This window comes from Cyprinus carpio, chromosome B3, assembly GCF_018340385.1.
Source record: "Cyprinus carpio isolate SPL01 chromosome B3, ASM1834038v1, whole genome shotgun sequence".
Classification (NCBI taxonomy): domain Eukaryota; kingdom Metazoa; phylum Chordata; class Actinopteri; order Cypriniformes; family Cyprinidae; genus Cyprinus; species Cyprinus carpio.
This window is the reverse complement of record NC_056599.1, coordinates 10,650,527-10,794,705: the sequence shown is the minus strand read 5'-3', so window position 1 is coordinate 10,794,705 and position 144,179 is coordinate 10,650,527. Positions and strand designations below refer to the sequence as shown.

Here is a 144,179-nt window from a genome sequence, read left to right as displayed (position 1 = left end):
ACACAACACACACACACATATTTACACCCACCCTACCCCTGAACACTCGAAACACACACACAGTCTGTGGAGCACCAGAGCTCTGGTCCAGATGGCTCCTCCATGTGTCGACAGCGTTGGGAGCTACTGGGTTACAGAAGACATCTGTTACACCGATGAAGGCGGTGGTGGCGCTCCGAGCGCATGTGAGTGTGTGAGAGTGTGAACCACGCTACGCTCCAAAGGTGATTCACTACCTGAATGAGGCTCTGGCAACGCTGCAAGGTGACGGTGTCATTTATCATTAAATCTGGTGTCGCCCGGCGTACACCGGCAGCCGCTTCATTCATATGCCCCCATCGCTTTCTTTTGCCCTGGGCCGACACGGATATCATCCCGCCTATTATTCATTCTCCTGCACTCTCTTTCACCTTGTTAGACTGTGCCACTTTGTCTGTAAACATCTGTTTGTGACGGTTTTGTTGATGTTGAGAGGGTCAGACAGCGAACGGGGTTCCCACAAGCATGGGAAACCATGAAATATATGAAAAATGTGAGGTTTAGAAGAGTTAGGCAATTTGTGTTTCTGATTGTGAAATGACTAAAATTATTTCAAAAAAATTGTTGATTTAAAAAAGTAATGAAAGTTTACATTGTGAACATGACTTTTCAAAAATATTTAATTGGCAACTAATTGGTCTTTTTGATTGTAAAATGATAAAAAAAGGATTGATTAATGAAGGTTTCTAATTGAATTATCAAGCGTAGCATTAGATCTGGCAGGTCTTGTTACTCAGTCTGGCGTCAGCTGACTCTCAGCTGATCCACTTCTACCTACAGGGATGTGACATCTGTCACAGCACCCATATATAAGGCCCTTCAATATTATCGCCAGCTTTCGTGTTGCTCAATAGCTAATTACCCTCCTCCATCCCCAGCTCCTCCTCTCGTCAGTCTGGATTCGGCCTTATGATTCCCCATTGAATCAGACTCATTTCTAAAATGTTTACATTAATTTATTGAACATAAATGATATCCGCAATACATTTATTTTAGTTGTGTTATGTTTACCCTAAGGGGGTTATTGCTAGTCACCCTGCTCTTATCCATGCTAGGCTGCATGGATGCGCAGGAAGTTCTTGCCCAAAACAGAACCATACCACTAATCCAAACTGTATGCTAATTGTCAGTCATCTTTGACGATAGTGTTCCTGACAGAAATTTTTTTATTCATTTGGCAAGCAATTGGTATTTTTGAGTGTAAAATGACAAGTAATTTTTAAAAACCGATTGATTAAGAGACTAATGAAAGCATCCATAAATATATTTCTTCAAAATATTAATTGCAAAGGAAATGTTCTTTTTGAGTGTAAATGATTTTCTGAAAATTCATTGACCGGCGTAATCATACAAATGTCTGTTTTTAAATATAGCTTTTTTTGTTTTGTTTTATTTTGTTTGTATTTAATTGGCAAGTAATTGGTCTTTTATTGTAATTATTATTTTTTTTTTAAATCAATCACCAGAAAAGGTCACAATTTCCATAGTAAATCAACAATGATTTTTTTTAAATGCTTGAAACTACTTAATTGGCATCAATCAACTGAAAAAAATAAATAAAAATAAAATTATTAGACAAAGGGCTTGGGAACCCGTATGTATTATTACTGTAAGTTCCTGGCAGAAGTGATTTGTACTTGGATTTGTGACTTTCTGTGTGTGTCTGTAGTGGGACTTTCTGATGGTTGGATGGTAAATGTGTGTGTCTGTTCAAGAGAGTGTGTGTAGTGTGAGGAGGTGTTATATATGGCGTTTTTTGACAGGTCAAGGTTTGACTGGCGGCCAGCTTGTTAGCGTGGCGAGACTGGAAGGTCATGGGAGCGTTTGATTGGCTGCCAGTCTGCCTGAGCGTCAGGGCTGGCACAAGACACAGAGAAATAACACATAACCCATGATTTAACCACTCACACACACACACAAATAAATAGGCTGGTTTTTGTTATTGTTGATAGTGTCTGTTGGATGTATGTATGTGTGTTTTTAGCTGCAATTTTCAGCACCTCACAGAGATGCATATTTTTTTTTATATAGCCACAACTTCACTTATTTTTAATGATAAGAATATGAAATTATTATATTATAGACAACAGACAGTGTTGCTTTTACATTTGCCAATCCTTGCACTTTGAAGTACACTAAGAAATTTTGTACCACAATTTTATCTAAATTTGCAATTAATTAGTCAATATATATATATATATATATCTCAGACTTTTGAAAGTAACATTTTTGGCATTTAACTCTTTCAGGAAGGCAGATATTTGTTCAAACATGACATTAGCATAATTAGCAGATTTGTGGCTTCCTCTTTAACATCTTAAATTGTGTTTTTAAATCACCACTTAAGATAATTGCTTCCCCCAAAACCAGCCACAGGATTTGATGGTAAACTCCTTTTCCTTTCCTTCCCGAGTACTGACATGTTTGGCCGTGTTTCTGGGTCACTAGGTGAGCCCGGCGTATATTCAGCCCTCGCGTTTCTGCCAAACTCAGGACAGCTGAAGCTAGCAGCCCTGCAGCCTCAGTTTGACATTTATAGGATCAGGACGACACATTAATGTGGCGTTATATACGAGAAGACCAAACCATCACATACTTTCTCCTTTCATTTCCCTCATCATTCTCACATCACGCTTCCCGCCTGTCCTCCTGTTTGTTGGCATGAGCGCTCAGACCTGCCACTGGAACAGAAGCGCTTGTGTTTGACTTTTTTCCTCTGCGCTGAAAAGTCAAGTGAAAGCCTCTGATTTGGTTCCCCAGGTGAAGTTTACGAGTGTTTGTATGTCAGAGTCTGTACACAGCTAGCATTTACATTTATTTACTCATTTGCATTTGGTTTGTGAAGACGTGTCGTCCTGTTCGGTTGGCATTAGTAATGCGGTCGCTCGAGTATATTGAAATTTGGAGTCAATCTGAAAACACATTCACATAAACCAGACAAGTTAGTAAACTAAATGTGTTTACTCTATGATGTTCGGTTTTAGCAGACTTTATTTAGTTCGTTTTGGTCAAGTGTTTGAATAGAAGGTTTTTTTTTTTGGCTTGTGATCTGTAAACTGATCAACTTTGCTGACTAGTAGAAACTTGTTAGAGATGTAGTGCAGATAAACCCATCGTTTCAAACAAATGTAAGCAAAATCATCTGGAAATGAAGAGATTTTTGATTATTCTTGCTTTTGTATGGCTAAACATTTTTCTCACTGATGTTTAAATTGCAGATTGTTATCTCTTTTTCACCTCTAAACTATTTTGTTGTGGATATGATTTTTAATGCTTTTGGACTTTTTTTTTTTAATGGGTAGTGGAGGACCAGTAGGGTTTATATATATATATATATATATATATATCTATTATATAGGGTTATATATATATATATATATACTTATATATATATAGCTTTTTGTTATATATATATATAGCTAATGCCCTATGGTTGTAATAATACTTGTATTTGTAAATATTGTTTTTTACTAAGTAAGTGGGATGCACATAAAATGTTAACAATATTAAAATATAAAACATTTTATACTGCTGTGTATATATATATAGATATTGAGATTTTGGAAGAGAATCAAGGGAATTTAGCACTAAAATAAGACAACATTAATCAATTTATACACTACCTTTCAAAGGTTTGTGGTCAGTAAGATTTACGAATTAATTAAAAATCTATTCCAAATGCAGTTTATTTTATATATATATATATATATATATATTTATATATATATATATATATATATATATTCTATTTTGTTGCCATAAAAATATTAAGCAGCAAATCTGTTTTCAGCATTCATAATAACCAGAAATATTTCTTGAGCATCAAATCAGCATGTTACATTGATTTCTGAAGGATCATGTGACACTGAAGACCGGAGTAATGATGCTGAAAATTCAGCTTTGCATCACAGAAATAAATTGCATCTTAAAATTATTCAAATAGAAAAGTTATTTTATATAATAAAAAATATTTAACAATATTACTGTTTTTACTGTATCAAACAAATGCAGTCTTGGCGAGCATGAGAGACATTATGAACATTGAAAAATGCACTGACCCCAAACGTTTTGGAGGTAGTGTATGTGCTGATATATCACTAGTAGTTTTGTTTAGTTTTTTTCTTTAGTGTCCTTGAAAACGTCACTGTAAAAGCTGAGAGAAATAGTGGCAAAATCCTGACATTCATGCTTTGACACTGTACTCTTTCCTTGAGATTTGGTGATCTGAAAGTGACAGACAGACAGACTGACATGAGTTATTATGGGATCTGCTGTCGTGGCATCTATTTTCCCACTTACAGCTGCATAGAGACCCTTCCCGGCCCTGTCCTGACCCCTATCCCACTCTTTCCTGCACTCCACTGCTTCAAAGCAAAGCTCACACCCTGGACCTGTCAGCACTGCAAAATCACAGTTCTTAAGCAGTGTTTCACCTTGTTTTCCAGTATAATTATATTAACATCCTTGAAACAAGATTCATTTACTTGAGTCAAAATCTTATTTACATTTAGTGAAGTTTATGCTTAATATATTTTTAATGTTCTTAAGATAAAGCAATTTGACAGTGGGGTATAAAAATACAATCATTTTCCTTTTTATTTAAGTTTATTTTTTCTACCTCATTGGCAAATACTTTTTTTAATCTTGTTAAAGGTGTTTTTGATTTATTTATTTTTTTACTGGAAAATGGGACAAAATACTGATGAAGTTTTTTTTTTTTTTTTGCAGTGTGATTGGCTTCTCTATACTTCACAGCAAACAAAAATCCCTAGCAGTGTCTTATCTGTAGACTAAAAGATAATTTTTAGTGTTATTATCAGCAAATCTGTCGTATTTAGAAGCTGAGATGGATAGACCATTTTTTTAGATGAAGATCAAGAAGCAAAAACCCTGTTTGATTAAATCCACATCTCTGTTCTGCCATTTTGTTGATCCCATTTTTACCAGGACTCTCTTCGCCTGGTTCTCTTAAGAAGTCGGGGAAATTCGATTTCAGCGCTCTGTCCGGCCATACGAGGTCTGCACGCATGCCGTTCACCCATCACCCGCTGCCCATGCTGGCAGGTGTAAGACCAGGTGAGAGCTCAGAGCCCCCCCACCCCACCTCCCACATCCTTCCCCTTCCTGTTCTGCTCCCTCACGCCCCCTGGTGGGGTCGGATGTGGTGACGTTCGGGGAGAGGCGAGGTAGTGTTTACACCACGGTCGGGTCGGGTGAAGGCGTTCGCCATTCGACCCCCCCCACCCCTCACCCTCTTTCTCCTCTGTACTGAGGCTGATTTGTCTTTTTGTCTGTCTGTCTGTCAATGTGATTGGTTGGTGATTGGTCTCTCCATTTCCCGACTTCATTCTCCCTCCGCTAGAGGCGTCGTTTCACTGCCCTGATGCACGTGAGCTTGTAAGATGTTGTTTTAAATGCTGTGCAGCAGTGATCAAAGTACATATCCACTCTCCTTTGATGCAAGACTCACAGGATTAGAAAACTGTATTTTCCAAGATGTTCTGAAGTATTTTATCATCTATTATCAATTAAGATGGAAGAGAAGGAAAACATTATAAATGTGCCAAAATTAGACATCACAAATCTTGTAATCAAATCAGTGGCATTTGTAGATGGACTTTTTTTGTTGATGAATACACACCAATTTACCCATTATTCATTCTTTCTTTTCAGAGAGCTATTTAAAACTTACAAAACTATGATAACAAGCTCCACTGACAGATAAACAGATGGATCGATGGACGACAGACAGTAATGGATAGATAGATAGATAGATAGATAGATAGATAGATAGATAGATAGATAGATAGATAGATAGATAGACAGACAGACAGACAGACAGACAGACAGATGGATGGATGGTGGATGGGTGGATGGATGGATGGATGGATGACAGACAGTGCAAAATAGATAGATAGATAGATAGATAGATAGATAGACAGACAGACAGACAGACAGACAGACGGATGGATGGTGGATGGGTGGATGGATGGATGGATGGATGGATGGATGGATAGATAGATGATACTGGATGGATAGACAGACAGTGCAGAAATAGATACAGACAGATGGATGGATGGTGGATAGGTAGATGGATAGATAGATAGATAGATACAGGACAGTTGGATGGATGGATGGATAGATAGATGGATGGATGGATGGATGATAGATAGACAGACAGTGCAAGATAGATAGATAGATAGATAGATAGATAGATAGATAGATAGATAGATGGATGGATGGATGGATGGATGGCAGTGCAAGATAGATGGATAGATAGATAGATAGAGGGACAGGTGGATAGATTGATGGATGGACAGAATGATGGATGGATGACAGGTATAGATGGATAGACAGACAGATGGATAGAGGGACGGATGGATGGTTGGATGGATGGATGGACAGGGATAGATGGATAGACATACAGATAGATGAATGGATGGATGGTCAATGGATAGATGGATGGACAGACGGATGGATGGACGGACAGATGGATGGACAGAGGGATAGATGGATAGACATACAGATAGACAGTTGGATGGACAGATGGATGGATGGATAGATAGATAGACAAACAGATGGATTGACAGAGGGATAGATGGATAGACAGACAGATAGGCAGGTTCAGCTGTGTTTTTATGTTGTATGTTCAGATGAATTGCTGGTGATATTATGCGATGGCTCTTGTGTGGCCGTGTGTTGTGTGTAGTGGTTGTGTTTAGAGCTGTTGTTGCGGAGTCACTCCTGGTGGGAGGGGGTCTTTGGTGGTGGTAGTTTGCAGTGCCATTTGCCTCCTTCTTGAAGCCTTGGCTCCATCCCATTCCCTAATGGGATTAAAGGGTGGATGATGAAGCGCGAAAGAAACGGAGGAAGAGGAGGGAATAGCAGTCTGCATGGCAGGGAGGGTGAAAAGCAGGGCTTTGACTGGGAGCGCAGTGCCCACGTCTGGGTTACAGGGAGGCTCTGGAAGTTGGCAGACTGTCCCGTGCAGCTGGGGGCCCTTCTTGGCTGGAGGAGACAAGACCCCCTCACCCATCCACTCGCTGGTCGGGAGATGAGCGTAATGTTATTCTTCATTCAAATGAGAGCACGTCATGACTTAACAACTACTGCAGTTCGTTCACATTAGGGTTGTGCTGATACAAAAATATATCAACACTGCATTTTTATTCCTCATTGCACATACTTTAAATCCTCATATCAATGTTTTATTTGTTTATCTGTTCACCTTATCTTTCATTCAGTTTCCTACAGTTTAATAAACAAAGAAGCAGATTGTCTAAATTGCAAAATCTGGAACTAGTTTTCAAGTTGAAGCAAACAGTCTATCTTTCACATTTATAGTTGATTGGCATAGTCATCCATGTTAGAGTTTGGGGGCTCTGTTGGCAATTTGTAGTAAAAATTATGACATCATCCATGATGAAATATTATGATAACATAACGGGAATTAAGAGGCTTTTTCACTCTGAGAGCATGTTGGTGTCAGTCTGGACAATTTTGAGCTTCAGAAATTATAAGAGAGTGTGAGAATGAAAGAACACAGAAAGAGATTATATATATATATATATATAATAGACTATATACAGTATTTTATATGTTGTATATAATTATATAAATGTTGTGTATAATTTATGTATTTATTAAGTGTATATATTATTTATGAATAGTTTTCCAAATGGGGTTTTTGTAATACTTTATAAATTGAGGCACACATTTATTTATACATATTTAATATAAAGCTAACTATAATTAGTAAAAGCTTAACCAAAACCCTAACAAATAAAAGTTTAGCATTTTTGGATTTCAAAAATTGTATTATATAACGATTCATATATTTCTGAATCATTTTTACCTATGAGGATGTCCTGTAGGATCTGCGGAGGGAGGTTTGATTTAGCCCTGTTCTTGGAACAGCTTTGTCTCTAATCTTTGTAAACACACACACACACACACACACACACACACACACACACACACACAGTTTTCCTGAATTGATTTCCATCACTTCCATCTCATGTCATCCATTGTATCCTTGTGTGTCAGTCTCGCTTATTATTGATATACTACTAGTACTTATACTGACACAAAACATGTTATTGACTTCTCTCTCTCTATGTGTGTCTGTCTGTCAGCAGGAAGTCCCCGTGCCTCTGCTTCCTCCCTGCACTTCCCCTCACCCTCCATTATCCAGCAGTCCAGCCCGTACTTCACCCATCCCACCATCCGATACCACCACCACCCGGGACAGGACCCGCTCAAGGAGTTTGTGCAGTTCGTGTGTGCCGACGGATCGGGACAGGCTAGTGGTCAGGTAAGAGGAAGTGACCTCATACTGGAAGTGATGATCTGACACTGGGGTCAGTTGATTGCTGCTGAATATTTAACTTGATCTGCTGTATGTGTTGCAAAAATGCTTGATGCAGATATTCTCAGACTGGTTTATAGTCAATAATGGAAATGGCATCCTATCATACTACTCATACTAGTTTTGTAGTATGTATACTTGCATATTTTCTGTATGCATAGAATAATGCAGTATGCAACAGAGAACACTGCATGGAATACTATATCCCACAATGCAGTCCAATCGGAAGCTTTACAGTAGTATTCCATTTAGAATGCAGACATTCTACTGTATTAAACATTATCATTGCTTACTGCATACTGTTTTACTAATTTGGAAATATGGAGTATATACTTTGCAGTATGCAACTGTTTAAAGAGAAGAAATTGAAAAAAATGATTTATGTTGATGAAACAGAATTTAGCCAACATATTTCCCTCGGTCAAGCAAAAACTCTTGCCTTAAGCATGAAATTAATTGATATTTGTAAAACTAATGTTATCAAGCATTTAAAGAAAGCTTACCGTTGTGAAGACCAAGAAACCAAGATTGAAGTGGGAAATGAAAGCATCCAAAAACATGTTAAATAATGCACAAATGGTTTCTTTTAGGGCTTAAGTTGCTCTGTGGTCATTCTAATTAACTTTATATAAAATCATATATATATAAGTGAGGTTATGTCATATTTAGCGAACATTTACAGTACTAACATTCAATTCACTTTTATTGTTTTTATATTATTTATCTATAATTACTACAGACCCGAATCAAAATCCTAACCACTGGTAGGAAAAAAAAATCTGCATTTTTTTTTTTTTTTTTATTATTTTATTGTTGTTTTTTTTTTTTTTTTTTTTTTTTGTTGTTATAATATTATTATCTGTTTTATTTTTTTTTTTTGCATTTCTTAAAACCCGAAACAAGCTCTGTCTTTTCCGATACAAACAAATGTGTGCGTTCCTTGTCTTTGAGGCCGACTGATCGGTCACTGTTATGTATCTTGTGCTTGTCTAGCCGATCTTGAGTTAATCTCTCCTTCTCTGTCCACTTCCACGATAAAACCCATCTGCGCAACAGCTGACGACCTCTGAGCATTTCGGTGTAGCGCGCATCCCCTCCTCAGTTCTGCTTGTGCCATTTTTTTTAGCTTCGTGAACGTGGCTTGGTTTTTTTTTTTTTTTGCTCCCTGGTTTTGATTCAACGTCATTCCATGGACCAAAACTCACCTCACCATTAGTGCGTCCATTTCTTCTTCTTCACCTTCTGCCTAAAGTCCTTCATTTTATTTTTTTCCAGCTCTTCCACTGCTCCTGTCTGTGCCTGTGGTGAAGTCAACACACAAACATGCACACAAACAAATATGAACACCCCCTTCATAAACAAAAGCAAACAGACATTCATCCTTTTGGTTGTTTCCCTCTCAACACTCTCCACTACCAGCCACCCCCATTCCTTTTTTTTCCTCGGAGCTAGCCTGCGTTGTTTTTTCCATTTGCGGGGTGTCGGGCGTGTCCGTACTCCTCACCCTGTTTGTGTCGTCTGCAGCCGAACGGGAGCGGCCAGAGCAAAATGCCAGGCTCCTTCTTGCTGCCTCCACCCCCCCCTGTGGCGCGTCCAGTGCCCCTCCCAATGCCAGACTCTAAATCCAGCAGCACGCCCCCCGATGGCGGACTCACCTCACCCACATCTCCGTGTAAGTGACCCGACCCCCCATTTCACCAAACCCTATGAAGATCCCCAGTCGTCTAGCCACAGTTGGACCGCTTTTTGCCATTTAGTTTGTGTTCCTTAAGTTAACATGAAATGCCCATTATTCGTAATTTTCGCCCATTGGTGGGTCAGAACTGTTCCTTACTTTTTTTTTTTTTTTCGTTTTCGTTTTCGTTTTTTTAATTTTGTATCCTAGTTTTTAGGCAGCCGTTTTAGTGGTTTAATAGTTAACAGCAATCAAAATTTCACTAAAGTACGGAGCCCATAATGGTACATGGTGATGGGTGGGGTGGGGGGGGTGACATGGGAGGAAAAATTATTTTTCAGTGTTTTTACGTTGACTGGCGAAACTTTTTCGTTCCTCTGAAAAAATTGCATTTGCTCACAAAATGTTTTCATTCCCACGAGAAAGTTTGCTTTCACTTGGAAAATGTTTACATTCTCTCGCAAAACATTTTTGTTCCCCTGAGAAACATTTTGTTCTCTTGCAAAAAAAAAAAAAAAAAAATAAAATCAGGGGATCGCAATACTTTTGCAAGAGAACACAAAAGTTTCTTAAGTGAATGCAAAGTTTCTCGAAAGAATAATACTTTCACAAGTGAACAGAGAAACACAATACTTCTGTAAGAGAACACAACACTTTTTTTCAAGCTAATCCATATGTTTTACGAGTGAATGCAAAGTTTCTCGGGGAAATGCGATACTTTTGCAAGCTAATGCTTTACATTGCAAGTGAATGTAGAGTTTTTAGAAGGAACGCAATGCTTTTGAAATGGAACACAAAAGATTTGCAAGTGAACACAGCGTTTCGGGGAAACAGTACTTTTGAAAGTTAACGCAAATGTTTTGTGATTGAGCATAGTTTTTTTATGGAACGCAATACTTTTGCAAGAGAACATGAAAGTTTTATGAGCAAATTTAACATTTCTTGGGAGAATGCAAAAGTTTTGTAAGTGAACAGATTTTCTTGGGGGAAAACAATAATTTTGCGAGCAATTTCTTGGAGGAATGCAAGGGAATGCAGAGTTTCGTGGGGGAACAGTACATTATCGACCAAACGCAAAATTGCAATACTTTGCAAAGCGAATACAAAGTATTTTGGGAGAATGCAAACGTTTTGCAAGTGAATCAAAGTTTCTTCGGGGAATGCAATACAGGAAAATGCAAAGGTTTTGCAAATGCAGAATCCTTGAAAAAAAAATTTTTCCTCCCATCTCATATTTTTTTCCCATGACCCTTGGGGCCTTTGTATTCAAGGGTGCAAATTTAGGGCAGTTCAAGTGGACTCCAAAATACTTAAAAAAAATAAATAAATAAATACAATTATTTTAGTTGAAACAGTTTTCTAAATGCAGCTATTATTGTACAATTCGCTTGACCTCATTATTGTGTGGCAGCTCTGGCATGAAAATCACAACAAGATGGAAGAATCAGTATCTACCAAACTGAAAAGACCAGCTTTCACCCTCTTGAATTTATATTCTGGTCCAGGTTGGTTTGTGCTGGTCAAATTGCATTGCAGCCCTGATGTGAAAGGGCCTTAACACTCCCGAATGCAACATCCAGAAACCCATGCTTTGTAACTTTACGTTGGTTTCATTTGAGTTTGTTTTGGTTACATTCACATTGCTGGTTAGCTTTTGGCCTGTGGAAATATGATAGTTGAGCTCCAGTGCTGGTCTAAAGGTCAGTTCGTCCAGTACATGAACCAAATTTGGGCCGTTCAGAAAGGAGGTGGCGTATCCTTATGGATAATCAGACATACTGTAAAATATTCACTCACCACAGACGGGGCACTGGACGGAGCACTTGCATTTTTTTCCTCTTTTCTATCATGTTTCTTATTTTTGTTTTTCGTTCCTTTTCATTGTGTTTCCTTTCATTGTTTTTTATGTTGTTTGTGTGTGTCTTTTTATGTGTTTTATATGTTGCTGATTCTCCAGAACGCACTTAGCAAACCTGATACACAATTTAAAAGAGAGGGTTTTTTTTTTTACTTTATAGAGGTCATGTATTATGAGTTTACCATGGTTAATGGGGGTTGTTTTGGGTAAAGATAGAAAACAAATGGCCTGAAACCCCCTTACACACAAAAATACACATGGCCTCTTGTAACTCATTGTTTTGTATATAATGGCCATAACAACAACATGGAGCAAACAGTCAGTAAATAATTAATAACAACAAACAGATTTATTCTGCCAGATAATTTAGTTCTTTAATTTAACTGTAGGTGTTGTATGGTTTAAACCACAAAGGTTTATAGAAACTCCTTCCAGTAGTATAGAATTAAATTCTATGTTAGAATGTAGAATTCAGTTCTGCAATTACAGCCTATTATATATTAGTGTTTATATATTCTATATTTATAATCTAGAATTTAATTGTATATTAATATAGAATTCATTTGCATATTGCGATTCTATATTAATTTAGAATTTGTTTGCGATGTAGAATTCAGTTCTGCAATCACAGGAGTTCATATATTGGCATATAAATAAATTCTGTATTGTAAAATTCAATTCTGTGATCATAGGAGTTTCTATATTAGCGTTTATATATTTGTAATATAGAATTCTGTATTAAAATAGAATTTCTTTGCATTAATGTAGACCTTACATCTGCAATCACAGGTTTAAATGTTGCTGTTAATATTTTACATATTCTATATAATATAGAATTCAATTCTATATTAAGAAGTTATCTGCATTATTGTAGAATGTCATGAACAAAGCAGCTTTTCTTTGTTGCCTTTTTGAATGCTTGCTGATGAAAGCGCTAACAGCAAACTGTAGAACAAATACGGCTCTTTGTGTTTGATTTCTCCATGTTTTTACATACACACTGATTTATGTTAGATCTCTATATTTGATGAACAGTTACACCATGGAGTCCATCAAATAAATCTGAAACCAAACAAAAACTGCCCTAAATTTGATAATGATTTGAAGACTCAAACAGCTTTTTAATTTATTGATCTTCAACCGTGTGAACCAAGAACAATCAAACATAGTGTATCTTTAATGATAAATTACTTTACTTTTGTTCATTGTTTGCCAACAAGTCAATTCAGTACAGAAAAGTTTCAGTTTCCACTATATTTGATGAAATTCGAAATATATCTGAAGGTTCGCCTTCATCAAATAGATCACATTGACTAAAATTTCATAACTAAACGATTTTGCAAACATTGTACAGGGTGATTTAAAGATAAAATAAATTAAATGGTTTATATATATATAGTCTCTGTTCTTCTTTCTCTCCCTCAGCATACTCCACGCCAGGCTCCACAGCTCCCAACAGGTTTGTCAGCATCGGATCACGGGACAACAACTTTCTGAACATACCCCAGCAGACGCAGGTGATTCTTACTCTGTCATATTCAAAACAAACCTTTGAGTGTTTAAAATCATGCATCTAAACACATTACGCTGCTCCTCCCATTCTGTCTTTCATTGTTTCCCATGATGTTCTCTGTTCTGCGGTGTCGGGCCCATCTGGAGCGGGTCTGCGATAACTGGAGCTGATCGGCGTGGTGTAGTTGATTTGAGCATTGCGAATGTGCGGCCACCGCACCGCGCCTCCTCCATCAACCAGTACACTTTAGTCATTAATGTGTAAAGCACACCCGCCCCGGGCCAGCTCCTTGCTCCTCAACACATGGTGACCATCTGAAGCCACTAACTCACCCGCTCTCACCTCCTCCCTCTGCTGGTCGGCCTCACTGGATTTGATCATTTATTTTCATCTCATTCTGCATAACCATTCCTCATTTCTACCTTCTTTAACTAATTTCTCGACTCGCTATCACCCTCTGCTGGAGACTACTGTTTTTATTTTTCTTGTCTCCTGTTGTGACTCTTTGGCAGTGACTTCGCTTTGTCTAATTTCGCACATTTTCCAGTGTGTTGACCCTAAATTTTAGAAGGCAGAGGAAGAACTTTTTTTTTTAGTCCGCTTAGAGATAAACTACTTGAGTGTGCAAATTAGCATCGAGTTTTCATAAGTAAACGTTTTGCGAAGATTCGTTATTTGCAGCTACACTTATTTATTCATTTGTTTTTGTTTATTTTTAAAATGTGCATTGAAAAAATGCATTAGTCGTAATTCATTGTTATACAAGCATTGATAAAAGATAACTGGAAGTAAACAGTAAAAATGCATTAGTCGTAATTCATTGTTATACAATTGTTGTTAAATTGTAATTGGATGTAGTGAGTAAGTTGTTTGAGTAAATTGTTACTGTTGTTATAATTATTGCACAACAACAGTGAAATATTTATTTTATTAGTATTTTTTATTTGTTATTGTTAGGAAAATATGCACTGAGAAAATGCATTGATAACTGTAATCCAATATAATACAAACATTAATAAAAATAATAAAAAAAAATTATTTATAATCCAATGATTAAAATAACAAGAGGCAGTGAGAATAGAAAAATATTTGTTTAAGAAAATGTGCATTGAGTAAGTGCCTTATTCATTATAATTCAGTGTAATTTAATTTAAAGACATGTTTCATGAGGGTATCAGTAAACTGCACTTTAGCATTCATGTGTCTCCAAAAGACATTTGGACACTTCAGTTATACTTTAAAATGATATTACATTAGATAACAAAATATCAAAGCAAGTGACATGTATTTTGAAGGGGAAAAAATAATTTAAAAAAAAAAACATTACACAAAAATGACTATTAAGTTTTCAGTCATAAATCAACAGAACTAGAGCTGAAAATGAAGACAAAAGGTTTGTAACACTTGGTGTTTGTGAATTGTTAGTGGATTATTTATTTTATTCCAAAAAAAGGTGCAATGGGGTGGTGAACTAATAATTGTAAATCGCCAAAATGCTAGTTTTGTCAGAAGACACAAAGCAAAAATGACATTAGTGAAGAGAAAGATCCTGCAGTGTTTGAGACACACAGATTCAGGCTCTTCTAATGTAGTGACATTCAAACAGTTTTAAATGTCTTTTAGTGTTTGAACCCTGTATGTCCGTACGAGGAAGCGCTCTCAGCCCCGTGCCATTCCCAGTCAAAAACACGAGAAAAGAACTGCGGAAATGTGAGACAGGAATGGAGAAAAGAGAGGCAAAGTTGAAGCACGGCCCCTAAACTGAAAAGTCACGTCCCAACTGTCTGGTTGCCCACAGCAACGAGACATGATGTCACAGGCAGCTGAAGTTGAACTTGAGGGTGGGGGGGCAGAGCTGGTCACTGCCAAGGATTACGGGGGGAAGATGGGATTGCGAGAGGGAGGAGTACAGCTTACAGGGGAAGAGTTACTTGGCCCGAGTGGCTGGAGCCTGGGGCGGGTGGTGGTGCTTGCGTGACCTGCAAGAGTCAACCAGAACAAAAGTTACCCGCCGCCCCTCCTAACAGAGCCTCTCAGCCAAAGTGTTTCCAGGATTTGACTTCGAGAGAGTTTTGTAAAACCAATCAGGAGTAACAATCCCGCTCTCATTTGAATGAGGAGCCCAGCTCTCGCTATCGTCCCAGTCACATATCAAGCACTTTTTCGCTGCATTAGACAATACGAGGAGGGGTCAATAAATAAGCTAACAAGAGCATTTGTCTCACAAGGCGAGGTATGGGAGCGGATTGAATAAAAGCATTATATTTTTATATAAAATGTAAAGAAAATATATGAAATACATGTAAGGCTATTGTAAATGTTATTTTATATTTAAAATAATATATTTATATGATATAATTATCAATCAATCTATATATACAAACTATTAAGAATATGATGTAAAATATTAAGTAATTATGATTCTGATAATTGTGAATGTAGTTAATACATCCATATACATTATTATAAAGATATGTATACTGCACATATACAACATAATTTTTAAATATTTATAATATTGAATGTTATAAATGTATTATAGTTATTCTTTAATATATAAAATTACTCTAATTATAATTATAAATAATTATAAATTAAATTATATTTGTAATGTTATTGTTTTATATATTGTGTATAATTTATTTATATACAATTTTCAGTTTACAGTGTTATATAATATAAACCATTTTGACACAATATATATAAAAACTATAATATATGAATTTATTTTATGGATATTTTTATATATAAAATGTGATATTTATAAATGCACATATTATTAGAAATCATTAATATCGTTCACTAATTATTAAATCATTATTTTTTATAATATAATAGGAATATTAAAATAAATACTGTAAACACCCATAAAAATATAGAGCATCCTTCCTCTAAAATGTCAGCTAAGATTAATTGTGATATTGCTGTTGCTGTGTGGTTTATAGTGTTTTTATTGGCTATTTAACAGGTGGACTGCTGTACTGACAACCAGAATCTGTTTATAATAAACAATCGAATGTGTAGAGATGGATATCCAACTTATTTTGGTTGTTTTTACGTGTCGTCACAGCGGTTAAATGAGTTTCCTATTTAAAACTAGCAGTTTGACAAAGACGTGCAGTGTTTTATTGGGAAACACGCTTTAATTCCAGCATGACGTGAACGCACTATAAAGTTGGTGTAAATATTTCTCCGTTCTTTGGCGTTATCAGTGCGATATCTGAACTTTCCGAGCTGAGCTCCTGAGATGCATTAACAGAGCGTCTGCTGATGTTGATAAAGTCAGTGTGATGGTATGTGGAGATGCGTCATGACATTCCCAGAAGGGAGGTTTGCTGGTTTAGTTCAGTAAAGGCCCATATGGTAAGCAGGTCAGCTTCAGAGGCTCTGAGAGTCCAGCCTGACCTCTAGTGCTCACATCAGTAACAACAACATCTCTACATCCAGATCCAGCTTTCCATACTTTTGAATTCAAGCTTCAGGAATATTGATTAAAAATAAAATAACATCAAATAAAAGTAACATAAAAATAGTAAGCTTGTAATAGCAGTACATACTGAAACATGCACAGTTACTTTAAGATTATAAAGTTAAAATATAAAATAAATAAAAAAAAAACAATAACTTAAATTTACAGTGGTATTTATTACATTTATGAAAAAGTAAACAAATTATTAAATTATAAAAGCTTTGTGACAATAAATGTAATTTAGTTTAATAAACCTATTTATTTATAGTATATTAAATTATAAAAAATAACAAATGATTAAATTATAGGTCTGTGAGACAATAAAATAAATTTCACGCAATATATGTAATAGCTTAAATGTAGAAGTTAATTATATTTTATTAAATGTATACAAATGAACTTTTTAAGTTATAGCTTTATGTGAAAATACATTTCACTTAAATTAAAAAGTTTTTATGTTATTAAATGCATACAAATTATAAACACATTATTTAATTATAGGCTTCTATCAAAATACATTAAATTTAATAACTTAAAAATTATATTTTATTAAATGTATACAAATGAACAATTTTTAAGTTATAGCTTTATGTGAAAAATACATTTCACTTAAATTAAAAGGTTGTTTATTACTAAATGCGTACAAATTATAAACAATAATTGTAAATGTATCAAAATACATTTAATTAAATGCATTTAATAACTTTAAAATATTTAGATTTTATTAAATGTATTATAAAATATAAACAAAGTTTGTGACTTCTTGTTAATGAGTGATATTTTATAATTTTAGTTTAATCCTATATTCATTTTTAAATGTTTTTTATTATTATTATTATTAAATAATTATTAAACTAAGGCTTTTAAAATGCAATATTTTATAAAATCATACAGTGATAAGTAGCAGATGTAAAATGCCTATAATTAAAAAAAAAATTTAATCCTCAGAAAAAAAAAAATATTGGCCTTGATATTACTTATCAGATAGAAAATAAGTCAAATTCTTCCTGCACAGATAATTTTATAATAATCTAATGGTTTCACTGAGCTGATGTATTTTCCGTTTAAACACTAACATTGCCTTTATTCTGTTGTGTTTTACAGTCATGGTTCCTTTGACGAGGTCCTGCCTGCAACCTGTCAACACAATTTGGAAGTTTTATGACAAAAAAAAAAAAATCCTCTTTGAAAAAAACCCTTCCGACCCGAAACGCACCCTAAGAAACGTGAGCAGCATATGATTAGGAAACGTTCGACCCTGTATTTGCCAACAGTCAGACGCCCTTCAAGCCCACTCCTCCACCTCCGACAAAGACTTTCAGATCACAGCAGGAGGTGAGGGAGCAACACGCACCTACAGCACCTCGCAAGAACCGGCACCAAACCAACGGCAACATAGAGGAGCAAGAACCCGATGAACACAGACAGAAAATGTTACTAGGAACAAGGAAGTAGTGTACAATGGCTGGGATTATCAACAGTTTCAGTGGTGAGGATTTAAAAACGCAAGATTTTGACCAGTTAAACGTCAATTTTTTGTTTTTAAAAACACTTAAACATGCTGAGGTTCAGCATCCAGGCAACACTAAATAATGAGAGCCCCGGACGTTTTGCAATTTTAGCCAATAAGCATGCAGTGGAAACGTCTTTTTTCCCTTTTGCAGTCAATTACTAAACTAACTACGAGCAGCAGAAGTATTGCACTACAGTAATGCGAAGAACACTAGTTTGACGTGCACTATTGAAAATGGGATCAACGGCGGACGTTATTTGCACATTTTATTGCGGAGAAAAATTAATCTGGCACACTAAAACTACCCAGAGACCCGTTCTTATTTTCAAGCCTCAAATTGAATTTAATAAAACAAAAGTCCATTTCAGGTGCTTAGTGCCAACTAGAGAGCACCAGATTTTAGTTAGTACTGCTATAGGATGAATAAAGCCGACCAGCACACACTTAAGGTGTGGTCACATTCACCAAATTTGTCTTGATGTCCTGAACCTGATGAGAAATCTGCTTGAGGGAAATTTTTCATTCGCACATAAAAATTCCTGATCGCGTGGATTCTTATTAAAGGGAAAGTTCACCCAAAAATGAAATTTGTCAAATTTGTTACCCTCAAGTTGTTCCAAACCTGTTTGAATTTCTTTTTCTGTTGAACACAGGAGAAGATGTTTTGAAAAAGGTGATAACCAAACAGTTGATGGTAGCCATTGACTCCCATAGTATTGTTTTTTCACACTATGGAAGTCAATGGCTGCTGTCTTGGTGAATTATCTCTTTAAAATGACTAGATTTCACCTTTGAAGTTTGGCTGATCATTTTTACAGTCATGTGACTGAGCTCAACTTTAAAATCATTCGTTTGGGGTACATTATTTTTTTTTTACGAAAAGGTTGTCTATTGTCAATAGTGTAGTGATGCACAAAGCACTAAATTCGCATGTCAACACAACAAATTTGTTTGACAATCTTGAACCTGATTTGAAACCTGCTAAGTGATTTTTTTCAGTAATCCTATCCTATCAATCAAAATTACAAATTTTCCCTGCAAAATTTCGCTAAATGTGACCGCACCTTTGCAGCCATGTGACGAAATGTGACCGCACCTTTGTTTTTTTTTTTTTTTTTTTAATCCCATATCTAAATGTGACCGCACCTTTGCAGCCATGTGATGTATTTCTTGGTTTAAAAAATTTAAGCCATATGTCTGAAATTTGTTTTAAATAGTAAAACTTTTAATTAGAAGTATAAAACTTTTTTTATGTAATAAAATATTTTCTTTTTTTTTTTTTTTTTTTTACTAGCCCCAGCTAGTCATTTTGTTATTTATAATGGCTGTGAATTAATTTCATCATTGTAGCGAGGCATAATAAAAGTCCCTGATTCATTAGCACTAATAAAGACGGCCCTAGAGACACGCCCACTTCTGTTTTGTTTACGTACCTGTTTACACTCCCAGAAGTCCGTGTTCCAAGAACAAGTGACCTCGCTGCGGAGCAAAAGAATGTGTGACATATCATAGCCGTGCTCAGAGGGATGTGGGCCGCTTGGACCGCTTTTATTAGACGCCGCGTTTCAGCATTCACTTCAGTAGATTTACTCTAAAATTTGGTAATGTTTCATCATGGCTGTCTGCACATACACACACTCTCCTCCGCAGACTGACTACAAAGGGAAGTCTTTACAGTAGGGCGATCTTCATCCGCTGATAAAGTTTTGTTTTTTGACGCAGCTGTAATCGGTAACCTCACAAAATAACTGGACTGCCTGACCATGTATCTCACTGCAGGGAAGCATTGTTGCCGGATGGCGGCCGTGTCATCGCTTTGGTTGAAAACTAACACGAGAATCGTGATGGCAATGGTCTTTTCTTTTCTAATCAAAGGAAGTGCCTCTGTATTCCCATTATGCAATTTGTTAAACATGAATTCAGGTTATTTTCTTGCATATAAGCTATAGAGGAGCGTGAAATTTTTATGAGAAAAAAAAAAAAACAAGCGTCAGCTCACTAGTTACAAACATCTTTATATATACAGGATATATCCATATATATTTATATATACATTTTTTTTTCTTATTTGCCTAATAAGCTCAGTGGCAGTCTAGTTATTTTTTGAAGTATGACATGATCATAAATCAGATATCCGTTCAGAAGTACCAGTCCCGAAAACCCAGTTCTGCACTTAATAATTAGAGTAAAAAAAAAATCAGCTGGCGGAAATCAGATTTCTGCGGAAAATGTATCAATAGCGTAGTAAAAAAAAAAAAAAATGCACGGCTTTTGATTTCTTTTGTGTTTGGACAGGAAGTATTTGTTATTGCAAAATAAAATGTGTTGATTGAGCCATGTGCAATGCCTTGGGTAGAAGCTGTGTTTGTCTCATTGTTAGGGTGTACAGGAAAGCGGAGAGGTGAAAATCCTTCTATTATGTAAAGTCCACGCTGTCCGGGACTCTAAACTACAGGGCAGAGAGCGCGACAGAAAGAGAGAACACGGTCTTTGTAAGTTTTGGGAATTCGTTTTTGTAAGCTTTCCTTTTTTTCTGCTTTTTTTTTAATGTTTATTTGTAATAATTTGTTCTCAAAACTTAGGAGGGCTGAAGGAGCAGTTTTTTGCGACACGTCAGAATATATCACTAAATAAAACAGGTGCTTTTTATGGATCAAAGTTAGCTCGATCTCTATTATACATAAGACGACGAAAAATAAGTGTTAAGCAAATTTTAGAAGAAAAAAAAAGTTCATTACTCTTTCCTTTTTGTACTTAGTGAAGGGGGGGGGGTCATTGTGGTCAAGGTTGTGACAAAAGGCATTTTTCCTCCAACCTTTTCTCCGAAGCGATCAAAGAATGTCGACTGATGACGTCCTAAGAGGTTTTACGACTTTTAACTAGCTAAAATGCAGGATTTTTCCAGTATTTTTGACTTCATGCTATGCATTCCAGTTTTCTAGGACTTCCATGCTTTGGATCGCCCGAACCACCGTAGTCCTTAAACTTACCGTCTGAACTTCGCTGGCTTTTTTGTACATAGAAAATTTTGAATTCGTGTGAAAGGTATGACAAGATCTTCCCTGTTTATGGGAGAGGCTTTAACACAGCTCGAATAAACTAAAATGCTTGTTGTAAGCTAGAAATTTTGGAGTATGAAGAGAGATGGGAGGTGTGACATGAATTTGCTATCTTTTATACTTTTAAACTTGTGAATCTCATACAAACTTTCAAGACATTTTTTCTACAGAGCCCTGCACATGACACTAAGGACAACAGCATGTTTATCATAGCCATGGATTAAGAATTTGTTCCCACGTTTTATTAATTTATTCCCTCGCTTTAGTTGAATTGTGGTTACAAATTAAAGGGATACTCCACCCCAAAATGAAAATTTAGTCATTAATCACTTACCCTCATGTCGTTCCAAACCCGTAAAAGCTCAGTTCGTCTTTGGAACACAATTTAAAATATTTTGGATGAAAACCTGGAGGCCTGTGACTGTCCCATAGACTGCCAAATAAATAACATGGTCAAGGTCCATAAAAAGGTATGAAAAGTCGTCATCAGAATACTCCATCTGCCATCAGACGTGCAATCTGGGTTATATGAAGCGATGGGGAACACTTTTTGTAAGAGAAAGAAAAAAAAATAACGACTTTATTCAATAATTCCTTGTCTCCAATCACGTATGCTCTTCTGTATCAGTCTGCGCCACAAGGATGCGCTGTTTCTACGTTTATTTAGCTTTGATTTGAAAAAAAACACTGATCCTTGTGGTGCGGATGACACAGAAGAGCATACGGTGATGTGGAGAGACACAGACGAGACCATTAATTATTGAATAAAGTCGTTATTTTTGTTTTCTTCACTTACAGAAAGTGTTCCCATCCGCTTCATATAACCCAGATTGCACGTCTGATGGCAGATGGAGTATTCTGATGACGACTTTCATATCTTTTCTGGACCTTGACACTGTTATTTATTTGTCAGTCTATGGGACAGTCACAGGCCTCCCATGTTTTCATCCAAAATATCTTAAATTGTGTTCCGAAGACGAACAGAGCTTTTACGGGTTTGGAACGACATGGGGGTAAGTGATTAATGACAAAATTTTCATTTTGGGGTGGAGTATCCCTTTAAGAAATTCATTTCCTCGTTTTCATAATCAAGACATTACTACAGAGTGGCCACAATTTACAAACACAAGGAAGCAAACTAGTAAAACCGGGTCACGGTTTATGACAACGAGTAAGCTAATTTGCAAAACATGGCCACGATTTACAAAAACAAGGTAGCGAATTAGAACAATATGGCCAAAATTTACAAAAAGCAATGGAATAATTTTGTAAAAGAAGCCACAATTGACAAGAATGAGGGTGTAAATATGTGTTTACAATTTATGAAAATTATGAAACAAATAAGTACACTGTGACCATGATTTATGAAAACAACAGAGCAATTTATTACAACATGACTACAATTTACAAAAACGATGGAACAGATTAGTACAACATGGTTATGATTCATGATAAACAAGAAAACTTAAGTCATAGAAACAAATTCTTAATTCGTGGGGATATTTTTTTCTACATCATTTGTGGGGCTCTGTATATTTCATTCAGAAATCATGAGAAAAAAATGTATTGTAATGTCATTTATTTTTGACAACATATAAAAACACAAAATATAAAAAATTTTCTTTTGATTTTGGGGTGAAATGTGGTTATTTTCATAAAGAGATTCACCCAAACAACTCCCCAAACAAAGTCAGCGACCTATCAGAAAGAGAGAGTTGGAACTGAACCCCTCCCCCTGAATCCGCAGCGCCCTCTACTGGCCCCTGTGTAAATGACTCTAAATATTTGTTTTGTGATCTAGTGTTAGACTCAGAGCATCATAAAGGTTGTCCCTAAAAAGTGCCTTTTGTTCACAGACACCATCTTGTAATCCTGAGTGCCCATCTAAAAAAACAAAAAACAAAAAAACTAAAAAAAAAACTAAAAAAATATCCCCTCGTTCAAACTTCTGTATTTCTTCTTCCGCGACTTCTTCAAAGCAGTATATATAGTACTAAAGGAAATCGGTGTGACTTAGTTCCTCTTTTTATTGTTGAATAATTAAGAAAACTGTAAAAAATAGAAAAATGACAAAAAAAAAAAATAAAAATTTATTTATTTTTTTTCTTTCTTTTGTTTTATTTTTTTTTTTGTCTTTTGGATATTTTGGTAGTTTGTGTTTTCATTATAGTTTCGTAATTTTCGCTGTGCCCCTTTTCTCTGAACGGAGGGGTTTTAAAATGTAAAAAAAAAAAGTAAGAAAAAAAAATGTTGTCTGAGCAGAATGCAGTTAGCTCACATGTTATTCTTGTCTGTACGCTTCACGTTGTATTCATACCGATCTCTTCAGCTTCTCCATTGAACAGTTAATGTACGTGAACAAGTTACGCCGGTGAGCTCTGGTGGGCCATCCGACAGACGGGCGTTTCAGCTGGACGCGGTTTGCGAAAACAATATAGAGGCCGCCTGCTGAGGTAGAATAGGCGGGTTTTTGAGCTATTTATTTCTTTTTTTGTTACCAAATTCATTTGATTTGCTATGATCTGTTTGTATTGATATTGCATTGAGAATCTGTATTGATGATGCACCTTCGAATGGTTGTACGTGACCAGATATTTCATTTAAAAAAAAACAAAAAAAAGTTCCTGTCAAGATGAAGCACCTTAAAAACGGAGTGGTTTCAGCCCAGGGAAAGAGACAGTTTTAAAAGCGACCGCAAGCCCAGCGTTACGAGCCAAACTCATTGACCAAAATGCAAGCCACAAAAAACCTGAGTGAAACTAAAATTAACTTAAACTCACCAGCAAAAGCCGACGTCGTGGGCTTAATGACAACTTGCTTTCTCCCTCAAATAAAATATGCAATTGTTTCACTTTCCCGAGTCCGTGAAGCCGGCGTCTGCGTTGGCTTTGATTTATTAATAACTGTAATAAGTGAAAGCCATCGCGACAGACACGTGTTTGCCGCTCTCGTTGTCCCTCCCTGGTACTGACCGTCCATTTTCCTTCTTTCGTATTTACTTTTGTATTTTTTTTTGTTGAGCGGGACATTCGGATGCGTTTAGAGTAGCATGAACCCTCGGCGGCCCTGGTCTTGTTTGAACTCGTCGAGCGGCGCCCTTCTCAGTCCACACGCCTTCCAGAGCTCATGGTGAAATGCATGTGTTGATTACAATTTCTTTTCCATAATAAGAAAAACAAGGAAGAGCAGCACTTTTAACTGATTGAATAAAAGGATGTTCTTGATTGTAACGTTGAGTCTGTGTGGTTATTTTGATCTTCAGCTCCAATTTAGCCCTCAAGGTGACTTAAAATTATTTAAAACAAGTGCTAAAAAAAAATAGTTCACCTAAAAATTAAAATGCATTTCACCCTTAGGCCATCCAAGATGTAGATGAGTTGGTGTTGAGTTGAAATGATTTGGAGAAATTTAGCTTTACATAATGGATCCTTTGCAGTGAATGGGTGCCGTCAGTGGTGTGAATTATGAAGAATGGCACCCATTCACTGCAGAGCATCCACTGGGGAGCAAGTGATTTCTCTAAATCTGCTCTGATGATGAAGCAAACTCATCTACATCTTGGATGGCATGAGGGTGAATACGTTTTCAGCAAAAAAAATTTTTTGAACAAACTGTTCCTTTAAAATGAGCTAAAATGACAAAAAAACCCTAACATTTTTATTACAATTAAAAAGTGGTTGTGTACCATGTTTATATGATATGAAGTAAATATATGAACACAACAAACCATTTTTGTGTTACAGCAAGTATTTATTTGATGTACCGTTGTCACATTAAATTAACAGTCTATAAATAATTATTTACTGCACTTTTAATGCATTTTCCCTGAGTGAAGGGACTGGGTTTGGATGACAATCTGCTAAAATTGATTTTTTTTTTCTTTTTTAATTGATAAAGGCATTAAAGTACATTGTTCACAAAAGTTAGTTATATCGATCAGCACCGTGCATGTGTGTGATCACTGGTTATGTTCAGTAAAAATAGCACAAAAAACAGAAACAATTAGGAACTATTAAGACTTGTGCGTCAAAGCTAAATTAAAAGTCTATTTGAAAATATTCAAGGGCACCTTTTGTAAACATTTTCTCCAAAAGGTTCTTACATTTCTTTTTAAATATTTAGAATATAAAATAGAACAATTCAATCTATTTACACTGAATCATTTTAAAATGAGAACATATCATTTGCAGCCCAAAAACTGCATATAATCAGCATTTTGTGCTATTAAGGAAACTGAGCAGAAATCAACCCGCTGAGGGTGATCAGAGTTCATTTAACACATATGAACATCTCAAACTGACCCTCATATAATGTGATAAATGTTTTTATGATCGCATCCCTCCCAGTCGATGAGCTCTGAGCGATGAAACCACAGTGAAATCTCCCGCTCCGCTCCCTCCACTGAATCAGATGCATGGATGACATTTCTGAATGAATTTAACAGTGAGGAAAGTCATTTCACCCATGCGACTCATATACATGCCAAAGGTTTATTGCTTAATTTATATGCATTTTAAAACTGAGAATCTGATATTGTGTTTAACTCTGTGTGTGTGTGTGTGTGTGTGGCTGTGTTTGGAATAATAGTGGGCATTATATAGTGTGCAGTATGCAGTACACTACTATTGCACTCGGAATAATGCGTGTATGTAAATACCTGCTGATATGAACACTAAAATCTCCTCTAATAGTTCCCGGTGCAGCTTCAGCAGGGTCTGTGTCTCCCACCAGCATACGCGATGACCTCACTACATTATGCCCCTCCCACACCTGAAAACAAACCAAACCAAACCAAACCAAATGTGACGTGTGCAATGATCTTAATAATGTAGTATCTGATACTAGACATTTGAAACATGCAATACAGTAAAGAATATAAAGGTTGCATGTTTAAAAACATTATTTAGCATTTTTAATATTTGTATTTTAATAACTTTTGATTGTTAATTTATCACAGTGTAAACCAAAGGGAACTGCATTGTGAGTCAAATGCAGTAGGCTATCTACTCTTATGGATAATTTGCATACATAAGTATTGTAGTAGTATTGTATTCATAACATATGTCATAATGCTGAAGCGCAGCCATTTGATTGGTCCTCACCATGGCGACTATGGGGCCAGAGGTCATGTAGTAAAGCAGGCTGGAGTAGAAGGGTTTCCTCTGTAGCGAGACGTAATGCTGAGCTAAAAGCTTGTCAGAAGCCTGAAAAATTCACAGACGTGTGTATAAACAGGTCACGTACAGTCATGAGTGTTATCTGAGTGAATCACTCACCTGCAGCATCTTCAGACCCACCAATCGGAATCCTCGCTGCTCAAAGCGCTTGATGACCTCGCCAATCAGACGCCGCTGAACGCCGTCGGGCTTCACAGCTACCAAAGTCCGTTCTTTAATGCCAGAAAAATCTAAAGCAGGTCAGAAACAGATCAATGTATGCAAGTTTTCATACACTGAAAAATGATAAGTGATAAATTTGTTGAAAAGCAAACAGCGCCATCTACTGGCAAAGTGTGAAACAAAAAATATTAACATTAAAATTACCCACTTCTTTTGGAATTTTAGGTCATTTATGTAGAATATATATATAAAATTTAAATGTATATAAAATTTAAATATATATAAATTTTAAATTTGGATTAAGTCACATTTAAAATTATATCTTTGTGTTAAAAATTATAATATCAAAGCATTTAATTTTAAACTACTTTTTATAGAAATGATTTACTTCAAGTTCAATATTTAATTATCTAATGCAACGATAAACTATCATTTTAAAATCAGAACATCAGGATTTTGAATACTCTTTGTGGCCACTGTAATAATTGAATAACCACAGATTTACATGTTTTTAAAGCAGCGCTTGTTTTTAAGCTTAGTTTTGTACAATATGAAATGTATACAATAAATAGTAGAAAATACTAATTATATACATTGCAGAAAGAAACAGAAAACCAGTAAAGGTTTATGTAAACATTTTGTTTTCATAAAATTGCGGAGGAAAAAATAACATTTATAAAAAACAAAAAACAGAGATATATGTGTCAGTGTATATGCAAGACATCTGAATGCATATTTATTGTATGTGTAAGTGCATACATGTATCCAAGTATTAAAAATATGTGCAGTATGTATGTGAGCATATATCAAGATTTCCAATTTATGTATGTATTTATTTTCTTGTTTAAAGGAAGTGAGATTAATTGGATATCTTAAAAGCAGATCAATGGTGTGTCCCATGATCATCTCTTCTAATCATCTGAATTTAAAAGAAAAGTTTCTTCAATCATGACAGACACGCGGTCGCTTCCTTGAAGCATGATCAAATTAAAGTCGTTACACACTCATGTGCTCTGGATTTGACCTCCACACGCTGCCAATATGCATTCAGTATGGACCTTCAGACGGGCCAGTCACACACACTCTGAACAGGAGAGAGTTTGAGGTCCTAGAGTTACTAGTTAGGTGTCGAAAAAATTATAAAATAACTGGAAAGTACAAAAAAGCACTGTAGCTGTATAAGTGTCTGTATACAATGTTAATACCATGATACTTTTTATGTACTAACTGAACAGCATAAAAGGTGGCATTTCCATGGAATCACCGCAGAATTCTGGTCCATTTTGGTTTATCAGGCTTGAGATGGGAGTATTCTTCTGCTCATTTTGGTGAACATGTACGTGTCTTTCATTTGTGTTTTGGCTCATGCCACTGCAATTTTGACCCGTGCAACTAAATCTATGAAGAAAGGCAATCAGTTACACAAGCTCCTGTCTAACCCAATGCAGTCAGCACTCGCCCACGTGAACACAATTAACCAATCACTGATCACGCGAGAACGGAGCACAGCGAATGTGTACTTTATATGGCAAACATAAAAATATCCTCTACATTAAATTCTAAAAGGTCATATTTTTGTAATAGCTACAACAAATGTAATATAGTAATGGTACATATTTTTATATATACCATGTTCACCATATATTCATATATCTTGGTATTTCAACAGATACAATGATATTGCCATGAAATACCTTAATGCTAGATGTAACTTTTTTATTACATCAAATATAAAGCAATTGTACTAAATCCCATTCATTCATTCACCACATATACATGCGTCTCTAAAAGTAAGTGTAGTCCCTTATATGTTTTACTAGTTGTATAGTGTAGCATTACTATTGCAGCTAAACAAACTGTTTTAAGAATGTTTTAGTAACGTTATGAAAACGTTATTTCAGAATGCTCTCAAAGCGTTCACAACATCTATTTTTTTTTTCTTCTTGGTAATGTGAACATTAAAGGAATTTTATATCAATATATATTTTGCAAACATTACGGGAGTGTTACTTTTTAATGTTATCTAAACATTCTGAAAGAAGTAACATTTAAAAATAGTCAGACGAACGTCCAACTTAAACTTTTAAGACAAAAAAACATTCCATGAACAATGTAGGCTTAAATAATGTTTGTGTGCTAACATTGTGACAGCGATATTAAAGACCGGATTACTTTTAAGAAACGGTCTATTAGCGTAACTGAACGAATATTTATTTATAACTTTGAGAGAACCTTTTCAGAAAGTTGGCCAAAGATCTGAAAAAGTTCTGTGCTGCGATCCATACATTTCCCCGCTAACTAAAATGTGCTCCAAGAACGTTTTGCTAACGTTCCCATTAAGTCATGAAAATGTTGAGTGTATTCTGAACGTTTTAAACGTAGTTTATTATTATTATTGTTATTAAATCTCGGTTATATGAATGTAAGAGACAATATTACAGACAGTTTAATTTTGCATAGTTTTGCAAACATTGTGGGAATGTTACTTTCGAATGTTCTCTGAACCATGTGAAACTAACAAGTAACGTTACGTTAGTAGGCGAACACTAAAAACACGCTATTCGATTTCGAACGCCCAACGTTTCAGAAAACGTTCCATAAATGATAACGCTCTGAGAGCGATATAACAGAGCAGATAACACTGAACGCACGTTCTGTTAACGTTACTGGAAGAAAGTCTGTTAATATCTTTGAGGGAACCTTGCCAGAACGTTAGCCAAAATTCTAGCTGGGACGGGGTTTTCAAACGTCGAAGAACATGCATTATCGTGATACTTCTATTCATCCCTGACCCAAACCCTCTCCCTGAAGAGAACGCTTTGCATTAAGATCTGTTTCTTCACCAGTTATGTCCTGATCTGGGACAGAAACACAGAGAGAGATGGATGTGAGCAAACCTGTGTCACTGCTGAGGCTGCGCGCGAGTCCATGTCCCAAAACGCGCATGGGGCTCCATGTGGCCGCTCGCGCGACGTGGACGCAGAGAGCAAACCGCGCGGCCATCATTTTCATTTCCAGGCCAGATGCGTCCCAAACCTTCACCGAGTAGCACTTTCACTGCTCCAAAACTTATGAGCGGTCCGATGCTTGTAACCCCGGACCGTTACGCACGCAGGCGCGCGGTCATTCACCTGACAGGTCAAAGTCACGCGTCCAATACAGTAACGTTATGTCCAGATGAGGCATGCGTGCGCGCGCCTATCATGGGGGAAAAAACCCCGCAAATTACAGCGAGATTACCGGTCATCACGTGCACAAACACAACCTCTTAATTAACACCGTTTCCTGTTTGGAGAACCATGAAAGATACAAACAGAAAAGACCAGCTGAAGAAAACCGGAGCGTTTATGGAACTGAATTAACGCTTGATTGTTCTATAGATTAACTTTTTTTATTATGCATGAAAAAAAAAGTATATTCAGGTTTTGTCAGATTTTATCTGAACTTTTCAGCTATTTGCCCTAAAAGTGAAGTTAGGTCGAAGGACAAATACTTAAATCGATGGCTGGCAGAGAGACAAAACAATAAATGTTAATCTTTGCAGGAGAACAAACACAAACAGAACGGACTACTTTTGATCATTTCAAACAGGCGAGTCCTAACACATTAACTGCTACAGAAAACGCTGTATAACTTTGGCCCTGACCGCTGATAATGTGAGACAAACAACATAGAAGTGGTACCAGAATGAGTGAGATGGTATTATGAAGAGAATTAACATAAAATTAGGCCTACTTGAAATTCATCTTAGCTTCAAAACTTAAACGCACATCAGTGATGGACTGTAGATGTCCCTCATTTACCACTAGAGGTCCTGCTATACAACAGCCACAGTACAGCTGTCTAAAATGTGCTTTATTTGTCAATCAATAATCTAGCTGAACGAACTTAAACTATTTACATTTTTTGAGTGATAAGTTTTATGATATAGGTTGCAATTTAATCTATGTCAAGATTTGTTTTAGTGTAAATTCCAGAAACAAGAAAAGTGTCTAAAGGGACTGGCCTCAACTTGCCTCCACGAGACGCAGATGTAAACAGATGCCCAGTGACGTCACACTGGAATGACAAGGTGAATAGAAGGTTTGCCAGGAACAAGGATTAAGTGTGTGTTGTGACAAATCTGTTCTTTGCTTTGTCGTTGTGCATGAAGTAGACTGATGTGAAGAAAAAAAAAATTAAAGCAGTTTAACATAAGGCAGCAACATAAAAAGTAAAAAAAAAAAAAAAAGAAGGGGTATGAATACTTTTGTGGGTGCACATTTGTCCCATAAATCACTGTTCAGGAAAAAAATTGCACAAATACTGTAAATGCTGTGGATAAAGTACGGGATAGTCTTCTGTTTGTTTTCTCTCAATGTTTAAGCTGTGTGGGTAAACTTACAGACAGCTTTTTACAGAAAGAAGAGTCAGTGTTCCACTCAATACTGACGACTGCAGACAGTTCATGTAAACCCTCATGTTCAACATTTTTATTTGATTTGAGCAGGGCAAACTTAAATTAGTTCTATTAAATTAACTTTCAGGAATACTTAGAACTTAAGAGTTCATGAAACTGAAACAGTTTCAGAATTTTTTCTTATATATATATTTCTATTAAATTATATATATATTTTTTTTTTTTTCTTATATATATATAATTTTTATTAACTTTTTTCTTTTAAGACCAACATAAATTTAACAAAACTGGGTTGGGATTTGTGTTTCCCAGCATGTGTTGCCATGACACTCAAATGGTAAAGGTAAATGCTAAAATGGTGTTTTATGTTTTTTTTTTTTTGCCCCCCAAAGCTACTGTTCAATGGGACGTTTAATAGGGTTTAATGTTTTGCTATGCTAATTCAGATTAGATTCTGTTATAAGTTACCATCAAGGTGATGAATGGAGAACAGATATATGGTCAATATTGAGTTTACTTATTCAGCAATCAAAGCTTTTATATTACCAATTACCACTTTAGTGTTAATTGATTTAACCATGAAAATGAAAGATAATTTTAAGTGGAATGAGAAAGGTTTCAGGTTAAGAGCAGTCACAGATAATGAGAGAGAGAGAGAGAGAGAATGTCTGTTTGTTCCTCTTTTGATAACTTTTCAGTTGTGACAAGCAAGCCATTCTGCAATCTTGCATTTCAAAGCATCAATTGACTTTTCACGGCGGAGCAGCTTCAAAGGCTCCTCACATCACAACACTTCTCCCTCCTCGCACACATCTTCCTCCATGCTTCACCGTGGTAGAGATGCATTCATTATTGTATTTCTCATCAGATATTCAAAGACACCGCTCTGGAGCAGCACCATGCGATTCATGTTTTATCACGATTCATCACTCCACACTGTAAGATCGATGCCATTTGTCTGGACCACAGCCTGAAAAGACAAAAGAACTCTTAATGAGAATCGACACCTGAACTCTAGCCGTCTCACAAGATCTTCATTAAAGACAACACACCCAACTGAGAGAGACAAAAGTTTCACACCTCATGCGTGATGCTCCAGATCCACTCCCTTTCCTCACCCTCCCCTCATTTCCATCTGAACACAGGACACTACAGAGATCACCAAAACCACTTTGGTTAGAGCAGACAGCCATGAATATTGAAAACAGGACTACTCCCAGGTCTTTCACACAAAGCACCTCCTGTAGCCAGTGTAAAAGAAATACAGCCTCCCACAGAAATCAGAGTTATTCACTTGCAACCCCCAAAAGTGATATGCTAAAACCCCTGCAATAATAGTTTATCTGGGGCTAGATAAAAATACAATTAAAATATTAACATATTTCATAGTATTAGCATAACCACTGAATATGGTCTCGAGTGCATTTGCTTAATTCTTGCTAATTTCCTTACCGTGTGGGAAAACAAGACAACACACAAGTAACAAAATGAGAAACACAAAGAACGCATTTCATTATAAAACTTTATTGAAGGTCTGTTTGTCCTGGATCAGGATGGAATGATATGAAAAAGACGTGAGAGTCCATCCCCGTGGAAATAAGGAGAGGGCAATAAAACCAGACAATTTAAGAGAAAGAAAAATTCAGTGCTCTGCGTCGCACCCGTTCACTTTAAAACCACTGAGAACTCCAGCGATGCTTCACTCACTGAAACTGTCTTGAGACGAGTTCGTCTCATCTCAACACCACTGCATTTCAAACGCCATCTGTTCACATCAACAAAATAAGTGCGCTTTCAGTTCCACCAGTCCTTTTAAAAGAACAAGCAACGGCACGAGTCCCACGGACCGCAGCGCTCTGAACCGCATCAGCTGATTTGGGACGAGTTTCTCGACAGCAGCTTTGGCCTCTTATCATTGGCAAATGTGTAAAATCTAGCTGAAATAAACCTAAAAGAAGCTGAGGAACGCAGCCCTGCGGCTCTCAGAGCACACCGCCGCTGAGGTCTCAGGCCAGCCCCTGGCGAAAGGCGAGACATGACCACTGAAGCAGCGATCCTTGAGCAGGATGGGACGAGGTTTGGCTGAGCGGCAGGGGTGATGCGCTGCTATAATTTCAAGGTTCCCGCCGGAAGGCTTCCATTGCACAGTCTGTAGAAGCGCAGGTCGTTCACAATACGATGAATTCACTGAGTGAGAAGATGGTGGGTGGTGCTGGGGGGGGAGGAGGAGGAAGAAAGACGTGACTCGCATGTTAAAACACGGTTCTAGATTCCGTGAGTAGAATGTTGAAGGTCGGTTCACGCTGCGTGACTGAACACATGACATCATCCCAACTGAGTGAATGGGATTTATTTATCATATTTAAATCCACATTACAAAACATAAAACACACACCACACACACACACACACACAACACACACACACATACACGATTTTTTTATCACTATCTGTTTTTAATTTATTTTTGAATCCATTAAAACAAAAAATTATATATTTCCCCCCTTTTAATTTTTGTATTCAGAGTAATGGAGGTATCAAAAAAAAAAAAAAAAAGAATATGTTCCAGTTCTTCACATTTGTAAAAACAACACAGTTTTGTCATGTATTTAATGCTTCAGGTATCAGTCAGGTTCACTCACCCTCTCTGGCGTGAAGTTTCGGGCGAGCGTTGTGCGTTGGTGTGGGTCGAGGCCTTGGCAGCCATTCAGGAACTCTGGCAAGAAGGAAGAGTAGAATGCTGGGAAATCCACAGCCGCCATGTTGTAGAGCGCCAGCGTGATGTCGTCCTGGAGGAGGTCGTGGCTCTTGTGCAGAAGGACTTGCAGGAGAACATTTATGAAGTGGAACAGCATGGTGTTCCGGAACAGCTTCTGAAATTAACACATAATCACACATCAAAACATTAAAAACAAACAATCCATGTGAATTAAATAAACATTACACCTATTATAAAACAAAGAGAAATTAAATAATTAATATGTTTAATTTCTTATATTAAATATTAGTTACATTTTTACTTGTGTTAAATATAATTATAATTATATTATATATAATAAATGCTATTTATAATTTCTATTAAATTAAATAAAGTAACCTCTAAATAACTTATCTTTAATATATATTAAATATACATTCAATTTTATTTGTATTAAATTAGTATTAATTTTAAATTAATTTTATTTGTATTTGTTTTGTATATATTTAAAAAAAATAAAATTAAACATTGTTTTTTATTTTTTATTTTTTATATACCAGTATATTTTATATTTCAAATAAAAAATCTATATATTTTAATTTATATGAATAATATTTATATATTAAATGGAAGTTTACTTTAATTTGTTAAATATGGATTCAATTTTATTTATATTAAACAATTGATATTTTTATTCATGAAATGAATAATTAAAAAAATATTTTCAAATATAAATACAATTAAAATACTTAATACTATATAAAAATGTTTAATTTTAAAGTATGAAAGTATTTTTAATTTATATTTTGTATGTATTTTTAATTTATAATTATAATGATTAAAAAAAAATAATAATTTAGTTTTACCCTGTGGTAGAGATTGTGTTTGGTGTTTTGGTTGTTTTGGTATGTGGAGTTTTGTTTGAAGATGTGAATGTCCGGTTGCAGAAAAGACTGACCAAATGCCTGCAAATCAAATACATGGTGCTCAGACACAAAAACAGTCCAGCACCACACATACCAGCATTTCCAGAGCCGCAACTGAAGCTTGAATTGTATGAAACAACATTCTAGGAAACACTGAATAATATCCAGACTATAAAAGCCAAAAACATTGCATTGCGTTGTCTGTGCTGACTCCACACACACTGAAACGGTTGCTTGATGTGCTCCTTTGTAATGAACCAATCAATCTCTGAATCAGACTGAATCAGATCAGTATGGAAGGGATGTCACTGCTTGATGCTTCTAAAAGCAGACATGTTTTTAGGGCAGCTGATACCTGCATGGCAGTAATGAACTGCGCTTGGTTCTCCATCAGTTCTTCTGCTCCGCTTCTCTGAACGCTGCTCAACACTGAGCTCTTGAAGAAGAACCTCCAGTTCTGATGGAGAATCTGAAAGAGCAGCTCGAACATCTCGGCTTTCACATCTGGACAGGAACGCTGCAGAACACAGAGACCAAGATCAGCAAATTACAAAAACTTCCACCTTTTAGATCGCTATTTGAATTAAATCATTTTTATTCTTAAAATAACAATAACGTAACTTTCTTAGTGTTTGTATTTAATGTTTAACTGCCCAAAAACAATTAGCATGTGTCTTGTAGATAATAATTTAATAAATGTTTTGCATTCTGGTTTCTACCCAAAAAAGGGTTTTCATTTTTACAGAAAAAAAAGAAAAACAAAAAATTTCATTTATTGATTAAGTAATAAGTTGTTTGTTTTTTGTCAAGTTGTCCTGCCACATACTGAAAAACTGTCAATGGCTTAACATCACATTATATGTCATTTAAAAAATGACATATAAATTGCAAGTAAAAATTATAATTACTGTATAAAACCGTAATAACACATTCCCAGAAGTCCCGGTGAGACACATCGCACAGAATTATTTTGTGCACATTTTGTTTGTTTCTTATTTTTATTATCATCAGCTGTTATTAGCATGTTTGTTTATTTTTGTTACATAAAATTAGGCATTTAAATGTAATCTTTTTAGGACATATTATTGGGTAATATAGAGTGACGACTGATATTTATGCATTTTATGTATTTCATGGAAGTAGTCTGCTACAGTGTTATAAAACTGAATTGATTTACATTATAAGCTTTTAGATTTTCATCTTTTTGCCAATATACATATCAGCATATTTTGCTCGGTTTGAACCTCTAAATAAAATTTAGGTATTTTTTATTACTCAAATGTATGAGCTCCTTATTATCATTATATCAAACTTTAAGAGCTATAAAAGCTGGTGTATCAAATATAAATACAAAAAAAATATGACTTTTTTTTCTTTTTTTATGATTGTCAAGTTCAATAAACAATTCCATTTAAAAAAAAAAAAAAAAATTGGACAATTATTTCATATTTAAAACTTTATAAGGTTATGGTAAGCACCAAGATGCCCTCCAATAACCATAAACATATTCTAACAGTGAATTTCTGGCAACCACAGCTGCCTTTTTTTAAACACTAAATTCCTCTGCTACTGTGTTTTATGCTGGAAAATCAGTCTACAGCACTCCGAGGTTTAGGTGTTATTATTCACGTCTCATACCTCTGCCACTATTGGGTACACCTGATCCAAACAAAGGCTGAGGATGCTGGGTAACAGAGGTTTGAACGTCTGACCGGGTTCTTGAACCACCACCTGAAACAATAATACAAAGATAAAACTGTGAAGGACATGTTTAATAAACACAGAAACCCAAACGCAGAAGGGGCTCCATCAGGTTATTCCACTTACCTGCAGAATCTTGAGAAACTTCTCAACCGCTTTGGAGCCAGAGCTGCCCTCCTGTAAGATGCTCACCGCCAGCTGCTCTCTGAGGAACACGGTGAAGATTTAAACAAGTTAGATAAGCCTGACATCAACAAGCAGTTACGCATGATTGATTAGCACTCATAGACGTTCAGAAACAACTGCTTGTGGCTCTCAGTGTCAGCACAAGCTGTGAAGGTCACCTGGTGAACATGCTGAGGAAGGTCTGGATGATCTGCTCCGTGAAGGCCACGCCCATCTGCACACGCAGCGCTTGAAACAGCGTCAGAAAGAAGCTCAGCATCTCATCCGTCACATCTGAGAGAGAGACGACGTCAGAACAATCAAAATGATCAAATATGATTATGTCACTAGAAGGCAGTGAAGATGTTGGTGTTCAGTGGCTGTAAAAGTGCTGGTTCAGTGACCTGGCTGCTGGATGAAGAGGGGGAAGAGCGCGAGCGTGACCTGGACAGACTCCTGCAGGCTGTGGTAACAGATCTGACGCGACTTGGTGGCCTCTCCTGATATACTGTCCACCAGATCCTTCAACACACACAGAGTCTGCTGGATCACCGCTTTACCTGAGGGACAGAACAACTTCATTTATCATCATTTTTAAAAAATTATTTAAAGTATCAATTTAAAAATTATTTAAAGTATCAATTTAAAAATTATTTAAAATTCTCTCTCTCTCTCTCTAAGTTTAATATTTTATTTTAGCTATTTACATTATGAATTAATCACAATATTGAATTCAAATAAAAATATATTTCAAATAAATGCTCTACTTAAAAAAATAAATAAAGAGAGAAAATAACCAAGTACGCAAGTAAATAAATAAATGAGTGAGTGAGTGAATTTGGGGTTGGTAATATGAAGTAAAATTGTTTAATGTTTTTTTAAATCAGTCTCTTATGCTCACCAAGTCTGTATTTAATATAATGAAAAATATAGTTAAAACAGTAATATTGTAAAAATACTATAACAATTTAAAATAGCAGTTTTCTATTTTAATATATTTTAAATTGTAATTTATTCCTGTGATCAAAGCTGTATTTTCAGCAAAGATTGTTTTTTATTAAGTGTTGATTTTTAGTTATGATTTCTTTATTATTTGGTGTTTTGTTGTTCTGGAAAGATTTCTTATTTATTATTATTATAATCAATGTTGAAAACAGTTGTGCTGCTTCAAATGTTCCCGAAGAGTGTGATCATTTATATTTCAGCACTCTTCAATGGAAAGAAAGTTCAAAAGAACAGCATTTATTTGAAATAGAAATGATTTTCTGCCACTTAAAATTAATTTAACGCATACTTGCTGAATAAAAGTATTTCTTTCTTTAAAAAAAATATCTTCTGGAGCCCATACTATAACTACTTATCATCAGTTGCTCTTACTGTTGGGGTGATGGCTGGGTGGGCGGGGCAGGAGGCGGTACTGCTGCGTCAGACTGCTGAGAAGCCGCGTGTGATTGGCTGAGCGGCTCTGCCACTGCTGCTCCGCCTCCGGCAGGCTGGGCCACGGCAACAGCAGCATGTTTGACAGAGCTCGACACACGAGGACGTGAGCCTGGGACAAAAACAACAAACATTACATCACAAACAAATACAGACGGAGCCAAGTACAAACTGTGCCACGCTGTCCTGATTTCCAAAAACCCACCTCCTGAGGTAATCTGTGGTTATGATTCTCCGTGATCAGGTTGAAGATATTCTGCGCCGCCGGCAGCGACACCAGGAACACCGGCCGCACGGTGGTCGCCATGGAGACCAGGAGATGGCACGCAGATAAGAGCAATTTCTCTGGGACCTGCGGCACACAGAGATCAGGAAGATTAGGATTTTCCCCGGAGTCAAAGAATGAGGAAAAACGGGTTAAACAGAATAAACCTTGCAATCTAGTGAAACTGTAAACCGTAGCACACAGAGTAATGTTTTTAGTTTCAAGACAACCCACCAACTAAGGACATTAGTAGTAAAAACCTTAACATGAAGACTTAATTATGACAGTGTTTACTTTATGGTTTTTATATTGTAATATTTTCTCTCTCTTTTCTGTTTGAAAGAGGAGCTGGTAGTAGCAAAGCATATTCATTTCAAAATAAGAGTCCCTGTTTATTTTTAGGTTGTTAAAATGTAATATTCCTGCATAAAATGCATAAATTCTTTTCCTGGACTTTTTTCTGGTATTTTGGTGGAAAAAATACAGTAAAACAGTAATTTTGAGAAATTATTACAATTTAAAATAACTTTGTTTTAAGATGAGGATTTAAAATGACAAAAGCTTTATTTTCCACATCATTACTCCAGTCTTCAGTGTCACATGATCCTTCAGAAATCATTCTGATATGATGATTTGCTGCTCAAGAAACATTTCTTACTATTATCAGTGTAATAACAGTTGTAGTTGGAAACAGATTAATTTTTTGAAAAGAACAGCATTTTGAGTTAATATTGTATCCTGCTCATCTCTCCCAATAAGCAGCTGAAGATAGTAAAGCGTGGCCATTTCAAAATAAGAGTATTTTAGGCTTGTTTATAATTAGAAGTCCTGCATCATGCATAGAGAAACTCGAGTAATGGATGCACTATTTGTATTGACAAAATTTGTAAAAAAAAAACAAAAAAAAAACATTTTTATGTACAATAAAACTAAAGTTACATGTACAAAATACGATAGTATCATACAATTCAAATTTACAACACCTTTATAAACTGAATAAAAACAAAGTAAAAACACCAATGCACATTTATTATTTTGTAAAAGTAAAGTAAACAAATTAACTGTCGACATCTTGCTCCAACAAATGACAAGAATGCACCCAATGTTATAATTACGACTTCTCACCTCGTAAATACAAAATTCCCAGGAGTACAAGAGCGCACCGCACCTTCACACATTACATAGATTGATTTTACTAGTATTGGTACAATCATGTTTACTGTCTTCACTTTATCAGCAAAATCAAATACTGATTGACCTCTAATTCATATGCAACGATATATTTGTACCAATTACAATATGCATGTGTGTATATATATATACATATATATATATATATATATGTATATATATATATATATATATATATATTATATATATATAGTAAAAATTATATAATATATTGAACAAAACATGTTTTGAGTGTTTAAGCTTGCAGTTACAATGTCCTACTTTAAATGAGCCTTGAAGATCCTTCATAAAGACCAACTCACCTTGGCATTGATGAGAGGGGTCGTGGCTGCCATGCTTGACCGGATGAGGTCCACAAATTGCGTTTGATCTTGTTGCCGCTGCACCTCGCTGCAAAACTGAGCCAGCCAATGAGAATACGCCTGCAGAGCAGCCAATGACTGCGCATGACTGCAAAACACAGACGGTTATTAAGCAGGATTATAAAACAATCCACCTTTATGTTAACTGATGGCAAATAGCACAGAGTTTATGACTACTTACACGTCTATAAGGTCCGGTTTGAGAACTGAAGGAACAGCCATTTCTACATCGTACAGACTGATCTGAGAACCGTAACACGACACTTCCACCAATCTGAGTAAACAAACACTTATTTCAGTCAGCTAGTAACATTTGACCAAACAGCATTTACCTCTGTATTAGGGGAAGTCGTGGCCTAGTGGTTAGAGAGTTTGACACCTAACCCTAAGGTTGTGTGTTTGAGTCTTGGGCCGGCAAAACCACGACTGAGGTGCCCTTGAGCAAGGCACTGAACCCCCAACTGCTCCCCGGGCGCCGCAGCATAAATGGCTGCCCACTGCTCCGGGTGTGTGTTCACTGTGTGTGTGTTCACTGCTGTGTGTGTGCACTCTGGATGGGTTAAATGCAGAGCACGAATTCTGAGTAAGGGTCACCGTACTTGGCTGTATGTCACGTCACTTTCACTTTTTTAATAATTCAAGGTATTATTATTCTGTCATTAATAATTCCTAAATGTTTACCATGATGTTTATCTAAAAATGTAAAGTTGCACATTTTTTGACACCCTGTGTTGGCCAAAACAAGGAAATACTTTCAAATTGTGAAAGTAAAACTAAAACTTGTGTTTTTCTTTTATTAAAATGGGGATTTGAAAAGCATGTAAAGGAAACAATTTATTCTTGCCAAATTTAAACAGTACTGTTTAAGTTTTGATACAATGGAAACAAAGTAAAAAAAAAATAAATAAATAGGTGTCTTAAAGGAGCCATAAAAAGTCTTTCATAACAAACTATTACAAAAGTCTCAATACTCACTTTAAAGGGATTTAAATTTGGAAATAGCAAAACAGGAATCACAGTATGGCCTTAATGTGATTATTTAACTTCAAAGGCAATGATTTAATTAAATAAATGTGAACACTGAACATTCAAAGTCAAAACTGTTGCACTTTCTACAGTCTAGTAACTAGTCATAGTGATGCCTGCCTTAGAAAACTCCACTAATATTGTAATTTGAGGTATTAAATGGCATAAAACATGAACAAACACAGAGGACAATAAACATACACATAAGAAGGGAGGGAGTGTTGTTGTTAAGAGGAATTGGGAATCAGGAACTGACCTCTGCACAATGGCGAGAGCGTCGTTAAAGCGAGCGGAGAATACGTCCCCTGTGAAGAACTCGGCCAGACGTCCCACGGCCTGCAGAAGAGAGCTCAGGTCTCTGAGAGCGCAGTGCAGCTTTCTGCAGTCTGCCTCTGCTGTGATGTTCAGCCTGCGACCTGCTCTCACGCACACACACACAGAGAGAGAGAGAGAGAGAGAGAGAGAGAGAGGTGCGAAACCACTCAATAACAGCTGACAGCAGCTCACTAGCCACATGAGAACAGAAACGCCACTAATAACCATCAGAGCGAACATTACAAGACCAGATACTACAGATGTAACAATTCACTCAACTCACGATTCAATTCATGATTTTGATTTCACAATTCGATTCATGATTAATTTTTTTTTTTTTTACAAAATGAGATTTAAGACAAATTCTAAATTAAATGTATCCTTTTATCATTGCTTAGACAAAATACTGCATGCTTCTTTGTGAAATTGAAATATAACATTATAATAATATACTAATAGATCACTTTCATATTCTTGCTCTTTTGTTGGTTTTGACTGTTTTTATTTTCCTAATTTGTAAGTTGCTTTGGATAAAAGCATCTGCTAAATAACAAATTTAAATACATTGTAAATGTAAATAAGACTAAATTGAAATTTTAAAACAAATCAAATAACCCAAATAAAATAAATGTCGTCATATAAACAAAAGGCTTTGTCTGTGCTTTTTCCATTTAAAATGAGAGACAACCACTGCATTTTAATCATGATCCAAATTAAGATGCTGCGTACATGCAACATGAGCAGTTTTTAATCTAAATTAGATTGTATAATTTAAAATTAGAAGGAAAACAGAATGATTTGACTTCAGTTTTGTGAAACTTTACATAAAAAATATCTGCATGAAACAGAAACAGCAGACGAGCTGAACGAGACGCAGATTCACTCTCTGCCAGCAGGTGGCACTTAAAGCTTTCCTTGGTTTCTGCTGTAAACAAAGCAGCGCTGCACTTATGAACTTAAATATGCATTATACAGAGGCGAGATGAAAAGAAAAAATATCATTAATGGTCGACCGATATATCGCCATGGCCAATATTTGGCATTTTGAAAAATATCATTAATGGTGATAAGTTTTTCTGCTTGGCCGATGTGTTCGAGGAGGGACTTTTATTTTGATGGTGCATCTGACTTATTCTCACTCGTTCGCCATCGCCGTTAACAGTTCTGTCTATTATGGTTAGAAATCTGTTTAATAATCAGATAGAATGGTTAAACAAAGGAATTAATGTATACAAAAAGTATTATAACCATTGCTTTTATATTACTAGTAATAGGCAAACATTATAATACTTTCTCGTTTGCCGCCAGCATTAAGAAAATACGAATTTATATCATTTAAATAAATCTTTAAATGACTAATGAACATTTAATTTCACAAACTTAGTCGAATCCAGCTGTGAGATCTTGTGTGTATGTGTATCCAGCATGATCATGTGTTCTCTGTGTGACGGTCGGTCTGTGTGAATTGAATGCTTTAAACTTGAAACTTGTGATTTCAAATTATGCTGCGCTTTATGCATTTGCCCACTGTCACCATCATGTCATTTTCTCTTTTTTGTGTATTTTATGTGAGTTGTGTGCTTGGTTTTATTTGTTAGATATGTTTGATTATGAATGCAAACTTACTTGAATGATTAGTGAGTTATTGGTTACAGTGTTTACTTCCTTTTTAATTATATTTTTATTAATTATTATTTATTTGTGAAAAATACTTTGTCATCTAAAGTTTGTTTGTTTATTTTACACATGTATTTTTTAATCCATTGCCAAATGATTTAAAATTTCTTAAATATTAAAAATAAAAAAAAAAAAATTATATATTGGCTTTATATATAAGATATATATCTATATATCGGCTATATATATAATAAATAATAAAAAATAATATATATATATAATATAAAAAAAAACATCACCCCCCACCCCCAAAAAAAAAGTCGACCAAAAAAAATATCAAAAAACTTTTCTAAGATCATCTAACTTTTTTAAAGACTATTAAAAACATCAGTCGACTACTAAGTATCATCTAAACTTTTCTAAAGACATTATAGCATATCAACCGATTTAAATCGTCACATAGTTGAATCAATTTTCAACCGGCTCGCAGTTAAACATTACATCCCTACCAGATACCACTACAATACTACTCACTTAACCTGTATATTTAGACTGCTCAAGTGTTCAAGCAATCAGTAGAAGCTATATTACCATTCATACATTTGGAGTCAGTAAGTTAATTTTATTCTGCAATGATGTATTAAATTGATAAATTGATTAAATATTAAGCAGCACAGATGTTTTCAACACTGATAATAATAATAATAATAATAATAATAATAATATCATCTTTCTTGAGCAGCAAATCAACATATTAGAATGATCTCTGAAGGATCACGCGAAACTGAAGTCTGGAGTAATGACGCTGAAAATTCAGCTTTGATTACATAAAAAAAAAAAAATGTCACAATATATTTAAATAGAAAACAGTTATTTTAAATGGCAAATATATTTAAAAATATTAATGTTTGTTTTTACAATTTTTTTTTTAATAAGTGAAAAATCCATACTAACCCCAAGCTTTTAAACGGTAGTGTGGATTACAGTTCATGTAGAACGTCCTACTTCATATTTTATTTCATGTGTAGTTGTACAGCCTTAAATCAAACAAGCCTCCGTTCACATGGACTTATTGTTGAATCTCAGGTAAAAAAAAGTAACAAGTAAAATTCCCCATGTCAAAGTAAGTAAAATATTTATGTAATATTTTATAGGAAGTCAGACAGCAAAAAAATAAAAAAAAAATGTACTGCCTGATTAACATGGAAATAAAGTTGTCAAAAATATAACATTACTATCATATTCCCCTTTACGCTTTGGTACATTAAGACATACAAGACAGTAACATTTGAATACCAAGTAAAAACGACAGCATCTTGCACGGAATTCTTCATTGAGCTTTGCGCAATGCATTCTGGTATTGCCTCATCAATGACACATATATGCAACCCTGCCTTAAAAACTTGGCCAAAACAATGTCTCTTTTAATGGTATTTAAAACAGTATTTGCATTTGGACACCTGAAAGCATTACCTGGTTGTGCAGCTCTACAGGTTTTGGAACAAATCCATCTATAAAACTCATTTAGATTGTAACAATAAAGAGAAACTCACTTGTTCCTGATCTCACGATAAACTGCTGCAGCCCCAGATAAATGTCCAGATCCTCCTGGAGCACCGGAAACTAAACACATACACACATTATATGAGGAGCCGTACAAGCCATAATTAATTCGGGCACTCTCAAACACTCTTACATTCTCCTTAAACATACATACATTTCTACCTTTTTTTGTTATCCATTACTTCCTGTTTAAGCAGGAAGTCACTCTCAGACCAGGAAATACATGTGCAAGACTTGCTCAGCTCTTCCTCACAATTTTACAATGATGCTATTCAAAGTCATCCTTTTTTTTTTTTAAGTACATATTTTAAGTTTTTAAATTTCAAAATTTCAAAAATATCTTTTGCATGCAGACAGTTCTACAGATCTGTGTACCAGTGTTATGATACTGATTTTGATCATATGTATAGGGCTCAACGCTAAGGAAATGTTTCTACTGGTCCGGTTTTTGGCCAGTGGTTAATTATTAAATATATATATATATATATATATAATATATATATATATATATAAATAAATATTTAATTTTAATTTATTTGAACTTAAAGTTAAAATCAAAAATCAATCAATAAATAAAAATAAATAAAAAATAAACTTAAAGTTTATTTATAAATATATATATACACACACACACACTTTTTATTTATATAAAAATAAACACTATTAGTAGTACTATTTTAAGTTTTTAAATTTCAAAATATCTTTAAGCATGTTAAACTCATACTCATGTGGATCATGATCTTCATTATTGCTTTTGGGTTTTTAAATCAGATTTGCTTCCATATTAAACATCTATTATACTTGCCAATGAAGAGTCAATAGTTATCAGTACAAATAGAGTGAGGATGTATACGCTCACCCACTCACATACACCTACCAGAACTGAAAAGGTCTGGGACGGCAGCAGCTCCATCACCCTGGCAACCACTTCCAAACTCTGACGCAGGTATCGCTGCCATTCCGTCTGTTGCTATAGAAACCAGAGGTGGGGGGGGGGGTTCTAAGAATTCCGCAGAACAAAAGTGATGCTTCTGTGTATGTTTGATTGATCCTTACATCATCATCGAGGGTCTCGTCATCGAGTTCTTCTAGCTGACTCTGGTTTAACCTGAACTGGATCCTGTTAAGAACTTCACGCAGCAGCAGCACTAGAGCGTCTTTATACCTGGTCACACACAGACACAGATTACTGCAGTGTTTTTAATACAAACTAAACTCAATTCATGGGCTCACAAAAAGTCCACGGAAACACACCTGTTAATGACACTGTCACTGTCAGCCAATCGGCTTCTGATCTTGGTGGTCAGGTAGTCCAGGAATATACTCCAGATGTCCAGACAGGCCAGATAACCCTCATGATTCGGCTACAACAAATCAAATGCACGTTTAAGTGAAGAGGTGCACAAAAGATGAAATGTTAAAAATGTTAGTGCTGAGTCACACTCTTTTTAACTGAGTCACAAATAGCATTTTTATTTTATAATGCTTCCTGAAGTGCACTTTTAATGTTAAGGATTTTTACATCCAAAACTGTCATAACTTAGAAATAAAAGCCCATTATGTACCATAATTTTAGCCATACGAGTTAAACACTCTTGTTTAAAGGGGGCGGGTCTTCTTTAACACACCCACTGCTATGATTGGGTAATGTCAAAACCCTTACGACAATCAATCAATGACAGCTATGATTATAAAGTGAGTGTTCTGTTTATAAATAAACAGTTTATATAACTAATGATTTTCATGCTACTAGGACACACAGTTGACGGTAGTCACTCGCTTGATTTACTGATACATAAACATCAATAAATGAGTTTGAAAAATTAAGACTGACTATATATGAGTCCTTATATGGTCAAAATCAGTGATGACAGATTAGACATTAAAACTGGCATGCTTACTTACATGTTGACTATATCTTTCTATAAAAGTTTGTTTGAAAAGCCTGCATCAAATTGCGATTGGGTTTCCAAAGCATCTCCTGATAATGTACCAACTACGGAATCATTTTGGCAACTTGGTTTCAATAAAAGTTGTTTTCTTGGACTAACAAAGATGCGTTGAGTTATGCAAATTGCAGTGTGCTTTTATAGTACAATGACATCTTATACAGTTCTGCACATAAGTTTATATAACCTTTGCAAAATATGGAAGATGTTAATCATTTTAACCAGAGGAGGTTTACAAAAACAGCATAATGTTAAATTTAGTTGTTTTTTTAGTTCTGGGGAACAGTGTAACTTTATCATTGTAATAGGTCAGTTTTAGTTTGTTATTTTAGTTCATCAAACTAAACTAAAAAATAAGAGATTTTTGCTTTGCTAAATCAAATCAAATAAAAAAAAAAAAAAAAAAAAAAAAATTTTTATATATATATATATATATATATATATATATATATATATATATATATATATTATATATATATATATATATATATATATATATATATATTTATAAACTAAAAAATAAGAGATTTTTGCTTTGCTAAATCAAATCAAATAAAAAAAATATATAGTGGACTATATTGTATGTAAACTTATGTTGAATAAATTATGTGAAACAGCTTATTCAGGATAGTAATAAATATACATGTGCCGGTATTTGGTAATGCGATATTACAATAATGCACATGCACAATATTGTTATCATTGGCACTTCAAAATACAGTAAACGATTAATAATTAAGATTTTTGAATGCATTTTAAGAAAACTTAAAAATTATTAATCAACTGTTTAAAATACACAACACCGCTGTATGCTGCGTCAAAGAGGCATGTGTACTTAAATGTAAACAAGCCCAGCATGGATGAGAAGCACATGGAATGAGTGAAGGAGACACGCTCAGTGAAAATGAACATTCACTCTCTGACAGCAGATGGCGCTAAAGTAACAGCAGAAATGCAGCCGTGACCCAAGTAACCGGTATTTTAATGATTTAAACAGCCATTCACATTTTCTTATTCACAAAGTTGTTCACCACAGCACTGAATACTTAAATACTTAACGCCATTGCACACAGAGTACGAAATTTTCGCACACTGAAAAATAAATACGACCTCACATTGGTCAAATCACATTAACACACTGCCTCTGAAACTTTCATCCATCATGAAAAAGAATTCGGATCAGGTTTGATTTTCTGCATTTTTCGCATCCGTAGCAAGCATTTCGAAAGGTTTTCAAGTTCATCCACTTTACAATAAGGCTCCATTAGTTAATTCTCAGTTTTATGCATTTTCAAGGTTCTTCGGTATCATTTCGTTTGGTTTTAGGGTTCATTAGTTAATTCATTAGTTAGTATTAAGTACCGGTGGTAAGAGCGCCCCCCGGTCAACGGTTCTTGATGGCTATCCGAAAGATGCGCAGATGCACTCTCTTCAGAAAAGCGCTGAGGCATGACTACATCAAAAGGAGAAATAATGAAAGGAGCGCTTATTTGATTACAGCCGTTACTGAGGAAAACCTCTCTCGTGCTCTACAAGCGCCTCCTGCTGGCAGACAATGAATTTGCATATATATGCCGCCAAAAATAATGTGGAGACTGTGGAAAACACAGCTTCTGTTATGAATATTATTAAATATTTTAATTTGAATGTCTGATTGAAATGAATGCTGTTATTAAAGTAGTTAATCGTATAATGAATTATAATGTTATGAATATTATTAAATATTTTAATTTGAATGTCTGATTGAAATGAATATATATAAAATGAGCATTAGAATGAAGTTTCTTTATTAACTATTTAATGCTCCTATAACTTTTATTAAGTTAAAAAAACAAGAGGACATGATGCTATTTACTATTTTTACACACAAGAGGCTTTTCTGGAATTATGAATTTAAGAATGCGTTTTAGAGAATGAACAAATGGTTAACATTGTGCCATATCAGTCAGAAAAGCAGTTATGGGTTTAAAAAAAAAAAAAAAAAAAAAAAAAAAAAAGCTAACTTAAATGTTATTCTTCGCTGAATAACTCTAAAATGTTTTCAAAAGCCCTTTAAAATTAAATATGTACACAGTTTGAATTAAATGAGAGTATAATCAATTTTTTTTAATTAGCATGTTTTTGTGTTTTGCTTTGGTACCGAAATTGGTACCGAGAACCGTAAATTTTCACTGGTATCGGTACTGAATACTGAAATTTTGGTACCGTGGACAACACTGTAATTCCTTAGTTAGTATAAACTAAAATTATTTAAAAATTATGTAAAATGATTATTTTAGTTATTATATAATGTTAGTTATTATTTATTATTAACTTTTATTAGTTTTAGTCATTAGTTAGTATAAACTGCCAATGATTAATTATTGTTAACATTCATTTTTTTGTCGAATACTAAAAAAGCCACTGAGACTGAGAAGAGTTAAAAAAACAAAAACAAAAAAAATAAATAGAAATTTACAAGGTGTTTTCACCAGTTTGAAAACAAAAAAGGAGGGTGAAAGAGTTAAAATTAGAGGAACAGGGAAGGTTTGAGTAAACAAAGTCCAGCAAAAGGAAGTATCATTAGACATTAATAGGGTAAGTTAGAGTCGGTGCTTCCTGGAACAATAAGTGAAGGTGTTTTACCTGGTTAAAGGTGTATTTGAAGAGCAAAGCTAGAAATTCCACTAGAGGAAACTGCGCGTTAGATTCGATCCTCCGCAGATGAACGCTAACAAACAGCCTGAGGAAATCTGTGAACTTTTCCACATAGCTGAGAGGGACAGACAGGCAGAAAGGGTTAAAAAGCAGCGGCATCAATGAGTTAAATGTTTAAAGCATGTGCATTAATTTCTTACCTTTCGTCTAATTCTTGCAATCTGCTTTTGACAGTGTGCGTGTTGGTGTGTGAGTGTGTGTTTGTGAGTCTTTTCATGTGGTGGTGTGTATGTTGAATTTTGCGGAGCAGAAACTCCTCAAAGTCCACCGGGACACAGTTTTTGCACATTAACTCGTTAATACAGTTCATGGCCATGACGCCCAGTCTGGCGCGTTCGGCGTGGCCCACCATCTGACCAGTTCTGCCATGTCCACCGCCATTGGCTGGGAGGCTTCCGGGGCCGGAGTCTCCATTGGAAGTGGGCAGAGGTTTCGTTTTGAGTGGCTGCTGGCATCCGAAGCGAGCGAAATGAAAAATCGAAGCGAGGAGCGATGGAGTGATGGAAGAGGAGAGAGGGATCCAGCTAAAGAGATGAGCCAAGCATTCCAGCGCTAGCAGACACAGAGCACCACTTTCAGCTTCCAGAACCATCGGTGTGCTGTCGCCTGCCAAAATGCCTACAGAACATGACAACAATTAAGACAACAATCATTAACTGGTAGCTTTCAACTAGTGAGAGACCAGCTTGTGATTTTCAGTATTGGAAAATACTCATTTGGCTTTAAATTTTCTATATGTACTCATCTAGAGTTCACTAATTGAGATAACTATATATATTTCATTTCTATATTTATTCAAAGTTAGTTATGTTTTAGCTTGTTTTTTGTATTTATTCAAAGTTCACTAATTGACTAACTGATAATGATTATATGATTGAGAACTATATTAGCTAGGGTTCAATTAATTTATGAAATTTTCAATAACTAAATTAATTGTTAAATAACTTGCAAATAACAAAATCTGTGGTTTTGTCATTTTACGGAAATTATTATTATAAATATTATTAAAAATTGTATTAACTCTAATTTAATTATTAATAATAATTTATTATTAATATTATTTATTAGTATTTCATTTCATTTATATATTTACAATTTTCATAATTTTCGTTTTTTATTTAAATATTTTTTTTTTACACTAAAACAAATTTAAAGAATTACTATTAAATTTCTCAAGCTACAGGATTACAGAAAAATACAAAAGTATGTACATAAGTGGCAAAAAAACAAGCAAAAGTCTTCAAAGCACTTGCAAACAAACTGGCTTTTTCCCTAAACATGCTTTTATTTTTTCAAAGTTCAAATAGTTTTTTCTTACTTCTGTAAAGTGACACCACATTCAACTATTCCCATTATCAATTTACATTACTTTTACTAATTTGTTGTTGCAGACCCATTATCAACCCCCCACCACATTATATTCTAGTTATCAGCCTGTAAATAACCGATATTAGCACTCGTTGGTACCACTGATGTAGACCTTGTCTTTCAAAGGGGGAAGTCGTGGCCTGGTGGTTAGAGAGTTTGACTCCTAACCCTAAGGTTGTGGGTACGAGTCTCGGGCCAGCAATACCACGACTGAGTGGATGTGTTAAATTTGGATGGGCACGAATTCTGAGTATGAGTCACCATACTTGTCTGTATGTCACGTCACTTTCAAAACAGACAAGTGTTCAAAGGGTCAAAGCAGAAGCTCACCTGACTCTCTAGACGTGGGGGATGGAGGGGGAGTGGTGACTGCAACACTGTGTTTGTCCCATACTGTCTCCAAAATACCTGTGAGGAAAAGAGTTGTTTAAAATGAAACTGCAAGCCCTAGCAGATCACATACACATTTTACAGTGCTTAAGGACTAGTGACATCACATAAACTCAGAATTAACGATTTCTGAGTGCCTCACCAGTCAGAAGGTTCAGTACGGTGGGGATCTGATCCAGCAGGAGTTTCTTCAGCTCCTCTTTACGAGCGACGCTCAAGTCTTCTCTGGGACAGACCAGCTCTTCTGAGGTCATCTTGAGCAGAACTAAACCCAGCGGCGCTAGAGACGGTGACTGCACTAACTACAACACAAAACCACAACGATGGAGGCAGATCACTTTAATAATATGATTTAATAACAACACGTAATAAAGAATAAGACGTACCTGTAAGGTGTTGCTGAAGAAGTCATGGTAGAACATCGGCCAGTCCTGGCGTCCGATGTCCACGATGACTTTGCACAGCTTGTTTCTGATGAAGAAAGGCAGCAGTGCATGCTGGGAAAGAAGAAGCTTGGGCAAACAGCTACGAAGTTCTGCTTTGTCTCCACTGGCCACACCAACCCACATCTTGTTCACAAGATTCTGCACAGAAAGACCCACACATTTATTGTCATGTGTACTATTCTTAATTCTTATCTTATTATCAACGATGCCTGCGCTCGTATATTTTAATGCATTTTAGGGTGAATTGAACAAACAATGTCATGTTTCACCATAAAATGCAAAAAAAAAAAAAAAAAAGAGTTGTATTTTGCATTAAGTAAATTAAACCAATTTTTTTTTTGTACCATTAAGATGTGTTTTTGTTGCATAGTGATATTATTTTAAGTGTCAATTTCCCAAAAATGATATTATTGCACTATTGTAGCGAAAACCATCCACTATAAAAATAATTAATAATTAAAATGAGTATTTAGTATAGATAATTTAAATATAGCCATTTTTGCAATACAGTAATTACAGTTAGGGGATAAATATGCTCACTAGTCATGAAAATTTTAATGAAAAAAAAAAAAAAAAAATTCCTAAAGGTCAAATTTTGTGGCGAGATTTTTATTTTTTTCTTTCATTACTTTTATTCAGCTGTTCTTTTGAACTTCCTATAAAAAAATAAAAAGAACCATCACCCGGGTAAGCATAAGAGACTTCTTTTAAAAAAACTTTACATTTTAAACATCATAATTCTAAAGTTTTGAATGGTATTGTGAGCCTTAAAAATGGTCTTTGCAGTTGTGAAATTAATCTAGAGAAAATAATGAATGGAAGGGTTTATTTTACCTCAAACACAGTAAGGCTGTACATCATGACGTATTCATTTCTGCTGTTGGAGAGGAAGTAGAGGCAGTGCCTCCATGAGCCAGGCTGACCCGCAAAACTGTTCAGCAGCTCTTCTGCAGTAAACAACAACAAAACAGTCTTTACAAAAACATATTCAGAAAAAAATATTCACATTCTGACGGAAATGAACAGAATTGTGGAGATCGTTAACATGTTTATTTGTGTGGTTTGTATCATTTAACACCAAGCAAACCGAAACTCTGGTAAACACAAGCAATAAAATTATTATGGGAGTATACAAGTTAATTCCACAGACACGTAAGAAACAACTTCAGTAGAGCATAAATGAAGGCTGCTCCCACAACTGGAGCTCTTCGCTTCTAAATTCATGACAAGACAGTGATGGTTTGTATACAAAAGTTTTGCATATTTGCATGAAAAAGAAAACATTGGTTTGTCGCACACCTACTGTCCATAGATGAGCATTTCAAACAGTAACAAAAGTTTTAAAAAACAGATCAACTCTTGTGACAAATAGGAACTAAAAAAACATGCACATACGGTTTTGTCAAACTATGGTGTGAAATATGGTGAAAGATGGTTGTAACGAGGACACAACAAGTACAGCTGACTTACACTCAAACAGCTTCTGTAAAAATCTCTTTCACACTTCATATTTCGTTCATAGTTCGTAAATGAAATGCACTTAAATAATCTTTCTAGTGCATTATGGACTAAATTTAACTATGGAGTCTAAAGCAAAAATTAATATATATCAAGTCATATTTGGGTGAACTGTTACTTTGTTACAAACTTATTGTTTTCTCTTTAAGTAAAATCATAATAACATTGCGCATATCGACATCAACTCTGGGTTTTGGAAACAATGTTTCCGATGCAATACTTGACTTATGCAGGGTCTGATATACAAGCTATTTATTTCCTGATGAAGCAACGCCTGACCAATTACAGACAGTTTCACTTTCTCCAAATATATCACTGCTGAGAAGTGTATATTGATCATATGTTGAGCTACGAGCGCTGAGTTTCAAAGCACCGTGCTCGGACTCAGGATTTACAGTAAATCTTGGGCCAAATGCTCTCAAACAAATCCAATACCAAGGATTTTATGAAACTGAAGAGACACAGTTTAAATGTCATGAATGTGGTCTCCACCCACAAAACATAGCACCTATTAGACACATTCCTCACCTTAAAGGGGTCGCATGATCATTAATTTTTATTTGAGGTTCCCTTATAAAAGTTTTAAAAGCATTGAATAATAACGAAGTTCATAATTTTGTTTTTTATCAAAAGTCATAATTTAGTTTTTTATATGTTTTTTCCATTGGGTTTTGCATTTGTTTAACATAAGCAATTTGTCACAGAACCAACACTAATATTTTGCAGTCTGTCTCTCATCTTTAATTAAACAGGCCATATTTGTGCTGCTGTGTCTTTAAGACTGTTTTGTAAACACCAGGACTTCTGTGGGTCTTATGATTAATCAGGTAAATGTAGCACATCTTAAGACCAATGTAAAGAAGATTTAACGCTTCAAAGTTTGAAAATACTACTTCAAAACAAAAAAATTAAAACGCTTAAGGCTCGAATACCTCTGCTCCCATCCACTAGAATATGGAAATAATTTTTACTGTGCCATCTGTATATATATTTTATTTCTATTTTCTTCAAACTTTGTATCTTTACTTTGCATTTCATGTAAATGTATCTTGATTTAAGGATGTTTATATATTTATGTTATTTTTTGGAATTTATTTTTGTTTTTTTGTTTGTGTAGGTTTAATTTTAAGCTATTTATTCTGTGTTTGAGACTTTTTGATGCAATTTATTTGATTTTTAGAATTTATGCTCGATTTTGAGACCTTTTTAAGAATTTTTTGTATATTAAATGAGCAACAGAAAATAACTGATGTGGAAATATGCAGGTCATACTGTTCAGATCACACTGCTCTTTTCCAACACTTGGCTTGTTCAGAAGGATCTGCAGTGAGGTAGGTGCTACACAGGAAGAGCAGCTTTAACACACCTTACTACATTTTACACTTATTTAACTGTGTGAACACTACTTCTATTAACACGCTTCTCCTGACAATTTGCCAAATACTGAATAGGCATCGTTTAAGTAATTAAAGGGCGATCTTGTGCATCAAGACATTTTTTGAAAGAAGAGAAAACTGAACGTCTCGTGATATGAGAAAGACATAACAAGTGGTGGCCTATAGCTCAGTTATATATTATAACTGCACAAAGGATGACTCTGCAAATCAGGGCATGATAACTGTGTGAAGGCCAGTGCCAGGCATATGCTCACCAATCTCTCTCTTGCGGTCATTGGTGGTGCAGCTGTGGAAAAACTCCGTCATAAGACTCTCCAGGGCCCGTAAGGAGCCCTCCTCTGACGCCTGCAGCACAGAGAGAGACAGATGAGGGAGGGAGGAGAGAATGAGGACATAAGACAAGATAAGGCATTTCCATCTGAACTTTTAATGCAGCCACGCGCTGCATCAAACACGCCTCCATCGCATTTACAAACTGCAAATCCAGCATACGGAGTCAGAGATACTCAAAACTTTGAATCTACTGTACAGAGAATCTAATTTTAGACTAACGATATATATCCCTCAAATGTTTTCGCAACTGAATTAAGGGTTTGCAAGCTCCCAGCATGCTTTTCTGTAGTTACTGTTATTGGATTGTTTTGATAGCTCATCATTTACTTATAAAAGGGATAGATCAGCAAAAGGGGGGGGGGGGTGTCATTATTAAATCATAATATAATCAATATTAATATGATTATAATTAATTATTTTGTAAATTTTTACCCTCATGTCATTCCAAACCTGTAAGACCTTCTTCTGTGGGACACAAAAGTTGATTTTTTTTTTTTATGTCTCAGGGTTTTTTTTTTTTTTTTTTTTTTTTTTTAAATAGACAAATTTTTTTTTTTTTTCTTTCAATAATATATTTTTTTGTGTTCCACAAAAGAAAGTCATATATGCTCGGAACAACATGAGGCTGATAAATTAATGTTTTTATTAATTTTATAGCGGTATTTTTTTTTTTTTTTAACTGCGTAATGCATCATGATGCCTTCTATTTCATTTAATTTATTTATTAACCCTTACAGTCTGTGCAATGCATCATGTTGCCTTTTTCTTTTTCTATTTTTTTTATTAACCCTTAAAGTCTACACATAGTGCATCATGTTGCTTCTTTTGATAGTTGCCTTTTTTTCAGTGCACGCTCGCGTTCAAAATACACACGAAAAGAGCGTTCACAGAAAAGAGTAAAAAGGCTGGAAGATGAATACAGGAAGCGGGCTGATGATGATGGTGGTGATGATGATGCTCAGGGCTCTGAATTCTTTGTATGGGTCACGACACGTTGCTTGTTGCTCCACACAGCGAGTGTGACGTCACAGCAGCAGAAGAATGCCTTTGATTTCCTCATAGTGTTCAGACTGTCATGAACTGAAGAGGACACCGTTACACACACATCCAGAAGCAGCTCTGCTCTGCTTCATGTGTGTGAATGTCACCTGAGACCGTTCCTTAATGATTTGCTTTCATATCTGACAGATCTAGACTGCTATCTGTCAGTCCTAAAACATAATTTCACAGTAATAAACGCCTAAACCAAAGTGTTTTGACGTGCTTACATTAAATCAATGCTTCTAGCACAATGCAATATGGACATTTTCAGGTAAATGAAGAAGCACAGACCCTTCAAAAGCATTGCAATCTCTAAGCATTGGTGAATGCATAAAAAAGAAATAACATTCACGTATTTGCACAAGAAAAAAAATAATGGTTAAAATAGGCTGTGAGTGTGTTAAATATATATACATATGCATTAATTCTGACTCACCATGCCCGGGCTCTGAGCTTTTCTCTGGCTATAATATGAGATGGATCTGGTTCTGTTCGCTCATGCTTCCTCTGGGGCCTTTTGTGTTTCACCTGGAAGCACCGAAACTCCGCATCACTGTCCCGTACACAACCGGTGGACCCCGGGACGCTTGTTATTATTGCTGATCTAGCGAGAGCCTAAAGGGAGCGAGACTGACGCTGGCCGGATACACGGCGACAAACCGCATTAAACCACTGCGAAACACAGAGAAGAGCAACAAAACAGCGGTCTTAAAAATATGTCGGGGCTCTGTTGTTTACGTCTCGGGCGGCGGTAGCGCTGTGTGGGACTCGGTGCTTTATTTTGAGCCCTCAGAAGACTGACAGAGCCACTCCTTGAGGTGGTGGGATCGCTCTTTCCGTGCAGGCCTCTCGTAGCTTCCTCTCCTCTGCCCATTAAACTAACGGAAGTGACGTCTTCCTTATACTAGTAGAAATGAACGAGAGTAGAAAGGAAAGCAGAGTAAAGGAACGGTTACTTTAGTGGGCGGGGTTTAGAGAGGAGACGGTGCCTCTGATTGGCCAGGAGTGACCGGTCTAAACAGTAATTAAATAAATAAATGAATAGGTTTTTTTTTTTCTTCCTTTAATGAAGGAGCTTTTCAAACAATAAATTATGCATTATTTTATTAGAAAACCATAGCCTTTAACACTAGCTTGCTCTATTCTTTTTCTATTCTATCTGTTTTCTTTTTATTTAATATATAATTTAAAAAAGCCTTTGCTATGTGTACTGTTTTAAGCTATATGAGACTTGTTATAACACTTGTATATCATTGCTCTTTTGCTGATTTTGATTGCTAAGCGTCTGCTAAATGACTAAATGTAAATGTAATGTAAGCAAACCTAATTTCTAACATTTTAGGATTTTAAATTATACATAAATATTTGGAACAAGATTTTAAAAAAACATTGAAAAAAATCTCATAATAGGCCTATTTGTATTTTTTTTTCGTCTGGCAGCAAATGTTGTTGTTCATTTTCATGATTGTTGTAATTTTTTTTGTAATATTATATGTTTTATAATAATTAATAATAATTTTTTTTAGTTTTTTTTGTTTTTTTTTTGTTCTTTTTTTGTTTTTTATTTATTTATTGCATACATTATACCAAAATCTACTTAAACCTTCTAAATCTTTACTGAAACACATTTTATAAATAATTTTAAAATAGGTGTTTTAAAAGTGTTTTAAAAGTGTTTCATTCTACACACTTTATTGCTTTCGCTTTAGACGTCACGTGGTACTTGTTACTTTTCTCAGCGCTGGTGAGAATGCACCATTCACCGGCGCTTGTGATTACTAATCAGGCTTGATCTTTGAATTATATTATAGAGGATTCAGATAGAGAATTTCCATTAGCGTGTCAGACATATATATTTTGTAATAATGTGACTTAAATGATTATACTTTATATTACACAAATGTCTCCAATAAGACATAAAACGTCCTGAGAGTTGAATGAGGCTCAATAGAGGATTCGGTGTTCTGAGCCGTCAAGCGCCCCTCGAGGAAGAAAATGATCTGCTCTACAGTAAACTGTAATTAGGAACTAGTTACTAGTTGCTTTTGCCACCCAGTGTACTCAACCCATTAAACTACCGGAAGTGAAATCTTAATCTCGAGCCGGATGAAACCGGCCGCAACAAGACACATGTCGAGTACAGTAACTGTGCGCAGGACGCAGGTATTGCCTCCTCGCTGAGACACATGCATCCGCTAAACCAGAGTTTCGAAGTCTTTCAGATGACACGCATCCCCAAATATGACGATCCTCGTTAGAGGGACACATCCTAAAATTTAAAAGGCATTTATGTAGTGTTATGCATAAAGACAGCATTTATTTTATGCAAAATTATTATACATATTATTATTTTGAAAAAGGGAAATCATTAATTTTATATTAGAAATGTACTGTTGTGTATTTAACAATTTACTTTTTATCTTAGCATTTTTTTTAAAAAAAATTTTACATGTGTTTTTCTTAATCAACTGGTGGTTTTGTCTTCCATACCAACGACTTTTACGACTTTTGTTTTCAAATATTTGTGATTTTGAATATTTTGAATAGATATTGTTTATTTTAATCTGAGTGCTTCTAATTTGCTCACATTAAAATGTATGGTAAGACTTTACATAAAGCCTTTATGGTAACACATTCGTTAACATTAGCGAACAATGAACAATACATTTATAACACTCTTTTTTAATAATCTTTGTTAATGTTGGTTAATAAAAATACAGTCGTTTATTGTTTGTTCATGTTAGTTGACAGTGCATTAACTAATGTTAACAGACACAACTTATTTTAATAATGCATTAGTAAATGCTGAGAATAATATTAACTAAGATTAATAAATTCTATAGAAGAATGAGCCTTATTGTAAAGTGTCACCACCTTTGTGTATAATGCATTATAACGGGTTATTAAAGGGTGTAATGCATTATTATTATGCATAATGTGCGTTGTAATACATTATATCTTGTTGTAAATAATTATAACCGAATTTAAAATGCATAGTGTAACAATTAATTGATAAGTGTTATAATGTATTCACTGTGTTTACAATTATTCATGAGCATTATAAGGTGCAGTACAAGGCATAATTAATGCATTAAAAATATTTTATAATGCATTATGCATAAAGGCTTTAAGTAATGTGTTACCAAATGTATTATATCTATATATGTCTGCATCACATCCGCCACTCAGCTTTGTAAAAATCAGCATAGGCCAAATAACCGACACAAAGGCTTTGTTACGTTTTGTTTCTGCTTGTAGATGTTCCTCCTGAACTGTAAGAACCAGTCTGTGACCGTCTGTCATTTCTGAAGATGAAAGGGAAGAGCTTGCTTCTGGTGGTTTATTGTGGTTTGCTCAACGGCTTCACATTATGCAACGCATCGACTCAAGCACATGTTGAGTAAGACTGCAGACTGAGTGATGAACACAATTACAAACACGCACTTTTTGCAAAACAGCGCATTCAGTAAGATGACTCACAATAAATGTGGTTTATTTCCTTTTTTCTGTAAAAGAGAAATATTGTACACATAACGTTATCTAGGTCACATCAAGAAAAAGGAAGTGTTCCGCGTGTTCGAACTCTTTAAGAAACACCCACAGACAGCAGCTTTGTTTTCGGCATCTTATGCTATGTTTAACTTAAGAGTGAGAGCACAATAAAACACATTCTAAAACATTTTAAAAACATTCTATATAATTCCATAAACATGATAAAATTAATATTTAAAGGTTTAAAAAGGTTTAAAATGTCTCTCAGCTGGGTTTCTCATGTTTATCTTGTGTCTGGTAGCGATGTCTCAGTTCTTGTATGTGATAGGCCCACGCTCTGTCCACACCTTCACCCTCTACTTTACACGCCGTCCAATCAGGAAACGGAAAACGTCCCGCCACAATCAAAGCATCTTCAGGCAGCTCAGCCAGCAAAAGACTTAACTGATAAACACACAATACACAGTATATGAGGACTCGATAATATAATGCAAACGCATGAACTTAACTGATTGATTAAAGTCTTTGATTGCATTCATAGTAAATCTTAATAAATGATTTAGGAATCACTGTGGTACTTTCCACACTAGGGGCTAGAAATACTGTGACATTTTTATATGTCGAGAGATCAACCTGGAAACACACATGCAGGTATTATGCACAATATTGTGTATCAATCATATCTTGCTTCTGTATGAGAAATGATAATTTAGGATGGTGTAAGATAATATCTATAGTACTATCATTTAATATTTTTTGGTTTATAATGTCGATGTGTAAATTTAGGATAAAATATTGTAAAAAAAAAAATAATAATAATGATAATAAACTGAAAAGAACTGGGAAAGGACTTCCTCTTGTATGTCGTCTTCCATGGTTATAGAAATAAGAACTGTATGACCATATTATATTTTATACATCATATTTTACATTTACACAGCCTTATTCACAAAAAGGCCTAATATTACCTAATTTGACAATGCTGAGTTAAAAAATATTATTAAATCATGTACAGTTTTTTTTCCACACAAAATCTGAATGAAGATTTGAAGCATGACAAAAAGAAGAAGTCTAAATGTATCATAACTCATAATATGGAAATGAGTGGAAAAAGTGGAAAACAGGATTAGGCATAAAACAATTTCTTCAGAATCATTCATACATGTAAAAATTGTCTGAGAATTGAACACATTGTTGTAATCTGGCTCAAAGGATGACAGGAGTCATGTTGTTATGCCAGTTTCTTTCTGCTGATTAAGGGATAATAAAAGATTTCTTCACAAATTGTTGTTGAAAGTAAAAATGCTACATAATGCATCATATTTTGGGAGTAAGTGTGACTTGCTTGAGCAAAAACGGGTACCAAAATTAGTAAGAAACAAGTTATTATGTGATAAACATTTGCATATTGCACACATACCTGAAAAATGGGTTGATGCCTGTTTCCTGAAAAGTGGCTACAGGCTTGGACCTGAAGGTAGCAGGGTGAAGAAATTCAATTTAATTGTATTTTTGAGTGATCAGTTTAAATTGCAGACTTTCAGGGTATTTGATTACAGGAATGACATCATTTATTATTTTTGAGGAACAAAGAGGTCCTGAACCATTTGGCTGCTCAGTTCTTCTAGACTGTTACATTGCTAGTTGATGAAGAAGAGTCCTTACAGATGCTTGTGTGTGTTGACACCATGACCAATGTAGTAAGTGAGTTATATCAGAGACAAATATTGCACCACTATCAGCACAACTAGTACTGGTTTGTGCAGTTTAATGTTTTAACAGAGCAGACAGGGGTTTGGGTAGCAGGTTAGAGCACCTTCATCAAAAATGCTGTTAAATCTAAGTGTAATTACTCATTATATAAAGTTATAATATACTTATAACAAACACTAATAGATTTTATTTGATGTTTTACCATGATATGGACAATGTGGGCACAATTTTAGTTATGTAACACCTGGGCGTTTTTTGTTGTCATTTTATTGATGTCTTCTCAGTTGTACAGCAAACTGAAATGATAATGGAGGTTACTTTTTCACACATATTATGGCTAAAAGGATCATTATGAACAGGATCAGTGCAAAAAAAAAAAAAAAAGTGTTTTCTTTTTCACTGCAAAAAAAAAAAAAAAATCATACATATAAAGATAGAGAAACATTCATATCTCAGGATCTTAGTTTTACTAAATATTTATAACAGACAGATAGTCACACAGTCATGCACTAAATAAAGGGAGATACGATAAAATGACACACTTCGTACCAAGGACATGTACATTTCTACAGCTAAACAGAGTGCAGGACCACAACTTCCTTTTTTGGAAGAATTTCAAAATAAAAGTATGTCGACTGAGAGCATATTTAAACAAATTTGGAGCATCACACGGTTAAAAAGATTGTAAAACATCTGTCTACTCATGCGTTAAATTCATGGGATATGCCTCTTTCTTTATTAAAACAAATAAGTAAAGTCATTATTTCACACTATCTGGCATAAAATTTTTGCTATATGACATATTTCTTGGTGTAAACTGTTTAACTGGTTGCCTGAATAAGTCACATTTTACTGATGCTTAATCACCATAAGTCCAAGAATATAACTTTTGACTGTATTATTTACTCCATCTGTCCAGATGATGGCGCTCTTATAAAGATGGGGAACTGAGGGAGAGAAGTCACAGCTGACCAGACTGACACTGACCATTTATTTGCATTTCAAACTTCAAAGCTTATTTCAAACCAAACATCATACAAAGAATGTTACATCGATCAAGACTTCAGACAGATGTTGCATGAATTTGTAAAAAAAAAAAAAAAAAAGAAAAAGGTAAACACACACACACACACACACACACACACACACACACACACACACACACACACACACACACACAACACATGACACACACACACACACACAGATTATTACATAACGATGCAAAATTCAACAAGACACATACATGAATCTTTTTTACATGCAAAATAAATATTGTAAGAATATTGCTTTGCTAGTTTCAGCAGCGTATATAAGAAACACTTGTGGAAAGAATGAACGATAGTTTCTTTCATCCAGCACATCTGCTTTCATGAAAGTCAAATGATACATTCACGTTTAGATTTAGGCAGAAACTCAACAAATGCAATAAACGCATTCAGATGTTCAGACCTCTGACACTGTCCATCAGAAATATTTCAGAAATATCATTTTATTCAGCTTTTTCAGCTGTTCAACACTGGTGTATTTTATTTATTTTTTTAAGCACAGTAATAGTAATTGTGAGCCGTTGTTTATGGTTTTAACTAGCTTATTCTAGCATGCAACAGTGAGATGCACTGATATCCTAATTATTTTAGTGGTATTTGAGTAATGCGTCTTAATAAACATGTTTACAGTATATACATGCACATTATAAGCTCTTGTGAATTAGCAAAAAACATTTCAATATTTAATACATCATAACATTCATAAAAACTGTTGAAAATGGCTGTTTTCTTTCATAGTTTAACTGGAAATTACCACATATTTACCACTGTTATATCTCTAATATTAAAAGATTACCATATTTGCGATATGATCTAATATACATGTTTGTTAATATTTCTAAACCATTTGTGCATACAGAAATGTCAAACTCCTTCATACTATACAAATAACCCATTGTTCCTTTCATAAGCAGTATGTCCCATACAGTCAGTTTATGACGTAGGAAAGTCTGTAATATTTTGTAATATAAAACATTGTAAATCCCAGAATATGCTCTGTAATAAAGCAATAGTTCACCCAAAACCTAAAAATTCTTCTGAAAATATACTTACCCTCAGGCTATCCAAGATGGGTGGTATATGAGTTAATTTCTTCATCAGAACAGATTTGGAGAAATGTAGCATTACATCAGTTGCTCAGCAGTGAAAGGGTGCCGTCAGAATGAGAGTCCAAACAGCTTTTCGCAAGAAATTAATTAATAGACTGGAGTGGTGTGGATTACTTGTGCATTATTGTGATGTTTTTATCAGCTGTTTTGACTTTCATTCTGACGGCACCCATTCACTGCAGAGCATCCATTGCTGAACAAGTTATGTAAAGCTAAATTTTTCCGGATCTGATGAAATAAAAAACACATCTTGGATGGCCTGAGGAAGGCTATTCCTTTAAACATGACAGGCTTATCTCTGGTTTAAGCAGGCTACTATTAGAAAAGCATCATGATTATGTCTCAGATCCAGTAAGCTGATCAGCTGCCTCTCCGGACTTACTGTAGTCTGTTAAGTACCAGGACCTCTTCTGGCTCTCCTCTGAGCCCACACTGATTTACCTGGGACTTTTGCAGGACTTTTCACTGGCATCTGATGTGGGATTCTCCTGACAGGGAGTCTTGGCGGCATCCAAACTTTTGGCCTGGGAAATTTTCCTGCTTGGATCTCGTCCACGAAGCTTTCTATCTTGTCAAACTTGTTGGTCAGCTTCACCAGGTTCTCCTTAAGAGTGTTGAACTGCTTATAAAGGTCTCCCACCGCATCTGAGAGGGGCTGGATCCTGTGCATAAAACATATATACATAAAAAACATGCAGGTCTGTCCAAGCATAAAGCGAAGTATTAAAGGCAAATAGTCCTGCATGAATAATTCCTTAAATCATGTGGTCTGCAAGAGGACAGGTCATAACATAGAGACTTTAGAGAGGTTTCGTTTGATTTGGGCCCGTAATTAACCTCCAATTATTATTGGAGAAGCTTTCACACACACACAAAATATTTATTATTATTTAATATTTATTTATTTATTTCATTCTCTTTACTTTAAATTTCATGTTTTTTCCGTTTAAATGCCATGTAATTATTTGTGTAATTCACAAGCAATTTCTGAAAGTAAATACACCAATTTTCTTTAAGTTTAGGTAAATTGTGGAAAAGTTAAAAGGTAGTTAAATAAAAGAAATAAATTATTATTATCATTATTATTATTATTATTATTATTATCTATTAATTAAATTATATTAATGTCTAATTCATTTTTTCTATTCATTTTATATGTAGTTTAATGAATTTTATTTCAGTTTCAGCTATTCTAGCACATCAAGTTAAACTAAATACAATTTTGAGACATGATGCCTTGGAAACAAGCTTAAATAAAATATATTTTTATATACTTTATTTGAGCTAAAGTTTACTTTATTTAAACTTTTTTTTTTTTTATAATTTTTTTTTTTTTAATGGTTTTAGATTTAGTTTTAGTTCATGAAAATATCCCTGATACATTCTGGTATTTTACATTCATTTTCTCATTTAAATCAGCAACTCAAGATTTCATTTTTAAACTCAAGATTTCAGTGTTTATTTAATTTTTATTGCTAGAAAAAAACAAAAATCATATAAATCAGGGTTTTAAACTGTATAGTGATGATAAATGGTTGTAAAAATCACAACCCTCGTATGAATTGAGGGTGCCATTATTTTGACATCCTGAGGTGGATAAACAATTTTTTTTTTAAAAGTTTAGCATCTTTTGAATAAAAATAAATAAATAAAATGAATTAATTAATTAAATAAAAAATTGTTAATAGTTAATAATAGTAAATTGAAAATACAACAACATTTTTCTCAGTTTAGATTAATTATTTATAATAAAAAATAGAAAAGCACTAACTTAAAAATAAACTTTATATGACCATATACATTTTCATATAAAATTCACTTAAAAAGTTAACAATGGTTAGAATCTGCATAGTGATCACTGTTGTATTTCAGTCAGTATATGGACAGGACCTGGATTAAACCGCAGTGACACATTTTGCTGGAGAAGTGGTCAGGTTCTAAAATTAAATGATGATTTGTAGCAGTATAGCTAGAAGAAATGAGGTTGTAATTGTGCACAAGAACTCTTTCATGCGTGATTAATGGTGCTTGAAGCTGCTGAGCAGATTTTAGGCCGGGGATCAAAGGTCCTGCACCTTAGAGAAAGAACATATTGTGCGGATTAGGTGGTTTATTTTAGTCAAAGCATATTTTGGATTAATAATCATTTCCTTTTTGTCATATGATCCCAATTTTCTCCAGTTGCTGTAAAAAAAAAAAAAAAAAAATGTCACAGAGAAAACGTCCAGATGGCCTGAGGCTGGGGTGGACTGCAATATGCATGCCATGGACAGACCAGACCTCATTTCATGAAACCAAACACTGTCAAAAGTCACCACAACATTTCACAGCCCACCTGACGTATTCTGGTAAGATGGATGCGTGATCGTTGACCAGCATGTCCTTCACCTGGTACATGATGGCATATTTCCAGTTGTCCAGCACCTGCGTCAAGTTTGAGCAGCTCCTGCTGTTTGGTTTATCTGTGACAATTGAAGAAACTTCAGGCTGAGCTTCTGGTTAAGAAAGCACATTTAAGTATGCTTTGTATCATACCTGTCATATACTGGTATGTTCAACACATATTCATTGTGCAGAAGGAAGAGGCTAAACACCTCTGACGCTTGTCCTTGAGACTGTATTTACTTAATTTTTTCTTACATCTTTTAGCTTTAGATTTTACATAATCTGAGTCAATATCATAGGCTCACAACCAGAGGCACATTCAAGCAAATAACATATAAAACTTGTGATTTCTCAACCAAGATTATTTTTTATTTTTATTTTTTATATTTTCATTGTTTACAAAATAACAATAGGCACTTTCCATGAATATAAGTAGGGTACTAACTGGAGTCCTGTTATTTTTTTTTCTTTAAGTAATAAAGGTACTGCATATTTTTCTTTACAAGCTCATCTGTTGCTACAAACCAAATTAATTTGATTATGTATTTATTTATTTTTTATTATTATTTTGAATACATTTTATAATTTTAATTTTAGTTTAGGTTTCTGCTGAATTTTTGCTGTGTTTATATCGAAAAATCTTTCATACTTATTTCATTTAAGTTTTTGTTATTTTAGTACATCAAGTAAAAGTCAATTAAAATGAAAATTGTTGGCATGGTACCTTGCTGAAATTATTTATTTATTTATTTTTTAAATCAGTTTATTTTAAACTTGTATATTTTATGTTTACGTTTTTTATATATATTTTCATATAGCTGTTTTAATTAAAGTGAATTTTATTTATTAATAAGAAGTTTATTTAGTAAAGAAACTTCTTATTGGTTTTAGCTTTAGCTTTAGCTATAGAAATATAATATAATATAATATAATATAATATAATATAATATAATATAATATAATATAATATAATATAATATAATATAATACAATACAATACAATATGTGACCCTGGAGTCATTAGTAGCAAAGGTATATTTCTAGCAATAGCCAAAAATATATTGTATGGGTCAGAATTATAGATTTTTATTTTATGCCAAAAATCATTAGGATATTAAGTAAAGATCATGCTTAATAAAGATTTTTTTTTTTTTTTTTATTTCCTACTGTAAATAAATCAAAACTTAAATTTTGATTAGTAATATACATTGCTAAGAACTTCATTTGGACAACTTTAAAGGTGATTTTCTCAGCATTTAGATTTTTTTGCACCCTCAGATTCCAGATTTTCCAATAGTTGTATCTCACCGAATAGGCCAAATATTGTTCTATCCTAACAAACCATACATCAATGAAAAGCTTATTTATTCAGCTTTCAGATGATGTATAAATCTCATTTTCAAAAAATAGACCCTTATGACTGGTTTTGTGGTCTGACTGAAAATTACCAGTATATTTTCAGTATTATTTATAAAGTATGGGTCACAAGGGTAGTAGAAATCTCCACCCCCATATGAAATAAATGTAAAACATCACATATAATCTTTCAGTTTGACATCATAAAGTGGATGAACAACATTTCCTGAAAGTTTAGAATCTTTCACTGATTACCAGTGATATCTATCTTTTGATAAAAACACTTTATCCTCTGAAATATTTTATCTTCTCATTAAGAGTGAAATGGAGGATAAGTCTGGATTTTTCTTACAGTTCCTCACCTCACCTGTGCAAACTAATAGAAAACACCAGTGTAAATTTCAAGAGATTTTACCTCGGTGGTCCCACTCGGACGTGTCCTGGGTCCATTTCTTTTGTGCGGCACACAGACAGACCAGAGACAGCAGGTTCAGAGCGCTCCTCATCCTCATTCTCATCCTCCTCAGAGAAACAACAGTGATGTCAGGATGGGTACAAACCTACAGCATCTACTGCAGACACTCAGTCTGGCATTTATAAGAGTTTACGACTTTATGACTTTCAGCAGATGCTTGACACATTCACAAACACTTCAGCGATGGAATGAGTTTAATAAAATCTGATGAAGAGCTTTATTGACTGGTCTGGTAAACATATTGTTGACGGGCACGCTGCGAGAGCATTCAGGGTAAATGTCGAGCAGCTGCAGAAAACGCAGAGCATCTGCAGAGACTAAAAAATGCTCCAAACAAGATCTCACTGGAAAAGTTAAAGGTCAGATTGTGTGCTGGAATAATATTTGAGATGTGGTCCAGAGTAAATACCTCAGTTCCCGTGCTGGAGGTTTGTTCCAGTGGTCAGCGGAGACACGCGTATAAAATAATCCCTGTTATTGTGGTCCAAGTGAAGGAACATAAGTGCGTCTGCTGTCTTATAGCAATATACCACGGTCCAAAATCCTTCCCTCAACCTGTTCCCACCCCCTCGACTGAGACAAACAGCACAGATACATGACATCACTGCTCACATTCCCAGAAACAGAAAAAAGAGATAATATCTTAATAGTTTCTACACAGCAAAGTGTACTCCTGCTTTTCCGATGTTTCTCCTGAGAAAAAAAAACTCATATGTCTTCTCTAGCTTCAGAAGAGATGTCAAACTCTGTTGATGCCAACATCTACAATCAGAAGTCAGAGATGTCAATATGATTTAAAACATTTCTCATGAAATTCCTGCAAGACCTACACTGACCTGAACTGCTGTCCACATTCATTTTACTGCTCTTTTCTCTTGCTGTAATGCAGAATGATAGGAGAAACATTTAATCAAAGGTTGAGTTCATTTAAGTATCAAGAGTTATGAAAAAAATATTTTATGTTTTCACTATTTCTTATATCCCTCCTTGTCCTAGCTTGTACTAACCTATTTTAGACAATATTTGAAACATTGCATTGCTAGCACTTGTATTATTGCCTGCTTTAGATAACCTGTTTGTTGTATTCCTTTGGATTAAGTGTCTGCTAAATGAAAAAAAAAAAGTCTAAGTGCTGTGTTGGGTTTAAATCAAATTAGATGGATAAAATTCTAAATATTTTTTATTTTATTTTATATGTATTTTTAAAGGTATGAATATAGTACTATTTAATTACCTTACTCAGATGGTATCTTGGTACAATAAGGTGCATTACCATTCATCAAGGATCCTATATATATATATGAATATATATATATATATATATATATATATATATATTATATATATATATATATATATATATATATATATATATATATATATATATATTTTTTTTTTTTTTTTTTTTTTTAAGAAATTAATACTTATTCAGCAAGGATGCATTATTAAATTGATCAAAATGACAGTAAAGACATTTATAATGTTAGAAATTATCCCTACTATATACAAATACTGTTCTTTCTAATGAAAGAATCCTAAATTAACGAATAACTAAAGAACAAAGGTAACTAAAGAATCCTAAAAAAGTATCACAGTTTATTATGTTTTAATCACTGATATAATAATAAATATTTCTTGAGCAGCAGATCATGTGATAATGCAGTAATGTTGCTGAAAATTCAGCTTTGATCACAGGAATTACAAGTTAAAATACATTAAAATACTAAACAGTCCTTTTGAACTGTAATAATATTTCACAATGTTTTTACTGCATTTTTTGGTCAAATAAATGCAAAATTGATGAGCAAAAAAGACTTATTTCAAAAACATTAAAATAGAAGTAGATTTTTACATTTTCTGTAGAAAAAGATTGCCAGGGGGTTTCAAAGAGGTTCCTAAGATGTTCAAACAGTCATCCATGCACATGATTCCTTTAAACCACACTCTGCTTCACTTTATAGCTATGGAGCTCATATTTACTCAGATGCTAGTCAGACAGAAACCCGAGGATCACCCTTGTCCTGATCACTTCAGTCACGTGCAGTTATCAACATGACTCCTGCCGCATTACTTCCAGGTCCAGGATCAGCTCCAGCGGAGAAGTGTTTGATGTCACAGCATTCCTGCCCCTCCTTGAAAAGGTCTGCTGAACATCTGGACTCGACTGAGTCAGAGATGGAGGAGACACCAACACACAAGCTGAAGCTGCATTCGCAGACTTTCTGTAAAATATAACATCTTTAGCAGGCTATAATAGGGAGGAATGAAATATTGCATCATAATCTGGCCTGGCGAAAAAGTATACAGGGGAGAAAAAGGAAAAACACGTTTCTACAGCAGATGATCTGTTGGATTATAGCAGCTTTTTGCTTTTTTGATACCGGTTATCCTTCTTCAATGCGTTCAGCATTTCATCTTCAATCATAAAACAATGATTTCACATATGTTTATTTATGAAAAATCTGTCAAATCGCATATTCAGATTGTTAAACCTACTATCACTCATAGTTATCTTAGAGCTAAGTAATACATTTAAAGAGACAGTTGACCCACAATGGACGTTCTGTCATTATTTACTCAACTTTGTCATTTCAAACCTGTATGGCTTTCTAACATATTTAGAAAAATGCCTCAGAGTTACTTGTGCACACAATAAAATTGATCATGGATCAGTTTTGATTTGGACCCCATTAACTTTCACTATAAACAGTTGCAAATTGCAACTATCCCTTTAAAGCAAAAGTTCACCCAAAAAATACAATTTGATTAAAGTTTATTCACCCTCAGGCCATTCAAGATCTATATGAGTTTGTTTCTTCATCAGAACAGATTTGGATAAATGTAGCATTACATCACTTGTTCACCAGTGGATCCTCTATAGTGAATGGGTGCCGTCAAAATGAGAGTCCAAACAGCTGATAAAAACATCACAATAATCCACACCACTCATGTGCATGAATTAACATCTTTGTGCAGTGAAAAGCTGTGTGTTTGTAAGAAACATGCATCATGAAGACTTTTTAATTTTAAACCTTCACTTCTAAATACGAGTCCGTAATCTATAACACGCTTCCTTAAGTGAAAAAGTCCATGTACTGTTATCCTCTCACATCAAAATCCACCAAAATAATTGTTAAGATCTGTTTTGGGCTGTTTTTGCTTGTAAACAGATCTGTGCATAATTCTCTCCTGATTCAGACAAGACAAAACTTTTTCACTTGAGAAAGAAATATTATAATACAGTATTTTAACTGGAAGCAAGATTTTCAAATTACTTGTCAAAGTACAGTTTTATTACTTGTGGATTATTATGATGTTTTTATCAGCTGTTTGGACTCCTGTTCTGATGGCACCCATTCACTGCAGAGCATCCAGTGGTGTACAAGTAATGTAAAGCTACATTTTTCATTTTGGGGTGAACTATTCCTTGCACTATTTGTGCTGTTCAGAAATGCATTAAAAATCTCATTAAAAAAAAAAAAAAAAAAAAAAAAGAAGAAAACTCTAGGATCGTAGTAAAGCAATTCCCATTAGATCCATAAGGATTTCCAAGAAGTTACAGAGTTACAAACAGTTCCTTATGTGCCTTGTGGGTGTTTTTGATGGGAATGCTCTTAATCCCAAAAGCCGTGATAATGTGCCCTTATTGTTTGCAGAATTCATGTGACATTACTTCACTGTTTTCAAACAAGAGGCGAAAATAGATGTTCTGGGTCATATTTCATAGGCCCTTGTGAGAACGTGAATGTTATTCATTGAACTTTTGAGCTTTCATTACATAAACTGCATGTTCTGAAAGTGTGCAGAAAGTCTCTGGCCAAGGCGATTCTCCAGAGTCATGAGAGCATTACGTAATTCAGCATTTGAAACAAATAACAGCTTGGCTTCGCCTCCTTCCGTATCAGTAGAAATGCATTCATCAGCATGACAACATGCCAGACCACAAGCTATGGTATAAAAAACTTACCGCATGTTCCCAGAATCAGACAAATATTATACATCTCCAGTCTTTGTGAGAAGCCTGAGGCGTGACAAACTGTCAAAGATCCAAACAGCTTTGGTCGATTTTGTAAAACTTCAAAGCTAAAGAATAAACAATGATTTGCTCAAAAACATGTAAACAGAAAGTATATAAAAAGCTAATTGCAATTTTTAATGAATTTAAAACTAGACTGAAGTAAATTTGTACTGCTTACCTACAGTATGCTAAATTTGTCAGTGATGCCAGGAGATTGGTTACAGTTGCTAAGGTATTCTAGGTGGCTACTAGAAGCTTGTTTCTGCCAAATAAAAAGGCAATTGTGACTTTTTTTTTCTCAAATTTCTGAGCTTTGTTTTCTCAGAATTCTGAGTTTACATCTCCCAAAAAGGCAATTGTGACTTTTTTTTTCTCAAATTTCTGAGCTTTGTTTTCTCAGAATTCTGAGTTTACATCCTTTACTCACAAAATTTTGAGCTTTGTTTTATCATCTTGAATTATTATTCTGAGTTTTTTTTACAATAAATAAATAATGAATAATTTAAATAAATAATAAAAATAAAAGTAATCGTGACTTTTCCCAGAATTGCTAAAAAATTTAAAAGATTATTGTGAAGGGTTTGTGAGTTTTCAGGAATTGTGGGTTTGTGCATGTAGTTCAATATCGTATATATATCTGCCCACTGCTCCGGTGTGCTTTACTTTATTTTAACTTCGGATGGGTTAAATTACGAATTTTATGGGTTTGGCATTTACTACACTTTATTTTGAGTTACTATTTATTACTTTATTTTTTACTCAAAACTTATATCGTATATATATCTCAAAATCTTTACTTTATTTTAATTTATTACTTTATTTGGCATTAAAAAGATATATGCAACTTTTCTTCTCCGAATTGTGAATTATCTCACAATCTGAGTATATCGCTCAATTGTGAGTGTATATCTTAATATTTTAGTATATATATTGCAATTATACTTTTTTTTCTCAGAACTTTGAAAGAAAAGCCAGAATTGTGCATTTATATCTCACAATTTGGGTAGGTATTTTGAAATTCTGAAATTATATTTCACAATACAGTATATCTGGCAATTTGAGTATATACGTATCTCACAACTCACAAAGATTTTTTTCCTAAAGTTTGGAATGGAATAATAATCTTAAATAATGCATAAGGAATAATAATCCTAAAATACATTAATAGTGTCTCCTCTTTATTGAAAGGTATCACTATTGCGCAAACACATGGAAATATCCTCAAACTCTTCAAAAAAGCTTCTGTGACTGAGTCATTTTGGCTGGACGAGCAAAGTATTATAGACAGATAAAATGAACTTTGCAACATATGGACCAGAAAAGAGAATAAGATTCATGATGCAGATCACATACGGCTGTCAAAGTGGTGTCCACAAATCCCACAGCTATTACAAATTACATAAACTGAACAAGAGTGCAATGAAGCTTTCAGGTTTCCCCCAAACCAAACATTTAATCTCATAAATTTGGCCAAAGAACTATCAAAAGACAAGTATTTGTGCACACAGTGAGCCTAATGCCATACTAAAACAAACATGATTGAAGGTGAAATGAAACCCCCTCAGATTCATCCAAGGTTGTACTTGAGAAATTTATAAAACAGAAAGTGAGAGGTAGAGTTGAATTTCCACATGTGTTGAAAAGAGATCCTCTATAAACAAACAAGCACTGCTAATCCAATCGAAAACATTGTGAGATTGTGAGAGTGCAGGAGAGAATAGCGTCTTCTGGACTGATTGAGTCCAGGAAAATAACTGGATGCCCTCCAGTCAGGAATGCAGAACTTCTGCAACAAAAGAATGAGGTTTATGAAAACTGTGTAGTTTTATTGTTATAGATGAGCTTAAATTGCATCATGGGGTGAATAAAAAACAAGGGAAAAAATGGATCTTTCTCCTTTGAAGACTACAAATTTGCTTGCAAGCAACATAAATCTCAAAACATTTCAGTATATTATAGTGAATGTTTTGCCAGTGACCAAATATTAAGATGGATATATTTAATTTTATAATGTAAATATAATTTAGTTACATAAATAATCAATCAGCAGCGAGAATAATATGCACGCATGCATACATAAATTAATAAATGAGCAATTGTATGCATGCATACATAAATGCAAAAATACATAGGCTATGTAAATAAATAAATAAATAAATAAATGCATAAGTGTAAAATAAATAAATAAATAGTTTGATGGAAGTCTTGGCTTTCTGCTTAATAAATGGCCTAAATGCATACATGCATGCATAAAATCCATGCCTGTGTGTGTGAATAAATAAATAAATAGTTAGTTACTTAGTATGTTTAATGGAAGTGTTTGTGCTTTATTTTGTGCATGCAAAATGTATTTAAATGTTTCTTTCTTAAGTTTGAGGTGAAATATGCCCTGGACATGTTTTCATGAAATTCACTTTCAAACATTATGGGCTTATGTAACATTGTGGACATTCTGGTTATAAATTCCTCCCGGCGGTCTCAACCTGTCTGGGCAAAGGGCATCAGTACAGCGCATGGATGCACTTTTACGTGAAAAAGTCTGACAACAAAGCCACAAAGGAAGCACAAATGGGAATAGAAAGGAAGCACGAGATTAATGCTTATTCCATTTTAGGTGAGGGTAACTTTTATTTGTGTGCTCTGATTCTTAATTCTTGATATTTGTAAACTCCAAAAACAATCTGCTATTGTAGTTGAAGTCAAATATGTTGCCCAGCAATTGCAGACCACTGTCCAAATGATAAGGGTAAAAGCAGAAGACAGGATAATGCTCCACCTCTGACCCAGCTGAACCTCTGGATCCTGAATCTGGGCTCAAGTCCTGGACTAATCAACAGCCATAAGCTCTGATGCAATGCACAGGCCCGGCCAGCAGCGCTCTGCAGATCAGGCCAGCGTGGACTTATGGAAATAATGACACCATACTGAGCCCCGGGTGCCAGAATGAAAAATCTGGCCCACTCGCTCTGTTTATTAACGATTTCTCGCTCTCTTTCTCGCCTTGTGCCATTCTCTGATTACACAGAGCTGCAGCTGCGACGGTAACCAGTCCTGAAAAAAAAATACAAAAATGATAACAATGGATAATGAATACATTTTTTATTAATTTTATAAACATTTTAAATGATTATACCTAATAAAACAACATATCATATAACATCATAAAAAACATCATAAAAAACAATCATAAAACAATGACTTGGCCTTTCTAACATCATATTAAGGCATATTAAGTTCAATTCTATGACTTAGTCTTTCAAGCTTCCTATTTAATTGCAGTATCATTATAAACGAATATAAAATCTAAAGAATATAAAATATATAAAATCAATGACTTCATCTTTCAAACATCACATTTAAGGCAGTGACATAATAAAATTGACCACATGGTTCAAACAGAAGTAAGTCTTTAACAGTAATTCATTGTTTCTACTTGTATTTAAGCTCAAATCTGTTATGGGGGGAAAACCATAGTAATCAATTTTGTTTTAGAAAAAAATATTATTTTTGGCACAGCATACAAGAATAGTGACTGTACATTTTTGGACACTTCAGCAATGTTTTGAAAAGAAACGTCATGGGTTATTACGTTTTTTCCCCACAATTATAATGCTAAGTTAAAATGAAACCAAGAGACACTGGCAGAATTCATTTATTCAAATTATAAGTATATAAATTATAAACTTACTGTGACTGTGTTGAAACAATGTAGGGCTTTAGAGTTTAATTTAGTAACAATATAGCCTATCTAACTGTTTTATTTAAGAAATGGCAATAAAAAACATAATTATTTTCAATTAAATGACAAAATGATAATAAATAAATTACGTCATGGTTTTCACAGACATGTCCTGGCTGGGATTTCTAAATTGCCTAAAATGTCTGGTTCTTGGTTTGCTTTTCCTACTGACTTGATCTTTACAGCCCTTATATACTATACGTGCACATCTTTGCATTGCTTTGACCGTTTTCAGATCCCGCTGTCTTACACACCACGATTGGTCAATTATCTACAATGCCTGCATGCTATTGGTCAAACTACTTTTCAGTCTCTACCTTCAGCAAGTATGAAAACAATAGAAAAACCAAAGACAACACATGGACATTTTAGGCAGTTTAGACATGTCAGGGGGAAAAAAAGGACGTATGTTCACCCTGAAATGCCACATCTCTAGGAGAACAAGGACAACCTAGAGAAAACACAGAGAGCATGGCCTGATTTCATCAGTTTTTCAGCATGACTCATTGGTTCCTATTAGCGGTGATGATAACCAGTTTCACTGGACATGGTTTTTCACTCTATAAGAGCGTAAGTCATGTAGCAGGTGGTTTTATTATCTGAACATGTGATTTCTCAGTCATCATCTTCAATTTTATCACATCATAAATTAAGTCTCTTTAAAAAATATATAAATAAATAACTTGCGTGCTTCAATTAGAGAATATTTCTGGTGAAGGGAAATGTGGCAAGCTGGTGAAAAATGACATTACATTTTCATGGAAAGAGGAATCATAAACTTTAGACACCTTTACTGAATTTCATATTTACATTTCTTTATTGTGTCTGGCTCTATAGATAGTGTCTAATTTATTATGTGAAACTTTCCTAGTTCAAAATAAGCATCAAAGCAACTGCAGAGCTGAAGTGATGCATATGTTTTTATAAATTTACGGCCTGCGCCACAGAATCTTTGTTGACGTGTTCAGATTGGCACACAACTGTCAACCCATCGCCAGATTTAACAGGTGCATTTCATTTATCAACATAACAATGGAGGAAAAATCATAGATTTCCACAAAAATACCAGACTAGCAGTTTTTCTGTCTGAATGATTATCAATTTGTACTGAGCGGCAAAATGTCAAGAGAAAGAATAATACATTTTGAGGAGCGATATATATATATATATATATATAGACTACAGTTCAGATCCTCCATTATTTTCATAGATGGTTTGCTAAGCAAAAGTTTGCAAACACTTCTCTATTATCTCTAGATTCAGCTGGTTATTATTATTATTATTATGATTATTATTTTTAATGCACTGAAACCTTTTAGTAAATTTGGCCCACATTGTCCAAAGGGAATTCAACTGACCAAAGAGTGCTAATTAATTTCTGAACAATACTAATAATACTAGTAATACTTCTACTACTACTACTAATAAGTAGTAAATACCATTTTTAATAATCAGAATGATGATTATTATTATTACTATTGTAATAATAATATTTATTATATTATTATTATTTTTTATTATATTATAATATTTTTATATTTTTTTTTATTATTAGTAGTAATAATAATGTTGTTAACTCCCTGGGGCATTCATTTGGAAATAATAATTTATATTATTATAATAATAATAATAACACTAACTTATAATAATGATTATGATGACACGAATTATGACATATTATAATATTTATAATAAATATTCATATTATTGATCATTTGTTTCATTATTGATATAACAACAACAACAACAATAATAAAACTATTATTGCACTGAAAAGGTTTAGTAAATTTGTCCTAAATTTGGAAACAACAACAAAAACAACAATAACTTCTTATTTCTCCTAACATTATTTTTGGTGCTACACTAATGATTATATATTATAAAGATTATAAACCATATTATTGATAATTAGTTTTATTATTAGAAATAACAATATTTTATAATAATATACTGTACACTACATACACATACACAAACTGTTTCGTAAATTTGTCGCCAACTGATCTTTAGATCCAGTTCAGATCAGAACTAACACTATGAATAACAGTAATAGTGATGAATTAATTAATCAGGACATCTCTACTAACCAACTTGGATAACACAAATGTAAGACTGAAGAGAGCAGTGCACACGTTTCTCATGCAAACATGCGGGAGCATCAGTAAGCCTCCAGAGATAGCAAAGGAAGAGTTTTATGGAGTTTGCACAGACAGCAGTGTCTGTGTGAGTAATATTTTTGGAGTCAGGTGTTGTGAGATGATTTGGCTGTGGATGGAGCTTCGAGAAGGAAAAATCTGCTCCGTTCATTCCTGGAATACCTACTGTGCTGAGCTGTGCTCTCCTCTTCAAAACGCAGAGCCGAGGCCAAGGTCAGGAGAGGATCCAGAGCCTGGAGAACGCCTCACAGCGAGCACATCTGCACAACCACAGGGAAAATCACCATGAGATGTATGCATACATCACGCTTATTTTATGTTTCGTTTAATTCCAGAGGACTGCGAATGTTTTCAGTAGCAGCAAGTTTCCCTTTTTCAGTGAAGAGCTAGTTTACTGCCATTTTCCACAGGTTTTTATTGAAAGTCACTGAAGGATAGTATTTTACACTGTGGTTTGCTGTAATACTAGTCTCAAGGAATACATCTGTTACAAATATAATCATAGTAAAATATATTAACAATTTATGTTTTCATATTATTCATGTAATTTCTAACCCATGTGATTTAATTTTTGCTCGAGGCATTAAATTAAGACATTTCTAGAATTTTTTTATGTAGCTATTTTCCATAAAAAGACATTTCTATTTAGCTTTAATTTATTTTTATTTCAATTTTAATTTCAGTTAGTTGTGAAGGCAATATTTCTATAATATTGCTAAATATTTTTAAATATTTATATTTTATATTTTTTCATATTTTATTTTATTTATATGTTATTTTATCATTTTACTTTATTTCCCTTTTATTTATTTTACTTTAAGCAATGTTTGTAATTTATTTTATTTTGTTTCATTTATTAAATTAAGAGAAATATTGAATGCAATGCTAATTTCTAAGTTTTTTAAATGTTAATTTTCTCCTATTTTTCTTTCATTTTTTTAACGTAATTACAAAAACAAAAACATTGTTCTTTTTTTTATTTAAATAAACTAAAACAAAATTGAAGTGTTGTAGTTAACAATAACAAAACTGTTCCTGTGACTATAAACTAATGCGTAGACTTTATTGTGTCTGAGTGGTGAAGCAGTGAAGGATCTCGCTAATGCTTTAGTCTTTCCTGTGAGCTGCACACTGTCTGGTTGAGCCTCGGGGCCGGTTCAAACCCTGACCTGCTAATCCGCAGTACTGTGACTCTCACATGATGCTGGAATGCCGTTCCATGGCCTGCTCTCATTGTGATTCACTCCCTTCTTCTTTAGCCCTTCAGTCGACCAGCATCCCTCCCTGACAGTCTGGAGCACAGAGAGAGTCCACTCCCGGTATTTGGGAGGTATGGGGCGGTTTCCGTCTTTTGGTAGATTTCTCTTTTTCTGGGAGCGGAGGAATCATTTCCAGAATGGAGAGAACAAGCCTCTTATTTCAAAGGTAGAGTGGTTTCTTACAGTTTACTTAGAATTTCTACTGGCTAAATTTGTCAGTTGATTCTACTTGTAGTTGAAGTAATAATCTCATTAACAGACAGACAACGTGTGTTAATATGGAAAATGTTAATAGTGTTGTTTATTAGCACAAACCTCACTGCATTGTTTACAATCCAATTCTGTGAAAACTTCTTTCTGTTTATTTGAGCAACATGTCTAAATTACTTGAACATTTTAAGTAGTAGTAATTTTAATAATAATAATAACAATAATAATAATAATAATAATATGTATTATTATTATTATTATTACTCCTCAAAATTTATTATTATTGTTACTTCTTAATATGTTTAATAAATTTGAATTTATTAAATGTATTCAATTGACCTAGAGTGTTTTATTAACTTATTTTGAAATAATTCATGATAATGATTTAAAATGATTACTATTAATAATAATAACAATGATCACAATTATTTCTGCTGATACGATTCTTATTAGGTTATCTTTATTTTATTATTATTTAATTATAATTTATTATTATTACAATAATTCATATTGTTGACCTTTTATAATTATAATAATAATAATTATTATTATAATAATAGCGTTATTAACCCTTATTGTAGTGTTCTTTGTGGTTTTATTATTTTTTTCATTTTCTGAAAACCCCATTTCTATTTAATTTTAATTTATTTTATTTAAATTTAAAAAAATGTTTTAAATTTTTTCAGTTATAGTTCTGAACAACATTTCTAATTTTTGTTTATTTTAAATTTTATTTTCATCTAATATTTTTTTCAATGTTTATTTTATTTTATATGTGATCTTATTCAAAAAATATTAATATTATTATTTAAAATGTTTAGTAAATTTGGCCCAAACTCTTGGTCTAAATGTATTTGGCCAAGAGTGTTTTATCAACTTATTTGGAAATAATTTAAGTGACGTGACATACAGCCAAATATGGTGACCCATACTCAGAATTTGTGCTCTGCATTTAACCCATCCAAAGTGCACACACACACACACCAACACACCACAACCACCACACACACACACACTGTGAAGACACACACACCGTGAACACACACACACACACACTGTGAAAAAACACCCGGAGCAGTGGGCAGCTATTTATCCTGCGGCGCCCGGGGAGCAGTTGGGGGTTCAGTGCCTTGCTCAAGAGCACCTCAGTCGTGGTATTGCTGGCCTGAGACTCAAACCCACAACCTTAGGGTTAGGAGTCAAACTCTTTAAGCACTAGGCCACGACTTCCCCATTATTATTAATGATAATAATTATAACAATCATCATCATTATTGGTATGCTCTTACCTTCTTTCTTTCTTCTATTCAATCCTAATCTTTACTATAAGGTTTAGCGTTAGTACTATCTGTCTCTTTCTGTAATAACCAATAATTATTATTATATTCTTCTTACCCTGTTGCGTGTTATGAACCCTAGATTGATTATATTAGATCGCGCATTTTCTACGGCTTGCTGACATGAATTGTCTACGTATTGCTTTTTGTTTGTATTTTTTTAATATATTAGCAAACGAACTTGCCTTTCTGTTAGAACACTTTAATTTGTATTTTTATAATGACTTGACCTAGTTTTTAGGTCCGCCATTTAGTTCATTTTTTTAAAATGTTGATCCTTTTCACCCCCCTCCGACCATATAACATATACTTCTGATTAATCTATTATTATGACTCTATTACTTTACGAAGCTATTTATCATTTATCTTAAATGTGCCAGGCTGTCTACGAGTCACCCATTAAACCTGACCGAAATGCCACGCCGTGTCCAAGCCGCACGTGCATCTGGCCCAGCAACTGCGGGATTCTGGTGTACATCCTGACTCACGCCCCCTTGCTCAACTGACCAAATTCATGAACTTTCTACTTATTACCATCGGGAGTTATAAGAAATGCAGAAGGTGCCTCATCTGTCTCGTATCTGGGAACGCACGACAGTTCAGGAAGTCAGACGAGCTCGACTTTATCCAGCCATGAAGAGTCAACCGCTTCATCAAGGAACGTCTTCACCTCACAAGCACTCAGTCCGCTCAGCTGGAGTGACTACATCTTCAAGTATCTCCTGGTCACGAGTAACCTGCTCTTCACTCTTCTTGGTCTGGTCACGCTGGTCGTGGGCCTCTGGGGCCTGATCAACAAAGAGTCCTTCGCTCAGGAGAAGATCAGCAGTATCGGGACGGACCCCATGCTGCTCTTCTGCTTCCTGGGTCTCGTTCTGGCCCTGCTGAGCCTGATGGGATGCGTGGGGGCACTGCGGGAGAACATGTGTCTGCTTCAGATCTTCTCAGCTGCAGTCTTGTTCCTGGTGGTGGCACAGGTTCTGGTGGCGGTTGTGTTGTACAGCCTGCAGGGTCAGATCGTGGAGTACTTGCGCTCGGGCATGTTGGCCGCTATGGTGCGGTACCAGGACGACCTGGACCTGAGGTTCATCACTGATGAGATCCAGACGGGCCTGCAGTGCTGCGGGGCTGATACCTACAGAGACTGGGAAATCAACGTGTGAGTGGAAATCGAGAGAGGGGCTGACATCATGAGCAATTTCATGAATTTCCAACACTGAAGTAGTCCAAAGTTAAATACAAGGATTATATAACCTAATTTGTAATGAAGAGCCTCTCTAGTATTAAATGCTTACCAGTGGAATTTGGACTCATAGTTTGGCCTGCTTGTTGTTTTTGATCCTATTCAGATTTTTCGTATAATTGTCCCTTTAGTGCTTTCCAATATATTTCATTTTATCGCACAATCACCCCCATTTTGCAATCCCAGTTTAGATTTAGACACCATTTATAGACAAATAATGGCTCTATTCGACTGAGTTTAAAGGTGAAGTGTGTCATTTTTCTATTTTAGCGAAAAATCTTATCTTAATCCAGGGTTTTCCAAACTGGAGGTTCCTTAAGGAACTGTGGGAGTAAAAATTAATCATGAATTAAATCATTTTCTTTTATTGTTATAATTAATAATAATAATAATAATAATAATAATAATAATAATAATAATAATAATAATAATGCAAAAGTGGCATGGAAATGCACTAAAAACACTCAGCACCTCTTAGCAATGGCATGGCAACATCCTAGCATGACAGCAAGTTTTGCATGAACTCTTTTAGCTTTGGCTAGTAAACAAACACCTAGAAACCACACAACAACATGCTAAACACCAGTCAGAACACCTTAGAAACCATGCAGCAATGTCTAAGCATACATCCCAACACTAATTCCATTAATTATCACTCACAAATGTACTTATTTTTGTAAAAATGTTTAATGTTTTGCAATAATAAATCACACACTTTAGTTACCCTTAACTCAAAAAGCATCATGTCATACTTGTTTGAATGAGTCTCACTGGTATCCGTTTCTCTGGCACAGGTATTTCAACTGTTCGGCTCCAGGGGTCCAGGCGTGCGGAGTGCCCCCCTCATGCTGTATAGACCCTCTAGAGAACGGGACAGTGTGGAACACCCAGTGTGGAGTCGGTGCCCAACAGCTGGACGAGTTCTCGGCTCAGAGCGTGATCTTCCTGGGCGGCTGTCTGGGCAGCATCTGGCGTTGGATCGAGCAGCACAGTGGAGTGATTGTTACGGTAGTCATCATTGTGCTGGGGGTCCAGATACTCACTCTGTTCATAACGGCCCGTCTGCTGCAGAAGATACGGTGGAGCAGAGCTCAGCATGATGTGTACTTACAGTCACTGCAATGAATGGATTCAGATGTTTCCAATAACAGGATACTGTGCCATGGGGATTTTGAACCAGCCTGTATTTAATGAATTCATTGCATTTGACATCTGGAGATGTTAAGTTGTTTATTCTGAAGACAAACAGTCCAGGAATTTCATGATAGCATGTAAAATCTTAAAGGCATTACAAGGATTTAATTGGTTTTCATTGTTTGTAAATGTTTTCATTAAATATCTATTTTTAGTGGGTCAAGCTGGTAAAAAGTACAATATTTGCACACTTCAACCGCAATATATAATGCAACAATAGGAGCGCTATAGTGAACCTTATCAATTTCCGTCATGTAGATGAAACTGTTCGCCAAAATAACTATCTAGGAAAAGTTAACATATTAATAGTTAACGTCAAACGTAGGCCTAAGTGTGAAAGTATTTGAGAATGGGTGTTTATTTTGTACAATACAAAACATTTAAAATGTGTTTAAGTGTGGTTTGATTTAATGAAATAATCTTACATTTATGATTCTGTTTGTGTTTGGTTTGTTTGTATTTGTGAATATTTATGATTATTTTATTGTATTGAATTTGTGAAGTGTTAGTTTTTTTTGTTTTGTTTTGATACTTGTATTAAAACCACATCTTACTTTCAAGTTTACCGACTGCATAATGTTTCAGTTTCTATTTGACCAGAGGTTGAGAAACCACTCAGACAGCCTGAAAGTATGAAAATAATCAGACTTTATTTTATGTCCAAACCTTTTCTGTGCTGCCGGGAACGAGTCGGACTCATTCTTGTATGGCTCTCCAGCATCATAAGACCAATAAACTGTGCCTGTGCCGAGCTCTCACAGAGAGCTGCTCCCAGTACTAGTGCTATGGGCAGACACTGAGACCCCACAGAATCCAAACTCATTTTTAACATTTGCAACTTGACAAAATGAAAACACAAACATCCAAAAGAACAAACAAACAAACAAACTGGAAAAAATCGACACTAAAACTCATGCTACCTTACAAGTAGAGTACACTGAAATTAACATTTGCAGGATTATAAAAAATGGAAGTACAAATTCTAAAAAAACACGTGTTAATAGGTTAACAATGCCCTATATGCAAAACTGTAAAAGCCAATATGACAATACTAGAAATAACACATACCATTTAAAGTAAAATAATCACAGAGTAAGTTTAAAAAGGTTATTGAATTGTTTAACATTGGTCACCATGATGACTTTGTGCACCTTCCTATATATTAATATAAACTTCTGCTTGTGGAGTACTTGAAATGACATTCGAATCTTAGCTTTTCTACAGCATTATTAATTTGAAGAGTGTGCGTTGTAGATTAACTAACATCCAGTTTTTCATTACCGTTTTTTTGCCGATTGTTTTACAGTTTTTCTGTATTTGGTTACAAGATTTGGCAACCCATACAAAAACTAACCAACACATCAACCAAGATATTTCTGTATGAATATTATACTGCCTGTTATAAGTGTAAAAACAAAACTAACCAAACATGATTTCTGGTATGAATATTAATATTAACTGATGGGGTGCAGGATGTTGTTCAGTGGGAACAGGAAGTGACCTCATATAATGCCATACTGGGCCAGCTCATGTAACTCCAGATGACTGTACGCCTCCCACGGACAGATCACGTTAAAATCTGTGAGAGAGAAAAATATGATTACACATAATTTCAGATGACTTAAATATATAATGAGGAGTATTTAATAATATTGTTTTGACTAAAAATTGTACATTCCAGTTCCCAATCCCTCCATTCCAGCAATTTCTTCACCAGATCTAAGAATAACAACATTGACATTAGCACAGATGCAACATGCATATCCATAAAAGATCCAAATAAATAAATAATAAAAGCATAAAAACTATTTGTACCCAATGACACCCTTTTTGGGCGGTTTGCTCTTGAATTGCCGTGTTGACCTCTGTTTGGACTTGGGCGGGCCCTTATGGGGACTGCCTGGCGCTGTGGCCCGTGTGGCAACCTTGCTGCTTGCTTTAGGCTTGGAGACATCCATATTCACAAGAACGATAGCAAGCACTGCGCACTGAATTGACGATGATCTGTGAGAGATTGTTGGGATGAGACTATTAATCTTTTGTTAATATTTAGGGGAAATGCAATGCAATATATTGCAGTTGCATTGCATTTTCACTAAAGATTAATAAAGATTAATCAAAAACCTATTATTATGATCCATTTTTTTATGATAATCAAAAATAATAATAATTAAATCCCAGTGTGCAGACATATGATAACAAAGGAGGTTCCTTTAATCCCTTTTACAGTGATCAAGCCACCTGTAATCTGCTGTCAAGAGGGTTTCTCAATTAATCTTATTATATGAAGGTCAGTGCACAATAAGCAGAACGTGCATGTAGTCAAACTCTTCCTATTAGCAGATAAAACACACAAGAGTTCAATGCTCGTTTACTGTTCAGTAATGCAGGAAATGTGTTCAAAACACATTTTCTCTTTTGCAGCTGGGACAGTGGCCTGAAACAGATTTGGACACTTAAGACACACTTTAAATATCTAAATGTCTTGCATTAGATGCAAAAGAAAGTGTCTATCTGCATCTCAAATGCTGCAGCATTTTTTCTCTTGACTAAATATTCAGAATTTTTGCTTAATGTTTTTAATCAGCTGTTGTTTTGGTGATTTTTAGTAGATGAATGAAATCAATTATCCTCAAGTTCATTAACGACCCGTTCACACCAAGAACAATTAACTAAGATATAGGCCTATAATATTAGAGTTCACACCAACGGTTATAAGCTTTAAATGCCATTTTAGCTTGCGCTCTTTAAAAAATGGAGTGGATTCTGATTGGCTGGATTCATCATCTGAAATAATAATAATAATAATAATAATAATAATCGCTCTTAAAGTTATTCTAGTAAGTTCCCCTGTGCCGTTATTGTTATATCTGAAATGTGAACTTGTTATTGTTATATAATTAGAACGATTATTACAGCTTTATCGTTTATAACTGTTGACACACACCATATATTAATATAGCCTATGCAAACATATATAATTCATATTAAACAAGTACAACCTTTAGGCATAACTGGAACTATATTACAAAACATTACAAATAATTTCCATCCTACATGTTCTGTTCTTTCTAAACAAATGTACTCACCTGCCGGTGTTCTGTTTCTGTCTCTACGTGTGTCGAGATGGTCAGGATGCGGCTCTCTGTCAACACACACTTTCCCGTCAGCTCTTATATAGTTCTGAGCATCATAAGATGATTAAACCTGCACATGATGGTCCTTCCTCTTTCTAAAACAATCTAGCTGTCACCAGCCACCTAAAAGGAAACAGGTAACAGGATGCAACATTCACATGTACAGATGCATGCATGAGATTAATCCTGTTTGTTTTCCATAGTTCATGCAATATTAGATTAGACAAACAGTGTTTGGTTAATTTAGATCAGGAATTTGTGTTTTTAATTTTGTTTAATTGATTTAAACATTTTAATAAGTGTAGGTAGGGATATGCCGGTATCAAATTTTCCTGATGCAATTAATTGCTCATGCTTTTATCACAGTATACGGTATTATCACGGTAATGAAATTTAGTTTAAAAAAAAAAGTGGTCATAATACAGTATTAAATAACTTTTTTCTTATAACAAAAAATAAGAAAGACCTCATTAGTTAACCTTAGTTAATGCATTAACATTCACACTGAGCAATAGCTACATTTGCTACAGAAGTTATTAATCTGCTAAAAAATAAAAGTCTTAGTTCATGTTAGCTCATTAAACAACACAGTTGCAACTTTTGATTTTAACAACGTGTTATTAAATATTGGAAAATACCTAAGATAATGAATGTTCAGAGGAATTTTTCATTGGCAGTTTTGCACTACTTTAAAAAACTAATGTTAACTAATGAAGCCTAATGTAAAGTGTGATTGAACAATAAGGAATCAAAACACTTTCAAACAATATCTAGGGCATGTTTGCAGTCCAGATTAAAATGAGTATTATATATATATATATATATATATATATATATTAATTAGTATATATTATATATATATATATGATTAAAATGAAAAATATATATATATATATATTTAAGTATTTGGCACTGTGATGAACACCATAGCGAATACACAAATCTGAATGGCTATTTAAATATGTTTTAAAAAGTAGTGCAGCTGCTTTATTTATGGGGTTTCCAGAGTAAAGGCTGCATTTTCTGCAGTTTAGCGCCATCTGCTGTCAGAGAGTGAATGTGCTTTTATTCAGCGCGTCTCTCACGTGTTCCTCCATGTGCTTCTCATGCGTGCTTGTTTACATCAGAGCAGTCTTTCAAGCAGCATACAGCAGTGTTGTGCATTTTGACCAGTTGATGGGAATAGTATTCTTACAATGCATTCCAAATTCTGAATAATTTGTAATATATAATTATTCACGGTATTTAGAAGTGCCCACATAACAATATCATGCATATTCATTACCGTGATATATCGCATTACCGAATACCGGCACATGTCTAAGTGTAGGACCGTAAGTGTAGAACCACAAGTGAAAGTATCACAAGTGAGGAAAAATAAAAATAAAAATTATATATATATGAGATTTATTTTAAATATTTTTATTTTTCATTATTTTATAGCCTATTTCTTATGACTTTATATGGCAATTAAAAACATTCATAACATAGACTTTTGAAATGCAATACTGATAAATGTTGCACAAATTACCCTTCAAGCTGGCATGACTTTAAGAATGTCAGAGTTTAACTAAAACATAGATAATGCAAAAGGCCTAGTAGTCATAACAATGATATCATTTATGCACATATAATCTTCAGCAGATCACGTATTCACACACACAACATGTCCAGTGTGATGTTTTACTTGTGCAACAGTTTTTCTGAATCGCCCGTCCAGACGTCCCGTGTGTGCTGTCCTCAGTTCAGTGTGATCAGCAGCCTGTCAGATAATCTCCGTATCTCTATTCATTCAGAAAATAGATTAGCATGCCCCTTCAAGCAGACAGACACCCAGCCACTAACTCAACGGCATTATCAGGTAACTCACACAGCTAAAGATGGACGACTTAAACAGGAAACACATTTTAAAAACATATTTCCACAGTGTACATCTCATAGAGACAGGTGCTAGTTTAAATAAAAAGTCTATAAAAGTCTGTTTAATAATCACACACGCTACACACCAGACAGTCAATTTCATGAGCTAAAATGTAAAAATTCTATGTAATGACAAATATGTGACTCTGGATCACAAAACCACTCTTAATATCACTTTTCACTTTTTTTTCTTTACACTTTAAGTCACTGGAATATATTTGTAGCAATAGCTAACAATAGACTGTGAGCCAAAATTATTGATATTTCTTTTAAGTCAAAAAATCATTAGTATATTAAGTAAAAGATCATGTTCCATTTAGATATTTTGTAAATTTCCTATTATTAATATATCAAAACTTAATTTTTTATTAGCAATATTTTTTGCTAAGAACTTCATTTGGAAAACTTTAAAGGCGATTTGCTCAATATTTTTTTTTTTTTTGCAACCTCAGATTCCAGATTTTCAAATAGTTGCATCTCAGCCAAATATTGTCCTATCCTAACAAACTATAAATCAATGGAAAACTTATTTATTCAGTACTCAATTAAAAAAACAAAACAACAACTGACCCTTATGAATGGTTTTGTGGTCCAGAGTCACATATTACAATTAGGGGTACAATTACAATGACAAGCATCATACTATTGGTTGTACTTTAGAGATAAAAAAATAAATAAATTATGTAGCAGGGCCAGAGCTATATAGAAACCAAAGTATCACAGACACCTTTGCTTTGAAGCAGTAAGTTACCATCTAGAAACCACTCAGCACACTGAGGTTCATCACAGTAATAAAATCAAAATACATTATAAGTGTGTTTCCTGACACATATGCAGGTGGGGCTTAAAAATATATTAATACAATTTGTTATGTACCATATTTTTAAGAAATTGCAGAGGGTAAAAGACATATATTTGATGGTTAATTAAAAAAAAAAAAATGCAAATAAAGATTTTATTATTATAAGAATCTTTTTTTTATTTTTTTTTTTTTATTTTTGTTAATATATGTAATATATATGTAATAAATTATTTTTTTTGTACATACATACAGACAGTAAGCAAAGCAATGACTAGAACCCAAATTCACGAGATCAAGAGTTTACCAATTAAATAATAAGTTCTTAGCGCCACCGTCTGGTGAGAATAGAAATAGAACTTCATAATAAAACAGAACAGTAGAAACATTTTGTATTTTAGCATCACATTAACATATTATTCATGTGTAGGAATTACATTTACATGCTCAAAGTAAACTTACTTTAAGATCATAAACTTGCATTGTAAGTATTGCCTTATTACACAAATTTAGTTTATAACTGAATCATGAATATTGTACATATTTCCTTTGTACCCATTTAGTGCTTAACACTGTGTCAGCTACGATAAGATTGTAAAAAGCAGGATATAAACTAATAAACTGACAAAGTTTCTCATTAAAAGTCTGACCACTTGTCTGATCACTGCTAAATCCCACTCAGTACAGTTATAGTGTAATAGTTAAAAATACACTTCAGGTAGCATCCATCCGTCTCATCATTATAAAGATCATTCTCATCAAATGTTTAATTTTGCCTTCATCTTTACCTTTTACGGTTCTGTTTTGTCATATATCACTTCTTTCCCATGTTCAGGTTCAATGAGACATGCATTAGCTGAATCTTCACCCAGAGTTGCATTCACTGTTGAAACATTGAACATTCTGCTTTACAGGCGAGTATATAATAAAATAATAGTAATGTTTGGTTTTAAAGCATCTAGCGAGGAATCATTATAAAGAAAAAAAGATTCTGCATAGTGACACCTACTTAAACCTAATATTCAAAGGACATTACATTATGAACAATAATGTTTATAATTCTCAAATCTTATCTGCAATTTAAGTTTAGACATTTGACACATTTCACACAGTATCTACTATAAAGACCGATCTGTTATGCTAAAATAAGCTAATAGTGTCATGATCATCAGCTGGAGTGCCCATGAACTACATTAGGGGGCACTCCACTCAGGACTCTTGCATTTGGTGTCCATTTCCAAACCGAAATCCAATTCCCATCCTGCCTCATACCTGGGACTGATTGCACACACACACCTGCATCTAATTACACACACACCTGCAGCTAACACACACACACACACACACACACACACACACATAAGCAGCACACTCACGCCAACTCACTGCGAAGTCTTGTTTAGCCCCGTCTAGAATTTCCGAGCATTTTCCTAGTTTGTTCTTTCCGTGTCTGATTTTGGATTGTGTATACCGCCTTTGATTCCCTGTCGCCTGCCCTGACCTCTGCCTGGTACTGTTACTGATTTTGGATATCCCTTTACACACTTGACACTGTTGTTGGATTACTGCCTGTTTGACCACTCTATAATAAACTACTGCATATAGATCCAAACGTCTCTGACTCCACGTTACAAATAGCATGTAAAAAAATTTGCCTTTATAACGTGGATTTTTAATCCTAAGTGAATCACCTTTTGAAGAAAGCAATACGTCTGTCTCTAGACCGTTTTTTGTTGTTGTTGTTGTTGTTCTGATACAATTTTCACAAGCATTTTTGTTGTTGTTGTTGTTGTTCTGAATCTCACAACAAATCATGAAAAAATTTTTCAGCATATTTCAGTTTTTCACAAGCAAATTGTACAATACAAAAAAAGCACAAAGTATTATTTTTATTTTTTTCTTCTAAAAGTAACATTCACAGTTACTGCCTTTTCATAATGTATGGTCATATAACCATAAAAGTATATAGAAATATAAAAACATTAGTACTTTTTACTCACCCATATCTGTTTCTAAATGCGTGATCACTAGAAACAGAAAAAAAGTATTAAGTTATAAAGGGTTCATAACATGATCCTTCAACAAAGAGGTCAGATTTTAATATTATTCACTACTTGAAGACCAGCAAAAAACAAGATCAGTTGACATATCTCAAAGTAGTCCATAATGAACTTTATTCATGTAAGAATTCATATACTGTATGTACTGTGCATTCATTCACTGTTTCGCAATGAATTTTATTAAAATGAAATTCATAATAAGGCTATATTAAACAAATTTCACCTTTTGGTATCTTCTGACTCTGCAAACGTTCATCAAGTTCTAAAAAAAAATCACACAATCAAAATATATGAAATCTATCTTATTTAATTTATAAATAAATAGAAAGTGTGTTAATTGTTTTTCAGAGCAAAGCAGAGTTCATAGTTAACTATATAAGGGATAATCCACAGCTAGGTGTGCAGATGATTTTAATGTAAAGAAACCCTCACTACAAAACTGACCATGTTTTATTCTCCTGTTCTCAGTCTGTAGTTGACTGTGTTCTGAAAAAAAAGTAAGAATAAAGACAAAACAACCTTGAATAGATATGGACAGTTGTTTCCACCAGGAGTAATACATTTATAAGGTAATTGTGAGTTTTTATTTCACAATTCTGACTTTATTTCTTGCCATTCTGACCTTTCCTGACAGAATAACAAGATATAAACACAGAAGTACTCCCCAAAATAAACATTTTGTCATTAATTACACACCTGCATGTCGTTCTAAACCCATAAGACCTTTGATCATCTTTAGACACAAATTAAGATACTTCAGATGAAATCCGAGAACTTTCTAACCCTGTATAGATAGCAACGCAACTGACATGTTTTATGGCCCAGAAAGGTAGTAAAGACATCATTAAAATAGTCCATTTGACATAAGCGGTTCAACTGTAATGTTATAAATCTATGAGAATACTTTTTGTGTGCAAAGAAAACAAAAATAATGACTTTATTTAACAATTTCTTCTCTTCTGGGTCGGTCTCCGCTGCCATTCATGAGAGTATCACATCGCATGTGTGTACCTCAGAATGCTGGCTTCTGCGTCATCACATCAGCATCATACGCATGCATCGTGCTACTCTCGTGAATGACAAGTTAAATACAAACCCGATTCCAAAAAAGTTGGGACATTGTACAAATTGTGAGTAAAAAAGGAATGGAATAATTTACAAATCTCATAAACTTATATTTTATTCACAATAGAATATAGATAATTTTGAAATGTCATGCCAAATATTGGCTCATTTTGGATTTCATGAGAGCTACACATTCCAGAAAAGTTGGGACAGGTAGCAATAAGAGGCCGGAAAAGTTAAATGTACATATAAGGAACAGCTGGAGGACCTATTTGCAACTTATTAGGTCAATTGGCAACATGATTGGGTATAAAAAGAGCCTCTCAGAGTGGCAGTGTGTCTCAGAAGTCAAGATTGGCAGAGGATCACCAATCCCCCCAATGCTGCAGTGAAAAATAGTGGAGCAATATCAGAAAAATTGCTAAGAGTTTGAAGTTATCATCATCTACAGTGCATAATATCATCCAAAGATCTCAGAGAATCTGGAACAATCTCTGTGCGTAAGGGTCAAGGCCGGAAAACCATACTGGATGCCCATGATCTTCGGGCCCTTAGACGGCACTGCATCACATACAGTAATGCTACTGTAATGGAAATCACAACATGGGCTCAGGAATACTTTCAGAAAACATTGTCGGTGAACACAATCGACTGTGCCATTCGCCGTTGCCAGCTAAAACTCTGTAGGTCAAAAAAGAAGCCATATCTGAACATGATCCAGCAGCGCAGGTGTTTTCTCTGGGCCAAGGCTCATTTAAAATGTACTGTGGCAAAGTGGAAAACTCTTCTGTGGTCAGACGAATCAAAATTTGAAGTTCTTTTTGGAAAACTGGGACGCCATGTCATCCGGACTAAAGAGGACAAGGGCAACCCAAGTTATTATCAGCGCTCAGTTAAGAAGCCTGCATCTCCGATGGTATGGGGTTGCATGAGTGCCTGTGGCATGGGCAGCTCACACATCTGGAAAGGCACCATCAATGCTGAAAGGTATATCCAAGTTCTAGAACAACATATGCTCCCATCCAGATGTCGTCTCTTTCAGGGAAGACTTTGCATTTTCCAACATGACAATGCCAGACCACATACTGCATCAATTACAACATCATGGCTGCGTAGAAGAAGGATACGGGTACTGAAATGGCCAGCCTGCAGTCCAGATATTTCACCCATAGAAAACATTTGGCGCATCATAAAGAGGAAGATGCAACAAAGAAGATCTAAGACAGTTGAGCAACTAGAAGCCTGTATTAGACAAGAATGGGACAACATTCCTATTCCTAAACTTGAGCAACTTGTCTCCTCAGTCCCTAGACGTTTGCAGACTGTTATAAAAAGAAGAGGGGATGCCACACAGTGGTAAACTTTTTTGAGATGTGTTGATGCCATGAAATTAAAAATCAACTTATTTTTCCCTTAAAATGATACATTTTCACAGTTTAAACATTTGATATGTCATCTATGTTGTATTCTGAATAAAATATTGAAATTTGAAACTTCCACATCATTGCATTCTGTTTTTATTCACAATTTGTACAGTGTCCCAACTTTTTTGGAATCGGGTTTGCATTTTAACTATGTCTTTATTACCTTTCTGGGCTATAAAACGTGCCAGTTGCATTGCTGTCTATGGAGGGTCAGAAAGCTCTCAGATTTCATCAAAAGTATCTTAATTTGTGTTCTGAAGATGAACAGAGGTCTTTTGGGTTTGGAACAACATGAGGGTGAATAATCAATAACAGAATTTACATTTTTGGATGAGGTATCCCTTTAATCTTTTGTAGATCAAAATTAATTAATTGATTCTTTGCAGTCTGAAGACATTTCAGAAAAATAGATAAAAAATATAATTATTTCAAAACTCTGAAAAAAGAGACATGAAGAAATATAAATAATGTTTTATTTTGTTTGTGTTTTATAGTGATTAATCATTTGAAAGTGGACTAAGAAATGAATAAAACATGTGACTCAAGCTCAAACACAAGAATTTTACCTCTGTATTTATGAATGAACACAGCTATCAGTACTGCAGCAAAACCACTGAGCACGACTATAACTGAAAACAGGATGGCTGATGTCCTCCAAAGATGAAACATATTACCTGTAAATAAAAAAAAAATGACTTACAATGAGCACACTGTCCAGGCAAACATTTATTTCTGTTTGATTCAAAATGATTAATGATTAAACAATGTTATTGTGGTATAGAACATACATACACAGTAAATAGTACAATACACATTTACCTAATACACTGAATTTATAATCAATGATTCAATCCAGCTGAATAAAATAATCATAAAAACATTATAAACTGTGCACCAAATGTGTCAGTACTTACTTGAGGTGATAATCAGTGTCTCCAGCATGTGATGTTTCAGTTTGACTCTGCAGTGAATCTTGCTGTCTGTCTCATATACAGTGACGGTGTGTTTAACACTGAATCCATCTTCATTTCTGTGTGTCTCTGTAGTTTCTGAACTCAAACGGACTCCTTCACTGTCCAGCCACTCAAGAACAGGTTCAGGATACCAACCTTCAGATTCACACTGTAGATAAAGCCGTCCTGTATCATCAAATCCATCTACAGTGATCACTGGAGGACTTCCTACAGCTACAAACCATCAAATCCATCTACAGTGATCAATTGTTTAGTAAAATTATTCTTTTTTTTTTTTTTTAGTAAACCTGTTTTTGTTTTGCTGAAAAACCATATCACACTCTTAAACTGCTGATTTATTTATTTTTTAATTAACCCAAGAGTTCAATATCAGGTTGAACTGATGATTTATTTATTTTTAATTAAACAAAACAAAACAAAACAAAACAAAATAAAACAAAATAAAACAAAACATAGAATCTGAATCTGTGAATCTGTCAATATTTACCCAGCAGTGAGTTGCCAAATAACCCAGCAACTGTACTTTTATCCCAGCATTTAAGAGCGAATAAATAAAAACATCCACAAATTACTCACCTTCAACAATAAAATCAACAGTGGCGTCACCAGACCAGGATTTGGACTGAATAAAACACTTGTAACGTCCTTCATCAGAGACTCGGACTGATGAGAGTTTGAGTGATGCGTTTCCTCTCTGTAATTCTTGATGATTCAGTTTTGTTCTCTCTCTGTAGGACTGAATCTGTTCTGTGTTTCTGTCGTCATGATCCTCGTAGAGATGCACTAGTGAGTTTTTCAGATCAGATCTAAACCACTCCACTCTCATGTCCACAACACTGATGCTGGGTTTGACTGAACAGGGCAAAATCACATCTTCACCAGCTACAGCAAATACAGTATCTGCAGGACCCACGACTTCATACTGCTCTGTAAAAGAGAAAGGGAGCAGAACTAAACTGCATGTCATAAAGGTTACGTGTTCTACAGATTTACAACAGTTGAAATACATTGAAGAATTTTTCTCATGTGACACTTTTCCAAAAAAAGCATGTTAAAGTGGCATCTGTTCATCTTTCATACTTCAGCTCTATGTTCATTCAGCTGAGGATTCATTCATTTCATTAAGCTAAAATCTTTCTGTTTGCACTTATGGATTTAAATATTTGTCATGTGGCTTTTTGTAATATTTGTACATTTGTTTGTTTAGATGTTAAATATCTTTGCAAAAAGGATAGTGCACATTACTGCAAAATTAATCTCTAGCCTGTACAGTTCGATAATGACCAGCTCGCTGTACTTAGTCCCTATAAGTTACTTATTAAATCTCCTTCCCTCTTTCTTTTACACATGAATACATACTTCAGCCCTTCAAATATTTACCTGATCTTGAATCTGTAGCTCCACTAATAATCAGGACAGTCAAACAAATGAACTTCATCTCTGTATGACACAGATGCTAAAAGAAGACAAAACATGTCAGAAAACACACAAAATGGTGTGCTAACATCCATATTTTTTTTTTTTTTTTTAAACATAACACACACCCAGAAAATCTAAATTCTGTGAATCTTAGTCAATCTATGTACCTTATCCTGTTTCTTAATTCTTCAACTCAACACTGTTCTCACGAGTGTGAATAAATAAGATTATATGAGAGATCATACGGAGATCATTCCTGGTCTGGTTTTACTTTCTCATATCACTAAACAACTTAAGTGATAACACAGTCCCTCCCATCATACTACTTAATAACCTGGGCTGCTAAGATCAACTTCTTCAGGCTTTGATTAGGGTATATAAATAGCATTTATGCAGGGATGTGATTTAAATGTTTATATCAATGTGCAGGTTGACCAACTTAGGGTTTGTTTATGTTAAGTTATTTGCATTTTTGGAGGGATATGATTTCACATTGAGGTCTTGCATATTTAGTTTTATATTTTTAATTTTAGATTTTTATCATGAAGTACTCCGAGCGTTTGCACTTGCAAAATAATGATGTCCCAAAGCCACACACCATAGATGCTTTAAGAAGGTGGGTAAAAATAACCATATAAGACTGAATGGTCTATTTAACTTAACAGTTTACTCAAAAATTTCAAGTACTCACCCTCATGTTGATCCAGATCCTTTAAGTCAGGGGTCACCACACTGTTGTTTTAATGAAATCTGAAAGATGTTTGTCCCTCTGCTTAAAGTCACCAAAAATGTTCATGTCCAAAAACTTAATCGTAGACAAAAAAGTAATCCATGATTTCATGAAGAGACATCATGACACTGTATTAGACAAAATCACATTCAATCATATTGATTTTTATGTATGCTTATTACTAAGGCATGGTTGACATATATCATTTTATTAATAATACATTGTAAGTTGGAAAAATATTAAGTTTCACTTGCATATGTTATAGCTATGATGAATTTATATGAATAAATAGGCTCTATAAAATATGTGAAAATGTTACAAATGACTCATTTTCTGTCCAGGCACTCAAGATGAGGTTCAGGATACCAACAGATTCACACTTTGTCAAGACAAAGTCAAATGAAATACTCAACACACTATATCATGCACAAAACATGTTGTTACACATACACATTGTTGGAAACTCAGAAGCGAAGACCAGGAGACTCTTGGGTAATCCCAGCAGATTTCTTTATTGAGAAACGCTTTGCGTGGCGCTGTAGTCATCAAAAAGTCTAACCAAAGCAAAGATACTTTGGAGTTTATATACATTCAAGTGGGAGGGATACATACAGTAGAGGTGGAGACAATCTAACCCATAGCATGCAACTGAAGTACAGGAATCAGCCCGCCACCGGCATTTTCCCAGCCTTGATCTCATCAGCATAACAGTGTCATTTAAATGCATAGGTGCTACTTCAATCAGCCTGACAGTATTGCCCATACCTTCAAATTACAACAGGGACAAAGGCACAGCTGTGTCATCCTTTTTTACCTCGAAATGTAAAACACAATGTACATAACCTTTTAGTTTATATACTATTACATTGGAACTTAGATTTAACATTTTAATAATTTGTAATCCCACAACATACATTCACTTTACATACAAGTCCCTACAATCAAAACATGATAACTGGGCTGCAGAAACTGCTCTCTGTGTGTAGACATGTGTCTCCAGACTTTGACTATCATAACTGGCATTTAATTTGAAGGATGTTAAAATATTTTTACATTAGCTATGTAAAAAAACACGATCACACTTGGAACATGGTTAGTCTCTTTTTTTTCTCTATTTATTAAGATTGTAAACGTTTCCTGGTGTACAGCTATTGACTTAATGCAATTAGTTAATTGATTATTTTTTAATGCAAGAAACATGTTTAAAACATCTGTGCTGCATTAAATATGTTAAAAACACTGTAATGCACAGTCAGTTCTAGAACTATACAGTCATCACATCAGGCATTACACTTTCACAAGTGTGGGATTTCAAAATGAGAACAAGGTGAGAATTTTACACTGTTTTTTTTTGTTTGTTTGTTTGTTTGTTTTTTTGTTTTGTTTTTGTTTTTGTTTTTTTAATTCTCAATGACAAAATAAATTAATTCATTCATTCACTTTATTTATAGAGCACTTTACAACTGCACCTGCAGACCAAAGTGCTGTACAATCAGAAAACACTTCATTAAAACACACAACTTAAAACAAGACACATCCTATAAAAAAGACTAGCCCACCCTCTCAAAGGCTAAAGACAAGAAATAGTTTTTGACTGAAATTTTAAAAGCATTTAAAGATGTGACCTCTCTAAGTTCCTGAGGGAGACTATTCCAGAGCCTTGGCCCCACAATTAAATTAATGTCTCCAGGTGCATTTTGAAATGTTTTAACTCATAATGTGAATGTCATTTCAGTTCTAATATATAACTATGAATTATTATATGCAGTAAATGACAAAGATATCCAAGCAATGTACAATGTTTAGCCACAAACTCAACTGACTGACTTCTCTTCTGTATGATTTCACTTCAGATGAGTCTCTTCAGATCCTAGAACTGTACATGAATTATGAGCTTCTAGAACTTCTGACAGAAGCTGTTGTGACCACCTCACTGAACTCCTTTCCACAAATTGAGCAAAGAAAAAAAAACTGTATAAATCACAAAAATAAATCACAAAATTTCTTAGTCTTATTAATTGCAAACAATAATTATCGTACTCTCTTAATATTCGAAGTCCAAACAGAGACCAAGTTTTTCTTCAAGAATGACACAGAGCTAAGAGATGATTACAACTACACAGCTCAGTCTAAGATAGGTTTGCTATTGAGAGATAATGTATGTAGCCTAATTTACACACATCTGGTACTGGTGAACATCGGTCTATTTTTGTAGTATTATCAATTTCAGATTCACACACCCCTAAATGTCAAAAGAACATCTGCTCAACATGTCAGTCAGATTGTCTCTTAATTCCTGTTTAAATGGGCAGAAGAAAAAAAAAAACTTCCTGCCTAAATGAGGATCAGAATTTATGTCAACAGTCAAAAGTCTGGCTATATGAGACACACTACTAATACAGAAATGTTTATGATAAAGTTTATCATCAAAAGACTGACCTGGGGTGCATTTCCCAAAAACCATCATTTTCTAACTAGTCTTTAGTTCCATTGAACTCTATTGGTAACGACGGAACTTAGCGACCTAGTTGCTTTTGGGAAACTTTTGGGTAAGAGTAGATATAGATATGAGACATGGACTCCACATCATAAAAGGAGACCAGACCCTCCTGATGATCCACACTCCAGGCTCCACACTCAGACTGTTCCACCCCATCATGTTAATGGACTAAATACCACTCAGTTCACTCCTTCACCTGCACCTCATTGTAAAAGACACTTTTTTTCTTCTTTTAATGGTGTGTTCGCTAAAAACAGAAAGAAAGTATAAAGTTATAAAGGGTCCATAACAGAATTCTTCTTAAGATCAGTAATAAGATAAATCTTAAAATCACCACTTGAAGACCATTGAAACCAACAGGACTTTAAACAGATGACTTATTTTTATAATACACTGTAATCGATTTAATTAATGTATTAATAATTTATAATTTATAATTAATAAAGAATTCATTTGGTGTTCAACATGTGACTCTGTGAATGCTGATCACTTTCTAAGTTCAGAATAAAGATAAGAACAACATTACATTATTTTTAATTATCTCTCATTTCAATTCATAGGATGTATTAACTGGTAACTGAATAAATAATTACATGTATACAATATAAACATACATTCATTATGATTGTGTGTGTGTGTATCTGAATTCTCTGTTTGATCGGGTTCTGAAGAAAATTCAGAATAAAGGCAAGAAAAAACATTAAATAGCACCGCATGTGGGTATGTATGGTAACTGAATAAATAACTCAAATGTACATTTTATAAACATGCATCTATTATAGGGGAGAAATTACTACAAATATATATATATATATATATATAACCCATTAAAACTGTTTTTTACATTACTAGTAAATAACCTAATAAAGATAAATTCAACTTGTATTCCGCTTATCTTAATCTGTACTTGATCATCTTCTGAAGAAAATGCTGAATAAAGGTGAGTGAAAACTTCAGAGGTGTAAAATACTTGAATAATTTGATAACACTTTATTTTGAAAATCCACTTTAGACATTCTACTAACAGTAAGTAACTTTGCAACTAGATGTCTACTAATAGTCATTGGAGTATTAGTGGACTGTCTGCTTATTATCTTATAAAACTTCATTTTGATGGGTCCACAACATACAGCTAACAGTCTACTCTGAGAGTTAGTAGACATGTAGTTGCAAATTAATGAGAATTAGTTGACATGTAGTTGCAAAGTTACCCACTGTTAGTAGAATGTCTAAAGTGTACTATCAAAATAAAGGGTCCCACTTTATATTGTGTCCCTAATACATGTGTACTTACATAGTACCTACTGTAAATGTGTATGTAGTATGTAACCATAGTGTAATTACACGTTAAAAAACATGCAACTATTATAGGGGAGAAATACTGTAAATGTGTATGTAGTATGTAACCATAGTGTAATTACACGTTAAAAAACATGCAACTATTATAGTGATTACAGCAAATATTTGATAATATGAATAATTTTTAATTTATTTGTAAGTATTTTATTTTTTAAATTGTTAGAGTGTTTATTTTATTAGATATCAAATAAATGAATTGTTTAAATTATTAGTAAGTATTTTATTTTTTAGAATAAAAATGAAATTATAACTAAAAAAGACAAATTCAACTGGTTTTATTCTTAATGTGATGATTATGTATTAGTTTATTTTATTTTGCATGTATATATTGTAAGTGAATAATTCAAATATACATTTTATAAACATGTATCTATTAAGGGGGTGGAATAATAACTACTAAAGGCAAGAGAAAACATTAAATATATAACATCATTCTTTTTTTCTAAATTGCACAATAAAAAAGTGCAAATAATATGCCTAATAAAAGAGTTCTTTTTTAAAATCCACCTTGTTGTTTTCTGTTCTTCTCCTTCTGTAGTTCATCACGTTCTGAAGAAAATTCAGAATAAAGGCAAGAGAAAACACCAAAATGGTACCTGAATAAATAATTCAAATAACATCACGGGTATTTATGCTAAGTCATAAATAATTCAAAATATACATTTTATCAAGATAAACGTATCTCGGGATAATAAGTAAAGGGTGGAATTAATAAACTACAAAATATAAAAAACGAAAATTTTTTTTTTTAAAATTGATAGTGAATCTTTTAAAAGTGAACCTCAATAAAGATAAATTCACCCTCGATTGAATTCTGTTCTTCTCCTCCAGTAGTTCCTAACAAACCATCACGTTCTGAAGAGAAAATTCAGATTTAAAATAAGGCAAGAGAAATAATTAAAACATCAAATAGATATAACATCAAACAGGTATTTATGGTAAGTATTTAATTTTTTAAATAAAAATGAAATAATTTATAAAAACATGTATCTATTAAGGGGTAAAAAGAATAATCTGAAGAAAAACCAAATATAAAAAAGAACTTTTTTTTTAAATTGATTTTATAACGTATTTAGGGGTGGTGAAATAATAAATTGATAGTGAAATAATAACCTAATAAAGATAAATTCACCTTGTTGAATTCTGTTCTTCTCCTTCTCCAGTAGTTTTTCACGTTCTGAAGAAAATTCTGAATGAAGGCAAGAGAAAACACCAAATAGATAACATCACGGGTATTTATGCTAAGTGAATAATTCAAATATACATTTTATAAACGTATCTATTAAGGGGTGGAATAATAACTACAAATATAAAAAAAGAACGATTTTTTTTTTAAATTGATAGTGAAATAATAACCTAATAAAGATAAATTCACCTCGTTGTTGTTTTCTGTCCTGTCTCCTCTGAAGAAAAGTAGTTCATCACGTTCTGAAGAAACTAGCATTTTTCCAGAATAATGTATCTATTAAGAGCTGGAAAAACTAAACATTAAAATAAAGACCATAATTATTTCTTAATTGAGGAAGAAGAACCTACAAAGATAAAACAGTTGAAATTATCCTTTAAATCAATCTGAAGAAATTCAGAAAATTAAAGAGAATAATAATAAAAAATAACATAAAAATTTTACAGGACCAAGATATATACAAAAAACACATATTTGAATACACATGTGTAAAATTAATGAATAAAATAAAAAATAACAAAAACTTTTGTACCAAAAACAAGTAAAATATTTTGTGGCATGAAAACAAACTTTACATTAAAAATGAAATTATAACTAAAAAAAGACAAATTCACCTTGTTTTTTTCCCGTGTTCTCATTCTGTAGTTCGTCATGTTCTGAAGAAATTCAGAAAAAAAGCAAGGGAAGGTGACCAAAGATATACACTTTTCCTTATATGACAAAAAGTATGAATACAGTGTGTGCTGATTAAATATTTTGTGGATGAAATGTATGGAGTCAATTTTGTGTCTTTTTTTTATTCAATCAAACATACCATTTTTGAGAGCAAAATTAATACAATTGTAATTAAAGAATAAGGACCGCAAAAATCGGTATAGTATTTATTGATATTTCAATGGAATAAGGACACAATCGCGTCTGCTTCTGTTTCTTTGTGATCACAGGGTTTCACTAAACAATGTCAATTTTAAGAAGAAAATGTTTTGTTTTCTAGGAATACATTTGATAATAGTTGGGTACTTGTACATTAGGATAAGCCTAAATTAGGGATGGCTGAGAAAGGCTGTGCCAAATGGGCAGAAAGCAGAGTGGCTGATTATACCATCAAGCGTGTGTCCATAAAAGCAGGTTGGTACAGTGAAATATGGTCAAACTTCTTTGTTAGGCCATTATAGTGTGTGTCACCAGCCGCTGTCATATTAATTATTGAACATGGCTAAAAAAGACTGCTCTGAAATGACTTGGCTCATTCAACTGTATTGTGCAATATGTTAAGTTGAAGGTCCATTAAAATTGTTACAGTAAAAGTTATTGAAATGTAGATTTCATTTAGAAAATTAGACTGTGTATTAAGCACCATGTTAAAACACACCCTCTCCATGCCACAACCGGGTTTGGTGGGTGTGGTGGGTGTGGCCAAACGATTGCATCAAGAGTGACCAACAGAAACAGGTCTTTCATTCTAGTGCAGTTACTGCCAACTGAGATGCAGCTTCACTCACAAGTAAAACTTTTCAACACGCAAGCAAAGATTTTAGACCCGCAAAAATGAGACCAGAAACAGAACAATAAGCAAAATATATGGGTGCGTAATGAAAAGTGTAGGAATGGCATAGAATATTTATTTGCAGTACAAATATTTTTTTATCAATTGTTGTAAATAAAACAGTTCTTGGCAATATTTTTTATTTGCAGTCTTTTATTTTTTAACTACAATATATTTTGTTCTCAAGCACAGTATGTTTGATTAAATAAATAAGACACAAAAGTAATTCCAAAGTAATGAGACTTTAAATTAGTAGTGAAATAATAACTAAATGACTTTCAGAAAGAAAGAAAAAATGACAGATTTCTCCAGTCCTGCATGTATGTCCACCTTTGGACACTATGAGTGGACTGAGGAATAATAAACATATGACAGCTAGCCCTAGGATCCCTTATTTATTTAAATCAAATATAATACACAAACAAACAAGAATTTTACCTCTGGTTTTACGAACAAACGCAGCTAACAGTATTCCAGCAATCACAATGAGCACAACAGCAACTGAAGACAAGATGATTGATGTCCTCCAAGGGTTAAAACTCTTACCTGCAAAACAACACAGTGACCTTGAGCACATTGTGTCCAGTCAAATATTTATTACTATTTAATTAAAAATGATTAATAATGCAAGCAAGATACATTTGTATACATACACAGTAAAAAAAAAGTGCAATTAAAACTAACACTGCTGATGCTTTTTGATTTATATACTCTATTGTAATGCACTACATTCAGAATTAAAGTGTAACTTGCTGATTTTCAGCCCACTTGTATCATTAGAATGTCAGTATTCTATGTAAATAAACAATATTACATTTTTCTCCAAGTTATCTGTACCTAGATACCCCTGTTTATTTGTCAGTAAAACATATACAACATTCTAACAATACAAAGCGAGTTAGAAATCTGCTAAGTTACACTTTATTTGATCTACTCTACAGCATCAAATAACCATAAAAATATCATAAACATTGCACAACAAAAATGTGTCAGTACGTACTTGAGGTCACAATCAGTGTCTCCAGCATGTGATGTCTCAGTTTGACTCTGCAGTGAATCTTGTCGTCTCTGTGTTGTACAGTGATGGTGTGTTTCACACTGAACCCATCTGTGTTTCTTTGCATCTCTGTTGTTTCTGAACTCAAACGGACTCCTTCACTGTCCAGCCACTCAAGAACAGGTTCAGGGTTCCAACCTTCAGATTCACACTGTAGATGAAGGCTTTCTGAATGATCAAATCCTACAGTGATCACCGGAGGACTTCCTACAGCTAGGGACACCAAGATGGAGAACATTCAATGGGTGCATAACCCTATTTTATCTGCCTATATACCCGTTTTTGTTCTGTATTTTTGTTTTTGTTTGTTTGTTGCTTGTGTTATGTTAAGTTTTTCTTTTATAAATCAATTTTGTTTTTCTTCTAATAATAATAGTTTTTTTGTATTCTAATTTTTATACCTACGTTTATGTGCAGAGAATACTATTCCCACTAGCAAGGTGAGTTGTAACAGTATGAGGTGATTTGTTACAGTAATAGAAAACATGAATGAAAAAAAAAAGGTGAAATCCCTTGTATGCAAAAACCGGAAAGTCCTTATATGGAGATGGTTTGGGCGTGTTTGATGCAAATGACTAAACTTGGGCACGCAGTCATTTATAAAACCTAAAATTCAACATTAGAATGAGGTCGGGAACAAATTCACGTATGCACGTTGTGATAGGTGCTAATGTTTTGTGAGAAGTTCTCCTGTTCTCCTGTGCATATAAATATGATTAATCCATGCAATTATTTAGTGAATGAGACCCAGTGGGTGCTTGTTAGTCACTTTCTCGTTGTGTCAAATGTGGGCTTATACACCATCTCATTTCATTGTGTTCAATCTTTGTGGGTCCAGTATAAAAGTTGTGTGACAATCTTTGCAAAACATGATATTTCAATGCCCTTATAGACAGTGTTCCCTCTAAGCTGCGCGCGCGGCCGCGCGGAAGAAATAATGTGCCGCACACACGCAAAAATTCTAGTAAAACGAAAGAATTGCAATGATCGGGTAAACTATGGAGACAGATTAATCTCAAATATAATTCACGCAAAAAACACGATTCACACATGCGTAGACAATTTCACATGCATGGAACCTAATTCACGTACATACAAAAAAAATTCACGTGCATGTGAGTGATATATATTAATATATATTGAAATTAAGATGTTCAAATTAGAATTATATATTTATAAAATAAATTTCACAAATGCAAAACACAATTCGTAGATAAACAACTGTGCACAAAAACCTTTGAATGTTTAAAATACGAGTGTCTGAATGTACAAATCGTCATTTACTACGAATCCACTCGGATTTGTGTGTGTGTGTTTTTGAGCACTTTCCTGGCAGAGCTCTCTTCCCACGTGGGTCTGTCGTACTCTTTTAGCCATCAGATGCGAGTACCATTCAACCAATCATATCATAGCCACTGAGAGTGCATTCAAGGAGCACGATTCTGCGCACCTTTTGCGCAATATGGATTAATAGAACGGAAATTAAGCCTTACATCAGTAATCCCATAGACAGTAAAGAAATGGACACAGCGACCCAACTGGAACTCAATTGAGACAAGTGAAGCCCATTTTTAGCGAGTTTTAGAACTTCCGTTTCTGACGCGCAGACTCAAACTAAGCTTGATGACGTCAGCAACCTGTCTGACAGATGTAAATCTTCTAGTAGCTGTGCGTGCAAACTGCCATCGTTAATCTTGCAGAGACGGCGAGCTTGAGCGGGGAGTTCTTTGGCGTGAGTGAGCAGGAGTAAGTATTCTATGGAGACAGATTAGTCTCAAATATAATTCACGCAAAAAACACGATTCACACATGCGTAAACAATTTCACATGCATGAAAACCTAAATTCACGTACACACACAAAAAAAATTCACGTGCGTGAAAAAAAAAATATATTCACAAAAAGCAATTCACATGCGCAAACAATAAAATTATATATTCATAAAATACATTTCACAAATGCAAAAACACAATTCGTAGATATACAACTGTGCACAAAAACCTTTGAATGTTTAAAAATGTACGTAAGTGTTGATCTGAATGTAACAAATCGTCATTTACTACGAATCCACTCGGATTTGGTGTGTGTGTGTTTTTGAGACTTTCCCTGGCAGAGCTCTCTTCCTACGTGGGGTCTGTCGTACTCTTAGCCAATCAGATGCGAGCTTACCATTCAACCAATCATATCATAAGCCACCGAGAGTGCATTCAGAAGCTCGCAGGCAATCGGGGAGACATCAAGAGAGAAGCCCATAGAAGCCCTGGCGTTACATTTTAAAATACTATACAAAATAATTAATCAGAATACTTACTCCTGCTCACTCAGGCCAAAGAACTCCCCGCTCGAGCTCGCCGTCTCTGCAAGATTAACGATGGCAGTTTGCACGCACAGCTACTAGAAGATTTACATCTGTCAGACAGGTTGCCGACGTCATCAAGCTTAGTTTGAGTCTGCGCTAGTCAGAAACGGAAGTTCTAAAAATCGCGCTAAAATGGGCTTCACTTGTCTCAATTGAGTTCCAATTGGGTCGCTGTGTCCATTTCTTTAACTGTCTATGGATTACTGATGGTAAAGGCTTAATTTCCGTTCTAATTAATCCATATTGGCATTCAAAAGGGTGCGCAGAAGCGTGCTCCTTGAATGCACTCTCAGTGGCTTATGGATATGATTGGTTGAATGGTAAGCTCGCATCTGATTGGCTAAAGAGTACGACAGAACCACGTGGGAAGAGAGCTCTGCCAGGAAAGTCTCAAAAACAGACACACACAAATCCGAGTGGATTCGTAGTTAAATGACGATTTGTACATTCAGACAGTCGTGACTAATTTTAAACATTCAAAGGTTTTTGTGCACAGTTGTTTATCTACGAATTGTGTTTTGCATTTGTGAAATTTATTTTATGAATATATAATTTTATTTTGCGCATGTGAATTGCTTTTTGTGAATATATATTTTTTTCATGCACGTGAATTTTTTTTGTATGTACGTGAATTAGGTTCCATGCATGTGAAATTGTCTACGCATGTGTGAATCGTGTTTTTTGCGTGAATTATATTTGAGATTAATCTGTCTCCATAGTATTCTGATTAATTATTTTGTATAGTATTTTAAAATGTAACGCCAGGGCTTCTATGGGCTTCTCTCTTGATGTCTCCCCGATTGCCTGCGAGCTTCTGAATGCACTCTCGGTGGTTTATGATATGATTGGTTGAATGGTAAGCTCGCATCTGATTGGCTAAAGAGTACGACAGACCCACGTAGGAAGAGAGCTCTGCCAGGAAAGTCTCAAAAAACACACACCCCACAAATCCGAGTGGATTCGTAGTAAATGACGATTTGTACATTCAGACACTCGTACATTTTAAACATTCAAAGGTTTTTTGTGCACAGGTGTATATCTACGAATTGTGTTTTGCATTTGTGAAATGTATTTTATGAATATATAATTTTAATTTTGCGCATGTGAATTCCTTTTGTGAATATATTTTTTTTTTCACGCACGTGAATTTTTTTTGTGTGTACGTGAATTAGGTTTCATGCATGTGAAAATTGTTTACGCATGTGTGAATCGTGTTTTTTGCGTGAATTATATTTGAGACTAATCTGTCTCCATAGTAAACTGTTCTGAAGTTGATATCGCTATAGAGTTCGGACCGGTGAATGCGGTTTACAGGTTTCATAAAAAGAGAATGATGTGCGCCAAACGAGTCGCTAACGAATACTTCAATGGTTGCGGACGAAATAGCTAAAATCGAGAGCCAAGCAACGCAAACTCAATGACGTGAAATAAAACGTCCTCGTGTTTGAAGAAGAGTGGCTTGATTAAGTGCTGGAAATAGCGGATGATGGGCACAGAACGGAAACAAAACTCATAAATTTACAGTCACACAAGGGTGTATTGTGCAAACTGTACTTCATAGCGATGTTTAGATTCATGGTCACGTTTTCTTTTCTTTGAAAATATTTAACTTGCAGATCTCATGCTTCAGCTTGTTTTCTATTCTCTTCTATCAGTTTAAATGCTTCAGTTTTTTTTTTGTATTATATAATGTTAGGCCTATATTATAAACCTAATAAATAATTGACCTTGTTTTTTTAATGGAGTCACTTATGCTCATCAAAGCTGTATTTATTTGATCAAAAATACAAAAAAAAAACAGTAATATTGTGACCTATTAGGCTATTGCAATTTCTAACATTAGTTAGGCCTACCTATTTTAATATACTTTAAAATATAATGTATTCCTGGTGAAGCAAAGCAGAATTTTAGCATCATTACTCCAGTCTTCAGTGTCACATGATCCTTCAGAAATCATTCTAATATGATGATTTATTATCAGTGTTGAAACTGTTGTGCTGCTTAATATTTTTTTCTATAATATAATATTCTTTGCTTTGATTCTTTGATTAGGCTAATTAATGTTAAAAAGAACAGCATTTATTCAAAATATAAATATTTTCTAACAATATAAGTCTTTACTATCACTTTTTATCCATTTAACACATACTTGCTGAATAAACGTATTAATTGAAAAAAATATAAAAAATAAAACAATTATTGACCCCAAACTTTTGAATAGTATAGTGTAGATTGTAACACACAATTTCTATTTCGAATAAACAGTTTTTTTTTTTTTTTTTTTTTTTTTTTTTTTTTTTACTTTTTATTTATCAAAGAATCCTTAAAAATATCACAGGTCGGAAAAAATATTAAGCAGCACAACACTGATTATAAATTAGCATATTAGAATGATTTCTAAAGGATCATGTGACACTGAAAATTCAGCTTTGCTTTACAGGAATAAATTACATTTTAAAGTAAAATAAAGTAGAAAACTTTTATTTTAAATTACAATAATATTTCACAATATTATTTTGTGAAATAATATTCAGTATTTTATATCAAATAGATACAGCCTTGATAAGCCTAAGAAACTTCTTTAAAAAAATTACTGATCCCAAACTTTTAAACGGCAGTGTATTATACTTTTTAAACATTCTCAGGTAACCTACATCATTTAGTTACATCAAGCGTCAAATCAAATATAAATAGCACATTAAAGGGATAGTTCACCCAAATATTAAAATTATGTCATTAATGACTCACCCTCATGTCGTTCCAAACACGTAAGACCTCCGTTCATCTTCGGAACACAGTTTAGATATTAGATTTAGTCCGAGAGCTTTCTGTTCCTCCATTGAGAATGTATGTACGGTATACTGTCCACGTCCAGAAAGGTAATAAAAACATCTTCAAAGTAGTCCATGTGACATCAGAGGGTCCCGGTAGAATTTTTGAAGCATCAAAAATACATTTTGGTCCAAAAATAGCAAAAAACTACGACTTTATTCAGCATTTGTCTTCTCTTCCGGGTCTGTTATGAGCGCGTTCACAACACTGCAGTTTAGTGATATCCGGGTTCGCGAACGAATCACTCGATGTAACCGGATCTTCTTGAACCAGTTTCACCAAAACAAACTGAATCGTTTGAAACTGTTCGCGTCTACAATAAGCATTAATCCACAAATGACTTAAGCTGTTAACTTTTTTAACATGGCTGACACTCCATCTGAGTTCAAATAAACCAATATCCCGGAGTAATTCATTTACTCAAACAGTACACGGACTGAACTGCTGTGAAGAGAGAACTGAAGATGAACACCGAGCCGAGTCAGATAACGAACGAAACATTGACTCGTTCTCGAGTCAAGAACCGGTTCTGTCGGGACGCGTCCGGTTCGAGAACCGAGGAGATGATGATACTGTGCATGCGTGATTCAGCGTGAAGCAGGCTGACACACAGGCGCGTCTTCGGAACCGAACTGGTTCTTTTGGTGATCGATTATGAACTGATTCTGTGCTAATGTAGTATGAGCGGCGGGGGTAAACCGAAGGCTTGAATCAAGTGCAATCATCGCCAATGAAGTCATTACAATCGAGCGCAAAAGACATGGTGAAACCGTTTTCCTTCAACCGGTTTATTTGAATCGAACTGTCTGAAAGAAACCGGCTTCGCGGGAAAGGTTCGCGGAAAAGAACCGAACTTCCCATCACTACTAATGATCCAAAAACCAATGCAACCGGTTCTTGACTCGAGAACGAGTCAGTGTTTCTTTCATTATCTGGCTCGGCTCGGTGTTCTTGTTTAATTGTAGTTCAGTCAGTGTACTGTTTGAGTAAATGAATTACTCCGGGATATTGGTTTATTTGGACTCAGAGGGAGTGTCAACCATGTTAAAAAAGTTAACAGCTTAAGTCATTTGTGGATTAATGCTTATTGTTGACGCGAACCATTTCAAATGATTCAGTTCGTTTTGGTGAACTGGTTCAAGAAGATCCGGTTACATCGAGTGATTCGTTCGCGAACCGGATATCACTAAACTGCAGTGCTGTGAACGTGCTCACAACAGACCCGGGAGAGAAGACAAATGCTGAATAAAGTCGTAGTTTTTTTGCTATTTTTGGATCAAAATGTACTTTTCGATGCTTCAGAAAATTCTAACGGACCCTCTGATGTCACATGGACTACTTTGAAGATGTTTTTATTACCTTTCTGGACGTGGACAGTTTTACCGTACATACATTTTCAATGGAGGGACAGAAAGCTCTCGGACTAAATCTAAAATATCTTAAACTGTGTTCCGAAGATGAACGGAGGTCTCACGGGTTTGGAACGACATGAGGGTGAGTCATTAATGACATCATTTTAATTTTTAGGTGAACTATCCCTTTAAAGTTAAAAGTTACACACTTTTTGTGTTTGCGCTTTACAGGTCTGGTATAAAGAATGTTTTTGCTCAGGTGGCCGAAATGTCCGTCCAATAGAGAACAGTTTTATATTCAGCAAGAAAAAAAAATAGAGGGAACATTGCTTATAGAACCCGTTACAACTGACCCCATGTTACACACACCCCAGTCTTCCCTACACCAAAGCTTCATGTCTAAAATCATTAAATGTTTGTTTTCATTGGTTTACTCACCTTCAACACTGACATCAACAGTAGCGTCATCAGACCAGGATTTGGACTGAATAAAACACTTATAACGTCCTTCATCAGAGACTTGGACTGATGAGAGTTTGAGTGATGCATCTCCTCTCTGTAGTTCTTGTTCATTCAGTTTTGTTCTCCCTCTGTAGGACTGACTCTGTTCTGTGTTTCTGTCATCATGATCCTCATAGAGATGCACTAGTTGTGAGTCTTTCAGATCAGATCTAAACCACTCCACTCTCATGTCCACAACACTGATGCTGGGTTTGACTGAACAGGGCAGAATCACTTCTTCACCAGCTACAGCAAATACAGGATCTACAGGTCCCACCACATCATACTGCTCTGTTATAAAAGAAAGAAAGCAGGTGTAAAATTTGTGTTAAAAAGGTTCTCTTTTGATCGGGTTCAATGGCATTGCATCAGTTGCTGATGCTTTAGGGAAACTCCTTTTCTCCGAAATGCTGAAGCCTGCATTGGATCACACCTGTGCACAGACAAATGTCATCTCAGCATGTGCAAACAAATGGGGCCTTCTGCCTACTTAAGTTGGTGCTAAATGCAATTTGATCGAAATCTTTTTCCTCCAGCACGATGATTGTCTCCTCACTGACACAAAAGAAGAAAGAGCCTTCCTGCTCACTGTAGAAGAGCTTCAGCAGTGGATTATGACACTGGCAGCAGTCTCAGCAGAGAACAGCACTTCTCCCCTGTGGCTATCTGCCTATTCATAATGTGTCTCGTGTTTGCCTTCCAACCCCTTACTCAGTTCCGGGTGTCGGGGCTTTGTGTTGTCATAAAAATCAATCACCTTCACGAGAAGAGCACTTCTCCTCTTCACAGCAGCATGAACATTATCAGTTCCTCGCCCCACTGCAGCAACCTACAAGCACTTCAGCCCCTCAAAACCTGAACCCAGGCTTGGGAAGCTATTCCGGGTGTGTCAAATTAGGTCTTGGAAACAGTCAAATGAGGCTTAAGTTACTTCAAAGAAAGATGATGGATCTGAAACATGCATACTTTCATATCCACAGATCCTCGCGTAAGAGTGAGTTTTTGAGTTTTGTTTTTATGTGGATGTGTTAGAAGTATGCTTTCTTTTCTCACTGTCTCTGGCACCACACACATTTACCAAGAGAGTGGATGCGGCCCTCACCCCCCGTGACAGAAGGAAGTGCGCATCCTTAATTATCTCGACGACTGGCTTGTTCTGGCCTGGTCAGAGCATGAGCTATGTGCACAAAGATCCCTGTTCCTCAGCCATTTGGAATGCTTGGGGCTCAGAATCAACATGCATAAATCAAATCCCAGCCAACAAATATCTATCCTGGGCAGAGTTCTCAATTCAGCCCAAATGTGGGCCTAGCTTTCACCGTAACAATCTCTGAATATTCAGCAGCTTGCTCCATTGTTCAAGGTCTGGAACTTACTTCCCCTAAAGACATTTCAGAGGCTACTAGGCCTAATGGCAACTGCCTCTTCACTAGTACCACTGGGCCTGCTGCACATGTGGCCCCTTCAATATTGGCTGAAAGCCTGGGTCCTGCCCCATGCTTGGAATCTGGGACTAAGGGTGACCCACGGCTGTTGGAGATTGATCTGGGGCAGGTCTCCAGAAGGAAAATTGTCATGACAGATGCTTCCAACTCGGGTTGGGATTCCGTGTGCGATGGCAGACCCGCATTCGGCTCCTGCATCAGCACTGGCATACAGTATCAACTGCCTAGAAATTATGGTAGTTATTCTGGTGCTCAAGGCCTTCCTGTCAATTCTGAGAAGGCACCATGTCCTGGTCCATTCAGACAACATGACAGTGGTGGCCAACATAAACCACCAAGGGGGACTCAGGACGCACCCTCTGTACAATCTGGTGAGGGGTCTTCTTCTATTGGCACAACAAAACCTTTGTTCGGTGAAGGCAGTGCACCTTTGTGTCTTTCTAAGAAATATAGATATAAAGGGATATTTATGCCTTCACTTTATGCAAAATAGCTAAATAAATTAAACATTCTTTCTAACATCTCCTTTTGTGTTCCAGAGAAGAAATACGGGTTTGAAATGATATGAAATTACATTTAAAGGGATTATGAACTATCCGCTTAAATTAGAAAAAGCAAACAAACAGTTTGTTTGTTTGTTCTACAGACTTAGGACTTGTGCAGTTTTTACATTATGTGCAGTTATTACATTATGAGTTGCTCCAGGACAGTTAAAATATACTGAAGAATTCTTATCTTCATTATAATAAATGTCTGGTGTGATAATCCTGCACTGTAACAATACAAGACACACATTTTTTCTAAAAAACATGTTTCCATGTAAAGCAGCATGTGTTGTTTCTCCACACAAACCTCAGCTCTGCATCAGTTCAGCTGAGGATTCATTCACTATGTTAAACTACATACAACACTGCCTGTTTACACTTTTATGGTTTTGTTACTTATTACATGGCTCTTTGGAAAACTTGCTTCTGATTGGTCAATCTTGTCATTCAGTGGTCAAATATTTCTGGATAATGAATCTTCAGTTGGACTATGACCGGCTGATTGTACGTTGGCCCTTATACAAGTTAATTTTTTTATTTCTTTTATCTTTTTTTTTTTTTACATGAACACAAACTTAAATACAAATACTTACCTGATCTTGAGTAAGTAATTCCACTAATAATCAGGAGAGTCAAAAAAATGAAATTCATCTTTGTAGGATATGGATGCTTGAAAGAAAAATACGAAAACAAAGACGTGCATTATAACCAGAATACTCACAGAATGGGGAGTTAATATGCATGTGTTTTCTTTATGTTACACATCACCAGAAAATCTAAATTCAGAAAATCAGTGAAGACTTACTTGTTCCTGTGTGTTTCTCAATTCTTCCAGGACTTACCTCAAACTCAAAACTCTCAAGCGTGTGAATAAATGCAAGATCATACAGAGATATTTCCTGGTTTAGTTTTACTTTCTCATTTCACATGTGAACGTCTTAAGTGATTACACAGTTCCTCCAATCATACTAGTGTTACATTCTCCTCTGTAGTGTCTAGAAGCAGGGAGGAGTAACTCTTTTTTTTCTTCTTCTTTTTTTTGTAGGACCTTGATTACTTGAGGACTTTGAGTTTATAACTGGCATTTGTGGAGGGGCATAATTTAACTTTTTGAATCAATTTGCAGGTTCTAACTGGTTTAAATTGCTGGTTTAGTGGGCTCATTGCCTAAACACCACTCTGCACTTTTCAGAAAACAAATAACACCAAATAAGAGATCCTTTAGAAAAAAATTATAATCTATTGAGGTCTTGCATATTTAATGTATTCTGCATAGTGCAGTGTCTGTTGTCTTTTTCATATTAATACAGCCTAATAAAAAGAATAAAGAAAATAGCAACAGAACAAAGCGGACTGGAAAAAGCTAATGTCACAGATATCCTTGATAATAATAACACAAAAAAAGTGTAGAATGTAGAAATACCTAATTAAACAACAGGTGTGTGCATGCGTCTGCTGAAATGAATTTGTGAATATGATTTATAAACCTTAGAGTAGGATCATATAACGCATGTGGGTTGCATTTGAGACGTAGTGTTGGTGAAAAAGCACAATGCATTGTTAGTGATAAGCTTCAGGAGAATTCAGATATTGTATGTATACAAGATACTTTTTTTTTATTAAAACAAGATTTAGACAAACTTTATTCTGTGAATGACGATTGTTTTATGGTGTGGGAGAATCTACAACAGATTTATGTATGGGAACAGTGTGTGGCAGAATACCAGGGGCTGTGACCATTTTATAGCATTAGAAGTATGATCCACTGATAAAAGTGATTAGATTAGAGGTGGACTTTAGCAATTAGAGTGGAACATAATAAGAATGTATTTGTAACTTTAAATCTGTATACTCCTTGAATGTTGTCAAAATGACGATGAATACATCATTAGGCTTTATTATCAAAGTTATCAAATTATTAAATTATTAAAAAAATTAGAATTTCAAGGATTTAATCAATAACAATAATTGTTATATTTTGCTGAGTGTGTTATTGTGCTGATATCTTAAGAACTGCCATGGAAAGCTGACTGAAAGTTTTTATATTCTTCATATTCTGTGTGGTGATCAGTTCACAGCAGTGATAGAAATTAATATTTTCCAATAAGTTTAAATAGATATTTTTACCTTTTGTGGGCATTTTTACCTTTATAAAGCCATTTCTAAAGTGTGCATCATCCTTTCAGTCAAATTCTTAAATTGAATCAGTCAATTAGAATAATAAGTCATTTGGGCTGTTAGCAAGCATATGAAATCAATATTGACAAAATCCATCATGCAATGCAGAGAAAACACAGAAGATGCATTAAAAGGGGCATTTAGATCCATTTACACACCATTTAAAACAGAACATGAATGTATTTAACCTGCAGTTACAATGCATTCATATTGTTTTGATATTTACACATTTTACCTTGAATACTGATATTTGTAATTATTATTATTATTATTATTATTTTTTTTAATGAAAAACACTTTATATGTGAAATAAAAACTGCCAGTTGGTGGAAGCAAGTCACTGTTAATAAGTGAGTCATTGCGACTGAACCGAATCATTTAAACGCTTGCTTCATTCAGGAACGAAACACCGTCATGTTGCTTAGAGATGCAAATATTATATTTGTTGGCGAAATAGAGCAAAAATAATCAATATTGTGTCTAAAACGTGAGTATCTTTATATAAAATTCTTGTTTATTAAACTGCTGTATAAAATCAATATCACATGTTTAATCATGCTGCTTTTTGGTGGAAAAACGTCAGTCTTCCTGTGATACTGATTAATTATATGAAATTATATAAATATATTAATTTTTTTCCCTCATATCTTGATTGTTGTGATCATTCTACATGCATTTTGATAAACTAAATCATGCATTGAACTGAATCATGTAGCTATCATGAGTCATGGATGTTAGCAAGACAAATTAACTACTGTATAATTGCCTTTGTCTTTTGGGTAATTAGCTGTAAATTCGAGGCACAGGTAGTTTAGTCTTTTGTTCATCACCACTCACCTCCACACCAATACAAACAACTGGAAAGGGAGGGAGGGTTTCACTTCACCAGCTCTCTGCCTGTCTGTAATGTGCATGTGCCGATCAGTACACAGCTGTGCTGCGCCTGCGCGGAGGGGCGTCAGAACTCGATAGTCTCGACATTTCCCGTATGACATTTCCCCTATATATATAAAGACACCACAAAAGGGCACTTTCTCTGGAGGAAGAAAAAAGGCAGGTGCTCAAACCCCCTTTGATGTCTATGTGTGCAGTCCCTGATGTTTCACTTCATAAAACAGGTATAAGGTCTGTTGTGACCCCACGAGTGAGCCTGGTTTCCCCCAAGTTTTTTTTTCCCCCCATTCTGTCACCCATGGAGTTTTACGCTTGCCATTGGAGTGTGTGGGTTAGGAGGCAGAAGTTAAAGGGTTACTCCACCCAAAAATGAAAATTTTGTCATTAATCACTTACCCTCATGTCGTTCCAAACCTGTAAAAGCTTTGTTCGTCTTTGGAACACAATTTAAGATATTTTGGATGAAAACCAGTAGGCTTGTCCCATAGACAGCCAAATAAATAACAGTGTCAAGGTCCAGGAAAGTATGAAAAGCATTGTCAGAATAGTCCATCTGCCATCAGTGGTTCAACCGTAACATTATGAAGCGACGAGAATACTTTTTGTACACGAAGAAAACAAAAATAAAAAATAATTTTACATGTGCACTGCTGATGCAAAATAGCACTTTTTAAAGTTTACTGTACTTCATTTTATATACCACATTTATGGTGTAGTTAGTAAAGCTAAAATGAAAAATCTGGCATTTAATGATGCATTAAAGATTCTGCTTAAGTTCAAAAGGTGCATAAGTGCAAGCTGATTATTCGTATCTAGTGATGTTCCTACTTTGCATGATGTGTTAAGGAATTATATGTAGTTTTACATGTCAATTAAGTTAATCAAGAAATACAATCACAATGGTCTTAAACATCTTTATCTTTATCTGTGGAGATGATACATTTATTCTGATAGTTACAGATAAGTGCACGAACTAGTCAGACTTAAACATTATTATTAACACAACATTAGGCTGTTCAGCAATAACATAAAAACATCAAATAATGTAAATTAATAAAAATATTTTTGTTTTGTTTTACCCCTCTCCCAGAATGGATATCCCAGCCATTCAACTCCTTTGCCTGGAGCAACAGGACCATTCGCTGGAGGACCATACAAGGGATTTTTTAGATCTGGAGTGCCTTACACACTTCCCGGACCGCTCGCTCAGCATATTCAACATCACCAGCCAGATTAACGGATCACCATTTACCGTCTGCCCTGCTTAGGAGGATATCTCCAGCCCCACTCTCGAACCAGAGACCAGCCAGCCGTCATCCCGCTGCATGGAGCAAATGTCAGAGTCCATCACAGCTGCAAAGCCCGAACCTGTTGTGATTAATGAGCAAGCACACATCACTGCTACTGAGCCTATCATCGCCCTTGAGCTAGGACTGACCAGGTGTGTGACCCGGCAACACCGTGTATCATGGGAATACTGGTGGAGATCGAGGGCTTGAAGGAAAGCCCCGCCCACACTCCTGCGACTGAGATGGGACTTGTTTCTGGGAATCATATGGAGGTACTAATGGACATTTTTCAAATGGACTTAATATACTGGTTTGGGAGGTAATTCCATTTACATTTACATTTAATCATTTAGCAGATGCTTTTATCCAAAGCGACTTACAAATGAGAACAATAAAAGCAATCAGACCAATGAGAGAACAACAACAGTATACAAGTGCCATGACAAGTCTCAGACAAGAAAAGAGAAGGTAAGTGCTGGCGAAAAAGATGAGTCTTTAGATGTTTTTTGAAAATGAGTAAAGACTCGGATGTTCGAATTGAGATTTGGAGGTCATTCCACCAGCCAATTCCACCAATATACCTATACTCACTAGTTAAGTTTGAACTAATGAGTTTAGGTATATTGGTTCCATGCCAGTGGTCATCTTGTAAGCAAGCATCAGTACCATGAATTTGATGCAAGCGGCTAGTGGTAGCCAGTGTAACCTGATGATGAGAGGAGTAACGTGAGCTTTTTTTGGCTCATTGAAGACAACCCTCGCTGCTGCATTCTTTATCAGTTGTAGAGGCTTGATAGTACATGCAGGAAGGCCTGCTAGGAGAGCATTACAATAGTCCAGTCTGGAGAGAACAAGAGCTTGGACAAGAAGTTGGGTGGCTTGCTCTGACAGGAAGGGTCTAATCTTCCTTATGTTGTATAGGGCAAATCTGCAGGTCATTGTAGCAATATCGTCTGTGAAGCTTAACTGATGATCCATCACAACTCCTAGGTTTCTGGATGTCCTGAAAGGAGTTATGGTTGACGAACCCAGCTGTATAGAGTAGTTGTGATTTAATGATGGGTTAGCTGGAACCACCAGCAGTTCTGTCTTAGTAAGGTTGAGCTGAAGGTGATGGTCATTCATCCAACTTGAAATGTCACTCAGACAGGCTGCAATGCAAGCAGCTACCGTCGGATCATCTGGTTGAAATGAGAAGTAGAGTTGAGTTTCATCAGCATAGCAGTGATAGGAAAAGCCATGCTTCTGATTGACAGATCCTAGTGACATCATGTAGATGGAGAAGAGAAGTGGTCCAAGGACTGAGCCTTGAGGAACCCCAGTAGCAAGAAGTTGTGACTTAGAAACTTCACCCCTCCAAGACACCCTGAAGGATCTATCTGAGAGGTAGGACTTGAACCACAGGAATGTGGTTCCAGAGATGCCCATATTTCTGAGGGTGGACAGTAGAATCTGGTGAGTAACTGTGTCAAAGGCAGCAGACAGATGTCACGTAACGCACACAGACAGGTAGATCCAAATGCAGTATGTTTTATTAGGGCAATCCAAAATCATAAACAGTCCAGGCAGGGGTCAAAACCAAACATAAACAGTCCAAAACATGAAACACGAACATCCACCAGGGAACCAGGTAAAGCGCATGGTGACATTCAACAAGGACTCCGTAACAATGACAGAAACAACCAGGGTATTTATAGACAGGTGCAAACAAGGTAAGTGGTGACAGCTGAACACAATGAACAGTGATGAACAGATAAGGCTAGTGGGAAATGTAGTTCTGAAGAAGGTGACAATCAGGGGAAGTGAGACCTCTAGTGGCCACCCAGGGAGACACAGAACAGACACCGTGACAACAGATCCAGCAAGATGAGTACTGAGGATTTGGAAGCTGCTTTTGCCAGTCGCAGGGCTTCAGTAACCGAGAGCAGGGCAGCCTCAGTTGAGTGGCCGCTTTTGAAGCCAGATTGGTTGCTGTCCAGGAGGTTGTTCTGTACAAGTACAAGAAAAATAGAGAGTTGGTTGAACACAACTCGCTCAAGTGTCTTTGCAATGAATGGAAGAAGGGATACCGGTCTGTAGTTTTCTAGAAGTGCTGGATTTAGAGATGGTTTCTTAAGCAGTGGGCTTACCCAAGCTTGCTTAAATGCTGAGGGAACTGTACCAGAGTGAAGAGAGGTGTTGATAATGTGAGTAAGTGAAGGTATTACTGAAGAGGAAATCGCTTGAAGGAGGTGAGTGGGAATAGGATCAAGATTCCCAGTTCTCCTGTGTCTCTGCTTGCTACACCCAGCCCTGAATCTCCTGTGTCTCCACTGGTTCCGCCCAGCTCAAATCCTCCTGTGTTCCCTCCCAGCCTCCCTCCCCCACCTCCTCTTAAATCAGCCAGTTCCTCAGCTCCATCTCCACTGGTGCCTGTCAGTCCCCTCGGCTCACCCTTGGTCAGCACCATCTGGGCGCTCTGATCTGCTTCGGGACTTCCAATCTCCAGCTCCGCCCTGCTGGGAAGATCCCCTGTCTCCGCTTCCAGCCTTTGAGTCCTGGACTCCACCTTGGCCCTTCGTCTCCGCCTTGGCTGCTATCTCCCTCATCTCCACCGTGGCCCATCATCCCACCAGCTCCACTGAGCTCCCTCATCCCTCTGGCTCCACCTTGGTCAGTCGTCAACCATCCGCTGCCTCGGGACTCCACTCCTCTGGCTTCGCCTCGTCACTCCATCCCTCTGACTCTGTCAGGATCCTCCTTCCCTCTGGCTCTGCCTCCATCCTCAGTTGCTCCGGCTCCACCACGATCTTCTGGAGCCCCGCTGCCACCTCGGTATCCTGAGCATTCTGCTCCACCTTGGCCCTCCGGATCCTCGGTGTCACCCTGGTTCTGCGGCTGGTCTGCTCCATCCTGGGCTGCTACTCCATTGGCATCATCTCCGCCAGTCAGCCCCCTGGTGTTGTTGGCCCTACCTCCACCATGGCTCCTTTCGCCATCGCCTCCACTGTTGGCCACTATCCTGGCCTCTGGATCTCCACCTGGCTCCTCCTGCTCCAGGCTGCTCCCTGGCTCCTCCCTCCATCTACTCCCTCCTGGCCCATTAAACTATACCCCTTTCTGAATGCCTGCCCCTCACCTGCCTCACGCCCGCCTCCCGAACCCCCACCCTCCCTCCGCTGTTGGTCACGCCAATCCCGGGAGGAGGCAAACTCTCACATGTATGATCTGTTTTGGTTTAGTTTTGTGTCTCCGTTTTCCTGCCTAGTTAATTTCCATGGTTTAAATTTCCTTTCAGTTTTTGACATATATAAAACAGGATGTAAGTTTCAAAACTTTCTTGCTAGTTTAAAAAACAGCTTTTATTGAAACTAAGCTCAGAAAACAACAAACTTTGGAATGTGCCATTTTATGAAGAAATAGTGCAGCAAAAGTCAGCCTCTGCAGGAGAAGATCAGTGCCTACTTCTACATCACTGCCTCTTTAGCCCCACCCACTGGTACATGCCTGTGGTAGCAGGCGGGAAAATACAGAGACACAAATGCAGGATTACTCCATCAGCAGAACTATATAGATGTTATTACACGATTACAAGTCACGGTGTAGTGTAAGTTGTGAAAAACAGTCTTGGAAAATATAACAAGAAATCAGTTTCAATCCGTGCTACATACAGTATAAACAGAAACGCTGATTATTATGGGGTCCGTTGTCTAGTCACGTTGTGCCACTTGCATCCAGTATAACGTGGTAAAATTAGGAAAGAGCTCCAGATCGTGACAGCGAAACACTTTGTTTGTTTGCCTTACTTGACTTTATGGATTCATTTTTAAACAAGACGATATAATGCAGGCTTTTTGGAGAGACTAAAAGTATAAGATGATGTGGTGCTGAGTCTGACCAGAGTGAATCCAACAGTAATGTCACAACACAAATGTGTTTTTACAACTATTGCATTGTCTGTTCCAGACTGTTTGATAAATATTGAGTATTTATATGTTTTTAAATAGCCTACACAAATGACCCATGTTGTTTTCAGGGCATGTCACAGCAGCATCAATCTGTTATTTTAATAAGCGAAACTGTTTACCAAGCAGTGGGTTTTTACTTGAGAATCTTGAATGCGTCCGCCTAAAAAACAGACTGTTCTGCAGAGAGGCACAAAAACAGGACAGGAAATGTATTTATTTATTTATTTATTTATTCATTCATTCATTTGTTTTTATGTAAAATCACACTATCATTATAAGAGAACATCAGAGAATGTTATAGAATAATAAAAAATGCAATTCATGACCACTTTAAGCACAGTGAAGTGCTAAAATGAGACATAAAAAGCACAGAAAATAAATGTAAAATTTAAATGTTATTCATGATGGATTACATCTGGAGTAGTAAAAGTAAGTGTTAAAACAACATTAAAAGTGATCTGGACAGATATATTTATAGTATGTTAAAAAATATTTCTAAAAATTAATAATAATAATAATAATAATTTCTAAGGATGCAAAATTGAATCTTAGACTGACAAGTGTAAGAGTAGATATGAGGCATGGACTCATCATAAAAGGAGGCCAGACCCTCCTCATAATCCTCAAACAGCCTCTCAGGCTCCACACTCAGAAAAAGAAAGATAAATGAAGAATCACAAGTCCAGTGCACCCCATTAATAAGACCCACAGTTCAGTATTTAACTTTAGGACTCAGACTGTTCCACCTCTTCATGTTACATAGCACTTAATTCACTCCTTCACCTGCACCTCATTGTAAAAAACACCTGTCTTTTTTATCTTCTGTTTGTAATGGTGTGTCCGCTAAAAACAGAAAGAAAGTATGAAATTATAAAGGGTCCATAACAGAATTAATCGTAAGATGAATAATAAGATACATAATATTAGTCACCACTTGAAGACCAGTGAAACCAACAGGAATTTAAATAGATTGCTTATCTTATGATAAGCGTATTGATAAACTATTTTATTAATATATTAATAATTTAATAAAGCCATATAAAACAAATTTATCATTTGGGGTACTCACCATGCGACTGTAAATGTTGATCATGTTCTAGTTCAGAATAAAGACAAAAGAAAAGAACATTGATGACATTACTTTTGAGATCACTCTGAAAAACAATAACTGCATATTTTAAATATAAAGTATGATCATTTAGATGCATTTATATGATGCACATTTGGTAACTGAATAAATAATTAAAATATACATGCATACAATATAAACATGCATTTATTATTTATCCTGTTTTAGTAAGGCTATAAATGCTAGTTCTTTCCCTGTTCTCATTTTGTAAAGGTTGATCATGTTCTGAAGAGAATTTAGAATAAAGGCAAGAACAAACATCATTAAACAGTTGGCATAATACACTGGTACATATGGTAATTGAATAAATGCATAATACAAATGTATATATTATAAACATGCATTTATTTTATAAATTTGTGTGTGTGTGTGTGTGTGTATGAGAGAGAGAGAGAGAGAGAGAGAGAGAGAGAGAGATTAATTTATTTTTTATTGTATTAATTTTTTGCATATCAAAAGGGGGCAGTTGTGACCTATTGTTTAGAGATTCGGACTTGTAACCTGAAGGTCACGGGTTTGAGTCTCAGTACCAGCAGGGATTGTCGGTGGGGGGAGTGAATGTACAGCACTCTCTTCCACCATCAATATCATGACTGAGGTGAGTCCCTTGAGCAAACCCTCATCTGCTCCCTGGGAGCCACAGCATTGGCTGCCCATTGCTACGGGTGTGTGTTCACTACTTTGTGCGCGTGTGTTTGTTCACTACTGTGTGTGTGCACTTGGATGGGTTTAAAGCAGAGCACAGATTCAATGTATGGGTCACAATACTTGGCCAAGAGTAACTTTCAACACTTACACTTTCAAAGCAGACTTAATTAATTAAGTGATTAGCTTCATTGTGTTCTGAAGAACATTAAGAGAACTTTATTAATAATTATTTCATAATAATAACTACAAATATATGAATAAGTATGAAAAATTATAGGAAAAAAATAAAAACTTTATGGTTACCAGAAATGGTGGCCTATACAGTATGTACATTTTCCCTCATATGACAAAAAGTAAGAATACACAGTGTATGTTCATTAACTATTTTGTGGATGAAAAGAGGCTTTAAATTAATTACAATACTTGACAAAACAAAAGACTAAATCACCTGGTTTTATTCTCCTGTCTCATTCTGTGAAAGTTGAATACAGGCAAGAGAAAACACCATTAAGTAGATAACATCACACATGGGTACATATGGTCTTGAACTTATGCAAATGCAAATGCAAAAAAATTTAATTAAATAAAAACTAAAAATGGCATAAACATTGGAATTAAAGGGATCATGAACTGTTTTTTTATTTTGTACTGTTTTCTGAGGTCCACTTATAATGTTACCAAGATTTGTATATCAAAATACAACGTAATTTAGAATTAGACTCGGAAGTAAACAACCACTGCTATGATTGGCTTGTGTATGCTTGACAGCCTACATCCTTCACAGATAGACACTGCAGTGATTTAGGTTAAAACACATAAATACTCATCTCAAACTATCTGTTTAACAGAAAAAGTAATAGTGAGCACAATAAAAAGAGTTACTCACACTTGTGTGTTGTGACATTACTGTCGGATCCAATATAGTCAGCATGGCTTCGTCTTTCAGTTACAATCTTTCTGAAAATCCTGCATCAAATCGTGTCTTATTTTTTACACAGCTTGGCACTGCTTTGGCCATTTTTATCGTTTGTTTTCTGTATAGGCCTGCATTCGCCTCTATATTGTTTTTCACGCTACATGCACAAATCGGTGGGCGGGGCTAAACAAGCAGTGATCTAGAAGTAAGCGTTGATCTTCTGCAGATGTAGTGTTTAGCCACACTATTACATCATTAGAGTTGTACATTCCATAATCATTCCATTTAGCAGATTGGCTTCAATATAAGCTGTTTTTAGAGTACCCAGAAAGTTTTGAGTTCTGAAACTTACAGGATGTTTTTATAGTACAATGACCTCTTATATGTCAAAAGATCGAGGGAATTTTGGTTTCTCAGTTCTTGACCCCTTTAATAGTGAAATAATAACCTAATAAAGGATAAATTCACCTGGTTTTATTCTGCTTTTCTCCTTCTCTACTTCTCTAAAAAATCAGAATAAAGGTAAGAGAAAACTACATTAAATATATAGGCAATAATTATTTCTGAATGAGCAAGAACTACAAATAAAACAGAAATTCTATTTTAAAAAAATAGCAAAAACCGTACAAGGCCTATAATATACACAAAAGTATTTGAATACAAAGTGTCTGTTAAGCAGATATTTTGTGGATGAAAATAGACTTTAAATTAATAATAAAATTCTAACTTAAAAAGATAAATTCACCTTGCTTCATTCTCCTGTTCCATTCATCGTATTCTGAAAAAAAAAAAAAAAAAAAATTGAATAAAGTCAAGAGAAAACAACATTAAACATCACACATGGGTACATAAATCAAAATAAAGGCAAGGGAAAAAACAACAAAACAGACAACATCACATGTTAACATATGGTTTTGCATTACAAATGCAAATGCAAATGCAAAAAAAAGGCAAAAACTTTAAATAAATAGTGAAATAATAAGTAGATAAACTCACCTTGTTGTATTCTGCCTATATCATCCTGTAGATTATCACATTCTGAAGAAAATTCAGAATAAATATGGAAATCATTAAATAGATAACATCACACATGGGCAGTGTTGAAATAACGCATTACAAAAGTAACACCATTACAATAATACTTTTTGCTGTAACAGTAATATAACACATTACTAATACATTTTTGATAATATTATACCCAATACAATCTCAGTAATGCACATTAAAACAACGCATTTTATCCTGAAATTAATCCTGAAAAATGATACTTTTGTGATTCTAACAATGATTGTTACTTAGGCTATTGTATTGTGCGAAATTAAATGAAAAGTGTTAATTGCAGCACCAAATGTAGATCTGCTCATAAGGCATCACAATTTTACAGTGTTGCGCATTATAACCAATCACACATGATTCTGTTGAGTTTATGAATGCAATGGCCAGCCAGAGTCGCTCAGATTAGTCACCGCTGAAATGCTTGCGTTTTGTTCAGTGTGCGTGCTTGCTGACTGAATTCTGCACTCCGGCGAACAGTCATTATAAACAACAAACTGTATATGTAGGCCTATGTATGAATGCATTTATCAAATATAGATAGCCTCACTGATTAGAACAGATTTTATTATTTATTTATTTTTTTAACTCGCACTAGGCTGAAGTCAGTTATGATGTTATGTTATTTGCACGCTTTCTCTATAATTTTTTTGTTTGTTTGAATAACTGTGTAAGTGAAAGTATTATAATTAGTAACTATTAGTAGCCTAACTAAATGTTTTATATTAAATTATGATCTAATTAATTAATTAATTTAATTCAGTCTTATAAAAATATTTTGTGACATGTCACCATTCTGGTACTTGCCTAAAATGACAGGTTTATCATAGGCAGCAATATCATAGGCAGAGGGAGAACCAAAAGAACCCTAATGTTAGTGTAATCTATTAGCTACACTAACATTAGACTTTTGTTTCACCCTCTGGCTATGATATTGCGCCATGAGCCTTCACTGTGCCTGTTCCATTATGTTGTTAGTAGGCTTGGGGGCCTATACAGTCATTATGCATGCTATACCCCATCACCATTCAGTTGATGTATAATGAACAGCAATAAACTACATTTTAGCATTTTAGAATGCCTGTATTTTTGTAAAAGTAACTCAAAAATAATATAAAAGTAGTGTAACATATTACAATTCAGAGACAGTAATATTGTAATGTAAATAATTACTTTCAAATGACAGTAATATATAATGTCTTACATTTTGGAAGTAACTTCCCCAACACTGCACATGGGTATATATGGTAAGTGAATAAATAATTTAAATGTACATTTTATAAACATGCATGTATTATAGGTGAGAAATAATAACTATAAATGCAAAAAAAAAAAAAAAGAAAAAAGATAAAAAATGTAATATAATTAAATAAAAGACTCATCTTTTTCGCCTGCACTTAACTAACTAATACTAGTACTTACCTTTTTTTCTTTTTTTTTCTATCATATGCAGAAAAAAAAAAAAAAAGAACCCTGGCTACGTGTTCTGTACTAGACCATATGAGACTTGTCATAGCATTTGTATACCGTTGTTGTTTTCTCGTTGATCTGATTGTTTCTACTGTTCTCATTTGTAAGTCGCTTTGGATAAAAGCGTCTGCTAAATGATTAAATGAAAATGTAAATGTAAATAAAAGATAAATTCACCTCCTTGTATTCTGCTCTTCTCCGTCAGTAGTTGATCATGTTCTGAAGAAAATTCAGAATAAAGGCAAGAGAGAACTATATTAAATATATATAGGCCATATTTATGGTTAGGAAACAACTATTACAAATAAAACAGAAATGATTATTATTATTATTCTTTTTAAATGACAAAAACTTACAGGACCAAAAATATGAACAAAAGCAAATGAATACACAGTGTCTGTTAAGTAGATATTTTGTTGATGAAAACATACTTTGCATTAAAGGGGTCATATGATGCTGCTAAAAATAACATTATTTTGTGTATTTGGTGTAATGAAATGTGTTTATGAATTTTAAGGTTCAAAAAACCTTAAAAACGCTCATCAGTCTGAAAAGTGAGGTGTGCTCTGATTGGCCAGCTATCCAGTGCATTGTGATTGGCCGAATACCACAAGCGTGTGACGGAAATGTTACACCCCTTAACATACTGTGATGCCCTGTCCGGCCGGAGCGACGAGACATTAACATTAAAACCCATTATAAATGTGATATAAACATGATTTCAAGTCGTGTCTTCTTTTGGAAGGCCAAACAAAGTTGTTTCGATTTCTCAACAAAACAGTGTCACACACAACGCGGCCTAGAGTGAGCAGAGGCCTAGAGTGAGCCACAGCATAGAGTAAGTGGAGGCCGGCTTGAGTGAGCAGAGTCGTGCCGGCTTGAGAACGCCGCGGGCCGCGGATTCTACGAAGTAGCATCCATTGGGCTTGCGTCAACCATATGTGACGACCCTGGGCTGGACTCCGCTTCGTCCACGGTGAAAGTCGATCCGGCGATCCACAGTGCAGAGTTTATATATTATATTTTTTATATATATTTTAGGGGGTGTGGTTGACTGTTAACTTTTATAAAGAATATCTATTTGGATTTGAGATTTTAGTCTTTGCAGCTTCGCAGATCATCCAGAAAATCATCCAGCTCCCGCACATTCTTTGGTTTTCCAGCATCTGCTGCATATTTGAATCCTTTACAACTTTGACTGCATGATTTTGAAATCCATCATTTAACACTGAGGACAACTGAGGGACTCATGCTAACTATTACAAAAGGTGAAAACATTTACTGATGCTCAAGAAGGCCACACAATGCATTACAAGATGGGGGGGTGTAAACTTTTTTAATTGGATGATCTGGCTAAATTGTACTTTTTTGTCTTCTGGTAAAAATGTAATTATTTATGTAGCTTCTTAAGTCCAGTACTAAATGAAGAAAATATATATATGATTGCTATGCAAAATGAGAAGAATTTACATCCCCTGGCTCTAAATGGATTGTGTTTGCTTTTTGAGTTTAGTTGTTTTTGTATCTTCTTAATAATAGAGAAGAATTTACATCCCCTGGCTCTAAATGGATTGTGTTTGCACAAATCATACAGTCACTGACGGAAAGGATTCAAATATGCAGAAGATGCTAGAAAACCAAAGAATGTGCAGGAGCTGGAGGATTTTTTTCTGAAGAACAGCAGGCAGTACTGCTTAGGACAAACAAGGGACTCATTAACAACTATCACAAAATATAAAAACAGTCGTGCATCATCCAGGAAATGAAACAAAGTATCAAGATTCAAGGATATACAAGGGTAAACTTTTGAATGGGGCCATTTTTATAAATTCAGTTATTATTTTGTCTTGTGGAGTATATGTAAATATCTGTCATGTGAAATAGCTTATTCAGGACAGTACTAAATAAAAAATACCATGCAATTTTCATGATCGCTCTTATTTTGTTTCAATTAAAACATTTTGCACATTCTGCAAAGGGTATGTAAACTTATTAGCACAACTGTATTTATATGTATATTTTATAAACGTGTCTAAAAAATATGAAATATGGCAAAAAGTTCTGGTCACCTGAAATGGTGACCCAAAATATTTTGTGGATGAAAAGAGACTTTAAATTAATATTGAAATAACTTTATGACTTTCAAAACAAAATGACACATTTCTTTAGTCCTGCATGTATGTCCACTGTTGGACACTATTAGTGGACTGAGAAATTAGTAAAATATCTCAGTTACTAATGTAACCTCTGTTTCCTGATGGATGGTATGAGACATGGAGTCAATGACTGACACTAGAGATTACACTTGAGACACCTCTGATACTTCAGAAAAGGCCAATGAGAACTGGTGAGTGTAATTTGCATGCTACTCCCCCATCGTCTGGGTATAAAGGCATAGTGTATATCCATTTTTTCAGGTTTGTGCTAAGGAGCCAAGAAAAGTGTCCCGGCCATTTCAGTGGGGAGTTCAAAATTGTGGCAGGAGGGTCTTGTTGGCTCCATTAGGTAATAGAGGTTACATCATTAACTGAGATGTTCCCTATCTGTCAGTCACTTCAATGTGGTGTTAATTATTGACACTAGGGGTACCTATACTAAATGACACAACAACAGAACTGAGTCACGAGAGCTGGTGGTGCAGATGCTAGCAGGCTTTTGAGTGCCAGAATGATAAATGCAGCTACGCTGTCTCTCAACCTTCCAGTGCCCAGGGTAAATGTCCTCATATCTCCCTATCTTAAGGGGACCAGGTTATTCTTTATTTGGGAGAGGTCACTCCTGCTGTAGGGCCTCTAGTTTCTTTGTGTACACCTAGTTGTTTACATTGGAGAAGTGTTCTCTTTACTCTGCAGAGAAAGGAACACTATGGAGACAACATCCTACCTGAAGGGGGAAGTTAAAAGGACTCGCCTTTTGGGAAAGGGAAGAGTCAGTTTGAAGGGCCCTGCCTGATGAGGGGGAGACTACCTCCCACAGCGACAGGGGAAGACACAGGGTGATAGTGAAACCAATAGGGAAACCAAACATTAAAAAAATTCATCATATGAGGTCACTGTTAGGGAACCACTCCATATGGAGCACTAGCCAAATAACAAGGGCTCGCTTGAAGAGGGGCATACCACAAGTAATGGGCCTGTAAGGGAATTCCTCCACCAAATTTGCTGCCAGTGGGTGCTGAGGGGTATATTGGTCCTGGGTTCATCAAACCCTGGTAACTACTCTAGGATGAAAAAGCGCACTTTTCCACCTCATATTGTGGTCTTCACACGATCCAGGTCTCTCAAACAGATCTCTCTGTAGGGCCTGTAAGACCAAGCAAAGTTCCCAAGAGGGATTGAGGTGTGGTCTTGGAGGTTTTAACCTACACGCACCACTCAGGAACCTGACATCCAGTCTGTGCTTCCCCAAAGACCAGCCACAGTGTCATGCAGCTATTGCAGCCACATACACTTTAAGGGTAGAAGTGGTTGCTTGCTCTAGGCCTTCTTTGAAAAGGAAAGTACTGACCCAACTATTCACAATCATGGATCATCCCCCCAAGAGGAACAACACATAGCGAAAAGGCACCATTTCAAGGCATATAGCCACCTGGTAGAGGGGTTGCTTGCCTTTGTGATAGTGTCTACCATAGTGTCTACATCATATAGCTAAAACTGTAAATTCTACTTCTTGTTACAAGTATGGTAGAACCATCACTTCTACCACAAAAGACTGCTTTGTAAGTAATCTTCCTGATGTATCCCAATTCCTTAGCATATCCAAAACCTCAGAACAACTTGATGATGTAACAGAAATTATGGACTCTCTCTTTTCTAGTACTTTAAATACAGTTGCTCCTTTACACTTAAGGAAGATTAAGGAAAACAGTCTGACACCGTGGTATAATAAGCACACTTGCACCCTAAAGAGAGCAGCCGGGAAAATGGAGAGCAGCTAGAGGAAAACAAAACTAGAAGTATTTCGTATTGTTTGACTGGAAAGTAACCTATCCTACAGAAAAGCATTAAAAACTAAAGATCTGATTACTTTTCGTCTCTTTTAGAAGAAAAAAAACATAACCCCATGTATTTATTCAATACATTGGCTAAATTCATGAAAAATAAAGCATCAACAAGTGTTGACATTTCCCAACAGCACAGCAGTAATGACTTTATGAACTACTTTACTTCTAAGATTGATACTATAAGAGATAAAACTGTAACCATGGAGCCTTCCGCTATAGTATCGCATCAGACAGTGTGCTATAGATCACCTGAGGAACAGTTCCACTCATTCTCTTCTATAGGAGAGGAAGAATTGTATAAACTTGTTAAATCATCTAAACCAACAACATGTATGTTAGACCCTATTCCATCTAAGCTCCTAAAAGAGATGCTTCCAGAAGTCATAGATTCTCTTCTGACTATTTTTAATTCATCATTGTCATTAGGATATGTCCCCAAAACCTTTAAATTGGCTGTTATTAAGCCTCTCATTAAAAAAACACAACTTAAACCCAAAGAACTAATTAATTACAGACCGATATCTAATCTCACTTTTCTGTCCAAGATACTAGAAAAGGTAGTATCCTCACAATTATATTCCTTCTTAGAGAAAAATTGTATCTGTGAGGATTTCCAGTCAGGATTTAGACCCTATCATAATACTGAGACTGCTCTAATTAGAGTTACAAATGACCTGCTCTTATCATATGATTGTGGTTGTATCTGTTTATTAGTGCTATTGGATCTTAGCTCTGCATTCGACACAATTGACCACAACATTGTTTTGCATAGACTAGAAAACTTTGTTGGCATTGTTTAAATCGTACTTATATCACCGCCATCAATTCGTAGCAGTGAATGAAGTGGTATCATATCGATCACAAGTGCAGTATGGAGTACCTCAAGGCTCAGTACTAGGGCCATTTCTCTTCACGCTTTACATGTTACCCTTGGGAGATATCATCAAGAAACATGGTGTTAGCTTTCACTGTTATGCTGATGATACTCAGCTCTATATTTCTTCGCGGCCCAGTGAAACATACCAATTTAAAAAACTAGCGGAATGCATAGTCGATATAAAAAACTGGATGACGAGTAATTTCTTACTGCTAAATTCTGAAAAAAAAAAAAAAAAATTATATGTTGTGTTATTTATTGTGAATAAAAGATGTGTTTGTAATAGGATATAAAAATTTTTAATGTTTTATGGTTTTTGTTTTTATTCTTCGTCATCAGTTAGGAACCTAGGTGTGCTTTTTGATAGCAATCTTTCCTTAGAAAGCTATGTTTTTAGCATTTGTAAAACTGCATTTTCCATCTCAAAAATATATATAAATTACAATCTATGCTCTCAATGTCAAATGCAGAAATGGTAATCCTAGCGTTAATGACCTCAAGGTTAGATTATTGATAGCACTGGCTACCTATTAAACATCATATAGATTTTAAAATCTTGCTTACTACTTATAAAGCCCTGAATGGTTTAGCACCTCAGTATTTGAACAAGCTCTTGTTACATTATAGTCCTCGATGTCCGTTGCACTCTCAAAACTCTGGCAATTTGATAATACCTAGAATATCGAAATCAACTGCGGGCGGCAGATCCTTTTCCTATTTAGTGCCTAAACTCTGGAGTTCATATGGAATAACCTACCTCAGACACACTCTTGCAGTTTAAATCAAGAATAAAGACCCATTTCTTTAACCTGGCTTACACATAACACACTAATACGTTTCTAATATCCAAATCTGTTAAAGGATTTTTAGGCTGCATTAATTAGGTAAACCGGAATCCGGAACACTTCCCATAACACCCGATGTACTAGCTACATCGTTAGAAGAATGGCATCTACGCTAATATTAATCTCTCTCTTATTCCGAGGTCACCGTAACCACCAGATCCAATCTGTATCCAGATCAGATGGTCACTGCAGTCACCCGGATCCAGTACGTATCCAGCCCAGATGGTGGATCACCACCTAGAGAGGACCTCTACAGCCCTGAAAGACAGCGGAGACCAGGACAACTAGATGAGCCCCAGATACAGATGCCCTGTAAAGACCTTGTCTTAGATGACCACTGGGACAAGACCACAGGAACCAGTTGAGTCCTGTGCACAATCTGACTTTGCTGCAGCCTGGAATTGAACTGCTGGTTTCGTCTGGCCAGAAGAGAACTGGCCCCCTGACTGAGCCTGGTTTCTCCCAAGGTTTTTTCTCCATTCTGTCACCAGTGGAGTTTTGGTTCCTTGCCGCGCCTCAGGAATCAACTCCAAATCACCTGGCACCTTCTTGGGAAAGTCTCCACTCTCCTCTGAGCGTGACTTGTCATGAGAGTGTGTTGACCTCATGATTGAGGAATTCTGGAATTTGAGTGGCTCACAGTGACTTCAGGTGGCAGGCAAGTTGTGACATGCGACGGTAGCAGACACTGCCTTGCAGGGTGGTCGGTCTGGACCAACATGTTCTTGCCCTGAACCAGAGGTCAAAATGGCTTCAGGGCTAATAGCACAGCCAACAATTCTAGGGATTTGATTTGACAGTGCAAACAAAGCCCTGTCTAGAGTTCTGAGACTACACATCTGATGCTTATGGCATGCTAGCCTGTCTTAGAGGCATATGTTGTGAAAACAACACACCTGGACACTTATTCTAGGGGAACGACTACCCGACATCTGACCAAGCTGATGTCAAGTCAAGTCACAATTTTTTATATACAATGCAATGCTTTTTACAATGCAGATTGTGTCAAAGCAGCTTCACAGTATTAAACAGAGAAATAGTGTGCCATTCTCCTCTGGCCAGATGAAACCAGCAGTTTAATTTTAGACTGCAACAAAGTCAGACTGTGCAGAGGACTCATCTGGTTCCCATGGTCTTGTCCCAATGGCCATCTAGGTAACGAGGTCTTCAGAGGAGATCTGTCTCTGGAACTCATCTAGTTGACATGTGTGCCACAGACTGAAGCAAGTGCTGAAGCAGTTATATATGCATTAGCCTCAATGCATTGCATGACCTTGGCTGAGGAAGCCATATGCCCCAAGAGCCTCTGAAAGTATTTCAGTGGAACTGTTTTTTTGTTGAATAGATTCAAGTAGTTCTGCAATGACCAAGGACAATCCTCTGAGAGGCGCGCTGTCATAGTGATTGAGTCCAACTACACACCAAGAACAGAGATGCTCTGCATGGGGGAGAGCTTTTCTCTTCTCCCAGTTGACGCAAAATTCCAATCAGTCTAGGTTCTGAAGGACCGGTCCCTGTGTAAGCACACCAATTCCCACGACTGAGCTAGAATCAGCCAGTTGTCAATGTAGTAGAGGATGCACATGCCCACTTTCTCTAGAGGGGCAAGGGTGGCCTCTCTGACTTTCATGAAGACACTCTCACAGTGAGAACATGATCCATCCATGAACATTGTCTCGGTGTGTGTGCCCCAAACATGTAAGAAAGCAATTGTGGCCATCTGATAAATGATACCGATCACACCTAGGAACACACAATCTTTAAAAAGATGCTCTCCATTTGTGCTTGCTCTTTTAGAAAAACCCACTCTTTTATAAAGAAACTCTCTTGTTAGCGAATATTCTCTTTTGGAAATGTATCTTTCTAGTTACTTGTTGAAACGCCCAAGGGGAACTCTCTTGCACTTATCAGTGCAAATGGGAGAGAGAGCTGCTGAAGTGCCCTGTATGAATCCCACGAAACTTCTAGGCAGAGGTGAATAGAGAGAGAAGCACAGGCCTGTCCTCTTGGCACCAAAGAACAAATCTGAATGAGTGGACTGACAGATAGGGAACATAATGACAACTACCACTAGAATGTATTATTAAATCAAATATAATAAATAAACAAACAAATAAGAATGTTACTTCTGTTTTTTTGAATAAATGCAGCCATCAGCATTCCAGCAATCACAATGAGTAAAACAACAGCTGAAATCAAGATGATTGATGTCCTCCAAGGATTAAACCTTTTATCTGCAAAACAAAACAGTGAATCACATTGAGCACATTGTGTCCAGTCATTTATTATTGTTGATTAAAATGATAAATAATGTAAAAAAACATATACTATGTTATCAGTATATAAGTATGCAGTGAAAATAAATTGTAATTAAATGTACAATACAACTTAAAAAAATATATATAATAGATAAAATAATTTAATGCACTAAATTAATAATTAATTTATCTAATCTACATCATCAAATAACCTCATGTAAAATAAGTATCAGTACATACTTGAGGTGATAATCTGTGTCTCCAGCTTGTGATTTCTCAGTTTCACTCTACAGTGAATCTTGCCGACACTGTGATGTACAGTGATAGAGTGTTTGACACTGAATCCTTCTGTGTTTCTGTGTGTCTCTGTAGTTTCTGAACTCAAGATGGCTCCTTCACTGTCCAGCCACTCAAGATCAGGTTCAGGGTTCCAACCTTTAGATTCACACTGTAGATGAAGCCCTCCTGAATCATCAAATCCATCTACAGTGATCACTGGAGGACGTCCAACAGCTACAAATAAACGTTAACTGAGTGAAAGTTTTTTCTGTCCATAAACCTGTTTTTGTTTTGGCTTTTTTGTTAGTTTGATGTTGACAAGAGTACCAAACTATGTCATGAAAAATATAGGGGAGACTGGGAAAAGATGTAACACTTTTTGCTTTAAGGTCTGTAATTTTAAGTAAAAATTATATAAAAAAAGAACATTTACACATTTCTAGGGTATCAGAGTGAATCAGACAATTTAAGATTTTATCATATTAGTGCTGAACAACCTAAATAGCCAAATTCCTTAAGGTCTGCCAGGATAACAATAAAATGTCCTCTAAAAAACCATGAGGAGAATGCCACACTGTAAAAAAATAAAAAGCTAAGAAAACTTAAAAGTTTAAGGCAACCATCTTCAGCAGATTTTTGAGCTTTCTCATCTTGTTGTTTTCCATTTTACGCTACTTCAACCAGCCCATCCTCTGCATCTGCAACTCTGCATCTTCAGCCAACACCCAACCATTGGCTTCCCAAGACGCTTGTTACTTCCAGCCAATCATCAACCTTGGGAAACCCCTTTCTGCAATGATGACACCAAGGAAACCCCCTAAACAAGCAACGCAAGTACCTCCAGATTCTAGCTGAACTGGTGCATTTAATATAAAGTTAAATAGCCTCACTGAGAAACTCAATGCGAGGGTTATTTAAATGATTGATGACTGTTCAGGTCTAAGAAATAGCACTTATTTTTTTAATATTTGGATTTTTAGTTTTGTTTTTTTGTCCAGGGTCATGATCTTCTCAATATTCTTTCTGCAACTTGTGTGAATGTATTAGTGCATATGTTTATCTGTTAAATTAGTTTATATGTCTTAGATTTATCCAATAAAGTCTTATTTATATTGAAAAGAGAAGAATCTTGTTATTTGTGCTTACAAGTTAATGTCTTAAACTGCCAATCTTATTACAGTGCTAATTAATAGTGTTTTCACTATATTTTGGATATTAATTTCCATGCAGAGTTGATGTTGCACAGTTCATTCGAAGAATCACTGGCCGACTCCGTGATCAGCTGTAAAACTGTGATTCTGTCCAAATTCCCTATAAAATCTTAAATGATTCCCTTTGAGTTAAATTGACCTGTTTCCCTTAAACAATTGATCTCTTAACCTTGATATCATATCACATTTGTCTGCTATTAATTTAAGTTGACTTGAAATCTGCAAAATATGTGGAGGTTTTGTACATGCATTCAAATTAATGTGCTTATACGTCATCAAATTTTGTGTATCCAGTAGGAGTAAACCATAATTTACTTATTTACATACAATGCTATTAATGGAACTGCCCCTTCTTATATTTGTGACTTAGTCACCCGTTACACGCCTTCTCGTTCCCTTCGGTCTGCTGATTCTCTTACTCTTCAACAGCCTCCCTATAGATTAAAATCTATGGGGGAGAGAGCTTTCTCTGTTGCTGCACCTAGGTTATGGAACGCGCTTCCCGTTGCTGTTAGAGATGCTCACACACTAGCCAGTTTTAAGAAGCTGTTAAAAACTCATCTTTTTAAAATTGCTTTTATGGACTGTCAGTAATATTCTATTGTGTTGTACTGTAATGAGTATTTTATGATTTATAGTTTCTACCTTGTGTTGCATTTATTGTAGTTTTGTATTTTATGTGTTTGTAGCGCTTTGGGTTCTAGAAAAGCGCATTATAAATAAAATGTATTATTATTATTATTATTATTATTATTATAGTTGTATGACAGTCTGCTAAACATGATATTTCTATGCCCTTATGGACCCCTTTACAGCTGACCCAAAACATCTCATTAGTTTTCCCCTACACCAAAGCTTCATGTCTTAAATCATTAAATGTTTGTTTTCATTGGTTTACTCACCTTCAACACTGACATCAACAGTAGCGTCATTATACCAGGATTCGGACTGAATAAAACACTTGTAACGTCCTTCATCAGAGATTTGGACTGATGAGAGTTTGAGTGATGCATCTCCTCTCTGTAGTTCTTGATGATTCAGTTTTGTTCTCTCTCTGTAGGACTGAATCTGTTCTGTGTTTCTGTCCTCATGATTCTCATAGAGATGCACTAGTTGTGAATCTTTCAGTTCAGATCTAAACCACTCCACTCTCATGTCCACAACACTGATGCTGGGTTTAACTGAACAGGGCAGAATCACATCTTCACCAGCTACAGCAAATACAGGATCTACAGGTCCCACCACATCATACTGCTCTGTTATAAGAGAGAAAAAAAGCACATCTAAATTATACAGTCCTAAAGATTGTGTCACTCATTGTTGGTTGTCACATGTAAACTTATCACAACACAGTCCCCCGGTTTCACAGCCAAGACTTAAGCCTAGTCCCAGACTAAAGTGTAAGAGTGAGCTGTTTTAACTGAAATAAACTTGCACTGACTGATCTTAACTACCCCGTCTCATGGCATAAATGTACCTGGGTGCACATTTTTGCACACCAGTAATTTTTTTTGTCTAAGACATGTTAATAAAAATTACTTAAATATCCTAATTGAACTATGGCCTAATCCTGGCTTAGTCTACGCCCTGTCTGTGAAACCGGGCCATCATATTTAACAGCAACAGTAAACATATGACAACTGAATTTGGGTCTGTTCTTTACAAAAGGCTTTCGCCTGAAATTTTTGTGGTATTTTTTGGCCATTGTGGTCTTTAAATCAGAAGCTATAGACATGTTTATTCTACAGATTTACAACAGTTAAAATACATTTTAGAATTCTCTTCTTCTTTCATATTACATTACATCTGGTGTGATAATCCTGCACCAGAAACAATACATTTTTCCTAAAAATATGTTTCCATGTAAAGCAGCATGTGTTGTTTCCCCACACAAACCTCAGCTCTGCATCAGTTCAGCTGAGGATTCATTCACTACGTTAAACTACATACAACACTGCCTGTTTACACTTTTGATTTGATTACTTATTACATGGCTCTTTGGAATACTTGCTTCTGATTGGTAAATCTAGTCATTCAGTGGTCAAATATTTCTGGATAATGATCGTTATCCATGACAACATAATATAACTGACCGCTCATCCGAGAAGCCTTGTTTTCAGTATGCACATATTTTTTTTTTTTTGCAGTGTAGTTTCTACAAAATAACAAAACAGTTTTGAATCTTTGTTTATTTGACAAGTGTTTGTGTATTAAGCTGCATAATGTACAGTAAACCTGGTATGAATGCAAAATGAACTCCTTCAGTTGGACTATGACCGCCTGATTGTACATTGGCCCTTATAAAAGTTACTTATTATATCTCTCTTCATCTTTCTTTTACACATGAACATGCTTGAATACAAATAATTACCTGATCTTGAATCAGTAATTCCACACATAATCAAGAGGGTCAAACAAATAAACTTCATCTCTGAAGGACACAAATGCTAAAACGAAAAATATGAAAAAGAGTAATGTATTATAATCAGAAAACTCACAGAACTGTGTGCTAACATGAGTGTCTTTTCTTTATGTTACACATACCCAGAATGTCTAAATTCAGAAAATCAGTGTAGACTTGTAGAAATTTAGGTATAAGTATTTCTCAGTTCTACCATGACTTACCTTTAATTCAAGAGTGTGAATAAATAAGATGATACAAGAGATCATACGGAGACTATTCCTGTTTTAGTTTTACTTTCTCTTATCATAAACGTCTTAAGATTACACAGTCCCTCCCATTATACTAGTTAAAACTTAACTAATTTAAATCTGGTGTTGACTTGATTTCTAATCAGATTTAATGTCATTTTAATGACTAACAGAAATAATCTTTCACTGTAGATACAAACATGAACGCCCTCTACAGGACAAAAGTGCTTTAGCAGGTCTCTTCCTATTGATTTCTTATAATACCCCGCAGGAAGGCTATTAAATAGGCTTCTTCCCGAGTTTACGTCCTAAGATTTTTTTTTTCTTCAAAAGCTTTTTCTGTCTCTTTAAAAACTTTTCCTTTTATTCTGATACTTTTCCTCAAGAGACAACACAAAAGACATGAAGCATTTCAGGGGAAGTGCGCAAACAATAAAAATTGGTAAACAATAATAATTAATTAATTATTGATTACTAATTTGACTAATTAGCATTTTAGCAAATAAAATAAAATAAAATAAAATAAAATAAAATAAAATAAAATAAAATAAAATAAAATATCTAAATCATAATAGTGATATCAAGGCTGAGACCACAATCGAGCTGTTCAATTATATAGGTTTTACTGACAACTAATCTTTTGTCTAAATTACAATCTTTGTGGATGTGGTTGTAGTTATTAACTGGCTAATAACAAGTAGCTTTGAGTGAGACCTAGTAGTTTCAGTTTAGCTGCTACCCAGCAATTTTACATCAGTGGGAGAGGCAGAATTGCTCTTTCTTTTCAATATAACTTAAGTTGCACATGATTTCCAATCAGTTTGGCTGGTTAAAAACATCTTACATTATGATACAGGATATTGCTGGCTTTATAGGAGAAGATGCCAGACTTTTGTGCAGCCTACGGATGCTCCAATCGCCGTAGGCTCAAAACGACAGCCTGTGGGATCACCTTTCACCTGTAAGATATGACAATATTACGATTATATTTGGGATAATCGTTAGTTACTTAGTGGATGTATGTAAAATACAGGTCCTGTTACACAGGAACAGTGGGGCTATGACATAATAGTAGTATTACAAGGGGGGGGGATTGTTGTTGACCCAAAGTTTTTTTACAAGTAGAGGGTTTGTTTACACAATTGCAGAATGTTTCTTTTGGACACCTTTTTATAACTAGTTTAGTGTGGTTGTCTTATTCTAAAGTACACACATGCATACATGATGCATACATGCACACAAACATTCATATATACAATTACCCCAAACATATAATAATTTAGGTGTTTATTTTTGTGTGGTTGTCTTATTCTAAAGTACACACATGTGATTTAATGTGAAAGTGTAAATAAGAATGAAAAAAGGGGTTGTTAGCGGAAATGATTTGCAAACAATAATTATAATATATCGGGGGTGCATTTCTACAACTTTGGTTAGGGACGGGTGGTTGTTCCCGTGGCAAACACCGGGACACAGCTTGAGGGACGGCATTGGGTCAGCGGGAGTGCTGCACTAAGTAGGACAGGTGGAGAGGGTTGTGTGTGTTGTCCCGGGGGTTGCCTGAACAGGGACACTTGAGGCTGCTTCGGTCAGGTGGGGGGGTGTCACGTGGGCACCGCGCGTCTGTGAGCAACTGTTCGCACCGCATTCCTGTCACAGTGAGTATTGTGTGAGCTATCAACCACAATCATTTTTTTCAAGGTATCTAATTATGGATATAGTAGTGCACGTTATGATTAACTAGGTCTAATTTTGCCTAGCTGGTTGTTTGAGTGTTCGTTAGGTCACGGAAGACTAGATAGATAGGGACGGGGACACGGTTGGGTTTATGACAGTCCACAACGATTTATTTTATAGCTGTGTACACATAAAGAGCACGCACAATCGGACACTCATCTAAAGAGAAGGAAAAAGACAACAACTTGCCACAGGGAGACTTGCGCCTCAGATCAGATTTGAGAAAAAATGTCTGATCAGTTTGGCTGGACTCATCCTTTTTGCACCGAATCGCTCGAAATAATTTAGAGTATTGGCAGCAAGACATGCGCACCACACATCTACAGGCTGTAGTGTTGTCCCCTGTTTGTGTTTAGGCCTAAGGCTGGCAGACCACAGCGCCTAAAAATGACTAACCTTAACCTACAGAGCAACAACATCGACAGAACTCAATAAAACCGTTCTTTCAAAGGGCATTAGCCCAAGCTAATGTTTTTTTGGGTCCAGAGGGATCTCTGTCCTCCCACCTAGTTCTCTCTACAGGGTGAGGATTTCAACAGTGCAGTCATTTCTCTTTATGTATATGTTGTAAACGGGAAATCTTGTACCTCCGACTTTTTATTACAAATAAATGTCACTTTTATAAATAGTTTAAAAATAGAGACTGTTTGTGGTAATTATTCCATAAATTTTGTGTAGCTCATTCGTCATATCAAGACCCCTGACATACAATCCAAATATTCTACAAGACACTTCAGTGTTACCTTTCATTTGAGACCAGGATTATGTTTCTACACCAAGAGGGGGCCACACAGTAAGCCTTTTATTGTCAGTATGCATTTTGGGTAATTTTTGGGAAACTATGGGGAGTTTCCATAGGGCATTTTACAAAATGCATGAGCATACATTGGCAAATTAATGGTCTAAAGTACTCATATTAGTCTACATTTCCATCCAGCTCTCTTCTGTGTAAGTTTCCAAGTCTTCACTTTGTTTCCCATTCATCACCTTCATACACATGGCGCGTATCAGCCTTCTGTACTCAGTCTCATCCCAGAATCACAGTTCTTTTTTTAAAGGGGGTAAATCATGATACCTTTACAAGATAAGCTAACAAAGTGAAAATACAAAATGTTATTCAATACACATACTGGTATAATAAACTCTGTGAATGTTCAATGGTCATTATGTTATTAGAACAACATCGTTCATGCTAATCTCCTCTCTCCACGATCTTGTTTTGACTTAACCATAAGAAGGTATGGGACACAGGCAACCACATTGTGGTAATACACCCTAATCAAAGAAATTGCTTATTTTTCTCCCAGGTGTTTAGCACTGGTGATTTTTGTCCACTATGCAGTCTAAGTAATTTCCAGGTTTAAAAATAGATACAGTTTTCGCGTCGCTGCTTAAAGGGGTAGGTGAACGGTGTGCAAATGTATGGATCATATTAAGCTACAATATATGCATTGATTGGCATTAATGCAGTGAGCTTATGTCCAAATCTCTTCTGAAATACCATATAAATAAATGTTTGACATGAGTGAAAATTTGGGAGAAAATTCATATTGATTCAAATGTAAATATTATCTTCTGTTTCTGTCTGGGCGTCTACAGACTGCGGTGTCGAGGGTGGTCAGGAAGGCCAGCTGCCTGTGTCCTGTCAACAGAAAAAAACGAAACAGCCGCGAAGACAGGGGCCATTTTCTACTCTGGCCCTTTTCCCCATCACAGCTCTTATATAGTTCTTGTAGCATACATAAGATGAAGGAAAATTAATTAACCCTGTCACTCTGATGGCGTCCTTCCCCTCTTTCCTAAAACAATCTAGCTGCTCCACCACCACCTAAAAGGAAATCAGGGTAACAGGAATGCAACATGCACCATGTACAGATACATGTGAAATGGAATCCACATTATTTCCTGTATGAAATTAATTCCTTGTGAAGCCAATAAACTCAGGAACTCACACAAAACAGATGCCATGCCACAAAACAATTAAACAATAAAACTGATCTGGAGAAGACATCTTCAAAGAGAAGTCGCATCCTGACCACCTCGACACATGTAGAGACAGAAACAGAAGACCACAGCCATATCACAGAAACAGATGATAAACAGCCATATCATCACCTCTCCAGCCCAAGACTGGTCCCGCTCACTGATGGCTAAGTCAGGGGTTGAGCCTGGTCCAGTACCTGTAGATGGGAGGCCTCCTGTGAAAACTAGGTTTGCTGTTGGAAGAGGTGTTAGTGAGGCCACAGGGTGTTGCTCACGCTCTGTGGTTCTGCATTGGGTTCTAACGCCCCAGATATAGTGATGGGGACTATACTGACTGTCAAAAAGCACACGTCTTTTTTTTTTTTTCGGATGAGACATTAAACGGCGGTCCGGCACTCTCTGGTGGTCATTATAAATTCCCCATAGCACTTCTCGAAAGAGTAGAGGTGTAAACCCTCGTTGTCCTCCTGGCCAAAATTGCCCCCCCAGGCATTTGTCAATCATGGCCTCCAAATAATCCCCGAACCACTTGATTGGCTATGTGACTCTCTCTCCTATCCACCAGTAGCTGGTGTGTGTTTGAGCGCACTCTGGCGCCATTATCCTGTGGCTGCCGCAATGCCCCCATCATCCAAATTGATCCCTGTGCACACTGGGGGTGGTTGAGGAGATACCCATCCCACTTTGTGCTGTAGCACACAATACACAGTTTAAAGCTCATTCACATTCACTCTAGTGTCCTTGTTTCAGGCCGGTTCACCTCTTTTCCATATCATATTGCTCTATCATTCATTCATTCATTCAACAAAAGACACCTCTCTCCTTGCTCATTTATTACCCCTCATTCATTCCTGCTCTCCCGCCTCTTTTCCCCCAAAAGATTTCACGTTTAAAAGTTCATCAAGAATATACATATCTCACATAGCCATGTATCTTGTGAAACCTGTTGTTATACCCCCTTCCTGTTGTTTGAGCGTGTCATTTTAAAGGTCCGTGTGCGATTGTCGCTGCTAAAACTTGTCTCAATTTGACAGTAGTCACTTGTATTATGAGAAATATTGAGATAAACTTTTTGTAGAATTGTGTTCTGCTGAGGAGGGGTGTGTCCTTGAAATAGAAAACCCCTTTGCGTTAGTCTGTGAGAAATGTTTTTCCTATTGTCCAGCCAGTTCAACCCTGCGGGTCGAGGGGGCTAGAACTGATTTGAAGATTTCCTTTAATCTTTGTTTCTGGTCGTGAGTATGATAATGGAAGTGACAAAAACATACTCTTGGCGATTCTGTAACCATAAAGCCCGAATATGGGAGTTGGTGTCCACACTTCTCTATACTACTATGTATTTTCCTGAAGTATGGTGTTATTAATTTTTTACTAGTTTTTTTATTTTTGAGATTTTGTTTTTTTTGTTTTTTTTTTATATTTTTGTTTTGTATGTAAATTGGCATAATACTTATTTACTTGACTGATAATAAACTGTTATATTTGTTTTATTCTGATCTCTACTGAAATCATAGTTGTCAGTAGATTTAATGTGTAGGGTGTATGGATGGTGTTGCGGGGGGCAAATCTGTCATTCAGAGGACAGGATATGACTGTGTGTGAGTAGTGCGGTTCGGACGGGGGTTGGATGAATCGACTGGGAACACCATAAACGAAGCTTGCCAATTTCCTGCCTGTCACTCCGGGCTTATACACGTTGTAGCCCTGCTGGTTATAATCAAATACACTTTTTGTTATGAAGCATGGCCAGGGTGCAGCTCACTTAAAGGTATTATAACCACTCTGCATCCTCTGAGTAAGTTCGGAACTGACAAGTTTGTGTCCGTGGGTTCACTAAAATTGGCCAAGTGTAATTCCTGTGCGGTACCTGGTCCCTAATGAACGAATAATTGAAAGTATGGGATTTCCCAGAAACAACTCAAATATTCTAAATTAATCAACAATTGATATCTGTGATCAGCTTTTGATAGAAATATTGCCCAAATTTAATGATCACGTGAAACTGGAGTCAGATTGAACACGGAGCTAGACTAAATTCAAACTAAATCCTGATAAATTCAGAAGCGCAAGTAAAAGTTTGAATACGCATTAGACCTTCAAACAGGCCACTGGATTCAGCTTTTTGGGCTGGCAGGTGGATTCTTACACATGCGTTTGAATACGCATTAGACCTTCAAACAGGCCACTGGATTCAGCTTTTTGGGCTGGCAGGTGGATTCTTACATTTGT

The 144,179-nt window shown here is 35.4% G+C and overlaps 6 protein-coding genes across 32 annotated transcripts in view; 2 read left to right on the top strand and 4 right to left on the bottom strand.

Annotated features, from left to right (window-relative positions):
• The window catches only part of nfixb (nuclear factor I/Xb), a 152,865-nt gene extending 133,344 nt beyond the window's left edge, over window positions 1–19,521 (top strand). For 8 of the 21 annotated variants that reach the window (XM_042719616.1, XM_042719610.1, XM_042719613.1 and 5 more), the window contains 5 exons: window positions 4,987–5,115; window positions 8,175–8,353; window positions 9,932–10,079; window positions 13,366–13,457; window positions 18,027–19,521. In XM_042719616.1, the coding sequence (XP_042575550.1) occupies window positions 4,987–5,115; window positions 8,175–8,353; window positions 9,932–10,079; window positions 13,366–13,457; window positions 18,027–18,041 (563 nt within the window). In that variant the 3' untranslated portion in view covers window positions 18,042–19,521. The remainder of the gene's footprint in view (window positions 1–4,986; window positions 5,116–8,174; window positions 8,354–9,931; window positions 10,080–13,365; window positions 13,458–18,026) is intronic. The other 13 variants (XM_042719624.1, XM_042719618.1, XM_042719622.1 and 10 more) reach the window with 7 other exon arrangements.
• Window positions 19,522–25,223: 5,702 nt separating this feature from the next.
• nme4 (NME/NM23 nucleoside diphosphate kinase 4) lies at window positions 25,224–30,023 on the bottom strand. Its single transcript, XM_042719609.1, has 5 exons — window positions 29,731–30,023; window positions 26,771–26,901; window positions 26,597–26,698; window positions 26,152–26,264; window positions 25,224–25,921 (listed from the first exon to the last, which is right to left on the bottom strand). Exons 1-5 carry the CDS (start codon window positions 29,843–29,845, stop codon window positions 25,798–25,800), a joined length of 585 nt encoding a protein of 194 aa, XP_042575543.1. The 5' UTR covers window positions 29,846–30,023; the 3' UTR covers window positions 25,224–25,797.
• Window positions 30,024–32,740: 2,717 nt separating this feature from the next.
• xpo6 (exportin 6) lies at window positions 32,741–56,528 on the bottom strand. Its single transcript, XM_042719608.1, is given in 25 exon segments — window positions 32,741–33,427; window positions 33,859–34,105; window positions 34,797–34,895; window positions 35,212–35,373; window positions 36,495–36,587; window positions 36,684–36,762; window positions 36,902–37,016; window positions 37,127–37,282; window positions 38,100–38,271; window positions 38,365–38,511; window positions 39,918–40,065; window positions 40,159–40,251; window positions 41,260–41,419; window positions 44,489–44,558; window positions 45,376–45,468; window positions 45,555–45,663; window positions 45,753–45,862; window positions 49,073–49,199; window positions 49,285–49,762; window positions 50,843–50,920; window positions 51,045–51,204; window positions 51,289–51,486; window positions 52,183–52,295; window positions 54,518–54,608; window positions 56,074–56,528. Coding segments are annotated over 25 exon segments (3,390 nt in total). The 5' UTR covers window positions 56,077–56,528; the 3' UTR covers window positions 32,741–33,338.
• Window positions 56,529–78,251: 21,723 nt separating this feature from the next.
• On the top strand, window positions 78,252–82,790 carry LOC109072662 (tetraspanin-10-like). Its single transcript, XM_042721463.1, has 3 exons — window positions 78,252–78,553; window positions 80,474–81,094; window positions 81,973–82,790. Exons 1-3 carry the CDS (start codon window positions 78,462–78,464, stop codon window positions 82,301–82,303), a joined length of 1,044 nt encoding a protein of 347 aa, XP_042577397.1. The 5' UTR covers window positions 78,252–78,461; the 3' UTR covers window positions 82,304–82,790.
• Window positions 82,791–88,508: 5,718 nt separating this feature from the next.
• On the bottom strand, window positions 88,509–113,573 carry LOC109078589 (butyrophilin subfamily 1 member A1-like). 5 transcript variants are annotated; one of them, XM_042719597.1, is made up of 12 exons: window positions 100,892–100,940; window positions 100,267–100,308; window positions 96,351–98,647; window positions 95,862–95,975; window positions 95,132–95,207; window positions 94,328–94,678; window positions 93,692–93,964; window positions 93,344–93,451; window positions 90,733–90,774; window positions 90,512–90,550; window positions 90,229–90,255; window positions 88,509–89,111 (listed from the first exon to the last, which is right to left on the bottom strand). In XM_042719597.1, exons 4-12 carry the CDS (start codon window positions 95,865–95,867, stop codon window positions 89,020–89,022), a joined length of 1,014 nt encoding a protein of 337 aa, XP_042575531.1. In that variant the 5' UTR covers window positions 95,868–95,975; window positions 96,351–98,647; window positions 100,267–100,308; window positions 100,892–100,940; the 3' UTR covers window positions 88,509–89,019. The 5 variants fall into 5 exon arrangements, with proteins under 5 accessions (XP_042575531.1, XP_042575532.1, XP_042575535.1 ...); XM_042719598.1 differs by having other exon boundaries at window positions 96,351–98,629; XM_042719601.1 differs by lacking the exons at window positions 88,509–89,111; window positions 90,229–90,255; window positions 90,512–90,550; ... (5 more) ...; window positions 95,862–95,975; window positions 100,892–100,940 and adding exons at window positions 101,560–101,601; window positions 102,930–103,037; window positions 103,492–103,761; ... (1 more) ...; window positions 113,175–113,250; window positions 113,424–113,573 and having other exon boundaries at window positions 96,394–98,647.
• A 7,723-nt stretch (window positions 113,574–121,296) lies between these two features.
• On the bottom strand, window positions 121,297–138,339 carry LOC109078591 (butyrophilin-like protein 3). Of its 3 annotated transcripts, XM_042719603.1 has the most exons (12): window positions 138,204–138,339; window positions 137,950–138,025; window positions 136,481–136,834; window positions 134,329–134,601; window positions 133,957–134,064; window positions 126,283–126,324; window positions 124,579–124,620; window positions 124,328–124,360; window positions 124,051–124,085; window positions 123,115–123,138; window positions 121,959–121,985; window positions 121,297–121,732 (listed from the first exon to the last, which is right to left on the bottom strand). In XM_042719603.1, exons 1-9 carry the CDS (start codon window positions 138,246–138,248, stop codon window positions 124,078–124,080), a joined length of 981 nt encoding a protein of 326 aa, XP_042575537.1. In that variant the 5' UTR covers window positions 138,249–138,339; the 3' UTR covers window positions 121,297–121,732; window positions 121,959–121,985; window positions 123,115–123,138; window positions 124,051–124,077. The 3 variants fall into 3 exon arrangements, with proteins under 3 accessions (XP_042575537.1, XP_042575538.1, XP_042575539.1); XM_042719604.1 differs by lacking the exons at window positions 121,297–121,732; window positions 121,959–121,985 and adding an exon at window positions 122,226–122,243; XM_042719605.1 differs by lacking the exons at window positions 121,297–121,732; window positions 121,959–121,985; window positions 123,115–123,138; window positions 124,051–124,085; window positions 124,328–124,360 and adding an exon at window positions 133,702–133,868.
• Between the last annotated feature and the right edge of the window lie 5,840 nt (window positions 138,340–144,179).

Bases quoted from the DNA above. Each gene is read 5' to 3' on its own strand.
- nme4 (XM_042719609.1), bottom strand. From the start codon at position 29,845: ATGAAAATGATGGCCGCGCGGTTTGCTCTCTGCGTCCACGTCGCGCGA. The intron at 26,902-29,730 runs GTTTGCTCACAT...GACCTGCTTTAG, and splicing joins CAGCCTCAGCAGTGACACAG to ATTTTTCTGGCATTAAAGAA. The intron at 26,265-26,596 runs GTGAGGACCAAT...GTTTGTTTTCAG, and splicing joins CTGGCCCCATAGTCGCCATG to GTGTGGGAGGGGCATAATGT.
- LOC109078589 (XM_042719597.1), bottom strand. The intron at 90,256-90,511 runs GTGAAATTTGTT...TTCTGTTTCTAG, and splicing joins GAGTCAGAAGATACCAAAAG to TGATCACGCATTTAGAAACA. The intron at 89,112-90,228 runs GTGAGTAAAAAG...ATGTTTCAACAG, and splicing joins GCATTTAGAAACAGATATGG to TGAATGCAACTCTGGGTGAA.
- LOC109078591 (XM_042719603.1), bottom strand. From the start codon at position 138,248: ATGATCTCTTGTATCATCTTATTTATTCACACTCTTGAATTAAAG. The intron at 134,602-136,480 runs GTGAGTAAACCA...GTTTATTTGTAG, and splicing joins TGTTGATGTCAGTGTTGAAG to CTGTTGGACGTCCTCCAGTG. The intron at 134,065-134,328 runs GTATGTACTGAT...TTTGTTTTGCAG, and splicing joins GACACAGATTATCACCTCAA to ATAAAAGGTTTAATCCTTGG.
- LOC109072662 (XM_042721463.1), top strand. From the start codon at position 78,462: ATGGGGCGGTTTCCGTCTTTTGGTAGATTTCTCTTTTTCTGGGAGCGG. The intron at 78,554-80,473 runs GGTAGAGTGGTT...CTTATTACCATC, and splicing joins AACAAGCCTCTTATTTCAAA to GGGAGTTATAAGAAATGCAG. The intron at 81,095-81,972 runs GTGAGTGGAAAT...TCTCTGGCACAG, and splicing joins AGAGACTGGGAAATCAACGT to GTATTTCAACTGTTCGGCTC.